General features: G+C 51.8%; 4 protein-coding genes across 9 annotated transcripts; 3 read left to right on the top strand and 1 right to left on the bottom strand.

The window, feature by feature from the left end:
* Nucleotides 1–29,221: 29,221 nt before the first annotated feature.
* Nucleotides 29,222–41,971, top strand: CHIT1 (chitinase 1). 3 transcript variants are annotated; one of them, XM_035010277.1, is made up of 11 exons: nucleotides 29,222–29,328; nucleotides 30,301–30,330; nucleotides 32,717–32,918; nucleotides 33,511–33,567; nucleotides 35,102–35,267; nucleotides 35,501–35,625; nucleotides 36,542–36,665; nucleotides 38,788–38,973; nucleotides 39,273–39,386; nucleotides 40,847–40,973; nucleotides 41,520–41,971. In XM_035010277.1, exons 1-11 carry the CDS (start codon nucleotides 29,316–29,318, stop codon nucleotides 41,762–41,764), a joined length of 1,389 nt encoding a protein of 462 aa, XP_034866168.1. In that variant the 5' UTR covers nucleotides 29,222–29,315; the 3' UTR covers nucleotides 41,765–41,971. The 3 variants fall into 3 exon arrangements, with proteins under 3 accessions (XP_034866168.1, XP_034866170.1, XP_034866169.1); XM_035010279.1 differs by having other exon boundaries at nucleotides 41,077–41,770; XM_035010278.1 differs by lacking the exons at nucleotides 29,222–29,328; nucleotides 30,301–30,330; nucleotides 32,717–32,918; nucleotides 33,511–33,567 and adding an exon at nucleotides 34,634–34,800.
* Nucleotides 41,972–69,112: 27,141 nt separating this feature from the next.
* On the top strand, nucleotides 69,113–76,908 carry CHI3L1 (chitinase 3 like 1). Its single transcript, XM_035009524.1, has 10 exons — nucleotides 69,113–69,194; nucleotides 69,433–69,462; nucleotides 70,389–70,590; nucleotides 71,105–71,161; nucleotides 71,930–72,080; nucleotides 72,921–73,045; nucleotides 74,155–74,278; nucleotides 74,743–74,925; nucleotides 75,714–75,830; nucleotides 76,064–76,908. The coding sequence occupies exons 1-10, from the start codon at nucleotides 69,170–69,172 to the stop codon at nucleotides 76,202–76,204; spliced, it is 1,155 nt and encodes a 384-aa protein (XP_034865415.1). The 5' UTR covers nucleotides 69,113–69,169; the 3' UTR covers nucleotides 76,205–76,908.
* A 2,737-nt stretch (nucleotides 76,909–79,645) lies between these two features.
* Nucleotides 79,646–87,998, top strand: MYBPH (myosin binding protein H). Of its 2 annotated transcripts, none has more exons than XM_035010280.1 (11): nucleotides 79,646–79,936; nucleotides 80,020–80,154; nucleotides 80,909–81,076; nucleotides 83,501–83,589; nucleotides 83,960–84,155; nucleotides 84,337–84,476; nucleotides 85,045–85,204; nucleotides 86,474–86,610; nucleotides 86,742–86,934; nucleotides 87,254–87,301; nucleotides 87,714–87,998. In XM_035010280.1, the coding sequence occupies exons 1-10, from the start codon at nucleotides 79,732–79,734 to the stop codon at nucleotides 87,268–87,270; spliced, it is 1,440 nt and encodes a 479-aa protein (XP_034866171.1). In that variant the 5' UTR covers nucleotides 79,646–79,731; the 3' UTR covers nucleotides 87,271–87,301; nucleotides 87,714–87,998. The 2 variants fall into 2 exon arrangements, with proteins under 2 accessions (XP_034866171.1, XP_034866172.1); XM_035010281.1 differs by lacking the exon at nucleotides 87,714–87,998 and adding an exon at nucleotides 87,518–87,691.
* Nucleotides 87,999–88,371: 373 nt separating this feature from the next.
* ADORA1 (adenosine A1 receptor) lies at nucleotides 88,372–121,569 on the bottom strand. Of its 3 annotated transcripts, none has more exons than XM_035010283.1 (3): nucleotides 121,375–121,569; nucleotides 120,115–120,512; nucleotides 88,372–90,301 (listed from the first exon to the last, which is right to left on the bottom strand). In XM_035010283.1, the coding sequence occupies exons 2-3, from the start codon at nucleotides 120,453–120,455 to the stop codon at nucleotides 89,662–89,664; spliced, it is 981 nt and encodes a 326-aa protein (XP_034866174.1). In that variant the 5' UTR covers nucleotides 120,456–120,512; nucleotides 121,375–121,569; the 3' UTR covers nucleotides 88,372–89,661. The 3 variants fall into 3 exon arrangements, with proteins under 3 accessions (XP_034866174.1, XP_034866173.1, XP_034866175.1); XM_035010282.1 differs by lacking the exon at nucleotides 121,375–121,569 and adding an exon at nucleotides 120,853–121,131; XM_035010284.1 differs by lacking the exons at nucleotides 120,115–120,512; nucleotides 121,375–121,569 and adding an exon at nucleotides 104,010–104,122.
* Nucleotides 121,570–123,524: the final 1,955 nt, after the last annotated feature.

Genomic DNA, 123,524 nt, shown 5'->3' on the forward strand with positions numbered 1-123,524 from the left:
ATCACTATCTCCCTCCCAGCATTCCCCCTCCCTCACCAGGGTTCTTATCAAGGAGGGCTTTGTTCATTCAACAGCTATTTGCTGAAGCACTTACTATGTGTTCGGCATTGTTCTAGGCACTGGAGATACAACAGTGACCGAAACAGACAAAATGTCCATTCTGGGTGTGGGGGGTGGGGGGTGGGGGTGGGGGAAGCTCAGATACTAAGCAGGATAAGCAAGGGGAATATACACATACCATATCAGATTGCGTTGTGAGAAGTGCTCAGGAGGAAAATGAAGCGGGGGCGGGGGTGAGATTGGAGCTAGGGTGGCTGGAGTGTGAGAAGGTCATGGTCCCTACCCCAGGAGGTCACCATCTGATGGGCGCCTCTCAAGTTTGAAGTTAATGAAGAATCTCCTAGTGGAGCCGTAGAATGCAGATGCCCAGGCCTCACCTCCGAGACTGATTTAGCAGGCCTGGGGTTGGGCCCAGACATGTGATGCCATGGACCCGCTCTGGGGAGCGTTGCTTCCTTAGGAAACCGAGTCCAAGAAGAATGGCACTGCGTTTTCCCCTAGGAAGGCCCTGTGGGAACCCTAAGAAAACTGGACAGGGGCAGCGACAACATTGCTAGGCCCCGTGGCTTTGATCTGTGGGGGATCTTCACGTGCCACGCCCTCTTCCTGGAGCCAAGGCCCAACACTCAGCCTCTCCAGAGAAAAGGATGAGTTTGGAGTTCCCAGCCAAACCCTCTACCAGATGCAGCTGGGTTGGGCTGGAAGAAGGGGAAAATCCAGTCTGAGGACAGAAGCCCAGTTTGGGGTTCTGCCTCCCGAGTCAGTTCTGACACCCCAGGGCAGTGAGGAGGGCCTCCGGCCCAGCCCAGATGCCACTGTCCCAGTATTTTACGGTAATCTCAGTTCTCATCTGTGCGGTCAGGACACCAAGCTCTGGTAACAGAGGGGAAATGGACTCTCACAAAACTTCCTGGAATGATCTATGTATTCCACAAAGTACTTACTGAGTACTTACTTTGTGTCAGACCCTGTTCTAGCGGCTGAGGATACAGCAGTGGGCAAGATAGGCAAATCCCTGCTCTCTTAGAGCTTATATTCTACTGGGGGAGACAGACACTGAACAAGATAATAAATAAAATCTATCTTTCTAGTCATGATAAAGGCTGAAAGAGAGAAGGGAGTTAGAAAGAGTTGATAGCGAACATATCGAAAATTAAATGGGATGGTCAGCAAGCACCCACGGAGAAGGTGACTTGAGTGAAGACTCTAAGTAAGCAAGGGAGTCATGAGGATTTCTGTGGGAATAGAATTCCAGGCTGAGGAAATGGCAGGTGCAAAGGCACTGGGGCAGGGCTGCGTGGGGGTAGGGCTAAGTTACAGTGCGTCGGCCAGTGTGGCTGGAGTGAGGAGAGAAAGAGGGAAAGCAAGGAGATGGAATCAGAGGTAGCATTGACTAATTATAAAGGGCCCTAGAGGCCCTACCAAGGACTTGGGCTTTTACTCTCAGTGAGGTAGGAAAACCAAAGGAGAATTTTGGCAGAAAAGTGACCTGACTTGATTTACATTTTTTTTTTTTAAAGATTTTATTTATTTGAGAGAGAGAGAATGAGAGAAAGAACACATGAGAGGGGATAGGGTCAGAGGGAGAAGCAGACTCCCTGCCGAGCAGGGAGCCCAATGCGGGACTCGTTCCTGGGACTCCAGGATCATAACCTGAGCCGAAGGCAGTCGCTTAACCAACTGAGCCACCCAGGCGCCCTTGATTTACATTTTTAAGAGATCACCTCTGGCAGCTGTGTTGAAAATCGATGATCTGGGACAAGAGTGGAAGCAAGACCAGGTAAGAGGCCATCGAAATATGTCCATGAGAAATAATGGTGGTTTGCTTTGGACCGTGAGCAATGGGAAGATAACAAGTGGCTGGATATGTTAAAGGAAGACCCTACTGGATTTGCTGACAGGCAAAACAGGGATTGTAAGAAGAAAATTACATGTGTATATATGCCAGGTGCTACATGAAATCCTTTATATGCAAATCATTCAAATTTTGTAACAATCATATAAGTGAGGTTCTACCATGTGTGTGTGTTTTAAGATTTATTTATTTTAGAGAACGTGCAAACAGGGGGAGGGACAGAAGGAGAGGGAAGAAGCAGACTCCCTGAAAAGCAGGGAGCCCGATGTCAGGGAGCCCCATCCCAGGACCCCGAGATCATGACTGGAGCCAAAATCAAGAGTCGGATGTTTAACGGGCTGTGCCACTCAGGCGCCCCATGAGGTTCTATTGTTCTATGCAATGAGGAAACCGGCGGAGAGCCTAAGTAACTTAAAAAATTTCTTGGCTAGCCAGTGGCAGAGCCGGTATTTAAACCCAGTCTTCCACCGAAAGCCAGCCCAGAGCCCTTCCTTAGCAGCTCCGCAGTGACAGTCGGACGCGCTAGCCCACATGCAGCTCTCCCTTGCATCAGGCACTGGACTAGATGCTGGGGAGGCAAAAAATGAGTAAGAGACAGTTCTTGACCTTGGACAATGCATGGTTTGGAGAGGGAGACAGACAGGAGTAGAAATAACTACAGTTTTAAGAGCTAAGCGTGCAGCCCTAAGCCCCGGGCCGAATGGGTAATTTTGCCCAGGGGGTAAGACGCTCGGAGGAGACAGTATGCGGCCGGGGCTCCACCCAAAGAACAGGGGATGGGAAAGCACTGCAGGCCGAGGGCCCGTGTGCGCCACGGCACAGAGGTGGAAAGGGGAGGTGGAAAGGGGTCTGGCGCACCCTGTACGATGCTTTGGTTTGGGAGGGGGTGTGGGGAGGCCTGGGGGTCAGAAGCCGAGCTGCAGTAGTTAGCAGGGCCTCAGGCACGTCGGGGAAAGAGCTTCTCCGGAGAGCAAGGAGAAATCACTGCCGGTTTCCAAGGGGGGAGAGAGTCAATGAGATCTGGTTTCCAAAGATGGCTCTTCATGTGGCGGGTGGACGCCAGGGAGGAGCGGACGTAGTTTTCCCTGCCTGAGGATGACGCGGCTCACCATAGCTGGTAAGACCGTGACCGCCAGCCCACGTTTCCAGGAAACAAGTAGTATTTTCCCGTGTGTGCGTGGCTCTGTGTGTGTGTCTATAAATAGACTCGTACTCAGCGCTTGGCTGGAGTCTCACACAGGGCCGTGACAGCATCTTGCCACACTCCCCGAGCTGCCTTTGCCACCTCCTGTCCTCCCCCTGGCAAGGCTCAGGCCTGTAAAGCACCAAATTCCAGCACGCAGCCGGCGGGGCCAGGGTCTGACCGGCCTTACCCTTTTCCCGCTGGGACATCAGACCCAGTGTCTGAACTGCAGAACGAAGGATGTGAGTTTGGCCAAAGGGGGAGATGGGGAGACTGTTTGACTCCCCAGTGACAAGAGTGAGAAGGGGAAGTCTGTTTGAAAACCTAACCCACCTCCAGGGGTCCAAGGACCATCCTGATCAGAGGTAGTGAGTGGATGAGGTGGCCCTGTGGCCCTTGTCCCATCCGTGGGCAGCTCCGTGATCTTGAAGTTAGATTAGTGAAGAGAGAGAACACAGAAACAGAGACAATATATATATATATGTATGTGTGTGGGTCTATCTAGAGATACACGCATTTATCTGTAGATAACAGCGTACATGGTATATGTTTGTAAATATACACATGTATACCCACATACCCACACGTGTCTATGTATGGAGAGAGAGACAAAGAAGACACAGGAAACAGGAACAAGGACAGCTAGACAGAGATAGACAGAGACAGAGAGACGGGGCGACCAAGCGTGGGTTTTAACCGTGACAATCTTCAAAGCCCCAGTTAGGGCAGACCTGCTCAAACAGGCAGAACTGATGTTGGTATGTAATGGAGTCCAGCCTGGTTCCCCGCCCAAATCCCTGGCTCAGAAATGTATACCAGCTTCTCCCTCTCTTGTCAGCTCTGGAAAAAAGCAAAAAACAGGGAAAACCCAGACTCAGGAATTTGCAGAGCGAAGCTCCCTCCTCAAGGGCTTACTGACTCCTTCTGTTCCGGGCTGGGCAGGAGGTAGGGGGGCTGGGTGGGTGGAGGGAGGTGAGGGCACGTTTTTGACAGCTCTTTGTGAGGCTGGGCCCCATCCCAGTGGTCAGGGCCTGGGTCAGGGAGGGCACTAGGTACCCGCCTCTCCTCTGGAGCACTAGGACTTGGCAAGTCTCACCAGGCAGCTAAGTGGAGCCGGGTGTCCGCCACGCTACCCTCCTAAGCCACCCATTTCATCAGGGGCCACAGGGACCTTGGGAGACTCACTCCCCTTGGGACACACCTAAGTCCGGGTCTCCACATGACTTTAAGGTGAGGGATATGGTCCTTTCCCTCTTGGGCCCTAGTCTTCTCGTCTGGAAAATGGGAAGAAAACATTTGCTACTGTGTGATCTCATTTATGGGGAACAACAATAAAACACCAAGCTCACAGATACGGAGAACAGACTGGTGGTTGCCAGAGGGGAAGGGGGTGGGGGTGGGTGAAATGGATGAAGGGAGTCAAAAAGTACTTCCAGTTACACAATAAATAAGCTATGGAGATGTAAGGTACAGCATGGGGACTATAGCTAAGGACAGCGTGTGGCATATTTGAAAGCTGCTGAGAGAGTGGATCTTTTTTTTTTTTTTTTTTGAGAGAGAGAGAATGAGAGAGAGCACATGAGAGGGGGGAGGGTCAGAGGGAGAAGCAGACTCTGCTGAGCAGGGAGCCCGATGCGGGACTCGATCCAGGGACTCGATCCAGGGACTCGATCCTGGGACTCCAGGATCATGACCTGAGCCGAAGGCAGTCGCTTAACCAACTGAGCCACCCAGGCGCCCCGAGAGAATGGATCTTAAGAGCCCTCATTAGAAGAAAAATAATTTCTTGGCAACTATATATGGTGACGGATGTTAACTAGATTTTGCGGTATATACAAATATCAAAATCATCATGTCACACACCTGACGTTCATATGGTATATGTCAATTACACCTCAATAAAATTTTTTTTTAATTTTAAAAAACTCTGCTGTCCCATTTTACAGATGATGAAGCTGAGACATGAAGAGGTTAGCTAACTGGTCCAAGGCACTACCTTCCCCGGGATTCAGGCCAGGCAGTCTGGCTCTGGATCCTATGCCTTTCGCCACATTTCTTTGCTGGCTCCTTGCATCACCAGCATCCCTGACATCCTGCTGAGGCGTAGTGAAAGCTTTTGTTCAAGAATGGGGGACTTCAATATCTGAATAGGATCATCCACTTGGACTTGAACCTTGAGTTCCAGTTCCTCATTTGCACTGACTTTGGGTTGAAAGGCGGTTGTGTATGTGTTGAGGCTGGTGTGGGGCAAATCTTTAGGTTGCCCAAATGTTTACGTGCAGGGTCCCCACCAGGGTATGGACTGCCCTTCCCCTGCACCTGGGAAAACAAAGACGGCAGTAAAACTCACAGCCTTAGCAAACTGAGATGGTGGAATACAAACCAGAATTCGGCAGAATTTTCATTAAATGCTCAAGATATAAATCATTATGCATTTAGCACCCTTCAAAAAACCCATCTGATTCTTGCGGTTTAGGGACTATTAATAAAAGTTTCTGAATGCAAAAAAACAAGAGCCAAACATCTGCTCTGCTCACCCCACAGGACTGCTGTGAGCAGGGATTATGGTGACAGCACTGGAGGAATTTTGTAAGCTCGTCCCATGTGCTCCAGGCTGGTGCACGCTTCCCTGGGCCCAGCAGGCTCCAAACCGCAGCGGGGATGGGGAGCTAGCCTGAGTGTGCTTTCTTAGAGGGTGTGCCTGAATCGGGTGTCCCCAGAAAGACCTGTCTGGGACTGCCTGTCTCCCTCAGGGGTTTGTGTACAGAATGTGGGGTAGGGGTAGCGGCTAGAGAGGAGAAGAAAAGCTCTTTAGGAAGGCCTGGGTCCCCCTGCCTAAGCAAACTACCCACAGCCTCTTTCCTACCTACCCAAATCTCCAGACTCCTCAGGGGCCCTCAGGTCTCCAGGCAAGAAGCACTCTGGGGGGCTGTCAGGGAGCAGACCACTCTGCAGGGTATCCTCCCCCTCTCCTATTCCCCAGCTCCTATATCCGGAGCGCCCAGAGTGGACACTTGGAAAGGTGGACCAGTGGGATTTGAGGGAGGGCCCAGGAGGGCCCAGGAGGGCCCAGGAGGGCAGAGGTGCAAGCGGACCTGGGTCCAACCCCTGTAGGAAGCCTCCCACATCGCCCTGTTTGTGACATTGGTCTTTCCCACCCATGGGCTATCACAGCAATCCATTTATGAGCTCTTGTCATCGTATAGCCTAGTTATGCCATAGTTATATAAATAACATCTCTGAACTTGACACATAAAACCCACATCACTACGATAACAAAACAGTTACCATTTATGGAGTCCTGTCAGCACACTGGGCAAGGTCAGACACCTGATGGCTCGAGTCTGACCCTCCCAACAGCCCTGTGTGTGTGTGGGGGGGTGCCCCAACGGAGGGGCCAGGAAGCTGGGGTCCCACAAGGGGAAGTCACATAGCTAAGGTCCCAGACGGTAGCATCATGAGGGTCCCAGACTTGGAAGCCAGTGTCCTTGGAAAATGACCTCTCCAGGGAGGCCATACGGTTGAGGGAAGTGAGGTACAGCATGTTCAGATGTCCCCGAAAAACAGAGCATGTCTCCAACAAGTTGAGTGGAGAGCACCCTCAGGAGCAGAATGTCACTAGATGAAGCTGCAGCCCAGCAAATTGTTCAGACGCCTGACTGGAGAGACCCCACGTAAGAGGAGGGCTCGGGGGTAGCCACAGTGTGTGAGTGGATCCAGCGGTGGGGACGGCTGTAAATACACCTTCTGCAGGGACAGGGAAGCTAACCCAGCTATTCTGGATTGTTCTATGATTATCTACATAGAGCAGACGAAGAAGCTCAGGCTTAAGTAACCTGCCAGGGACACACAGTCAGGAACAGGTAGCGCTAAGATTCCAACCCGGGTCAGCTCCAGAGCCACCGTTCCCCGACGCTTCTCAGCCTGTCGCGTGGTCGCATGTCTCTGTCTCCGGGTCTGACAGACCGGGAGTCCTTCACACTGGTGGGCTAGCTCCCTTTGTTCTGGTCCTGCACTCATGGGCACCACCAGGGGGGAAAGGGTGGCTCCTGCAAATTCCCAACACCAGCCTTACTGACAAAAACTCTTGCTCCCCTGTGAACGGACACACTGGCATTCATTCTCTTTGCCCATCCCCCTCCTGTGTGTTTGGGGATGTGAGCCAGGCCTCCTGACGTTCCCCAAATCCCGCACCTGAGAAATAAAACCGAAACAAGTTCTAGACCTGTCAAGCTAAGTCAGGCCCTGTTGTTTTCACCAAGGTCGCGCCTCAGGCTGTGGGGGTGGCGGTTGGGGGTCAGGGGCTACCTAAAGACCCAGCCAAGGCTTGGGGTGTGCAATCAGAGATCTCTGCGGCATATCCCGAGGCAAGTTACTTAGCTTTTTTTTTTTTTTTTTAGGTAAGTTACTAAACTTATCCAAGCTTCGTTTTCTGATCTACCTCACAGAATAAAGGTATGTAAAGTAACTCAGGAAACTAAAGTGCTTTGTGGTCTGCCCCGAGTCATCACTGGTCCCACGTCCCTCCAGGACAGGAATCGCAGTGGGGCCTTGTCCCTGTCACCTGCCTAGACAACGTCCCGGCTTCCTCCAGGTTTCCTTGTAGCTGGCCCTCCTGGGTACCTTTCCCGTCAGGAGGCTTCTTCAGGGCTTGTCACTCTGTGGTGATTGTCCAGCACCCACCCTGTTCTGTAAGCTCCTTATCCCTGCCCCCAGCTTGGGGAGGATGGTCACATGGTGGCCCTTCAGTGAGTGTTTAAAAGGCGACACTCTGAGGAGTCGGGAAGCCAGAGGAGAGCCGGCTGCTGACTGGGCAGTGGGAAGGGCCTCAGCACTTTGTCTACTTGGCAGGTTGAGTTCACCTTCTCTGGCCCCATATGGCCTCAGGCCTTTCTCGAAACAGCCTGCCTTGTCCTTGGTAGACTATCATCCGGCAAGCTGCTCTATCCTGCAGTTTCCTGAGGGGCGGACAGCATTCCCGCTCAGGCAGGAGCTCCGGGGCAGAGGCCCTGCTTCTGCTCCTGTCCCCATCAGACAGCCCACCTGGGCAGGGTCCACTCCCGGGGGCTCAGCAGGTGACAGAGCCCCGGCTGGCTGATTTGACTTGAGCAATTACTTCCCTCGGGGTAAGACAGTGATGTCGCTGAGCTTTTCATTTTGTGTTTTGCTTTGTTTTGTTTTGTTTTGCCTTCCTGTGCAGGAACTGAGCTGTTTTGCAACCATTTGCCCCTTTCCTCTGGCCAGAAAGCAAGGGAGACTTCCTTCATCCTGGGCCCAACTGACTGGACAGCAGGAGCAAGGGGTGGGGGGTGTGTGTGTGGGGGGGGGGGGCTGCCTCCAGGGGCTTCCTCTGGAGACCACTCACATGGGTCCTTCCCATTGCAGGGCCTACAGAGTGACTCCTTTCTGGGCTTAACACAGAGGCCAGTGGTTCTGGACTCTTGTCCAGCACTAGGAGCGGCTCCCTCTCCAATTGTAGGAGACGTGTTGCCTGGCCACTGCCTGGAACCCAGGACACGGCTGAACAGGAGAAGCCCCTTCCCCCCACTCAGGACAAAGCCCGGAGGCCCACGCAGGCATTTCCCCCACACTCAGCCAGTCAAGCTCTTTGCACTCAAGCACTTCCATCAACACACACACCCAGAGGAAGTCAGTGGAAATGGTGACTGGCTTTAAATAAACACAATCAGCTATTTTAGACCTCTGGGGACCAGGTGCCTCTTCTGGGCTGCCAGACACACCTTGCCTGGGGCAACACCTGTTGAGACTTGTCCAGCTCCCAGACCAAAACAGAGGCCCGGCGCCCCCTGCTGGTGAGTCTGGACACCCACACCAGGTTGGATGATCCCAAATACACCAGGAAAACACGTCTCTCCTGGGTTTTGTGGGGATACAGAGACCAGCAAGCTAGAAGAGTTCCCATCTTCCTCTCTCCTTTTCTTCCAAGGAACCAGATGGATTTACTTCCATTCATTCTGCCAAAGGCGGGATTCACCTCCCTGTGGTGTGGAAGGAAAGATGAGGCTCAGAGAGTTCAAGTGACTCTCCCCAGATAACACAGCAAGCTGGAGCTTCCTACTTGGGAACCAGCGAGGAGGCAGACGAGCCCACTGAGTGTCACTAGGCCCACCTGACCCCGCAGGGAGACCTCACAGTGTCTTCTCATCTCCATCGGCCAAGGCCTCCTCCTTACCACGTTCTCCCTGGCTGGACAATGGCTAATGCTGCACCATCGACCCCATCGGGCTACATGCGACCTGTCTGAACAACAGCCCCTCATATTCTGTGGTGGCTGTGTGACACGGAAACCTTCTTTGGAGGAGGGCAAGGAGCCATTTCTGCATTCTGGGCCCACTTGGTGAGCGTCCAGGCCGAAGAAATCGCTGATGCTTTAACAGAGACGCGGTTGGACGGGCTGTGGGACAAGGCATCCACCGCTGTGGAGTAAGTGCCTAGAATGTAGGGGGTCCTGGTGTAGGAACTGGGGGTCCAGGAGAAGGAGCCCCCCATGGCCCTCCCGTGGGGGGAGCTCCCAGTCATGGGAAGGACGGGCCAGACGGAACTACCAAGAAGTCACATCCTCAAGCAGGGAGTTTACACGTGGAGGTGAATTGGGGGGCTCCTGAGGTTGAGGCCAGGCGGGCATCTCTGGCGGGGAACCAGCCTTACATCATTCCTGCCATGTCAGGAGTCTCCTGTAGCATCCTCTCCTCTACGCTCAGCATCTCCACGATGATAAGGGGGCACTCGGGCACTCGCTTGTCCTTCTAGCAAGGGCCCTTCTTCTGTCTTCTAGAGAACATACAAGTTGAGACAGTGTCCAAGTCCTGCTTTTCTTGGGCTCAGGCCATCTTGGTGTCACTTCTCCTGGACACCGCTGGACTAATGACTGACTGCAGCTCACAAGGGAGTTTTCTCTTTTCAGAGTTGCTGGCTCGGGATCCAAAGGGCTCTCGCTCCTACCGGGTCCTGGCTTTCTGCCCTGGAGGCCAGGGCAATATGAGGAGCGTGCAAGGAAGCCCCAAGCTGACCCCATGCTATTAGCCATAGCACCTCTCCAGCCTCTGGGCATCTTGCTAGGTTGATTTGGTGCTAACTACTGGGGTCAGTGACCCACAGTCCCCAAAGCTCAGTCTCCTCACCTGGGAGAGGCTTCCTTCATGGCCCTCCCTCCTCACCCATTCCCCTCTGCAACAGATTCCATTACTGGGCCACAGGTAACCCCTACTTACTGCAGCATAATAACAACAGGACAAGGATTTGGAACCAGATAGACTGGGATCCAAATCCCAGTTCAACCTGTTACTCTCTGCATTACCTCTCAGAATAATCTCAGTTTACAAATCTGTCAGCGAGGATAATACAGTGGACCCTTGAACAGCTTGGGGGCTAGGGATGTCAACCTCCCCACACAGTCGAAAATTCAAGTATAATGTTTGACTCCCCAAAACTTAACTACTAAGAGCCTACTACTGTGGCCCAGAAGTCTTACTGATAACCTAAACAGTCGATTAACAATGATTCTGTTTGTGGTATGTATCATATACTATATTCTTACAATAAAGCAAGCTAGAGAAAAGAAAATGTTATCACAAAAGTGATAAGGAAGAGAAAATACATTTACCGTACCAGACTGTATTCATCAAAAGAAATCTGTATGTAAGTGGACCCATGCAATTCAAACCCGTGTTGTTCAAAGGCCAATGAGCCATGGCTTGCATGGCATGAGGTAGGGCAGGAATGAAAGGGGCTAATGCAGTGACTCCAAGGAGCATGTACCCTGGGCCAAGGACAGGGGAAGCTAAAGGATAAACATGGAATGTCTTGCTGGAGTGTTAATTTTACTAGAAAAGTTTAGGGAAATGTATCTTGAAGTAAACCAGCAAAATGTCAAGTCTGAAGGCATAAAAAAGGAAGAGCAGACTGAAAGAAATGCTATTACTCGTGGTCACTTGCTTTGGGTTACGCTCTAAAGTTGGGGGTCAGGGGTTGGTGGTTAACACTCTCTCAGCCTTCGGGAGTCTTCTGATAGAAGAGTCTGACGCGTGTGAGGTCCCTGCTCATGCGCAGCAAGACAGACCTCTTCAGTGGAGCCGTCTCAGCCTTCGTACAGGCTTTTGCACATCTGAGATCTTCCCTGGGCTTCAGCCACTGGCACCAGGACAAGAGTCTGAGGCTCCAGTGAGGGACCGGGGCAGGTGTTCTCTTGTGCAAAATTACTATCTGATGAAGGAAGGTGGGTGGGGAGAATCTCTTTTCACAGACTCCAGGGTTGTTGGCTGGGGGGACAAAGCAAGTCAGTATGGCTTACTCTAGTACTCTGAGGCCCAAGGTGGAAGCCCTGGGAAATTTCAGGCTGACTCTGGGAATTCGGTTGGGAATAGCGCTCAGAAACAGGCTGCAGTGGCTCTGGCCACATCTGAGAGGATGAGAGCTATCAGTGCGCAGCCCAGAATCCTGGAATCAGAAAGGAACAAAAAGGTCGGTTGTGCGTGGTGTGTTTGTTCCAGGCTCTGGGCTAGATGATTTGCATGGGAGGTTTCAGGCAATACAACAATGTATATATGGCAAGATAGCATTATCGCCATGCCTAGGGAGGTCATGAGACTTGCCCAAGGTCACACACCTACCGTGGTAGAAGCTATTAGTAGTTCCCCAATAATTGTCTACTACTTTATCACAGTTACGGAAACAGAGCTGCCTAGAAAGAAGACTACATTTCCCAGCCTCCTGTGTAGCCAAGTGTGGTCATGTGACTGAGTTCTGACCAATAAGAAGTAAATGGAGTGTCGCGGCAGTTTCTAGGAAACTTTCATAAGGCACAGTTTGTGTTTAGGCTCTCTGTCCCTACCTCTTTGTTCCTTCTTCTGTTTTGCTGTTTGGTAGGTGGGTGCCACCTAGAACCATGAAGAGGAAGGCCACCCACTAGGAACAGCAGGAGAGAGAGCTGGAAGGAGACTGGGACATGGACAGCCCCGGACTCCTACAGTGGGAGAGAAATAAACATCTACCTGTTAAAGCCACGTTGTTGTGGGTTTTCTCTTACCTTCATTTGTACCTCATCCTGAGATACTTAGTAAGTGATGGAGTGGGGAATTTGAACCTGAGTCAATGAGATTTTTTTTTTTTTTTTTTTTTTTAATTAGAGAGAGAGAGCAGGGGTGGGGGGCAGAGGGAGAGGGAGAGAGAGAATCCCAAGCAGGCTCCATGCTCAGCGCAGAGCCTGGTGCAGGGCTCGATCCCACGACCCCCAGATCATGACCTGAGCTGAAATCAAGAGTCAGCTCTTGAACTGACTGAGCCACCCAGGCGCCCCTCAGTGAGATCTTAAACCCATGCTTTCCTGCTACAATGTGAGGTTTCTGGGGCCCCTATATGTGCTCCCATCATACTGCCATAAGCTCTTAGTGTGAAGCATTACTTGGAACTATGATGGTGTGGGAGTTGGAGAAAGGGTTGTCTAATGTAACTCTTCACACTCATAAGCCCAGGGACCCTTGATGAATCCAGAGGCACCTTGGGTTCAAAGCCCAGGACCCTGAGAGGGTGGCAGAGAGAACATTTCCCCCAAGATCCAGGAAACTCCATCCTTCTGCCATTGGACTTGACACGGAGCCTCCTCCTGTGACAAGTGCACTCACGTAGCCCCCTCACCCCCACCCCAGTCCCGTCTGACAGACTCTGGCCACTTGGGATACCTCTAAGGAAACTTTGCTAAGGAGACCTGCTAAAACAGGTTAGCAATGCCCCAGGAGCATTCTCTTTCCACTGGGGAGTTTTGCAGGAGTTTTGTAAGCCCAGGACAATTTCACATAGGCAAGGCATGGCCCCCTTTTGGTAAGGAGGTATATTTTCTCTTACCCAATCTCAGAAGGGGTGTTAGTACTTAGTCTGAGTTAAAAGGGCTTTAAGATCCTACCATAAGCCACCAAACCTCCACATCACCAAGGACCCACAAGAGCTGGCTGTATGTCTGAGAAGATGTTACAAACAGAGAGGACATTTAACTGGCTGGGTGATCTTGAGGAAGTCTCCTACCTTGTCACTTTTCTGGTTCCTGTGATGGGAATTATAATCACTACCTCTCAAGTTTACTGCAACACTGAATGAGATGCTAAGTATGAAAACACTCCAGATTTCGTAAAGCATTTACAAATGTGAAAGATTACGATTCCACATTTGAATAGTGGAAATAAAAATACTGTTGTTGACACTTTGTACCCAACCAGATCCTCTTTCCTGGGTTGGTGCACTCACCCCCCAGCTGTATGAGGACTGGTGCTAAAAGTTCATAGCTATTTCCTTTCCAGAGAATTCCCTTGGCTGAATGGATGCTGCCTTGCTTGGGAGCCTGCAGCCAATGACTGCCTGACGCAGGGGTAGGAAAGACCAGCCCCCCTTACCTTAAGATAGGATTATCTCTGATGCAATCCATGCTCCAGAGCTCCCCACAGGATCAAGCTGATGCTGGTCCACAGCTGAGACCACAACCTTGCTTAGTTCCATCACCTGCCCTATCCTGCTTTCTTCTCTTTCTCCTGAAGGTTTTTCCTCAGTAGATCACATGAGCTGAAATCTGCTTTTAGGAAACCTGACCCAAGTGTCTACCTTATAAAATTTCTGTGAAAATAAAATGATATAATGTAGAGAAAGAAGTTAGTCCCATGCCTGGTATACAGCAAGTGTTCAATAAATGTTAGAGATTGTTATCCAGGAGACCTGAGTATCAGAAACCTCCTAGTGTGATAGTAAGGGGTGGAAATCTGGTGGGTTGGTCAGTGTATTGAATTTCATCTGCTAAGGAAATGAGCTGAGCAGAAAGGGGCAGCTGAATTTTCTTGGCTATCGCTGGTTCTCTCTGCTTTGGGTTCTGAGTGAAGGTCCTTATGCGGCTGATTAAAAAAAAAAAAAAAAAAAAAGCAGTCATTATACACATTTACCAACAGAGGGCGCCATTTCCACGCAAATACGTGCGTTTCCTCCACTAATCTGGACCAGGTTTCAGCAGGTTGGTAGGGATGATCAGTTATATGGCAGAACAGACTTAGGAAAATGACTTAAGACCAGCACAGCTAGTAGGAGAGGACAAGAATAGGGAGAAACACTGAGTCGAGCTGGTGGGGAAGTTTCCTGGGAGGTGAAACTTAAGCTGGACCAAATGGAGTGATGAAAGATAACATCCCCAGGGGAAGCCACCAGCCTAGGCTAGGTGACCAGGGCGTGGGCAGGCAATGGCAGTGAGGGTGGCTAAGGGAGTGTCTGAAGGACCTCACCCAGGGAAACAGGACTGTGATTCCTGCCAACAGGTTATAAGAGAACAATGGGCAGGGGCAGAAGTCAGGAAGGACATAGTTTTTGTGATACTGACAGCACCTTCTCCAACTGGCTTGACTGCCCTGTTATGGTGTCTACAGTGACCTCGCCCTACATAGCACCTTCCCAGCAAACCAGTTCAGGAGCAAGTTGGAAGGGAAGTGCAATGGAACCCGGAGCAGAAGTGTCCTCTCCCCACCCGCCCTGTCCCTCTAGCGCCCTCTACTGACGATGCCCAAAGTGTACAAGCGGGCAAGGGAGAGCTGTTCCAGGCATCTATGGAGGGTGGATTTGGAGCTGAAAGGCAATACATTGATAACTGATAACCTTTTTGAAAAATCTTTATTTAGGAAATATCCCTGCCGGCTGAGAAATGAATCATAATGAAGAACTCAAAAAAATGAAGTTGTAAAAGAAAAGGCAAAGAACGATTAAATCAGTAGAACTAAATAACACTATATAAGCTAAGTAATTGTGATTCACATGATGCAAAACTCCAGAAAAATGAGATAAAGATAATTCTTACAATTATATATAATAAAGATTGCATCATTATGAACTGAGGTTTTTATATAACAATTTACTTTGACAAACACTGGGAAGTAGCAAAGTTAAATTTTTCATCTAGCGTAGGAGACATCAATAGCTGTGGAAGCGAATGGATTTGAAGACAGGTCAAATAAAGTTACCCAGCGGAACAGAACAGTTCTGAAATAGACCCACACACATATGTCAAATGATGTCCTACATAGAACATAAAAAACCATTAACCAGGAAGAAATTCTTCTTTTATGAAGTATTAGAATTAAATATGACTTACTAAAAATTAAAGACCACTGTTCATCAAAAGGCTCAACTAAGAAAAGAAACAAACAAAACCACAAATTGATATAGAACAGTCACAATACATATATCTGAACATGGACTTCTATCCCGAGTATATTAAAAACTCCCATAACTCACAAACAACACCAAACAACTCAATAAAAATGTGGATGACAGACTCAAACAGACACTTTACCGAGGAAGACATACAAATGGATAGTAAACACATGAGAAAGTGCTCAACATCATTAGTCAGCAGGAAAAAATAAAAACCACAGTCAGCTGTCACTACATTCCCATCAGAATATTTAAAATTTTTTAAACTGTCAACAACACATGTTGGCAAACATTTGGCATAATTGGAGCTCTCACACATTGCTCTTGGATGTTTAAAATGGTACAACTACTTTGAAAAGCTGTTTGGAGTTTTCTTATAAAGTTAAACACATATCTACTCAATGATCCTGTAATTCCACACCTATGTATTTATCCTGATATTATGGACTTAATGTCTGTGTCCTTTTCCCCCGAGTTCATGTGTTGAAATCCTAACCTCCAATATGATGGAGCTTTTGGGGGGTTAATTAATGAAGACTTTGGAAAGGAGGGTGGAGCCCTCATGAATGGGATTAGTACCTGATGGGGATGTTGAAGTCTCCAACTGTAAGAGTGAATTTGTCTGTTTCTCCTTGAAAGTTTCAGTTGTTGCCTCACATATTTTGATGTCCTGTTAGGTGTACATACATTAAAGATTGCTATGTGTTCTTGGAGAACCGACACTTTTATCGTTATGTAATGTCCCTCTTTCTCTCTGATCATTTTTCTTATTCTGAAGTCTGCTTTCTGAAATTAACATCTACTTCATATTTCTTTTGATTAGTATCAGCTAATCAGTATCTTTCTCCAACCTTTTACTTTTAATCTGTGTCTTTATATTTAAAGTGGAGTTCTTATAAATAACACAGGTGGGCCTTGGTTTTTAATCCATGCTAACAGTCTATATCTTTTGATTTGTATTAATTAGACCATTCACATTTATTTTATTTTTTTAAATAAAGAGAGAGAGAGCGTGCGTGCGAGCAAGTAGGGAGAGGGGCAGAGGGAGAGGGAGAGAGAATCTTCAAGCAGATTCCCTGCTGAGCATGGAGTCTGACCCGGGGCTCAATCCCAGGACCCTGAGACCGTGACCTGAGCCGAAATCAGGAGTCAGATGCTTAACCCACCGAGCCACCCAGGCATCCCTAGACCATTCACATTTAAAATTATTATTGATATAGTTGGATTAATATCTACCATGTTTGTAACTGTTTTCTATTAGTCACGCTTTTTTTTTTAATCTTCCCCTCTTTTCCTGCTTTCTCTAGTTTTATTTTTTTTATTTTTTATTTTTTACTTTTTTTTAAAGATTTTATTTATTTATTAGAGAGAGAGAGAAAGCACAAGCAGCAGGAATGGCAGGCAGAGGGAGAAGCAGACTCCTTGCTGAGCAAGGAGCCTGATGAGGGACTGGATCCCAGGATCCTGGGATCATGACCTGAGCCGAAAGCAGACGCTTAACCGACTGAGCCACCCAGGCATCCCATGCCTTCTCTAGTTTTAATGAACATGTCATAAGATTGCATTTTCTCTTTTCTTTCAGCATATCAGGTGTACTTCAAACATTTTTTAGTGGTTTTCCCAGTATTTGCAATATACATTTACAACTAACATTAGTCCAGTTTCAACTAACTCTATACCACTTCATGAGTAGTGCAGGTACCTTATAACAGAATATTCCCAATTCCCATGTGCCCTTGTTTGCATGGTTTCTGTTAAGTCTGATATAGGGATGCCTGGGTGGCTCAGCTGGTTAGACGTCTGCCTTCAGCTCAGGTTATGATCCCAGGGTCCTGGGATCGAGTCCGGCATCGGGATCCTTGCTCAGCAGGGAGCCTGCTTCTCCCTCTGTCTGCCACTCCCCCTGCTTGTGCTATCTCTCTCTGACAAATAATTAAAGTCTTAAAAAAAAAAGAAGTCTGATGTAATTCTCATCCTTTTTCCTCTAAAAGTAAGGTGTATTTTTCTTTTCGTCCTTTCAAGATTTTCTCTTTGTCTTTGATGCTTTGCAGTTTGAATATGATAGGCCTAGGTGTATTTTTTTTCCCCATATTTATCCTGCTTGGTGTACACTGAGCTTGCTGAATCTATGGTTTGGAGTCTGTCATTAATTTTGGAATTTTTCAGCCACTATTACTTGGAAATTTATCAGCCACTATTACTTATATTTCTTCTGCTCCTTTCTTTCTTCTCTTTCTGATATTCCCATTCCATGTAAATCTTTTGTAATTGGTCCACATTTCTTGGGTATTCTATTCCATTTCTTAGAATTCTTTTTTTCTCTTAGTTTGTCAGTTTGGGTAGTTTCTATTGACATATCTTCAAGTTCACTGATTCTTTTCTTGGCTGTGTCTAGTCCACTGATGAGCCTATCAAAAGCGTTCTTCATTTCTGTTACAGGGTTTTTGATTCCTAGCATTTCCTTTTGCTTCTTAGAGTTTCCACCTCCTGCTTACATTATGTACCTGTTTTTGCATGTTGTCTACTTTTTCATTAGTGTGTTTAACATATTAATCATATTAATTTGAACTTCCATATCTGATCATTCCAAAATCTGTGTCCCATCTGAATTTGGTTCTTTTCAAACTGTTTTTTCTTGCTTTTTATTTTTATCTTTTTTAGGATTTTATTTATTTATTTGTCAGAGAGAGCAAGAGAGCACAAGCAGGGAGAGGGGCAGAGGGAGAGGGAGAAGCAGGCTCCCTGCTGAGCAAGGAGCCCAATGTGGGACTCGATCCCAGAACCCCGGGATCATGGCCTGAGCTGAAGGCAGACACTTAACCGACTGAGCCACCCAGGCATCCCTTTTCTTGCTTTTTATTATGTCTTATCATTTTTTTGTTGTTGAAGTTAGAGATGATGTATGAGGTAATAGAAACTGAAATAATAAGGCTTTTAACATAATATCAAGCAAGGAGCTGGCCTGAGTTTCATGTTTGATGTGGCGATAAGTATCAGTGGCTTCAGTTTCCTTTAGTTTCCTTGTAGTTGTTTTTTCTGCCTCCCCTGTTGTCTTTGGGTTTCCCTTAGAACTGCGGCTTACATAAAGTCTGTGTCATGCATCTCTTTCAGTTGGAATCTACTGTTACTACACTGGAGGTTTGTTGATGTGGGGGTAAATTGTTGGGGAGGTGAAGCATTCTATAATCTTATGATTAAATCTCAGATTTTAGTGGACCTGAGTCTCTGGGCTCTGCTCTTCAAAAGAATTCTTAGCCTTTGTGTTTTCTCCCCTTAAGACAAGGTTAGAGGGGCTGGAGTGCGCTGATTCTCCCGAGCTCAGATAAGGCTCTGGCAGAGTAACTTCCCTTAGAGGACAAGCCTTTATATGGACAATGCTCAAGGCATATTTCCAAATAGTTGCTTTTCCCCTCACCCTGAAGGGAATGTGAAGAGATTTTTTCTAAACTTTAATGTGAGACGCAGGTGGGGCTTCTGGAGGTAAGATCTATAAAGAGTGACACCACTATGTAGACTGGGCCCCCGGCAGCTTTTTATTCTCAGCCTCCAACAATTCCTTACAATTGCTATTTAAGTGTTCCTACCAGTTTCTTAAATTTGTAGAATCAATTAATAAACATATGAGATTGTGTCCTTTAAAAGATGAATGATATACGCAGAGCTTTGACATGCTAGTTTTTTTGTTTGTTTTTTTTTTAAAGGAAAAACTCAAATGCCCAGAACTGAGAGTGAGAATTATAAACAAGTATTCAAGGGCATCCTGCCAGGATCAGCCCAGCCGAGCCCAGGCCATGTGATAAAGCATCCAATGGTGATCTTGGGGAGCTCACAGGAGAGGAAGCAGATACTTAAGAGTCACTTAGTCAGCAGGCAGGGAGTGGGTGGAAACCCCCAAATTAGAAGCCTGAGCACAGCCCCTGAGTGGGAGCTGAGGAAACCCTTCTACGGCTGAGATGCTCCCACAGGAACTTTTTTTGGCCAGTCCTCCCTGCCTGGCTCCCCAGAGGCTGAGTGGAACCCATCTCAGAGGGACCAGCAAGTTCTGGCCCAAGGTCCCAAGCTAAAGGCCATCACCACTGCACGCATGTTTAAATCCTTGAATGATAAGGAGTCTCAACTTCAAGTTTGGGGGAAGATAAGAAAAGCTTCAGAGCCTGCGGTTGGGACCAAAGATGCTTCCTACATGAGGCAGAAGTGTGAATTCTCAGAGGGTTGCACCTCACAGGGAGATTTGCATGTGGAAAAATGACCTCAGCAAAAAGCAGTGCTTAACCCTGCAGGCTGTAAACTCCACAGAGACAGGGGCTGGAAACTGATCTCAGGGTCCCCAGTGCCTGGCTCAGCACTTGCTATCTAGAAGGTGTGCAGAAAACAGGTACATTAAAAAATTTTTTAAGTAAAAAAAGTAATGTATGCTCATTGTTAGTAGGCAGAAAGTAATTGTTTGAGGTTAGAAAATCAGAAGCCCCTCCTGCCACCCACTCTGGTTTCTTTCTTTCTTTCTTTCTTTCTTTCTTTCTTTTTTTTTAAGATTTTGTTTATTTATTTGACAGAGAGAGACACAGTGAGAGAAGGAACACAAGCAGGGGGAGTGGGAGAGGGAGAAACAGGCTCCCCACTGAGCAGGGAGCCCGATGCGGGGCTCGATCCCAGGACCCTGGGATTATGACCTGAGCTGAAGGCAGACGCTTAATGACTGAGCCACCCAGGCACCCCTCACTCTGGTTTCTTTAAGTTCCTTTTTTTCTGTTTGTTTTGCTCTATCTTTCATGTGGGGGCTCTTTCATCAAGTGTCTGGTGATCTTGGCTTTTCTTCCATATGCAATAGTGAGTCATCACTATTGGAAGCTCTGGGGGCTTGGGTGGTTTCTTATCTCAGGCCCCACCTTGGGGTGATGGGACAGGGACACAGCTATTCCACTGATATGACATCCTAGATGTCATTTGAGTTTTGATGGTCTGAGCTTCAGTAACTTTTCTTTCAGGCTGGTCAGTTTTTCCTGAGAAGAACTTTTCAGTGCCCTGCTTGGGGCTCTTGTGGAAGGAAGGGTTGGGGTCTGAGCATCCCACGTGCAGACTTTCACATAATCCCCCAATCATTAGTCTCTGTCTTCAGTCTGGCACCCACACCCTCATCCCCACTCCCCTCTGTGCTGGGCAAGGTGTTCCCAAGTCTACAGTCACTCTGGTCCACCCAGATCTTATGGCTGGCTCCCCAGAAGCTGGGCAGAACCCATGTGGACAGGCAAGGCTACAAGAAGAAGAGGATCTGGGGGTCTAACAATTCACCCACACTTGTTGTCAGCCTCACTCCACTTCGCAATGTTCTACCAACTCCTGTGGCTTTCCAGGGTGCCTTGGCATGAGTCCCTTGCTTCCCGTGGGCTCCCCACCTGCAGTCTGAGGTGTCGGCTTCTTCAGGCCTGTTAAGCTGGTTCTGCTTGTTCACTCTGTGTTCATTATCAAATGTGAATATTTAAACAAATGCTCAAACATTTGTTGACATGTCTCATCAATTTTGGTCCCCTCTCCCATTTGCTTTGTTTTAGTTGATTTATACCATTTCATTCCTTTAACTGCTCTTTTAGGGGTTTTCAGGAGAGTGGAGATAAATAAATACCTTTGTTCAATCTGCCATGTGCTCTGGGTACACCTTGCTTTTTTCTTTAACAATGTATTGAGGACATCTTTCTTCCTTCCTTCCTTTCTTTCTCTTTCTTTCTTTTTTTTTTTAAAGATTTTATTTATTTATTTGAGACAGAGAGAATGAGAGAGAGAGCACATGAGAGGGGGGAGGGTCAGAGGGAGAAGCAGACTCCCTGCAGAGCAGGGAGCCCGATGCGGGACTCGATCCCGGGACTCCAGGATCATGACCTGAGCCGAAGGCAGTCGCCCAACCAACTGAGCCACCCAGGCGCCCTTTCTCTTTCTTTCTTTCTCCCTCTCTCTCTTTCTTTCTTCCAAGATTTTATTTTTAAGTAATCTCTACCCCCAACGTGGGGCCCGAACTCACAACCCCGAGATCAAGAGTCTCATGCTCCACCCACTGAGCCAGCCAGCCGCCCCCTTTATCTTTTTTTAACTCGACATAGAATTCCAAGCTCCAAGAGGCAACACCTAAGCCTGTTTTAGGTTTATGTTATGTTTTTGAATGTTGCAAGGAATGCAGTGGACATTATTATATATCAAAAATTATGTGTAGAAATATACAAGGGAGGGAAGAAAAGAGGGAGAGAGAGAGAGAAAGAATGAGAAAATGAAAGAGAAGGAAAGGAGCTGGTATCTCCGCCTGGCATCTGAAGCACGCAGGTAAGGGAGAGCCTTGGGGGGTGAACAGGCTGTATTTCCCATGTTGACCCACTCTCGCTGGACCGGATCCTTCTCTTTCAGTTCTGGTACCCACTGCATGCCAACTGCCTCAGGCTCAACCCTGGTATTGCTAAGAGAAGCAGCTTCTCCTGGGATGTGGTCCACCAGGATCCGAAAACAAGCTGACATTCGGATGGGCAACGCCACAGTCTGCATGACCAGAGTGGACTCAGTGTGTCCTTTGTCCCCAGAGGGTGCCCTGACTCCCAGACATGAGTGTCAGCAAGAATGAAGGCCACATCAGCCAGCAGCCATGAACTTCACCCTTGTCCAGGACTCAGGCTCATCCAAAGGTACCCAGATAGGAAAGGGAAGCTCAGGAGTCTCCACTCCACTCTGGATCCTCTTTTATCCAGCTTTGGGTACCCACACTTTGGGGAGAACGACTTCTGCTAATACGTTAAGAGGTTTTGATTTGTATATTTAGACCATATATGTATATTTGTATATTGAGGGGGAGGTTTGCATTTCTCACATCAAGCGGCTACTTCATGAGCACTTGACATTGAGTATTGAAGGATACTGAGAAATAACATTCAATATTTAGCTCACTCAACAGATATTTATTGAGGCCTCCTGTTCTATGTGCCAGCCCCTGGGGCTGTTGATGCAGAGTAGTGGACAAACAGACATGGTCCCTTCTCTTGGAGCCTCTGGCCTAGTGAGATACACACACACACATTAAATACACAAACTCACAAAATAAGAATATAATTGCAAATTAGGATAAGGGCTTGGAACGGAAAGAGCATGCTGCTTCACAAGAGAGTATCAGGAATCAGGTAGTTAGGGGAGGCCTCTAGAACAGGTGACAGTTGAGACAACACCTGGAGGACAAGAAGAGTGAAGAAAGCACATTCCAGGCAGAGGGAACAGGATGTGCCAAGGCCCTGAGGTTGGAGAGAGCTGGTCATGTTTGTGTTCATGAAGTAGGACCAGAGCACTTGGGGTAGAGTGATCAGTGTGAGGCTGGAAGCTGGGGCCGGATCATGCAGCGCCCTGGAGGCCATATTCTGTCTCTCAATTTCTTTCTTTCTCTCTCTCTCTCTCTTCCTTTTCCCTCCCTCCCTCCCTTCCTGCCTCCTTCCCTCCCTTCCTTCCTCTCTTTCTTTCTTTCTTTCTTTGTGAGATAGAGAGAGCACAAGCAGGGGAGGGGGGAGAGACAGAGAGAGAATCTTAAGCCAGCTCCACACTCAGCATGGAGCCCAATGACGTGGGGCTCCATCTCATGACCCTGAGATCATGATCGGAACCGAAATCAAGAGTTGGAGGCTTAACCGACTAAGCCACCCAGGGGGCCCTCTTTCTTTTTTTTCAGTAGACAAGGATTGAGCACTTACTATGTGCTGGGATATGTTCTAGGCACTAGAGCTAAAGGAATAAACAGGACGAAGTCCCTCCTCTCGCAAAGCCTGCACTCTAGGGATAGGAAGTAGACCGCACATGTGCATAGATAGATAGATGCTCCATGGGTAGAATCAGCTTGTGGAAGTACTTGGGAGAATACAAATCAGCAGAACAGAACAGAGTGACTTGAGTGGCAGGTACTACTTTATATGGATGTTTAGGAGAAGCCTGAATGGGGACAAGGAGGCGGCCATATGAAGATCACAGGGAAGAAGATTCCAGGCAGAAGCAATGGCAGGTGCAGAGGCCTTAATGAAAGAACAGACTTGGAATTTTCAAGAGACACGGTTAAGGAAGTTGTATTTTATTCTGAGTTCAGTGGCAACCCTGGAGGGGTCTTAGCAGGAGGGTGACAGGATGGGATTGCAGTTTCTCAAAGCCCTCCCTGGCTGCTGTGTGGAGAATGGAGGGCAGGGGACAAGAGAAGGAAGGAGGGGGGACAATTATGAGGCTTCCAGTGGACAGGGCGAGAGCTGACGGGGCTTGGGGGTGGCGGAGGAGATGGAACAGGAGGGAGGACTCTTCGTAGCACCCGGTCATGTGAGGATGGGGGAAAAGGGCGGATCAGGGGTACTTCCTGGGTGCCTGGAGGAACCGGCTGGGTGGTGGGAAAGAACTGTCTGGAATGTGGGAAGAAGCAGTTAACGGACTTATGTGAAGGCTCCTCACATGCTCAGCACAGGGAGGTACAGAGCGGTGTCTGGGGGAGAGGCCCGGGCCCGCCTGGCTGGGGACGGTGCAGCGACCCAGATGGGATGCCAGCCGGCGGCAAGGGCAGAACAGTGTGACACTGCCCATTGTGATCGGGGTCTCATGATAAGATCCGGTTGGTGCTCGGTCCCTTATAAGCCCTTCCACACGTTCTCTACTCGATTCACTTCACCAGGAAGATAGGTAGTGTTGAGTCCATTCTGCAGATGAAGAAACAGAGGCTTGGAGAGGTTGTAACTCACCCCGGCTCAGACAACCAGGATGTGTGTGAACCAGAGCAGGCTTCAGAATTTCTGTAGAAGAGTCTGCTCTGGGGTGGGGCGGGCTGGGGGTTTATCTTGAAGTTTTATTGTGTATCAAACACACTGGCCTTAACTTGAATTTGTTTTTTTGGGTGGGGGAGGTGTGGCTGAGAGAGGGTGAGAGAAGCCAGTGGGGATGGAAGAAAGGGTATAAAGCCCCCTGATGTCATCTCTTGGGAGATCCACTGAGGCACACCCAGGCCTGTCGGTCTCCAAGCAGGGTGTCTTCCTGCTCTGGGTGGAAGGAATGGCTCCCAGATGGCAGGAGTTGGTGTGGACCAGCATGACTGGGGAGGAGGCAAGGCTTGACTCAGATGGATCCCTGTAAGATGTGGGCGGCCAGGAAGGCTGCCCCGGGAGGGAGAAGGCCAAGGAGCAGAGGCATGGCATGCGGTTGATTAGAGCTTGCTGAAGGTACCAGGGATCTTTCAGTTTAGACATGGGTCACCTGCACTGGAGGCCGAGACCTGTTTGCTTGAGTTAGAAATTCACGGGTGGGTGTTCTGGGTCACTCCCTGGGCTTCACAGGACATGGGCCTGTCTTCTGCTTCCCAGGACTCGACCCCCCAAGCTGTAGCTTTCTATTCCTTGATATTTTGCAGTTTAGGTCAGGCCTATCAGGTCAGCCTCAAATGTACCCTACCTAGTCTGAGACACAATTGCGGAAGAAGTCCAGGTTGGTAAAGCAACGCAGCCCCCTCCTCCCCTGCTGGCATGTCTGGTGCCCTCCCCCTTAGGGCCCCTTAGCAGAGATCACCCCCAGCCTGCTTTCCTCGGTCGGTGCTTCTCAACTGATGGGAGGCTGTCTTACTGTCCCTGCAGCATCATGGGCTGTTTTGTCTGAGACGACCCATCACTGAATATCCGGTATGCTTGCCAAAACCATCCTGCCTTCCTTTGCCTGCCACACTACTCGTTCTCGAAGCTCTGTTCAAACACCACTCCCCCGGCCTCCCCTCGCCCTCTCTGGCTGGGTTCTGGCCACCCCCTTTACTTCCAGGGCACCCCTTCACCTTACCCCTGTCCTCACTACTATATACGGTGTGGGGGGGCACCCAACCTTGATTCTTTCCAGTTTGGTAGACAATTAAGTCATTGGCATTTATGAAACATCTTTTTCCTGCCCAGTTGAAACATTGCCTTTGTTGGACATATGTTTTCCATATATGCTCAGATCTACCTCTGTTTGTCTGCCCTGGTGCCAATTCCATGTTTTTTGTTTGTTTGTTTGTTTTTTTAAAGGGTTTGTTTTTTATTTTTATTTATTTATTTGAGAGAGAGAATGAGAGAGAGCATGAGAGGGGGGAGGGTCAGAGGGAGAAGCAGGCTCCTCGCTGAGCAGGGAGCCCGATGTGGGACTCGATCCCGGGACTCCAGGATCATGACCTGAGCCGAAGGCAGTCACTTAACCAACTGAGCCACCCAGGCATCCCCCAATTCCATGTTTTGATCCCAATGGATTTATAGTAAGTTTTGTATAGCATGTCCCTCATCATTACTATCTTTTTTTTTAACTTGAGGAGAATCGACATTTTTTTAAAGATTTTATTTATTTATTTGAGAGAGAGAGAAAGTGCATAAGCGGGAAGGAGCGGCTGAGGGAGAGAGAGAAGCAGACTCCCCACTGCTGGGAGCCCGATGCGGGGCTCGATCCCAGGACCCCGGGATCATGACCTGAGCCGAAGGCAGACGCTTTAACCGACTGAGCCACGCGGGCGCCCTAAGGAGAATTGATATTTTTTTAATGATATAGTTTCCCTGTGCAGGCACATGTTTGGATCTTGTTTTTGTCCTGCAATAAGTTTTGTAGATTTTACTATCAAATTTATTGTTATTAAATTTAGTCCTAAGTGTTTTATAGCTTTTGACACTTCCGTAGATCACACATTTGCCCCCGTTTCTAATTCTAATTGGTTTCTGCTAATACAGAGAAAAGCTATTAATTCACCTTAAATCCAGCAAATTCTGTTTTATTCCTGGTCTATTTTTTTTGAGAGTCTAGAAAACAGAAGGGTTTTGTAGATACCCAAACATATCTACAACTACTGGCAATTATATCATTCATATACTATATATATTTTCCCCTTTTCTTAGTATAATAGCCAAAAATTTTTTTAAAGATTTATTTATTTTTATTTATTTGAGAGAGAGAGAGAGTGGGAACGGGAGGAAGGGCAGATGGAGAGGGAGAGAGAGAATCCAAAGCAGACTCCCCACTGAGTGTGGAGCCCGACATGGGGCTCGACCCCACGACCCTGAGATCATGACCTGAGCCGAAATCAAGAGTCAGACACTCAACTGACTGAGCCACCCAGGTGCCCCTATAATAGGCAAAATTTGTAAAACAACACTGAGCTACAGTGGTGATAGCCTTCAAGCTTTCTTTATGACTTATTTTAATGGAAATGCCTTTAGCATTTCAAAGTCTATGACATGTCTTGTTGGTTTTTAGGAAATAGCGCACATAGTTGCATTTGCCAGTGTCCCCGCTGAAGGCAAGTCCCTCCCCCGCAGGGGTGCCGTGGGAGCTGGTGTGGAGGACATGCTGATCTTAGAGTCGAGAGCACGAGAGTCGGAGCCCCCGACCCTCACCAGATTCTTCCCAGAGGAACTTAGAGGAGCTTGTTTCATATAATAGGTTCCTACTGACTTGCCTTTGAAGAAATGGTCTGGAACAAAAAAGAAAACAATATAAGAAGAAGAAGGAGGAGGAGGAGAATCAGCTGCATTCACCAAGGTAACGATGCTAATGGTGGGCTACTGGGTATAGTGGAGACCCTACATGAGTTGGGCCAGATGGGTATTTGGAGCAACTCAGAACGCTGGGCCCCTGCTGTTCAGGGTCCTCCTGGGGACAGGAAGCTGAGTCACAGAAGCTCCAAGCTGACAGCTCAGTTGTGTTTGTGGGGGTGGCAGGCAAGTGAAGGAGGCCACCGGCCTCTCTGGAGAAGCAGTCTTCGCTCATGCATTCACCCTCCCCTTCTCGCTCGCATCCCAGGAGCTGAGGCACCTCTGTAGATCTCAGGGGACCCTGAGCAGGCTCCTTTGATGGATCCCCAAGGGAAGGGAACAGAAATGACCAAAGAAGAGGCCAGGGCTGGGGCGCCTGGGTGGCTCAGTCATTAAGCGTCTGTCTTCAGCTCAGATCATGATCCCAGGGTCCTGGGATCGAGCCCCGCATCGGGCTCCCTGCTCCGCGGGAAGCCTGCTTCTCCCTCTCCTGCTCCCCCTGCTTGTGTTCCCTCTCTCGCTGTGTGTCTCTCTCTGTCAAATAACTAAATAAAAATCTTAAAAAAAAAAAAAAAGAGGCCATGGCTGCCTCAGGGAAAGCGAGGACACAGGGCCTGCCCATCTGGGTACCAAGGTCTCACCCTCTTAGGGACCTCACAGAGGTTACCAGGGCCCTGAGCTCTGACACACACAGGGCAGAACCAGGACCTGCCAACATGTAGGGTCTTCCCAATAATCCTCTGAGGATTTCACTTCACAGATGAAGAAACTGGAGCTCAGAGAAGTTAAGGAACTGGCTCGAGGTTGTGCAGATAGTAAATGGCAGAGCTGGGATTAAAACTAGGCAACCTGACCCCAGAACCTGCTGCCACCAGACTTTCCCACTCAGCCATCCAGGCCACTGATATTAAGGTCAAGGATCAAAGATCTGATCACCTAAGAGCTGCCAAGTTTCACCTGGGACCCTGGAGTTCATGCACTCACCAGACATTGTCTGCAGACAGAATCAGTAACAGGAACACGGTTAGGTCCTACAGTGGGTTGAACGGTACTCCTCCCCATGCCACCCCCCCCAAAAAAGAGCTCAGAATGTGACCTTATTTGGCATAAGGGTCTTTGCAGATGTAATTAAGGCAAGAATCTCAAGATGAGATCATCCTAGATTAGGGTGGGCCCCAAATCCAATGACATGTGTCTTAGTAAGAGGTACCAGAAGAACCACAGAGACACAGGGGAAAGGCCATGAGACAGAGGTCAAAGTGATGCCACCACCAGCCAAGGAATACCAGAAGCCATCAGAAGCTGGAAGGTGCAAGGAAAGATTCTTCCTTAGAAACGTCAGAGGACAGATGGCCCTGCCAACACCTTGGGTTTCAGATATCTGGCCTCTGGAACTGAGAGAGAATGAATTTCTGTTTTTTTTTTTTTTTAATCTTTTTTTTTTTAAGATTTTATTTATTTATTTGACAGAGAAAGACACAGCGAGAGAGGGAACACAAACGGGGAGTGGGAGAGGGAGAAGCAGACTCCATGCAGAGCAGGGAGCCCGATGCGGGACTCGATCCTGGGACTCCAGGATCATGACCTGAGCCGAAGGCAGTCGCTTAACCAACTGAGCCACCCAGGCGCCCCGAATTTCTGTTGTTTTAAGCCTCCCAGATTTGTGGGAATATGTTAAAACAGCTGTAGGAAATTAATATATATATAATTTATAGGAAACAAGGCATTCAAGGGGCACCTGGCTGGCTCAGTCAGTGGAGCATGTGACTCTTGATCTCGGGGTTGTGAGTTCAAGCCCACGTTGGGTATAGAGCTTACTTAAAAAAAATTAAAAAAAAAATTAAAATTAAAAATTAAAATTAAAAATTAATTAAAAATTAAAAAAGACAAAGAAAACCAAAGCATTTAAAACTACTACTAAGCTCATAGTTGCCATTTGTCATTAGGTATTTTTCTCATTCAATGAATATAAAATATATTACTATCACGTAGAGGGTAATAAAATAGAACTTTCATAAAATACATATTATATTTGCAACCCCATCATCTTACAGAGAGGGCAAGTGAATTCCAGAGGAGGCAGTGGAGAAGCAAGCAAGCAGGCTGGTCAAGAGCCCAGTTCCCCTGACTTGTGAATCATTCCTCTTCCTCCCCAGCCCATTAAGTTATAGGTCACTCACAGTCTTCACCAACTCCCACCGAGGAGATGAGAACCGTACTTGTCCAGCAGGATGCTTAGAAACACTTCCTGCTTCCCTCTCGCTGCCTCCCAGTTTTGGTCATGCCAAGGGCACAGTTTACACTCTGTGATTATTCCAGAAAACCAAAGATTGCCAAAGGCCATTGCGTTAGGTTTGCCCAATCCATGCTACGTGACACCCTAGCCACACCCCAGCCCTTCTCTCCCCACTCCGCCACCGCCTAATTTCAACAGTCCAGGCTACGGTGGATCAGGGCAGCCTGATAAAAGGAGAGCAGGTCTAGAGAGCTGGTGGCACAGTCCATGGCCTGGGCAGGTGAGTAGGCACCGTCCGGGAGAGTGGGCTGGGCCCGGGGAGCTGTGAGGAGGTGAGGATGTGGTTATTAGGGGGCTTCTTGGTGCTGTCTCCATTCCTGTGGGGTCCCCCTGGACTCTTTCAATCCAAGAGACTTCGTGCTGCAAGGAGAGGCTTTTCTCAACAGGCTGAAATGGACTTTTCCTCCTCCTGTCCTGCAAGCCCAGAGTCAGCAAACACCACTGCAGTGGGTGGTTTTATCTTTCCCATGTTCTTAGGTTTCTGCTTTTGGCCTTTTCCAAGGGATGCCCACTGCCAACAGATTCTTCCCTAATCCCGTGCTGGTTGTCCTGCAAGACAGAGGGCAGCCTGGAGGCCATGACTTTGGGTGTCCTTGCAAGTGTTCAGACAGGTTCTATTAGGTGAGCAGGAAAATGCAAGGTCACCAGAACGGTGAAATAAATCTTTCTAAAGGAGTCCTGCTGGGCCCTAGGTCTCCAAGGATGCTGGTAACTCAAGGTGCAGCGGGAAAGCAGCAGGCAGTAGGGAACTAGTGGGGGTAAACAGAGGTGCAGAGGGCTCACCGAGAGGTGGCATCTCTGACCTAGCCCTTCCACACTGGCTCTCACCAGCCCCAGGACAGGTTTTCTGCTTGTTCCAAAAGAAACGTTCTCTCCTCACGAGTTGGGGTTTTCCTAGAATCTTCCTAAATACTGATGCTCTAGGGAGGGGCAGCCTCTGTTCGCAGAAACTTCCATCAGCTCTGGGACTAGTCCAGGCCAGGGAGGGCCCCTGCTGTCTGGCTGGGGTGAAGGGATGGACACAGCGCCCTCCTGGGTCCCTTTTGGACAAAAGAAGTTTGATTTGGAGGAAACCAACCTGGGCCTACCCCTCTCTGACCGTCTCTACCTCCCAGGCCTCAAGAGGCAGATAGGGTCCAGGGAAAATACCAATGACCTCTTAACCTCTGCCTTCTCTCTTGTGCTGCTTTAGGTCTGATAGTTCTGCTGGCAATCCAATGGGGTAAGTGGAGCCTTTCTTTTTTGTTTTTTGTTTTGTTTTGTGTTTGTTTGTTTGTTTGAAGTAGGCTCCACACCCAGTGTGGAGCCCAATGTGGGTCTTGAATTCATGACCCTGAGATCAAGACCTGAGCTGAAATCAAGAGTTGGAAGCCCCCTTTTCTTGGAGGCGGGGAGGGTAAATGGTACCTTCTTGAGGCCAGGCCTGGATCCCCTCAGCCCCTTCCCTGGGCTCTGCTGTCTTCCCCACTCACTCCCCAACCCCGACCCCCACCCCCACCCCCACATCAAGAGCTCTTGCCAGATTTCCGTGGGGCTTCTCCTCCAAAGCTCAGCCCCATGCAAGTGTCCTTGTGCCGCGAACAGCCCTGCCATTCCTTCAGGGAAAGTTCTCGCTGCCTTACCTACTAGCCCAACTGCATGTCCATGGGGCCAGCTTCACTGTCAAGCTCTCTCAGGTCTTTCCTGAGGTCACTTGCTCCAACCTCTGTGCTCTCACAGAGCTGAACACATTTCCCAGTATGTATGTCAGTGTTGCTGATTATTGGCATAGATGTCTCCCCGACCAGGCAGTGAGCTCCTGGAGGGAAGGAGCTCAAGTCTTACCCAGCTCCGCATCCCAGGCCCTAAGCTCCACCTAGACAACATACTCTGCTGGACTGATGGCATGTAGGGCTCAGGGGAGCCAGGAAGGGCTACTTCCCGTGTCAGACAGGAGAGAGATCTCTGGGGGATGCTCAGCAACTTGGATTCTGGGGTTCCCTTCCCACCCCACCCCACTCCCTGTGTGTCAGGCTGGCTCCTCAGACCCTCATCTTGAGGCTGGGCTGTGACATTAGACAAATAGTTCTCCTCTTGGTCTCCCCGGAGGCAACAGCCTGAGGCCACAGAAATAATAAACATGGGGAAGAAAGGTTGAAGATTGCTCCAAAAGCCTAAATCCAAGCTACTTCTGGGTTTACGGTATGGTATATATATTGGTATATATATGGTATATATATTAACAGAGTCTTGCGTGAATCAAGGGTTAATATATGTAAAGCACTTAGAACAGAGCTTGCTATCTGCTAGCAACGTTCTGAGTATTTAATATCTTAACTCTTTATCCATACGACAGTCCTTTGAGGTAGAAACGATGATCGTTCTCATGGTATGGAGCAAGAAGCTGAGTAACCTGGCTGGAAAATGGCAGAGTTGGGATTTCAACCCAGGCTTTAAAATTCCAGAGACCCTGCTCTTAACCACCACATTTTATTGCCTCTCTAGTACAAAAATCCATGCACGATATTTGATATAACAGGGTATGATGTAAGAAGAGCCTCCAGGCTTCCTCCTAGATGGTCAGTCCTAGGATGTATTGTTCCCCAGGTTAACCCTTTGCTTTGAGGAGTTCACCAATCCTCCTCCTCCTGTATCACTGCAGGCTACATTCCCAGCCCCCACTGGCAAGTTCTACTCCTGAGTAGCCTCTGGTTAGAGCCAGTGACGACCCAAGGACTCTAGCTTCTCCTTCAGGAGCCATCGGTCTGCTCAGGGGAGTCTCAGACAGCCCCTCATGCTCTGGGTTTCCACACAGCCTCCAGTGGACACTTTGCACCCCCTTCCCTCTCCCCTGACCTCTCACTGGCCACATGGAAGGCAGAGGGGACTGCAGAGAGACCCTGTCAGGGCTAAAGGAAGTCCTCAGGTCTAGACACTGGCCATAGATGTGCTCCAGTACAAACCCACGATTCTGCCAAGTCCCTGGCATAAAATATTGGCTCGTGCAGACCACACCCTCATAGACCACAAGTTCTGGAAGAAACCTCAGAGACCAAACCTCATTTTCAGGTGGGGACCCTGGGCCAGAGCTGAAGAAGCAATCGGCCCAAAGTGCATTTCTGACAGATACAGGAATAAAAATCAGCCTTCTCGCTGTCTGGTTATCTGGTCAACCTAGCATAACGCTGACCTCTGTGGGGGCCATCACTGCTAGATCAAACTTCTAGGAACAGACGCCCCGCCCCCCCCAAAGTTCCCAAACTTTCTGGGGATTCCAGAAACAAGCTGCCTTTTCCTAGATAAAACAAGCTCTTCATTAGAACCTTATCAGCGATATTAACAAACATAGATTCTCTGTAAGAAATAAAACTTTTTTAAAGCAAGACTAAAACATAAACGCAGGCATGTAACTGAGGCCTCTTCTCTGCTACTTCATGTATTTGCATTTTAATGAAACTTCTGAAGTATCCCAAGCCGCATTTTGAAAGTTCTGCCTCCCTGGCTTCAGCAGGTCAAGAGTCATAGTTAACACTCTCTGGCATTATGTAGGTTCTGCCCCGGGGTGGAGGATGCCAGTCCTCAGCAGACCCTTATGACTGCCATTTCTTTTCTTTGTCCCCAATGGCCAGGCTCTGCTGCAAAGCTGGTCTGCTACTTCACCAACTGGGCCCAGTACAGACAGGGGGTCGCTTGCTTCTTGCCCAAGGATGTGGACCCAAACCTGTGCACCCACCTTGTCTATGCCTTTGCGGGCATGAAGAACCACCAGCTCAGCTCTATAGAGTGGAATGACGAGGCCTTGTACCAGGAGTTCAATGGCCTGAAGAAGATGTGAGCTGCTCTGGAGGGGGATGGGAGGTAGAGAAGGCAGGTACCTCTTTTCAGAGTCAGAAATCTTCCCCAGGGCTGCAATTCAGCTACAGACCTGCTGTGTGGCTTTGGGCAAGTTGCATCACCTCTCTGGGCTTTCCTGTGCTTATATGGAAGATGTACGGGTAGAGAGGGACTCTTAAGGGCCCTTCCAGTTTAGGTCTAAGTGGGATCTGGGTTGGGAAACTGTTTCCCTCTGCTGGGTATGCATGCCCTTCTTCCTCCTAAAGTCTATCCATCCTTTAGCTCAGGTGTTATCGCCACCTTGACAAAGCCACTCTGTGGATCTGCCCTTATCTCTGCTTCCTGAGTTCTTTGTCTGTATATATCCCCAGCCAGATGGGAGGCCCTTGAAGGCAGGAACATGCCTTCTCTTTCCCAATCTAGAGCTCCCCCATCCAGGCTCTGTGCATAGGGATTTACACAACCCCCACCCCATCAGCGCCCATCAGGGCACCCATCACCCCTTGCTTTCCCCATCAGTGAGGTGAGCCCTAGGAGCTGGCTAGGCATTCAGTTCTGTCAATTCCAGCATTTGTGTTGTCTTTCCTAGGAATCCCAAGTTGAAGACGCTGCTTGCCATTGGGGGCTGGAACTTCGGCACCCAAAAGTGAGTTGGCCGTGGGTACTTGTATGGCAGAGCCACTGGGTGGAGACCCGACTTACTGGCAAGGGAGAGCCCTGGTCAGGGAATCAGGCCAGGCTGAAGTGTAGTCAGGGTGAGGGAGTCGGGAGGGGAGCCTGGACTCTGGGGGCTGACCTTCCTCTTGGGCTCTTGGTACCTCATTCGGAGGGCTGTGGAGGGGGCTCAGCTCCAGACTGTTACACATCCAGTCTTGCCAGGAGCGCAGGAGAGATTCTGGCCTCTTTCCAGTTTTCAGTCTCTTCCTCCAAGAAATGGGTAGAGGGAGAGTCCCAGCTAATCCCAGACAACATGTAGTGTCTATATTTCTGGAGCTCTGAAACAGGATATCTTATCTGAGAATTTTTGTTCCACTTCTGAGAGTGAGCTTGGGTGCCCAAAATATTGGCATTTCTGGGACATTTCTGAGGAATTATGGAGACAATGGAATGAGATATTTGAACCTAGACTTTTCCTAGAAAGTCCAGAATATAAGGTTCCCAAAGTTCTAAACTGCTCTTTCTAAAACTTTTTTGTTTTCTTTTTTTTTTTCAAGATTTTATTTATTTATTTGTCAGAGAGAGAGCACAAGCAGGGAGAGTGGCGGGCAGAGGGAGAAACAGGCTCCCTGCTGAACAAGGAGCCTGATGCGGGGCTCGACCAGGACCCCGGGATCATGACCTGAGCCGAAGGCAGACGCTTAGCCGACTGAGCCACCCAGGCATCCCATTTCTAAAATTTTTTGGATCATGAGCCCTTTTGAAAACCTGATGAAATTTATGACCCACCTTCCCCAAATACTCTTTATATGCAGATTTTTTATTGGAATACAGGGGTTCTTAGCCTGGGGATCCCAGCACGTAGACCCACTTAAGAACTGCTGCTATTAATTAAATTAATAAATCAATAGAAAACCAAGTAAAATAGGATCAGAAACCTTGAGACACTTCTTGGAGCGATCCTGGGAATCAGGAGGATATGGAGAGGGGGTTCTTCGGGCAGCTCGGGATTTCGAGGAGCTCTGGACTAGTAATAGCACAAGCATTTTACGAATGTGAGTTTGAAGAAAATGACCGTGTTAACCCACCAGGGAATGAGGGCAGCAGGCTCTCGGGTTACCCAGATCCTCACTAACCTCGCTGTACTTCTCTCTGTTCTTTTAGAAACTGATTCCTCTTTTCTAAACCTCCACGCTGGGGTGACAGCCAGCTCTGATTCAGGGTAGGACAATTCCCTGAGCAGGGACATGGCAGTAGGTTGGTGGAGGGAATTCGGGGAGGCAGAGCTCCAGGCAAGTCAATGTGCCCTGGGGACAGGACACACTTCTGGGTTGTCTCTTTCCGAGGCCAGGCTGGTAATTGCACGGCAAATATCTCAGCAGCCTCGGAAGCAGCCCTCCCAGCATCCTCCCGGCCCGAACGGCCAGCCACCTATATCCTGAGGAGTTTCTCGCTTGCGTCTGAGGGAGAGAGTGGCCCCCTGTCAGCAAGGCAGGCCCACACTGTCCTTCATCACCCCACAGGTTCACAGATATGGTGGCGACAGCCAACAACCGTCAGACCTTTGTCGACTCAGCCATTAAGTTTCTGCGCAATCATGGTTTTGATGGCCTTGACCTTGACTGGGAGTACCCAGGAAGCCGGGGGAGCCCTCCTTCAGACAAGCAGCGCTTCACAGCCCTGGTGCAGGTATGGCTGGGCGGGGAAGAGAGTCACCCCACTGGCCAGGGGGGGCCCGCACCGGTGCCCTCACAGGACATGTGGGTGCTGCTCTGTCCCTGGGGCCCACTGCTTCGTGTGTTAGCATAGCACAGACCAGCCCTGTGGTCGGTTTTCAGACTCCTGAGAGTGAGCATCTGCTTGGTGCCCCCAGGGGCCTGTCTGGTCCCTGTCTCTGTGCTCACTCTGAGCTGCCCTTGCAGGACCTGGCCGTCGCCTTCCAGCAGGAAGCCCAGACTTCGGGGAAGGAACGCCTCCTTCTGAGTGCAGCCGTCCCGGCCGGGAGAAAGTACATAGATGCTGGATATGAGGTGGACAAAATTGCTCAGTGAGTCTCAGGCGGACGGTAAGGAAGCTGTGCTCTCCGAGGTGGGAGAGGCCACTGCAGCCTGAGCTGCCGCAGGAGTAAAGCAGGTGCTCACCTGCGACGTGTCATTTTGGAAAAGACCAGCCATCCAGCAGCTGACCCAGGAAGGGTCTGCTCACTGTGTCAGCTACTCCGGTGTTCCAGATAGTCTCTTTTGGAATCCTTGCCCTTTCCCTTGGGAACTCAGTTGTTTTTTTTTTTTTTTTAAAGATTTTATTTATTTATTCATGAGAGACAGAGAGAGAGAGAGAGAGAGAAGCAGGCTCCCAAGGAGCAGGGAGCCCGATGCGGGACTCGATCCCAGGACCCTGGGATCATGACCTGAGCCGAAGGCAGACGCTTAACCATCTGAGCCACCCAGGCGCCCGGGAACTCAGTTTTAACATCAAGCACCCTGGGAGGGCAAGAGTGAAGGCAGGAGGACGAGTCGTCTGGATTCTGGCACCCCAAAGCGTTGAGTGTGCACCTGCGGGCTTGTTAGAGATGCAGGATCTCAGGCCCTACCGCAGGCCTCCTAAATGAGAGCCTGTATTTGAATGAGCTTCCCAGGTGATTCATGTGCACACGAAAGTTTGAGCAACACTGGGCTAGAGTTGCCTCCAAAATGGTAAGGGCACGAGGTGCCCTGAGGTTGCTGTGGGAAGGATGCCAAAGACGGGAGCCGCCAACCCCGCAGTCGGAATGACAATGACCTCAATATTGGGGGCTTGTGGGGGGAACTAGGGAGTGCTGTTTGATCACCTCTTACACACCAGGGGTGAGCCTGCACCCCTGCCTCTTACCATGAGGGCCTGTCCTCGGCCCCACAGTGAGGGCAGGAAGGAGCAAGGAGGGGCTGCTCACTAGCCCCTCACCCCTCTCTCCACGCCTCTTGCAGGAGCCTGGACTTCATTAGCCTCATGGCCTACGACTTCCATGGCTCTTATGAGAAGATCACAGGACATAACAGCCCCCTCTACAAGATGCAGGGGGAGAGCGGGGCAGCAGCCAAATTGAACGTGGTGAGTGGCTGCAGGGGTGAGGCAGGACTCCCCATCCACAAGCCCTGTCAGGTGGCCATTTTTTTAAAGATGTTATTTATTTATTTGAGAGAGAGCAAGAGCCGGGGAGTGGGGGGGCAGAGGGAGAGGGAGAAGCAGACTCCCCGCTGAGCTGGGAGCCTGATCCCAGTTCCCTGGGATCATGACCTGAGCCAAAAGGCAGATGCTTAACCAACTGAGCCACCCGGGCGCCCCCAGTTGGCCTCTTTTGAGCCTTGAGGCCCTAATGGAAAGGAAAAGCAGGGTAACCAAGCAGGGCACAGAGTAGCCAGGACTTTCTGTTTCTTCGCTTGTTTCTTTTCTTCTCCTGTGTCAGTTCCGGGGGGAAACCTTAGTTCTGTGTAGCATCCTGGCTGATATTAGACACAACAAACCAATTTAACGACATCAAACAAAGCAGTGACTCATTGGGAGACTGTCTTTGAGCTTGAATGTCCAGCGAAAATAGCTTCTTGCTTCCTTCATACCCCCCACCCCATTTCCTTCAAGATAATGGGTAAACTTTCCCTCCTGGTCACTCTAATTGACCTTCTGAAGGTGCTTCCGGAGGTGGAAGCTTTCCCAAGCTGATAACACATCAGGAGATGTCCCTCGGGGCAGGGCCCCCTCCACCCTGATCCCAGTCCCTGCAAAGGGCTGGTGTGGTTTCAGGCTGGGGTGAGTGGAGGTTTCCTGCGCGGCCCACCCTGGTAGAGCAGCCCAGAGGGTTTTTATAAGCCCACTCTGCATTTGAAAAATTAAGAATAACCTTATTATTTCTTTTAAAAAAGTAAACAAACAAAAAAGACCTTAAATAAAAATGCTTTTTAACTTTGAGGAGCCTGAATCTTAGTGTATCAGCTTGGGTAGAACATCTTAGACTTCTGGGGCTCTTTCACAAATAAGGGACACATCTTTGGGCACTTGAGTCAGGCATCCGTAGTTCACACTGAGCCCAGCCCCTGCACCCCCATCTGGAAAACTGTGGGTCCTGGGGAAGCCAGCCCAGCCCAGCCAGGAAATACCCAGAGACGTTCAGCTGAGAGGCGAGGGCCCTAAAGCCCACCAGCACTGTGTTCTCCAGGCTGTGTGCCCTGGATCCAATGGGGAAGGGAGACCTTTCTCCTCTTACGAAGAGGCCTTCTACTCTCTGCACTCTGTGCCCAGGACTGCTTCTGGCCAGAAGGTGACTTGTCCAAACTTGTACAAAGTGCTATAGAGCTCAGCAGGGGTCCCTGCCCTCTGCCTTTGAAAAGGTCCAGTCTGATCAGAGATAAATCATGTAGACCAGCAAAAAGAAATAAATATGGATATATTAGGTGAAAATGTTCCTTACTTAAGTGCTAAGAGGGTATGGAGTAACAGGAGGACTTAGATTTGAACAGAAAGCTTCCTGGGGGAACCCCGTAATCCTGGCTTGAGGGAGGAGTCGTCATTATTTATTTATTCCACATCCTTAGATTGGGTACCTCCGCATGTCACAGGCTGGGATGTCACGTCAAGTCATACGTGAGGGGGAGGGCCCTGGTCAGGGACACATGAGGACACCATGTACTCATTTGTTCTTTCTGTCTGAGCATCTAAGTGTCGAGCATTGTTCTAGGCACGAGGAACACAGAGATAAATGAAGCAGACCGCAAAGAGCACAGCGTGATCACAGCAATTCGTTACTGCGTTTTGCTGGACCTTATACCTGAGTCATAGCTTGTAATTCTTGCAATTTTAGTTGTTTCTATGTTACAGACAGGAAGCCCAAGGCTCAGCAAGGTTAAGTAGTAAGTTGCTGAGACAGGCAGGGATCTCGGCTGCTTTGTTCCCTGACGCATCCCAAGCATCTAGCCAGGCTCACAATGGGCCATGAATAAATATTGGCTCCGTGAATGGTTGTCTGACTCCAAAGCTCATGCTCTTGGCTGGAGTGCCATGCAGCTTCTCTTTCTCTGGGGTCAAGGATATAAGACAGGACCTAAAGAAGACAGGCCAGGGTTGGAACACTACTAAGGTTGGAACACTGTGAAGCTTCTCTGAGGCCCCCAGCTTTGGAAGACCAGAACCAGGCCAGAGGTAAGGTGAATTAACCCCGCCCCTCCTTGCCCCTCACCAGGACTCTGCTGTGCAGCTGTGGCTGCAGAGGGGGACCCCTGCCAACAAACTGATCCTTGGCATGCCCACCTACGGACGATCCTTCACCCTGGCCTCCCCATCAGACACTGGAGTAGGGGCCCCAGCCACGGGGCCTGGAACCCCTGGCCCCTTTACCAACCAGGGAGGGCTGCTGGCTTACTACGAGGTAGGAGAACCCACAGCCACCCCTAATATGGGGTGGGGTGGGGGGTGCTACCTCTCCCATAGTTTCTGAATGAGGATGTCAGGCATAGCAAATTCTGGCCTGGTGAATTCCACCCATATCTGTCATCTTGGATTATCGTTAAGCCCCAGTGCCTCATTGAATCCAGGGTTCTAGGTCACTCAATCTAGAACCTCCCGGGTCCTGCAGACTCCCTCAGACAGGAGTTTTCCACTCTCTAGTCTCCTCTTGGCAAGGGGGCACAAATGCCTCCTCCCCAGCTCTGCCCTCTGCTCCTACAGGTCTGCTCCTGGAAGGGGGCCATTGAGCACAGAATCAAGGACCAGAAGGTACCCTATGCCTTCCAAGGCAACCAGTGGGTAGGTTTCGATGATGTGGAGAGCTTCAAAACCAAGGTGAGGCCCAGCTCTACTGGGAGGGGGGTGGTCCTGGGTAGGCCGGAGCCTGTCAATAGCACTGAATGATAACATTCAGAACCTCTTCAAAGAGGAGTCTCCTTTAAAATATCTCAACATGTCACAGATCTTCTTGTGATAGTATTTTGTATTTTTACCACCTATTGATTAAGAAAAGACACGATCACAAAAAGTTGCTCTACACTGAGTACCACTCTTGGAAGAATTTGTATTTTATTACATACTTGTATCTGTATTTAACAAAATGCAGATTCTACAGACATATGAAGAGGAGAAATACAGTGAGGTGTATCCTTTTATTCAGCTCATTGACAATATTTGGTGCATGTTCAAATTATAGACCTTTTGATTTACTTCTATGACCACCCCACCATCAACTCTTGCCCAATATTGGTGGTTCAAAACGAGTGCATTTATGTCTTTCTTTTTCTTTTACATTTTTAAATTCAAATTCAATTAATTAACATATAATGTGTTATTGGTTTCAGAGGCACAGGTCTGTGATTCATCAGTCTTATATAATACCCAGTGCTCATTACATCACATACCCTCCCAATGTCTATCACCCAGTTACCCCATCTCTCCACCCCCTCCCCTGCATTTATGTATTTCCATGCCTCTGTCCCCCATGAGACTGTGACCTCCTGCAGAGGCACCCACACCTGTTCATCTGGACAAGTCACATCCCTTCTGATGCAGGGCAGACAATGGCAGGTCTTCCTAGAGGGGTAGATCAAGGGCTCTGGGAGAATTGAGCAGGGAGGGTGATCCTGGCTGGAGGAGACAGACAGGAGAAGGGGTCATGGTGGAAAGGTCTTTGAGAAAGTCTGAAAGCAGAGAAGGTGGGCGGGCCCCAGACCGGCCCTCTCTTCCAACATCCTGCCTCATGCCAGGGCCCCCTGGCAGGCTTAGGGGACAGGGAAACCCCCTTAAGGGAACACACAACCCTTTCCTGGGGACAACTTGGGGATCTAGTGGAGAAGAGAAGGCCCTCGAGGGAGGAGAAAGACCTAAAGACAGGAAATTGTTCAGATCTCTGGGGAAGCTTCGTCATCCCTATGGTAACTGGATTCATCACAACCAGCAGGCAGTGCCCCCAAACACAGCAGCTCAGCCCAGAAAAGACAGAGATGTTAAAGCTTCGAACCTAAGGAAGTTCACACGCATCCACTCCTCACACCTCCACCCTCATGCCCACCCCAGGCCATGCTCATGTTGAGGCGGGAGGATTCTAGAATGACTTATGCCTGGTAGGGATCAGGACTCGGTTACCTGGGCTTCTAGCCCAAGGCTGTGTCCAGGAGCCTGGACCACTCATGGCCTGGGGGTGCTGGAAACAAGAGCCCTGTCTCTGATGAAGAAGCCAGAGGATAGGCTCTGGGGCGGGCCTGGCCGGGCTGCCCCAGACTCCTCCACCTGCGGTCTCGCTCCCCGCATAGGCCAGCTACCTGAAGCAGAAGGGCCTGGGCGGGGCCATGGTCTGGGCGCTGGACATGGATGACTTCGCTGGCTTCTTCTGTAACCAGGGCCTCTACCCCCTCATCAAGGCACTACAGCGGGAGCTGAGTGAGTAAGGGGTCCGGGACCAGAGGCAGAATTCGGGGCTAGGGTACCAACACCCCCGCCCTGAGCTGCAGGTCCCAGCTCCTTCTTTTTTTTTTTTTTTTAGGTCCCAGCTCCTTCTGAGGAAATAACCTTGTCCCAGTACTACAATTTCCCAAATTTCATGCACCCCTGAGGGCTAAGGAAACTGTTGAAACCATTCTCTTTCCAGGCTCTTCTTCCCCTTTCTGATTGTGGCAATGCCTGTCGGGGGTGTCGGTAACCGGGGCTTCTCTCTGGGGGCCCTCAGCCTGGGAACCACAGCTTGCTCCTCTCTTCAGACGGAAAGCTTGCACTCAGCCTGCAGTGCAAGACCCCCGGGGGCCCTCGCCAGTGTATGGCTGGTCTGTGCAGACGGTGGATGGCCATCGACTGCCTCTTACCTGTGTGGCCCCCGTGTGGCCCATCGAGCTGTGCCGCAGCCGTGGGCATAGCGTTGTCGGGCTGTTCTCTGCCTGTGGGTGGGGATCCCTTGGAGGAGACTTGGCTGAATCTTCCCTCTTTCCCCAGGTCTTCCCTATATGCCTTTAGGCACGCCAGAACCGGAAGTCCCCACACCACGCGGGCCTTCTGAACCTGAGCGTGGCCCCAGCCTTGAACAGGACGCCTTCTGCCAAGGCAAAGCCAACGGACTCTACCCTAACCCTCGGGACCAGAGCAGCTACTACAGCTGTGTAGGGGGGAGGCTGTTCCAGCAGAGCTGCCCTCGGAGCCTGGTGTTCAGCTCCTCCTGCAAATGCTGCACGTGGAGTTGAGCGCCCGAGGCCTCTGGAGCCCCAGCCACCAGGCCACTGGGGTCACTCCACGGCCTGCCTCCCCAGCTCTCCCCAGGGGCTGCAATCCTGCGGACCTCTCCGGTCTTTGCATAGCCAAGCGTTCTGCTCTCAGCCATGGTTCCTTCTGTTCTGGCCCTCCTGGGATGCCTCTTTTACTTGCAAAATAAATCTGTGGTTTACACCCCACTGCCCCTGGGTGTGGTGACTTACAGCGCCTCTCTAAGCACACTGTTAGTTCAAAACTGGGGAGGTGGGGAAGCCAAGAGGAGAGGGTAGCATAAGGCATGCAGAGGTCTGAGCCTGGCGAGAAGGTGGCCCATTCTGGGCGTGACAGGCCTTGCGTCACGTCTCACCACCTTCCAGCCAGCAGTTTTCAGGGCCCAGGTGACCTCACCGGAGAGCTTTTCCCACTCCCCTCCCCTCAGGTGTCATTCCCAAAATTCACACTAGATGGCAGCAGAGAAGAGCTTTTTCTTGGCTCAGCAAGAAAATGGGAATCCAGACCCCAGGTAGGTACCGAGTTGAGGGCTTACTTTGAGATAAATCCTGTTTCAGGCCCCTCCCTTGCCTTATGTCACCTACTTCTCCTATTTGCCTGATGAGGCAGGGACGATATTATCCTCATTTTTACAGGAATTTAAACCGAAGACAGATTCTCACCCAGTTCTGAGTGCAGAACTGAGGCCTACAGAGGCCAAGATGGGCCAAAAGAGCACACACATGCAGCCACTTGGATACCTGAGCCATCCCAATGGTCCTTGCAGCTTTGGGTCAAAGCTTGATCATTCCGGTTGAAGAAAATCTGCACGTCACCTGATGGCCCATCTGGCCTTGCACTCACCCGAGCTGGGTTTTTTGGGGGGGGGAGGCACTCAGGCAGGCAGCTGGAGATGGGGATGGGTGGGAGAGAGGACTTGACCTGACCCTTTACCTGAGTACAGCCAGTACCAGATCCCCAGAAAAATGACTTCCCCACTTCTACACCCTGCCTGTCCTCAGGCCTTCACAAATCTGTTCTTCAGCCCAGGGCACAGTTCTGCTCTTGCACACATTCCCTTCCTTTGAGGTCTCAACTCCAAGGAAATATGCCACATCCGTGCTTGACAGGAGCCTCCTAAGTGCTCAGAATGGGGTCCTGGGTGGCAGTTTCCTTTTGGGGAGTGCAGAACTGACTTCTGGCTCCACCACCTACTGGTTGTGTGACTTTAGGCAGAGAAACAGAACCTTATCAACTCATCTGTCAGGTGGAGATAACCCCTCCTCTTCATGATCAACACTCATGCCTTCCCTTCCTCCTCCCTTCTCTGTTCTTTCTTTACCTTTTGGGGGCCGGATAAGTCAATAATTTAGCAGAGAGGGGTGCCTGGGTGGCTCAGTCGGTTAAGCATCCAGCTCCTGATTTCAGCTCAGGTCACGATCTCAGGGTCCTGAGATCAAGCCCCGTAATGGGCTCCGCGCTCAGCAGGGAATCTGCTTCTCTCCCTTTGCCCCTCCCCCCCCTCTAATAAATAAATACATCTTTTAAAAAAAGAATTTATCAGAGTCTCCTTTTGGCAGAATGAGCTCTTGCATGGGTGTCTAAAGCCCAAGTCCACCTACATACACAGTATTACATTGGTGCTAGCTTCATTCTCAGGACAGTATTAACCATGGCCTCTCTCTGGTCTGCTCCAACCCATGGTCCTCATGTCAGCTGAGGCCAGTGCCACCTGTCACTGGTCTTCTCACTGGTCTCCCTGCTTCCCGCCCCTCCCCTGTCCTGGCCAACCTCCACACAGCCACCAGCTCAATCTTTCTAAATTTTGGATCAAATCCTAACATTCCCTGTGCTTAGTAACTACCAACCACTTCTGCTGGCCAGAGAACTGAGTCTCCATTATGAACACAGAGTCAAAACCCTTTATCAGGCCCCTGGTCTCCTGGTCTCATTTCCTTTCATCCCACCCCAGTTTGGTGGTCAGATCCCCAGACGCCAGCATTTAACCTCAGCCATGCCAACTTCTCACAAGAAACCCCCAGATGTCTGTCATCACCCCATGAGGCTTGATCTCCAGCCCCAAAGCAAATACTACTTAAAACAAAAGTTTTTAAAAATTTTATTTATTTATTTAAGAGGGGAGGATGGACAGAGGGAGAGGGAGAGAGAGAATCTCAAGCAGACTCTTCACTGAGCAAGGAGCCCAATGTGGGGCTCGATCGCACGACCCAGAGATCATGACCCAAGCCGAAATCAGGAGTCGGTCACTCAACTGACTGAGCCACCCAGGCGCCCCAGCAAATACTACTTTTTAAACTAAACTTTTTCCCTTTACCCATCAGCCTGCCCCACCAGCCCCCCAACACTTACTTATAGACTAGGTGATGCACCCCTGTGTGGAGCAGGCCTTTGAGTCAAGTGCAAATGCTGCTTGTATTATTGGTGGGATCAGCTTTGAGCAATATCAATTGAAAGGAATTTTTGTATCCCTCATGTGACTTAACCCATGAATGTCTGGCCACTCTACCTAACAGGGATGACCACTCAGCCCTATAAAGGACAGGCCCCTCTGGCCTTCTCTCTGAGCATGTTCATAGCATTTACCACCATGACTAATACACCTGCCAGAACCCCAGGCAAATACTTAACCCTCATCCCTTCTCCCAACCGGGACCCAGCTCTCTTGTTGGGCCCACAGCCCCCTACCTCCACCTGCACCCACTTCCAAATGTGCCACACCCTACCTAAGCAGTGAGAGCTGAAACTCTATTGTTTTTATTTTGTTTTAATTATGAAATCTACCATGTAGACAAAACAGTGTTTAAAATGTGTATGTTCCGGGGCACCTGGGTGGCTCAGTCGTTAAGTGTCTGCCTTCGGCTCAGGTCGTGATCCCAGAGTCCTAGGATTGAGCCCCACATCGGGCTCTCTGCTCCGCGGGAAGCCTGCTTCTCCCTCTCCCACTCCCCCTGCTTGTGTTCCCTCTCTCGCTGTGTGTCTCTGTCAAATAAATAAATAAAATCTTTAAAAAAATAAAAAAATAAAATATGTATGTTCCATATTTCCCATAAATCCATCACCCAAGTAAGGAAACACAACATTACCAGTACTTTCCAAGCTCCTGATGCACCCCTCCCTAATCCTATACACCTCTAGCTAGATTTTGGTTATTTAGTCCCTCATTTTCTTATTTACCGACTGTGTGCATATTCCTAAACAAGATATTGTTTAGTCTAGACTGTCTTTGACCGATGTAGAAACATACTGTGTGGTGTTTGTTGTGCCTCAATTTTATCTTCACTTAGCTGGAACCCACTCCTTTTCACTGCTGTATAGTATTCCACTGGGTGTCTAAACCATGACTTATACGTTCTGCTGTCAATAGGCATTGGTGTTGCTTCCAGTTTGAGGCTCATGTGGACAACATTGCTATGAACACTTCTGAGCATGTCAGTTGGTACATATGTGTAGAATTTGGGGCACATGCAAAGTCAGCTTTATTAGGTGCAGGCAGATGTTTTCCCAAAGTGTATGTACAACTCCTCCCTACCATTGCAGAGTTCCTAGTGCACCCCATCCTCACCATTCCTACCCCCTACTCTATGCCATTCTGAGAGGTGATAAATGGCATCTCACTTCGGTTTAAGATCCCGTTGCCTTACTTATTATTTCAGTATTTTTCTATGTCTGCAAACTATTTGTGTTTGTTCTTTTGTGAATAATCTGTTGTGTCACTTGCCCATGTTCGTGTTGTCTCTTTCTTGTTGAAATGTAGGGATTCTATACATATTCTGAACCCAGATCCTTGATAGTTACAGGTTTTGCTGTATCTTTTCCCAGTTTGAGGTTTGGCTTTTCATTCTTTGAGTATTGCTTAATGTAGTTAAATTCACAAAGTTTATCCTTTATGGTTTGTGCGTCCTGCATCTTGTTTGAGAAATCTTCTTCTGGGGGTGCCTGGCTGGCTCAGTCAGAAGAGCATGTGATTCTTGATCTCAAGGTTGTGAGTTCGAGCTCCATGCTGGGTGAGGAAAAAAAAAAAACTTAAAAAAAAAAAGATATCCTTTTCTAGTCTAAGACCAAAAAGATTGTTTTCCTAAATTGCCATCTAAAAGTTTTATAGTTCTTTATCATTAGGTCTTTAATCCTTCTGAAAGTGACATTTGAGTGTACTATGAGGTGGGATCCTATTCCTATTTTTTTTCCATATGGAAATTCCTGGCATTATTTACTGAATAATTTATTCTTTTCATACTAACAAATAGATTTCTAAATATGCATGGTCATCTTTCTGTTCCTTGATCTATGTTTCTATCCCTGCCCCAGTACCTGACTGACTTAATTACTAAAGCTTTATGATCAGTCTTGAAATCCAGTAGAGCAAATCCTTCTATGTACTATGCTCTCTGTTTTAGGAACATTTTGGTTATTCCTGGCCCCTACTTTTCCATGTACATATTAGAGTTGTCTTGCTAAGTTCAATTAAAAATTCTGTTCAGGTTTTGATTAGTCTCATTGACCTATAGGTCAATTTGGGGAGAATTGACATCTTTATGATACTGAGTCTCCCAATCTAAAAATGTGGCATATCTCTTTATTGGCTTATACTTCTAAAATATATCTTAATAAAAGTTTATGATTTTTTTCTTAAAAATCTCATACATCTATTATTATATTTATCCTATATTTTTTAAGTTTTTGATTACTGTTACAAATTTCTCCTTTCTAAAACTAAATTTTCTAGCTAATTGTTGCTAACTTATAATAATATCATTGGCATTTGGTTATTGATGTTGTTTCCAGCAAACTTTTCAAACTGTCTTATTAATTGTAATGATTGTTCTGCCCTGTCCTGTACAGACGATCATACCATCTACACAAATAAGTTTGCTTCTTCCATTCCAAACCTGATGCCTTCGTTTATTTTTCTAGTTGACTGTGGCAGTTAAGATCTCCAATACAGCGGTGAATAAAAGCAGGGATAATGGGCATTTTATCTCGTTTTTGGCCTGTAAAGAGATGTTTGCAACATCTCAATGTTAAGTATGCTATTTATTGTAGGTTTTTCACAGATGTCTTTTATAAGACTAAGCAAGTTTGCTTCTATTCCTGGTTTCCTGAGAGTTTCCATAAGAAGGACTGTGAATTTTGTCAAGTGGCTTTTATTTATAATAAATTTTTGCTTTTATTCTATTAATAAAGTAAATTATATTCATCAGTTTTCCCCTCTTAAGTTCATCTTGCATTCCTAGGATTAATCCAGCTTGGTCATGACAGGTTATCTTTTCTACATATTGCTGGATCTGGCTGATCTTGTGTGTCACATTTTTGTGTTTATATATATATAACACACACACAAAAATATATATATTTTTTTTATTTATTTGACAGAGACAGCGAGAAACAGAACACAGGCAGGGGGAGTGGGAGAGGGAGAAGCAGGCTTCCCGCGGAGCAGGGAGCCCGATGCGGGGCTCGATTCCAGGACCCTGGGATCATGACCTGAGCCGAAGGCAGACGCTTAACGACGGAGCCACCCAGGCGCCCTTTGTGTTTATATATTAACGAGTAAGATGGGCCTGCGTGTTTTCTTTCTTGCACTCTAGGATGCTGTGGTCATCACCACTGCCGTCCAGGCTAATAATAAACTGATTTAGGGTATCCGTGTTTTGCTAGCCTCATAAAACTCTCTGGAAGAGTTGTGTCACAGGACTTATCTGTTCCTTGAACGTTTGGTAGCTGTCACCAAAGGAAAGCCATCTTGGCTCCATGCTTTCTCGAAGACGATTTGTAACTGCTGATTCAATGTCTTTTAGTGGTCACAGAGCCACTGCATTTCCTAATTTCCCCTTGAGTAGACTGAGAGCTGAACTTACTAAGGATCTAAGGGGCCTATGGGTGATAGTTGGTGGCATGAGACTTCCTTTTGTTTTACTCAGAACTCAGTATCTCTGTGTTCCCCGGAGATGAGCCCTTATTTGAGAGAAAGTCAGGGAGGTTTCTGGTCATCTCTCCCTTCCATCTGTCCCTCCCAAGTGGCCCTGGAGGGGGTTGGGTCAGGCTGTAAACCTGCCATTTTCCCAGAGGTCTCAGGACCTACATTGTTGAAGGTCTGTGGACAGTCATCTCCTGGAAAGGTTGTTCATCAAGAGGCCACTGAGGGAGTCCACAGATTTCCCCCCGGGGGATCCAGGTTCAGTGAAGCAGCTTCCTTCCTCCGTGCTGACCACCCCCTGTCACCCCGCACACACATACAAGGTGAAAGCCTAAAAATGTCATTCTCCCTACACTGTAAGGCCCGCACCTGGGAGAGCCCTGCATCTCCCTTCACTCCAGGGCCTGCTGCCACTGAGCATTGGGGGAAACTGAGCGGACCCTGGCTGGAGAAACAGTGCCCTCAGAGATCCAGAATGGGAAAGGGTGACAAAGCATTTTAGATGCAGCTGCCTCTGAGAGGGTGTCAAGGATATTTTATCAGGAGTGGGGAGCAGCTAAAGGATGCCCGGGGACCCCCTTTGCCACGTCACGCTCAGAGGCCAGCTCCTGCTGCATTGTGGAATTACCACTGTGGAGCACTCCTTACACTCATCCCACTGTCTGTTGCTATAATAAAGCCCATTTTCCCATGTTCAGAGCTTGGTGCAAAGAAAAAATAGCCAGATCCCTCTTCATTAATTCAGTCATTTGGGCAAAGAAAGTGTTTTTTAAACTTGTCTCAAGGACCGAAAGATGGCTTCCAAAAGCCCACTGTTAAATTCCTATTGGGCGTTGCCATTCCGTTTAGCGTGGGAGTGGGGAGCAGAGAACGGACAGACATTCCTTCCATTCCCCCCTCCCCAGCCCCTACCACGTGGCATGTGAGCTCTTGGGAGCTTAGGATGGCCCCAGCACCACCCGCTCCCTCCTCAGCATACCCTTGCCATTCTCAGCTGTCACCCAGGCCAGTAATAAACTGATGAGGCCAGGCAGCCAGAAGCCTAGGCTTAGCGGAGGACACCCTCCCTGTCCCCCCACTCCCTGGGCCCCTTCATTCCAAGCAGGGACGCTGAAGGGGCCACCTGAGAAGGGGAGGCATCAAAGGAAAATGGCAGGAGGACTCAGTGCCCATAACTTCTGCCATCACTACAACTTGCCCTTGATCTTGTTCTGCAGCAGAACAGCTAGGGGATCAAGGAGCCAGACCCCTCCAAAGCAGCCCAGACCCACCGTCCGGTGTCTTGTTTTCCCTAAGCTCCTTCCTGGCATCGAATTTGAGATCCTTGAGCAGCAGTAATAGTTCATGTGACCTTATTTCGGCTTCTGCGGGGGTGAAAATCTCCACATTATTCATTTTTAAAGTTAGCTCTCAATTTGCCACATGTGGCTTATTTGTGTCCATGGATAAGTCTTGGGCCACCTTCCAGTGCACAACCCAGGGCTCCACTCAGCCCTGCCCCACTGAAAGGCAGACCTTGAGTATGAGGGGCTCAGACTCTATAACATGAACCAGGGCAGGACTTGAAGGTAGACATCTGGGATCCCTAAAGTCAGAGTACAGAAAGATTGTCACCCTACCATACTCTTACCACCATCACCCAGACTCAAAGGTGCCCTGGCGTGGAGAAAAGTACACCAGGCCTTTACCTTTGCCTCCCTGTGCAGTCTTGGGCAAGTCACTTCTCATCTTGGGTCCTCAGTGTCCTACTGAACAGTTGACGGTTGGACTAGATGATCTACCGGCCACAGCCAACCACCACCAGCTACTGCTTGTCCCTTCCCAGGAAGCAGGAAAGCCAGTGAGGGCCAGAGCCTCCATTTGGCTTACGTACTGGCCCCCCTGCTCTCCCACCTACAAGGCCCTTTCAATATAAGCCTTGAACAGAATGTTAGGGGGCTTGCTCTGTAGCTCCCTCTTCCCACCTGACACACACACACATACTCACACCCACGAAACTTATCCTTTCTTGGCCTCTGTTCACAGGCAGCTGCAACAATGGGAACAGGGCATCTCACATTACCCCTCATGCCACAGCCTGTCTTTATGCATCACTCCGGGCTTCCATCTCCACCTGCAGACCCGGGCCAGGCCATCCCTGCCCTCCCATCTGTTCTGTTCCACATCTGCAGGGGCAGCCACAGACCCCAAGCCAACTGTCCAGGCTGTGTTCCAGAGCATCCCTGGAGTGACTCAGAGGTTCCTGGCCTAGGGAGGACATCCAGATCTCTGCTCTCCAGCCAGTGGAGATCTTCTCCCAGTGCACCAGTCCCCAAATGCCTTGAGACAATCTCTTTCTAATCCTTTAATCCAGTGGTAGGAGCCATTTTCTATTAAGAGACGGTGATCTCAGTGGAAAAAAATAATCATCCGGGGGCCATACGATCATATAAAATTACTTAGTTTAGGTATGGATGCTGTTGCTAGGTTTGCATTAACAGAGATCTATGAAGCATTAAACACACCTGATTTTTAAAGGAATATTAAATCAATATTTTAAAATATGTCTTTATTCTAAATTTGGGGCAGTTGAGCTGATGTGATTAGAAATAATGTGAAGGAAAGTGAGAGTCAGAAATTGTGGTGAGAATAAAAAGAAACATAAAGCGGTAAGAAAAAGATGGAAGGAGAGAGGTCGGGTGGTGGGAAGGAAAAGGAAGAGTGAGATGATGTTAGGACAGGGCCAGGGAGCCTCCTCAGGACAACTGCTAACTCGTTCCTCTCAGCCCTGGGCTTCCAGTCGTCCCAGACCCAGCAATGCTGGGGTTCACGTCACTACCTGGATTACAGGTTACCATTCATAGTCAACACGATGGGGGCTTATTTCCATTACACCATCTAATTTCACAAAACTCTGCAAATTAGACATTTTATAAGGAAAGAAGCTAAGACTCAGAAAAGTTGCCCAAGTTCACACATCTGTAATAGAGTCAGGACCAAGTCCAGACCTTGGTCCGAAGCTTATGCTTTATGCACTCTGCCACCTCGTATTGACTATCTCACCACCATCCCCTTATTGAACTGTGGATCATCTGTGTTCATCACCTCCTGTTCCCCAGGATCTGGTCACTCTTGCCTTCCTTCTGTTCCTCATACCCATTAAACTTGTCCCATCTTGGTCCCCACTTTTCCTGACCTCAAAGCTTGGTCCCATCTGTTCCCCCTTCCAAAACAGCACATGTGCAGCCCCCTCCCCCCACCTCAGCCCCTCTTCAGTTCTCTCCTTAGCGTCACTTCTTCAGAGAGCCCTTCTAACCCCTTCATGGTCACATGAGCACATCACTCTGACTTATTTTTATCATGGCACTTACCACGACGTGGTGTTTTCTTTGTTTATTATCTCTCTCCCTGGGCTAGGACAGAATCTCCATGTGAGCAAGAACTGATCCAGCCTTATGACTATAGCTCCAGTATTTAACACTATTTCTAGCATAGATGCTTAATAAAGATTTGTCAGATGAATGGATGAATGGATGGATGGATGAATGGATAGATGGATGGATGGATGGATGGATGGATGGATGGATGGATGGACGGATGGATGGACGGATGGACAGATGGATGAACAAACTACTGTCTAGCCCTTCATAGACTCTCTTAGCAGAGGAGCATTTTCCCAGGGAGCCAATGACATCAAGCCCTAGGCTGCATTTCCCGCATCAGCACAAGTCCCTTCAACTTGACCTAACCTCATCCACTCCACAAGCATGTCCAAGATCTTTGTCAAGACTGTGGATGGAGATAAATGAGATTTGATCCCAGACACACACTTGATCTTCTGGAGTTTATAGAGTCCAGAAGGGGCAATAAAGCATGCCCACAAAGCATTATGATTCAAGATTAAACGAGCCATAGGCAATGAAATAGGAACACACTAAACATGTTCAAAGGAAGGAGAAATCTTCTTTGGATGAGTGAGCAGTGAAGCTTTAACAAACAGAGGCGCCAGCACTGAGACGGAGGCTGAATGCAGATCCAGACCCTCCTTGGTCTCTGAGGCAGGGCATTAACCCAGGCGAGGGCTGAGAGCCAGGATCCCCAGGGCTTGTCCAGACTGGACCAGGCAGGGGGCACAGGAAGGAGGCAGCACAAGATCAGGATGGAGGGAGAGGTTAGAGCCAGACTGTGTGGGTTCGTGGACTCAACATAGGCACGGGAGGGAGAGCCACGAGGGCACTGTGATCCAGGCAGTCAAGTGAGCAGGAGAAGCCCGGTCCCCTGCGCTAGCAGCTGACAGGAGCGGGGGGTGGTTGGTGGAGGGCTCTTGCCTGTAGTCACGAGGGGGCTGACCTCGTTTCTCTCTGAAAAGCTCAGTGAGACGGATTTCTCTTTTCTTTCAAGCAGTGCGAAATACAAACTGGTCGACATGCGTGATTTCTCAACAGCAGGAAATGAAGCAACTGTTTTCGAGATAGCCTCCCGCCTCCCCGGAGGGCCATTCTGCTGTCAAGTTAATCCTGCTGTAGAAAACAGTTCTTTTCCTAAGGGTGCTAGCCTGTCAGGAAAGGGGAGAAGACCTAGAGGCCTGGAGGTGGGGTGGAAATGAGGAATGAACAGGGCTCCCTAGTGTGGTTCATGGACGGTGGGGGCTCTGGTAGAAGGAGGCTGGGGCGGGGATTAAAGCTGGTTCTAGAGGATTCAGGGAGTCTCAAGCAAGGATGCTGGATCCAAAAGAGTTCCCAGCCCCTACATCCTTTCTCTCCATCTTCCTCAGGTCCATGGCGCCTTCCTTAGACTCGGCCACACCTCTTTCTGGGACCTGAGGCTACAGACACATCTTCCAGTACCTTCTCCTGGGCCCATCTCTATAAATATTGCACCACATTGTATGTAAACATTGGCTCACAAGGCTGCACCTGCATAGACCATGAGCCCCTCAAGGTCAAGGGCCTTGTCCTCCTGCCTTGGCGCGGCCAGGACCTGCACCAGCCGGCCGCCTGCAAGCTTGCTGACTGCATGAATGAAGTGGTTGTACCCACACCTTCTGGGTCTACTCCACCTCTGTGGGATCTCTGCCCGTCCGAATGCCTCACGGCTTGCCCGGGGCCTTCTGCCCTTCCCTCCTGAGATGATCTCATCTATTTCCAAGACTTGAAATAGCATGGTTATGCCAATGACTCCCCCACCTGTCTATCTCCAGCCCAGACCTCCCCGCCGAGCTCCAGATGCATATATCCACTGGCCTACTTGCTCTCTCCGCTCAGATGAGGTGTAAACAGCTCATCTTTACTCTGCCCGAAAGAGAAGGCCTTACTATAAAAGCCATCCGCACCTCCAGCGTGCCTCACTTTAGAAAATTGCCATAAGCCTCTCCACATGTCCAAGGTGGAACCCCAAGGTGATTCCTGCTTCCTCCTTTTCCCTCAGCTCTTGCAGTCAACTCATCAGTACATTTGGTTTTCCCTCCAGTAAATGTCTAATGTCTGGTGGCTTCTCTCCGTCTCCCTCCCCGCCAGCTAGCCGCGGCCATCAGCTGTCCTGCCGGGATCTCGGGTAGCTATTCATGCTCTCGCCTCTTCCACTCCAGTCCCCCTCCAAACCTGGTCTCTGCAGACAGCAAGAGTGGCTTTGCAAAATGTCCATCCTATGGTGTACCCCCTGTTTAAACTTTCAATGGCATCTGACCACACCGAAGGCCAAACGCCTTCAGGGTTTTCGAGGGCCCCTGACCCAGACCCTTCTGTCTCGTCACCATGCCTCTGCCTCTCTCCCTCAACCAGGCTGGCCTCTTTCACTGTTCTTTTTTTTTTTTAATTTTTAATACCCAAGGCTGTTTCTCACCGCCGGGGCCGCGTAGGGTGTTCTCTACTAGATCGCTCTCTCCCTGCTTCTTGACATGGCTAACTCCTCTCTTATCCCTCAGATTCCAGCTTCAGGACACCTCCTCCGAGAGGCCTCCCTGACCATCCAAACTAAACCCCACTCCACACCCACCCAACCTAGCCCCGGATTGGCACCCCACAGGGGCTCAGTGACTGTTCCCGGAAGGGTAGGTGCAGCCTTGCTCCCAGGCCACCTCCTGAGAGCTCCTACTTCCCTCCTTCTCTGTTACCCAGGGTTCAGCACCCTCTCCCTTTATTTTCACAATTTCTCAAAACTGCCCACACAAACACCATATTGTAGGGTTTCTTTCTCCTCCCAAATTAGCTGCGGAACCGGACAAAGAGTCCTAGGCTACTAGCTTCCTGGCTGTCTCTTTCAGTTTCAGGGTTTAAAAACTAGTCCTGCAGGGGAACAGTGGGAGAATGGAAATTCACCAGCCGGGAGAAGCATTCGAGTCTGGAGACCAGCTGAGCTCTGACGGTCATGGTCGTGCTTTATAGTTAGCTCCTGACTTCCTTTCTTGGCAAGATCTTACCGGTTATCTAGGACAGTCCCCGTTTCAACTGTTCTGTTCTATTGTCTGACTATGTATCATGAGTTTTCTTACTCTATGGTCACTCTACCCCTCTCCACCTGCTCTCCTCCCCACCCGGGCAGCCTTTCTTAAACCACGCCCCCACTCAAGGGTCGAAAGGCCATGGGTTCAAGTTTCAAGCCCTTGCTTCCCCACACTAAAGTCTGTGTGGCTTTGGGCAAATTCTCTTTCCTGAGACTCAGTTTGCTCATCTGTAAAATAGGAAGAACAGTACCTTCCTCCCAGGTTTTGGCAGGGGGTGACTGGCATGATACACGTCGAGCATTTGGGGCTCATAGGAAGTACCCCCCCCAGGATGGATGGATGGCATGACATTTTCAGCCAAAAGACGCCTGAGCTCTAGTGAACAATTTAGTGCTTTCACCACACTGCGTAGGTGGGTAACTGACATGGTGTTGAGTGACAAGTCTGTTCTCCCAGTTCTCCTGGGGCCTCAGTGGGGAGCCAGGTCATGTCTGTAGGTGCGGAGCTCAGTCTTCCTAATGAGGAATGCACCAGGTTTCAGTCACGGGGAAAGGACAGGTCTTCCCTGGAAACCAGAGCTCAGAAGACTGGCCTCAGGCAGGAGAGAGAAGGCTTCCCAGCTCTTGGGCCCGGTTCTCCCAGGGCCCGGCTTGAGAGCTGCGGTGCATCCCCAGACAGGGGCTGAAAGATGGCTTCTCTATGTGGAACCAGGGGACAGGATGGAGCTTCATTTATCAGGTGCCCGTCTCTCGGGTGCACTTCCTTGGGGACATCGGAGCTTCCCCTAAAGGCTTATTTGAATGCCCTGGCTCAGACTCAGCTTTGCAGATGGAGGGGTGCCACCTTCTCCTGGGCCAGCATGGGACGGGACGACCAGTGTCCCCAAGGCCCCCTCGGTGACAACCTTCCAAGGGGGAAGGTGCATCTTGGCGAATCTGGAGACAGAGGAGGGATGGAGAAGTCTGCTTCCCCCTCCCCACACGGGAATTCTTCTTCTGGTGCCAACCCGGGCAGCCCTGCCTGGACTTTGTTTTTATTAAGGACGCCGGCCCTTCCTTTCAACACGTCAGGGGCACTCGTTCCAGACCATGCAGGCTTCAGCTCCCGGAGGGCCCCACTTATCAGGACAAAGGGCACTTTGGGGCATGTCCTCACAGTGCCCGCATGCAGGCAGGTCTGCTGGAAGAAAACTGGGGGCCGGGCCCTGGCGCAGGCAGCCAAGAGACCTGGAAACAAGTCCCCTGTTCTCGGCTGCCTTGTTAGATGGAACACACCATCTCTGGATTGTTCTCCTGTGGCTGCTATAACAAATACCACCAGCCTTCGTGGCTGAAAAACAGCATATATTTGTTACCTGGCCATCAGAACTCCAAAACAAGTTTATGAGGCTAAAGTCAAGGTGTCAGTGGGCTCGTTCCTTCTGGCTCCAGGGCAGAAAATGTTTTCTTTCCTTTTTCACCTTCCAGAAGCCTCCTGCATTCCTTGCCCTCCATCACCACATCCCTCTTCTGTGTCTGAAGGACTCTCTTGATTACATCAGGCCCACCCAGGGAATCCAAAATAATGGCTCTTTTCTCAGTTCACCTTAACTTCGACACATCCTCGAAGCGTGCTCAGCTGTGAAGGCAATGCATCCCCAGGTGCTGGGGAGTAGGACAGGGGTACCTTTGGGGAGCCATTATGCTATCGACCATAATCTTAATAAGCGGTTCTCTTCAAACCTCATGCATTTCCCAGGCTCCAGAAGGGACCTTCTTATGTCATCTCAAGCCAAAGGGCTTCAGGCTTAAGATCCCTAAGACAGAAGCTCTGTAGAAACCTCTCATTGCTTCTTTTCGTGTTGGAAGCCCTTAAAGGAAGTTCTCACTATCCTCTGAATCATCTCCTGGCTATGGCATAAGAGATCCATGTAGCTCTGCCCAAGTGCTCCTCAACTTCAGTGCTCAGCGGAGGGCCCCCAGGAGCATCTCAATGGCAGAAGATGGAAATGCCATGGAAGAGCCAGAAGGTGAGGTGGGGAGTGGAGAAGGAAGGGAATGAGCCCCTGCTGCACATCTGCTGATGCATCCGAGCCTGACGTACAATGTCTCACTCAATCCTTACAACAATCCTGGGGAGAAACTGAGGCTCAAAGGAGTGGAATAATGTTCCCAAGGCCAGTAGGTGGCATTGCTGAATGGGAGTGAGAGGTTCCTCTCTGAATCTACCACAGCATAGCATGGGGTTGGGGTCACTGGGACCCTGCTTTTGTATATTACCGGCATTTCCTTTCTCCAGCATTATAAACAATGCCAGAGAGGAGACCATGGCTTATGATGACAAGGGCTATTTAGACAGGTCAGAGCCACACACTAATAGATGGGATTTAGAGCTTATGGAAGTGAGAGGATGTGTGTGTGTGCGTTTCATTAACTCGTACTTAACTTCTGGATATCTGAATGGAGAGGAGAAGGGGGAGAATGTCTTAGTGTATGGGAGTGTATGATTGTCACCTGAACAGGAAGGGAAGCCCAATGAGGGTTACTAAAAACACCGTCTGTATTCAAGACATCCTTCAAAACAGTGGCTTGAAATCACCATCATTATCCGAAGACATTTACCAGAGACCTCGGTCCTTGGGCTGAAGAGGTCTGTTGAGAGTCAGATTCCTGCACCAATACGGCGGTGGAGCAGTTCAGTGGAAGGAGACACAACCCCTGCCCCCAGGAGGCACCACATCTGAGAAGAAAAGGAGGGAAAGAGCTCTTCACTTCAGGGAGATCCCTGTGTGGCAGATGGAAAAGAGAGTTCCCACTTTAGAAGGAGAGCGAGAACACACGGGAACCAAACACACCCCCACAGAGGCAGGTGTTCCCAAATCCCCACAACTCAATGGTTGTAGAGCCAGAGCCAGAGGAAAGAGCCGTTAGAAGTGAGCTTGGTGAAACAGGGGAAGGTTCCAGGAGGAGGTGAGTCTGGAAGCAGAAGGAGGAAGGTTGAAGTGGGGAGTTGGCAGCAGAGGGCTGGGGAGGGAGAGAAGCTCACCCATCTGAGGAGTCCGTGGAGGTGAGGGAGGTGGGAGAGGGAGCAAGCCAGCCAAGACCACTGGCGGGGAACTGCCCGAAGGAGCCAGAGTGGTCATGCCTTCTTTAACAAGATGGGCCAGGGCAGGGGTCCTATAGAAAATCAACACATACATCACTGATCTAGGAGCCCTCGGGTGAGTGAGGATTGCTGGCCCCAAGTTCTTGAGTGCTTCCTCACCCAGCTTTCTCTTCCTAGTCCACCACCCAGACAATGCAGACCTGCAGGGGCCCTGGCTCCCATACAGAGGAAGCCGCCTACACGGCCATCCCACCCGTCCGGGCAGAAATGGTGCCTGGGTCACTTCCCATCCTGTCTGCTTACCGAGAGGCCGATGACAGGTCAGCTGAGGGGACCTGCACAATCACTTGTCCATTATCTTCATGTGGCTTCTCTAGAGAGACCCATTTTCATAATTCTATGAGGAAGTGTGAACTTTAGTTAATTTACCAAATATGTGTGAACACCACAGGAGCAAGAGGTTTGTTTGTTTGGTTTTTTTTAAGATTTTATTTTTTTTTAAGTAATCTCTACACCCAATGTGAGGCTCGAACTCACAACTGCGAGATCAAGAGTCGTACGCTCCACCAATGGAGCCAGCCAGGTGCCCCTTGTGCCCTGTTTCCAATATGACTGAGCACTTCATAGATCACAGTCAGGAAAAAGAGGAAAAAACCAAACCAACAGGGCTGTCCTAACTGGCTCTGGTTCCCCCAAATAAAAAGCCTTGAATACTTCCCAGAAATTTGGATTCCTCACAAAAACAATGTTTGATCCCTGAGTTTTGCTGTGCTGAAATCCGAGGGTCTGTTATGAGTATGACGATCATTTGTGAGAAAGCTGCTGTTTTCCACCATGAATAGAATGGTGTAAACATGGTAATCTTGGTCATTTTTCCACATTCCCCTTTCAATACTTGTCCTTTGTATTTGGTCAGTCGGTCATCAGAAGACCAACTCACTCACACTTTCCACAAGTGACCGTTTTCTTCCCTTTTCTAAAAGTGTTGGTGTCTGGTCCTTGCTTTGACCACTTATTCCTAGAGGTCCCACCACTGGTGTCAAGGTCACGTGCACCTTGTCCAGACCTGGAGCCCTGGAGTCCTCAGCTCACCCTCCCTGACTCCTCTGGGGAATCTTCTGTGAAGTGATGGAGCCCAATCTGATTCTTGGCCAAGTTCATTTCTGGTTCTAAAGGAGCACAACCACTTAGGCCCACACCAGGGGCAGCGGGACTGGGATGTGGCCCCACCACCGAGCGATGTCTGTCCCAGAGCAGCAGGTGGGGTTTCTGGAATCGGATTCCCCCAGGAATCTTTTTTTGATGGGGGGAATGTGAATGAGGATTCTGCTATTTTCTGGCATTTGAGAATACAGGGTTAAGAAGGGGTTTTATGTGTGTTTCTGTAACTATTGATCGAATTCTCTGTGTTCACGTGTTTTGCGTTGCTGCCAGTGGAGGTTCTGTTCTAAGTTCGGAGCCTCTTCTTCATCCCAAAGTTCTGGCTTGTCAAGTGTGCTCATTATGCTTCCAGGACCTGTTGATAGTGACAAAGGTGAAAATCCTATACCCGAGATGAAAGGAAACAAAAGAGCTCTCTTTCTCTAAATAATTAATGATTCAAAATCAATGCCTCTTCAGAAATTTATATATAAGGTTAAAAGGGAGATTATCATTGTAAAGGATGTGGGCATTACGAGAGAGAGAGCTTGCTCTGCTAAATTCAGAAGGAAAGCCCCAAATTATTCAGATTTTCAACACTGCATCTGTCCCAAGGACCTAATTGTTCTTAATGATATGACTTAATTGATCAACTTTCTTAAAAGATACGGGTGGTGCCTGTTTCTATCTTAGATTCTCTTCCTTCGTCCAGCTTGTACAAGAGTTGATAAAATTATCTATTTTACAAATATGAAAAAATTCTGAGCAAACCAATTGATAGTTTAGTCACTTCTGGCAGGGGTTAATAAATCAGCTTATGGTATAAGATCTTTTAAAATCTAATGGAGTAAGCTCCTATGCCAAACATCTTTTTTTCTGAAAGAAATATTACCATAGCAAACACTCACATAAATGTGAAGAATCCAAAGTTTACTAAAATATTTTTCTACTTTCATGCTTTAAATCTGTTGAATTTTTGAGAATTTTTTCCTTGCTGAAACTGTAATTTAGGGAGAAAGAGGGAAAAAAAGCCCACAGGGTTTTGACCATGAGTTTAATTAATGACCTTTGTTATATAAAATATATAAAATTATATATATAAAATATTATAAAATAAGCAAAAGCATTACTGTTAAAACAAACTAAAAGCTTTTAAATCTAATCTCTAATTGTCTAAGAAGAAAAATTTGTATAATACTCTAATCAAGATGATTCTTTGGGAAAATGAAACCAGTTAATAATTTTGGTTCGTAAACAGCTCTATGCCTTCTCCCTGATTCTACCACCATCATAAAGCCAATGTGAAGACAATATTCTAGTCTGTACAACTCATGGGTTTATTTACTTGTAGAAAGTGCAATTATTTTGAATTGCCTAAATTTCTTTTACTGTTTTTTCTGGTCATATAAACTAAGATTAATGTATTTAAGATTATAAAATTGTAAAACAAAGAGTTCAGCTATATTAATAATAAAAGGTAGCATCTTTATAGAAAGAGATTATTTTGTATCATGCTAAAAGAACACACAGTGTTAATGCTTCAGATTATAACTTCCAGACCCTTAGTTAACTTTAAGACCTTAAACTAATATTAATCTGAGTTAATAATAAACAGTCTTTGGATACGTGAACAAAATAATTTTAAAATACCCCTGTGGTTACTTAATACGGCATAGCACAGCCAGCAGTAAGAGGTTGAAAGCTTGAATAAATGCCTTTGGGTTATGTTAATGTACATACAGATATTTTAAAGAAGGTAAAAAAATAATCTGTTATAATAAAATGTGTTGCAAGATAATGGGGTATGTTCTTGTTTATCAAGAGGGAAAAAAAGAATAATTTTATTATAAACTAAAAATATCCTTGTGCCAAAACATAAAAGAAGATAGTAAGAGACAAATTTGAGGTTGTCTCACAAGCTGAGATGGTCTGAGGGAAAGTAAAATTCATTTTCTTGTGTATAAAATTGCTACAAATAATCAGTTCGAAAGGAGAAAAGATGTGATAATTTTTTAATCAGTTGGCTTGATGTTAATTAACTTACTCATTAGTATTGTATTTTTTACTGTAAATTATTACACTAATGATCTATGCGAGGAGCAAATGCAGAATTGAGATTTGCTACCTGTTCTTTTTAACAAATGTAACCTACTCCCGAACGATGCAAATCCCTTTTTATAAACATATTCTGTTAATTCTCTGTTCTTTTCTTAGCTCTCTACATTTTAACATAAATTCCTCCTTTTTGAACATGTCCATGTTCCTTAATTATTACTACCTATTGCTGTGTGTTTTAAAAAAGTATTGTTTATGATTGGTTTTTGCCTTTAAATACTTGGGTAAGTTCATGTCTTGTATCCTCAGACAACTCTTTCAAATTTGACCTTGCCCAAATTCAGGCCCCACATGCAGAAACTGTGAAGATGTGTTTTGCACCAAACTATTTATAGATTTTTTTTTAGATGGCCATGGTTAACACACGGATTTATTTTTTCACTGTACGAAATGGGAGATACGAAAAATAATGAGTTCTATTTGCCATTCTCCAGATGGTTGACTAGCTTGACACAATTGTCCGAACCATCCTGTTTATTCTTGCTTATCAGAAAGAAACATTCAACTTTACTAAGGTTAAGTATTCCTAAGTAAAATGTACTGATTTCAACATTTCAATTATTCTATTGAAAACAATCATGCTCACATTTCACTTTGAAAAGAAACATTCTGATGTTCATGGACAAAGACTGACACAATAATTGTCAACACAGTCATTTACTTTAAATTTTGTCCCTAGATTTAATTATCCTTGTCAACTGGAAACATTCTTACTTTATGGCATAAAATAAAGACCCTGGAGATTCGCTAATGCCCTCAGTCTCACAAACTGATTGCATATTATACCTTCATAAAAGACTCCGAGTTCCTCTGTTCTTGTTGATTAACCAGAACCATTTAATCTCATTATTACAGATGATAATTAATTAATCTTATAATTACAGATGACATTTCCTTTCTCCCTGCCTCTATTAAAGGCCCCTGCTACAAGTTCAAGATCAGGAATTGAGTCCTCTGGAAGAAATAACAAAAGGGCATCAATAAAGAACTGAATTGTTGACTTTTGATACCAAAGGACATACACCCATGGCTACAAGTTTCCCTGTGTAAGCTGACATCTTTGCCATGGACCTGGTAGACTGAATTAAGTGATCGAGTCAGAATCTGTGGAGTGGTTTTGGTCTAAATTTGAATATGGGTCAGCAAACCGTGGCCCTTGGGACAAATCCAACTTGCTGTCTCTTTTTGTAAATAAAGTTTTATTGGAACAAGTCATGCTCGTTGGGTTACTGTGATCTGTGTCTGTTCTCCCACTTCAACAGCAGAGCTGAGAGGTTGTGTACGCAAGCGACTGAAAACCATACAACTTTGTAGAAATAGACTACCCAACCCAAGAGCGGCCAAATAAAAATGAACTAATTGGACTGATTTCATTTATGATGAATATTTACATTAACTGACATAAGGAAAAAACCTTCCTGTTCCATCGATTTCTTACCCTCAACAGATTATACCTACACAAACTAGAATGAAGCACTTTTAAAAAAAAATTGTAATACTATATTTTATTTAACCCAGTATACCCACAATAGTAACATTTCAACATGTAATCGATCTAAAAAAATATTAATGAAATATCTTACATGTTAAAAATTTTAAATCTTCAAATCCAGTGTTTATTTTTACACTTACAGCCCATTAAAGCACTCTCAAAGTCATTTTGTCCCAACTGAACTTTCAAATTACAAAAGAAAAAGAATTCCATGAGAGATCTTAAATATAGATCATAAGCTAATACATGATCAGGACAGTGAAAAATATAGTTTTATAGATTAATGAAGTGTATTGATTGGCCTCATCCACAAACCAATAATAAAGGTTAAATAATATGGAAAGTGACTTTACTGAGCTCCTTTAGTTTTTGTGACCAAATTTCCTATTTTATAAGTTTGAGGGGGAAAGACTATAACTGAATTGCTATAGTTTATCTGCCTTTAGAGGGAACTGATACTTACGATCATGTAGGTTGTTTATATAGGTTCAATAAGAATCTGTCCTTTTTCTTGCCAGAATATAATTAGATATTGGCTATGCTGAAAATTCTACTTAATTAGGTATGACAAACCCATTATTAAAGAACAAAGACTACAATTCACATGTGGGAATGACATTTATGATGAAGAAACTTCTCTGGGACAAACCTTTTGACTTAAGAAATTCCAGCATTACTGGTAGTAAACAATTTCACTTCCTGGTAGGCCAGAACTATTAACAAATATGGGAATCTTAGAGAAAATCATGCTAATAAATATGGTAATGGAGCACCTGGGTGGCTCAGTCGGTTGAGCATCTGGCTCTTGATTTCGGCTCAGGTCATGATCTACGGGTCGTGGGACGAAGCCCCATGTCAGGTTCTGCGCTCAGCATTGAGTCTGCTTGTCCCTCTCCCTCCCTGCAACTTGTGCTCTTGTGCTCTCTCTCTCTCTCAAATACATGAATAAACAAACAAATAAATAAAAACTTTAAAAAAAGATGGTAAAAATTCTTCTGATACGTAAAAGTAATTTACAACCTGAGGAGCTTTACAAAGCTTCCAGACAGAAGTTCACGATAAAGCATCAGTATCACAGGGCTCTGGTTTTGTTAGCCATTCAAAAACACAGTGTCGGGGTGCCCGGGTGGCTCAGTCGGTTAAGTGTCTGCCTTCAGCTCAGGTCATGATCTTGGGGTCCTGGGATCGAGCCCTGCATCGGGCTCCCTGCTCACCAGGCAGTCTGCTTCTCCCTCTCCCTCTGCTGCTCCCCCTGCTCATGCTCTCTCTCTCTGTCAAATAAATAAAATCTTAAAAAAAAAAAGTGTCTATGTATTAATCAATGCCACTTAGTATACTTGTGGAAATAAATTTTCATCAAATAAAACAAAATATTCATTTAATGACACTGAGTCAGAAAATGGTTAATCAACTTAAAGTTTTCTCAATAGCAAGAACTTGCCCATAAGGAAAGAAAACCCGTAGGAGCAAAACCTGACCCTGCTCCATTCATGACTGAATACCACAGGGGCTGGGTGGGGTAGCGGGGGCAGCGGATACTGTGCATCAGGAGAAAATCCAAAAACAACAGGTTTCCTGACCGGTTCAGGGCTCCAGAATAATAAGCCTTGACTAGTTGTCCTAAGTATGGGCTCTCTGACAAAAACAATTTTATCCCTGATTTTGACTAGGCTAACAAGTGAAGATATGTCATAAATATGATGAATGTGTAAGAAAGCAGCTGATTTCCACCATGAATTTGGTAGCCTTGGTCATCCTTTTTTTTTTCCCCCCTTTAAATACTTGTATTTTGTATTTGACGGGCCAATCTTTCTTCCTAAAGTCTGACTCCTTTTCCCTTTTCCCAAGTCCTTGTTTTCTTGTCTAAATGTTTCTGTCTTTGAGACTTCGATAGCATGGACTATGTGCCAACCACAACACTGAGCCAGGGCTGAGGATTTGGAAATGAATTTGGACTCCTGCCTGGCAGAAGTTCACATCTGGAGGAAAAGACTCACCTATAAAAAGAGGACTTCCCCTTCAAATATTTCATGGGAAGTTAACACCACATCTGTTTTTTTTGTTTTTTGTTTTGTTTTTTTTTTTTTAAAGATTTTATTTATTTTTTAGAGAGCGAGCGAGAGAGAAACAGCATGAGAGGGGAGAGGGTCAGAGGGAGAAGCAGGCTCCCCGCTGAGCCGGGAGCCCGATGCGGGACTCGATCCCAGGACCCTGGGATCACGACCTGAGCCAAAGGCAGACGCTTAACCATCTGAGCCACCCAGGCGCCCCCACATCTGTTTGTTTTGACACCCCATGCAAAAGGAAGGGATCCTCCAAACAGTTATGTCCAAAAGGCCACCCCCAGGGGTCCAGGAACTTGTCCTGGGAGAGGCAGTTCTGTGCACACTCCTGCTCCTGATCCAGGCTCATCCGTGCCTCCCTCATTCTCCTCCCTGCCTCAACTACTCTTGAGGTCTTTCAGTTCCCGGAACATGGCAGCTTCTTTCTACCCCGGGCTTTTTCTGTTCCTTCTGCCTTACGTGCTCTTTAGCCAGACCAGCACCTTCCCTTTGTTCCCAGTTTACACATCACTTCCTATGAAAGCTTTCCCTGACCACCCACACCACTTACAAAATCTCCCAACCCTCAGAATTGTTTTGGTAAACTTCTCACAATTGTAATAAATTACTTATTTATGTGATTCTTTGTTTAATGTCCATCTTCTCTGACAGACCATATACTTCAAGAGGACAGGGACTGACTGTTTTCGCTCATCTTTCTGTCTCCGTCCTCTCCTACAGTGCAAGGCACCTGTGAGGGCTCAATAAACATTGGTTGAATGAGTACATGGATGACCAGTGTAGTATGGGGGCTTATTCAGAGTGGCAAGAACTATTGAATGAGATGAAATTTCACAAACATCAGGTTCAAAATAGAAGAGTTTGGAGTTATGGATGATCTTGAGATCACTCATTCATTCATTTATCCAGGCATTCAGTGAGTACTTTACTGAGCATCTACTCTATGTCAATCACTGGGGATGGATACAATAAAGTAAATAAGACTGACCCAATCCTGGTGAATATTCAAAATATATAAAGAACTGATACAATTCAACACCAAAAAACAAGTAATCCCACTAAAAATGGGCAGAAGTCATAAACAGACATTTCTCCAAAGAAAACATACTGATGGCCAATAGACACATGAAAAGATGTTCATTATCATTCTTCATCAGGGAAATGCAAATCAAAACCACCATGAGATACCATCTCACACCCGTCAGAATGGCTAAAATCAACAACACAAGAAACAACAGGTGTTGGTGAGGATGCGGAGAAAGGGGAACCCTCTTACACTGTTGGTGGAAATGCAAGCTGGTGCAGCCACTCTGGAAAACAGTATGGAAGTTCCTCAAAAAGTTAAAAATAGAACTGCCCTATGATGTAGTAATTCTACTACTACCCAAAGAAAATGAAAATATTAATTCAAAAAGATACATGCACCCCTATGTTTATCGCAGCATTATTTACAATAGCCAAGATATGGAAGCAACCCAAGTATCCATCCATAGATAAATGGATAAATATCCATAGATAGGTGGATAAAGATGTGGATTCTATATGTATATACACATATATATGTGGGTTATATATGTATATACACATGTTACACACACACACACACACACACAATGGAATATTACTCAGCCATAAAAAAGAAAATCTTGCCATTTGCAATGATGTGGATGAATCTAGAGGGTATAATGCAAAGTGAAATAAGTCAGAGAAAGACAAATACCATATGATTTCACTAATATGTGGAATTTAAGAAACAAAACAAACAAACAAAAGACAAACAAAAAACAGACTCTTAAATACAGAGAACAAACTGGAGGTTACCAGAGGGGAGGTGGGCAGGGGAATGGGTGAAACAGGTGAAGGGATTAAGAGTATGCTTACCGTGATGAGCACTAATGTATAGAGTTGTTGAATCATATATTGTACATCTGAAACTAATATAACACTGTATGTTAATTGTACTTAAACTTTAAAAAAATTATAAAAATTAACTTCAAAAGAATTGGCCCAGTCCTTGCCTTTACTGCGCTTATAGTCTAGTGAGGGAGGCAGACATTAATAAGACATCCACACACAAGATGTAAAATTATAACGCCACTGGATACTAGGAAAAGGGGCACAAAGTACCCTGACAGCCCCACTAAGGGGGTTTCCCTTGCCCAGGAATCTGCCTTTTCTGAAGGTGCTTGCTTAGCTGCAATCTGAAGGATGAATAGGAATGAAGTGGGCACAGAGGGGCCATAGTGGGAGACAACTCCCCATGGGTCTCTTGCATTTCTGCACATCCTAGGAGCAGAGGAACAGGCTGTCTTTGTTCCAGGCCACCTTTTTGATGATGTTTGTATAACAAACAGCCTTGGAAGATAGAAGCAGTGTCTTCCCATGGAGCAAAAGGCAGCTTCGTTGACTGTCCAGTGTAATAAAGATAATGTCTCCCTGCAGGTCCAAGGAGAGGCAGGCTTACTGTGCACTGTAAAAGATTTGGGTTTCTTAAACTCAGAGGTCCTCTGCTGTGGTGCAAGACGTTGCATGCACAGCATCCACCTGGGCTGCTCCACCGTCACCCTCCCTGGAACGTGGGGCCAAGGGAAAGTATGATGGGGGCCCGCGGCTGGTGTGTTAAATGAAGAAAATGCAGATTATGACCTGCTGAATGAAGAGGCACAAGCCATCCACATGGCGTCGGCCGGTGGCGCCTTCAGCATCAGAGCTCCCATTTGGGGGAAGTGAAAACCCTGGGGTCATTTTGACTGAAGGCATGGTTTCAATACAGTCACACAAGGGAAGTCAAGTCACAAGACTTTTTACTTACAAATCCCAGAAACGAGGATAAACGGCCATCAGAGGGAGAAGGGCAGTCCTTTGTCCCAGGTCACGAGCAGGCAGGAGATAGAGAACAAGCACCTATTACTTATAAGGTGGTTGGGGCGGAGGTCACTAACTTTCACGGGCTCAACTCTAAGTGGTTATTTTAAAAGGTATATCAGGACAAGCTAAGCAAGAACTTGTGGCAGGAATCCTAAGCTCGGGTCCTTACCTAAATGTCCAGACTCTTGAGTGTGAGCAGGGTCGTCATACTAGAAAATGTCCAGACAGCAATTCAAAATGGCTGCTTTCTCATCACTGAAAATGACACAAACATGAAATTCACGCTTCTTGCTGTGCCATGAATAATAAGTCCTTTGTCTCTGACCTAGGATTCTCGTGTCTTCTGTCAGAATCCATGAAACTGTGGCTGTCTCATTAGTTTGCAAACAGCATAAAACTTCAGGCCCTTCAGTTATTGATAGGCACGTCGATGGCATATGCAAAGACCCTATGGTGGGCAAGGGTAGAGCAAACATAAGGATATGAGAGAAGGCATGCATGGGTGGAGTGTAGGGAAGAGGAGGATATGAGATGAGCCTGGGAGGGGCTGAGTCATGGGACCCTCAGCCATTGCTGCTGAGGCAGGCCCAGGGGTATCTTGGTCATTTGTTGTGACAATGCCACTTTCCTATAGAACTTGTAGAATTAATAAACGGGTTTGGAGAGGGACATGAGACAACGAGGTTTGTGCCAATCTGAGCCTATAAGATCATTTTTAACAAAGGAAGAGTGAAAATTGGAAGTGTGTTCTTAACATACTTCACCCTGTAATGAAAATGTTTTTATTGCACACTACTTTGTAATACTTCTTTTAAAGATTAGAGGATGTCCACTTCTCAGCACACAATGAATGAGGAAAAGTTATCACTGACTGGCATTGCTGTCTACCCTGTAGAGTCCAAAAGGAGGCAATTGCCTTAAAAGGGAGAAGCAGGGACCCTTTAGTACGTACAGAGTGACTCTTGGACCAAGCACTTTTTATCCACTCCTTGACCAATAAAGAGGGGTCGTTCCAGTTTTATAGGGAGAGGAAGGGAGAGAAGAGGGAGAAGAGGAGAGACCTCACTCACCAAGAGAGGGCTGTGAAACCGCGGTGGCTAATGTCAGATTATTACCTAATGTTAGAGTACAAATAAAAGGACTTTGTTAAGAAGCCCTCTGACCCACTCTGGCTCTTAGAATTTGGAACATTTCACTCGCCGCCTATTCATTAATTTGCAGCCTGCAAAGAATGGAGAGGTCTTGGATCTTTGGCCAAAGAAAGTATCCCCAAGCAGAGGGCAAAGCCAGCACAGCCTCCTTAAGAAGTTTTGTTCTTACCCTGACAGTGATAAGGAATCATTCAAGGACTTGGGGAGGGGGTGACATCGTGAGGTCTGGGTGTCAGAAGCATCACTGAAAGAGATTATGGAGGTTCTCGGTCTTCTAGGATTATCTGCTCCTGGGGGAAATCTGGGGCTGTGGGAATTGACTCCTTGATCCCTCACTGCAGCCCCAGGCTTGCAGCAGAACCCCCATCGCTCCCTGGAACTGGAATTTCAAAACCGAAGCAAACCAGCATCGGGCCTCAGAGCAGCCGGGGGTGCGGTGGGGGTGGGTTTCAATTCCCCCCCAGATTTCCCTTAAATTATCAGCACAGCAACTGCTCCCAGGCTGTCAGACCCTCACCTGACTCTTGGGCCAGGCTGTGGGAACCAGGCTTGGAGAGAGAAAGTCTGAGGGGGGAGCAGGTCAGGCAGGATGCTGTGAGCCTGGAAAGAAAGTAAATAACAGCCTTGTTTGGGGCGCTGCGGGCTTCAGAACTCAACTGTGCCCGGTTTCCACCTGGCCGAGGGCCTGGGCCGAGGGCTGGTGACGCCAGCCAAGAGGCTGCCAGAAAAGCCCAGAAACTGCAGGCAGAAAAGTGGGGGGTGGGGGGGGGTGCAGAAGGCAATGAGAAAGGTGGCTGGGAATGAGGCTGGGTCACTCACCCGGGAGCCACCAGATAGTCACCCCCGTGGGTGGCAGTTGCCTCCCAGAGACCTGGCCCAAGTTTTCAAAACTCTCCAAGCTTTCTCAATCTTCCTCTGGTGGCCCACAGTGCTCCTCCCTGGCCCCTTCTCTGCTGGTAATTCCTTCCTTGACACAGCTCAGTTCCCATAAATGGGATGTTTGGGGGCTCGTGGGAGTGGAAGGGGACAGATATAAAAAGGAAGCGTGAAGCCCAGGGAAGAGGCCCTGTCTAAGCGGCTAGACAGAGCTGAGGGCACAGGACGCGGCCACAGCCCGGCCTGCTCTGCTGCAGCCAGGATGGACCTGAGGGTGGCTCAGACAGGTGTCCGGGCTGGTCAAGGCTGGCTTGGTTGTGGGTTTTCAGGCTGAGAGGCCCAGATGACCCAGGAAGCCACTGCACCAAGGGGCTGGCCTCCTACCTGCTGGGAGAAGGGGGTGGGGGGGAGGGGAAACAGGGGCAGGACAACTGGTGTTAACCCCTTGATTCCCTGGGTGGGGGGTGGAGCAGAAGGAAGGGCAGGATATCCTCGCATGGGGTCTGACTCCAGATTTCCCTTCAGGCTTCGTGGTCCTGGTGCTGCTCCAGAACTGTAAGTAACCCCTCTTTCAAGTCATGGGAGACGGGGGTGTGCTAAGGGTGACGTGGAGGAGATCTTGGCAGAGGCGAGCACTTTCCAGTTTCTTCTGTGATTCACATGGCTCAGAAATATTAACATATGTCAAACCAAGGCGATTTGCATATGGATGTTTATTATACTATCCTCTATTTTTCTGTGTATTTGAAATTATTCAAAATAAAAACCCTTCAAAGGTTCTGGTCTGCTGAAGGCCCGGACTTGTGGTCTGGTGGGCACCGCAGCTGGGCCCAGGGGCAGCATGGGCAGGTGATGCCCACTGTTCTTCCTCTGTAACTGGAAAAGGCTCACTCTGCAGGAGGAGGACTTGGAATGAGGAGGGGAAGGACTTTCTGGTCCACTATGATCGTGCCCCAGCTTGGGGGACGGGCTGAGGGGGGCTGGGGACTGCCCCTCTGGGTGGGTTACAAGTTAGGGACACTCCTGCAGGAAGGCAGAGAAGAAACAGAGCCTCCCAGATCGACGACCCCCGGCAGGTTCCACAAGGCTCCACTCTGAAGGCCAGGGTCTTCTGACACTGGCTGTTTTGGGCTCTGTCCCTCCTCTCCTTCCAAGCCACTGCCTCCAGGAAGCCTTCTTTACTTGCACCGAGTCCCATTTTACCTTTATTCACCAGCCCTCATGCTCACCGCACACAGTGCCCTGTCCTTAGTCTGCAGGATATTCATCTACTGCATTTAATCTGTTCAAAGCCTTTTCAGAATAGGCCTTATTGTCATCAGAGGCAGAGAGAACTGAGCCAGCCCCTTGTGTTGAGAATGCTAACTTGGCTCACATCTGGGTCCCGGCCCCCAGTACTCCATCGGTGCTCAGTGCAGGGCTCAGCCAGAGGCCCCTTGGCTCTGTCCTGGTTCAGGCACCACCCCAGACTTCTTCTCCAGATTCTGCGTACAAACTGGTCTGCTACTACACCAGCTGGTCCCAGTACCGGGACGGTTTTGGGAGCTGCTACCCAGATGCCATCGACCCCTTCCTCTGCACCCACGTCATCTACAGCTTCGCCAACATAAGCAACAACGAGATAGACACCTGGGAGTGGAATGATGTCACCCTCTATAACACACTGAACATGCTCAAGAACAGGTTTGGCCCCAGGCTGCCAGGACAGGAGGCAGAGGGAGGGCTAGACCGGCTGGTCCCAGGGCAGGGCGCCTCTGCTCGGGAGGCTGCGGGACGGCCCCTGGGGACCCTGGCTGGGGAAGTGGAGGGCCTGGGCTTTGGTGGGAGCAGATGATGAGGGTACATGCTAGGCCATGCCTGGTGGTGACAGAGGCAGGCTGTAGAACAAGGCCGGCTGAGCTCCCCTGGGGAAGGGGAGTCCTCTCCCCCACTGGGGGTGCCTCTCCAGGGACCATGGAAAATACTCATGACCCTATTTTGCCATTTCCTGGCTTCCCCACTCAGGAGAAACAAAAATGGGCAGCATACCTCAGAGTAACTGCCGCAAAGTCTATGCCTCCTAGAACCCTGAATTTCAGGGTTGGAAGCACCTCCCACCCAATGCTGGCACCCTGCAGTAGCCTCCCACACATGGGGCCGGCCCATGTTACAACAGCTTCACTCCACCCTGGCCCTCCTGCCTCTCTGTGCCCCACAGGAACCCCAACCTGAAGACCCTCCTCTCTGTTGGAGGATGGAACTTTGGTTCTCACAGGTAGGACCCACTCCCCAGGATGATGGAATGAGGGGAGGAGGCATAGGTCTCCCTTACCCCATGTAGAGGGCCGCAGGGGCTGCAGACAGGTTAGGCATGGGGGACTAAATGGTTGTTGGGGGCCCACCCTGTGTAGAGTGAAGAAACCAGAGCCCAGAGAGGGAGAGGGCCTTGCCAAGAGTCACACAGTACGTTGTCAGTGGATCTTCTGACCCCCGGCCGGTGTTCCATCTACTGCCTCTCAGACCTGAAACCACAGGACTTCTGGGAGATACTGCCCCTAGGGCTGGAAGGAGAGAGATGGAAGGAATCGAAAATTGGGGAGTGTAGAGAGCCTGGAGGGACTCCCTGGAGTGGGTAGGGTTGGAGCAGGGCTGAAAAGGGGGGCAAGACATGGCCCTAACAGCTCCCGCTTACTGAGTGATGGCTCAGCTTCAGGCCCCCGTCGAGCCACAATCACAGGGGATCCCCATCACAGCACCGTGAGACACGGCCATTATCCCCACTTCACTGACAAGGAAACTGAGATGTAGGTGATGACCTTTCCAAGGCGACTTGGCTAGTAGGTGTTAGAGCAGGACCTGGAACCTGGACTGGCCGCTCCAGAGCTCTGTCTGAGATGCCTGGAGGTGGGTCCCGTCCCAGCCATGCCCTTCCGGAGCTCGGGGGTTCAGGCCCCCGCATCACAGGCCTCAGAAACCCCTGGAGATGCCCGAGGCCACCAGCATGTCAGTGCTGAGCACTCCACTGGGGTGACTGGGGCCCTAGATTTTCCAAAATAGCCTCCAAGACCCGAAGTAGCAGGACTTTCATCAAGTCGGTGATACCGTTTCTGCGAACCCACGGCTTCGACGGGCTCGACTTGGCCTGGCTCTACCCTGACCGGAGAGACAAGCGCTACTTCACCAGGCTGGTCAAGGTGCTGGCCGGTCGGGGAGAGCGGGGGCGAGGTGCGCTGGCACCAGGGGGCGGCCCCCTGAGGGCAGGCTGAGAGGGGTCTGAGGCCGCCTGGCCACAGGGTCCGGGGACCCGGCCTGGGGAAAGACAAACTGGCTTGTGCCCTGAGATCTGACACAACAAGGAAGACATCTTGTGACCACGGTGGGAGGTGTGGTGGGGTCCTCAGAGGCAGAAGGTCACTAAGCAGAACGCCCACGTAGTGGGGGAGCATCATTACCCACTGTTACCTCCCAAATCGATGCTGCCACTCCCCAGCATGCATTGCCTTGGGGACACTTGGCCACATCTAATGAGGGCAGCCCAAGCATCTCCAGGGCCCCAGGGGCAGAGTGATTATCCAAACAAATTGTCCACAGTACCCATATCATTTTGATTTTAAAGACCACTAAATGTAAATTTAAAGACCACTTTAATTTTTGTAGTCTCATGTACTGGCATGAACAAAACACAGACTGAAAAACAAACTTCTTCCAACACAATCTGTGGGCCAACGAGGACCACTATCTGTCCTCATGGTCCCTCTCGGACAGGGAGCAATGGAACGTTGATGGGTGTGTGTGGGGTGTGGGGATGGGATGGGTCCAAACAGTGTTTTAGGAGAAGGGTGGGTGAGTCCCAGGTGGGACCACCAATGGGCCACTCTAGCATTCGCCCTGAAGCGCAGTCAGGCTGGGGTCCTAGCAGATGGGGAAGGTCAATGACAGGCTCGGAGACCTCGGCCTCTCTCACAAGGCTCCCTCGCACACAGCCCCTGGGATTGTGCGGGCCCCCGTCACTCACCTGCCTCTCTCCCAACCAGAAAATGAAGGCTGAGTTTGCGAGGGAAGCCCAGGAGGGAACAAGACAGCAACTGCTTCTCAGCGCAGCAGTGTCCGCAGCGAAGGTGATCATCGACAGTGGCTATGACATTGCCCAGATATCCCAGTGAGTCCCCAGCCCTGCCCAGCCCCAGCGCTCCACGTGGAGTCAGAAGACTGGATTTCTAGTCCCCGTTCTTCCAAAAACTTGATGTGTGGCCTTGAGCAAGTCACTTCTGCTCTCCATGCCTCGGTCTCCCCATCTGTCAAAAGGGGCACCGTAATCCCTGTCCTTCCGTCTTCACACGGGTTATTGTGCTAAGCAGTTGAGAGAGTTTCTATGAATGCATTTGTGGAAAAGGAGGTAGGAGACGATACACAAACCGGCCGGCCACTGCGGGATCTCTTCTCCACCAGAGCACTAGTCACCGCAGACACAGCTCAGTAGCAGGAACACTTTGCATTGCTAGATGCCTCGAGGTGTCTTCTCACACACAGGGGACCCCAGCCCTGTCCACCCCTCCTCCTCACCCTGTCCCCTTCTGCACGTGAGGATGAGAAGTTCACAGCCCCACGGGCTGATGTCAGTGGAATCTGAAGATATGGATCTTAGGAAACACAGGAGTAAAGAGCAAAGGCTCTTCACTATGACTTTTCAGAATCTTCTTTATGATCTCAGGGAGGCATAGACTCTGTTTAAATGGATCATTTAGGAGGTGGGAACTAGGTGGCTCTCAACCATTTGCCCCAAATATCCAAAGCTCATATTCATGCAATCCACATGTGGTCCCTCTCACCCGGGTATGTGTGTGTATATGTGTGTAAACCTTCCTCCCCACTCCAGTGGATCACAGGTTCAGGGCCACCCTTTGGCCCAGCTCTTTCCCCACCAGGCTGTCTGTTGATGCTACTCTTTAATCTGCTTTCACTAAGATGAACGTGGCAGGTGCCAGGCGTGGAGGGTGGAAGGCAAGACAGAGGCCAGCTCCCGATCGTGTGCTGGGGACCTAATAAAAGGACTCCATTCTTGCCTTAAATGCACCTGTAGGGCTCTGAGCCCACTCCTGGGTGCGGCAGAGGGGAAGTGGCCAGGCAGCTTGGACGGTGGATCACAGGGCTCTACGGGGCCTGCCTCAGGGTTGCCTGCCTGCCCTGCTCCCACTGTGCCGGGGTGATGGATGCGAGGCCAAGAACCTTTCTAATTTCCTGCCTCGCCCTCTGACCTCTCTTCCCCAGACACCTGGACTTCATCAGCCTCATGAGCTATGACTTTCACGGAGCCTGGCGTCAGACCACAGGACATCACAGCCCCCTGTTCCGAGGCCAGGAGGATGCGAGTTCTGACAGATTCAACAACGCCGTGAGTGCCTGGAAGGAGGGTGGCTGGCCAGGCAGGGGGCCCCAGAGACCTGCCACCTGCCCGTGCTCACACACCAACGCTGTGCCCCTGGGGAATCCTGCAAGGAAGGGCTTATGGGACCCACACCACAGATGAGAAAACTGAAGCCCAAAGTCTGTGAGTGCTCCATGCCTGCAGAAGGGAGGAGGCAGAGTCTGGCTAGACCAGCCTTGCACTTGCGTGTAACCTGAGCTGATCACCGGATTGGTTGCCAACAGTCATAATCCCTTCCTTTACCTAAGACCGTTCTTTGGAGAATGCAACTACAAAATGCATTTTAGATTGCGATTATCAGCTCCCAGGAGGAAGCGTGTCCCAGATGCCGGGTGCGCCTGGAACTCCACCTGTCAAGGAGGCAGTGGGAGTACAGTCTTGCCCATCCTGCACCCCCAGCACTGCTAACAACTCCTCCCCTCCCCCCCCAGGACTATGCCGTGAGCTATATGTTGAGGCTGGGAGCCCCAGCCGATAAACTGGTGATGGGCATCCCTGCCTTTGGGAGGAGCTTCACTCTGGCCTCCTCCAAGACCGGTGTGGGAGCCCCGATCTCAGGGCCCGGATTACCAGGCCGGTTCACCAAGGAGGAAGGGATCCTGGCCTACTATGAGGTATGAGCTAGGGAGAAGGTAAGATCCCCACACACCCAGAGGCCCTGAGGAAGGTGAGCCTCCCACCCCCCATTTCCTCTTTTGGGAATAAAAACCTGAGGAGGGGGCGCCTGGGTGGCTCAGTTGGTTAAGCGACTGCCTTCGGCTCAGGTCATGATCCTGGAGTCCCAGGATCGAGTCCCGCATTGGGCTCCCTGCTCGGCAGGGAGTCTGCTTCTCCCTCTCCCGCTCCCCCCTCTTGTGCTCTCTCTCTCTCTCACTCTCTCTCTCAAATAAAAAAAAAAAAAAATCTAAAAAAAAAAAAACCTGAGGAGGAGGAAGCGGGGAGGTCAGGCCTCCTGCTACTAAGTCTCCTTCGGGCACACCGGGTCTGCCCCACCAAGCTCCCAGACACCCCTCTGGCCCTAGTTGAGGTTTTCCTGCCAGCCCAGAAAAGAGCAATGGCCCAAAGGCGGGTTCTTTTTGGACCCTGCCCCTGCTACTTTGTATCGCCTTGGGCCAGTCCTTACGTCAACCCATCATTTCCCACATCCCTGTTTAAGATGCCGGAAGCAAACCAGAGTCCCCTTCATGCCCTCAGGCTACAGCACCCCCAGAACCCTGGGGTGTTTGCATCTGGTTTACATACATAAGCATGAGGACTGCAGTCTGGGGGCTGGGGGCTGGGGGCAGATATCCTGAGCGGGATGAAGCAAGGGGCTGAAATAGATGTGGGGAGGGGCATCTCCCTGGTGACCTGCACCATCTCACCCAGCTCGCCATGCCACCCGGCCCTGTTCTCTGCTCAGATCTGTGACTTCCTCCACTTCGCCACGGTCCATAGACTCACTGGCCAGCAGGTCCCCTATGCCACCAAGGGCAACCAGTGGGTGGGGTACGACGACAAGGAGAGCGTCAAAACCAAGGTAGGTTCTCAAGGCCACGCCCCAGGATGAAGAGGGAGAGGGAGCCCGGCTCCAAGCAGCCAGATTCAGGTCCCCTGCACTGAGGGCGGTGCTGGGTCGTGGGGGCGGGGTGGTCCAGGTCTTGGGTGCCCGCTGTTCCCTTCCCTAGGCAGGGGCCCAGGCAGCACGTCCGCCCCGTGCACACTCCAGCCCGGGAACCCAGTCCTGCACCTCCCCCGGGTCTTCCCTGCCAGGTGCAGTACCTGAAAAACAAGCAGCTGGCCGGCGCCATGGTGTGGGCTCTGGACTTGGATGACTTCCGGGGTGCCTTCTGCAGCGGGGCTGTGCGCTTCCCTCTCACCACTGCCATCAAGGAGGCGCTCGGCGCGGCTTAGCCCCTGTCCTGCACACGGTGGGGCGAGGGGCATCCCTGCTGGCCCGGAGCCTCATCGCCCACTTTGCTGAGTCCCCGCCTGAGCCTCAGTCTCCCTCCCTTGGACCCCACGCGGAGGGCCACAGGGGAGCCGTCTGAGCTCAGCTCCAGTGGACCAGCAGGTAGAGGTAGGGCCGTGGGCAGCTAAGTCCTGGGGGCCAGCACGGTGGAAGCCCCGGGGTTAGCACACCGCTGCTGATTCGTGAAAATGCTCAATGGCCCCAGCCCCACACAAGGAGATTTCTTGGACTCCCTTACCCCCAGGCCTCCTTGCCGAAGGGCACCATTTGGCCCGTGCAAGCAACACATCTCTCACGAAGCAGAGCCACACTAATTACCCCTTCTGCAAGCCCAGCTTGAAAGCTGCACTCAGGAACATGATCACGTCTCCCCTCCCACTTCCCTTCCCTAATTCTGCAGCTGCTGCTCAATAAAGCGCCAGAGCTTCATGTGTGTTGGCACTTGCTTCGGTCTCTTTGGGCTCCCCTTGGTCGTGTCTTCTGGATTCCTCTCTCAGGCTCGGGGGCTTGGAGCTTGTAGAAGGTGCAGAGGTGAGGCTACCCTGGCCTCTGCTGGGCCCCGGGGAGTCCCAAAAGGAGGCCGGCCTCCTAAGATCCATCCACTGTGGACTTAACTCAGGAGGGCTGATGGCCTTCCGGATAATAAAGTAGTCCAGACCTCTTGACCTAGTTCCTTGTTGAAAGAAGACTTTTCTGTTTCCTGCAGGTTAGCAGGTACTAGGAAGGAAGCCACATTCCAAACCTTCATCTCCTCTGAGCCCCTGGGAGGGGGTAGGGAGCCAACCCAGGGCCAGGTTAGAGAACCCTGACCCTGGCCGTTCAGGGCTAGAAAGAGACCCCGATGTCCTCCTGCACCCTCCCTCTGGCCCAGGCCTGGAGTTTCTGCAGGGTGCTTGAGACATGGCTGTCCAGCCTCTGAGACTCCCAGAGATGGGCAGGTGGCTCATGACCTTAAAAAGCTCCTTCCATTGCTGGGTGGAAATTTGTCAGATGTCCTAAGGCTGCCACTCAGCCCTCTGTCTCCCTTGTCTCTCCTCTTGGGACACACTCGGCCCCCAACCCAAGCAGAGACAAGGCTGCTCTGCTCAGGCCGTGGCCGGGGGACATGAGGTGGCAGGCAGGTGGGATGGGAATACAGGTGAGTTGGGATGGGCTCAGAAGACCCGCTGGTCTTGCAGCCTTTATGAGGTAGAAATGCTCTCGTCAGGTTTCTGTGGAACTCCCAGGGCCCCAGGCATGCCTTGTATCTGGAGTCCAGAGGCACACTCCAAAATCAAAGAGAATTTATGTGTGGATTCCCTCATGTTCCGATGATCCGTGCCTTGGTTTGTGACACTGGTTTGAGGTGTAGGGAAGGAAGTACCTACTGGCCACCCTGAAATCTGAACCAGCTGGAGCTGAGCAGATGCAACTGATCCCAAGGTCACAGCCCTGCTCAAGGCAAGGAAAGTGAGAGCTTGGCCAGAGCCTCGGGAGGGTACCTGGCATTTCATCATGGGCCAGTGGGGCCAGGAATTCCCCAGTCGCCGCCCCTCGCCCACCCCACAACACAAGGGTCTTCCAACCCCCCCAGGGCTGTGAGCCCTCCAGGCAGCCAAGCCCCCTCCTCCCTGGAGCCACCCTTCCCCCACCCTGGGCCAAGCTCCGCAGGGCTGACTCAGGGTCCTGCAGAGTTAGTCACATTCGCTTATAGCTGCGGAGTCAGAGGCCAGGGATGGGGATCGGGTCTCCGGGGCCCGCCTCCTGCCTGGCAGGACACTGAGTCACCTGGCAGAGGGCGCGGGCACCCAGGCAGGGCCGGACCCTGAGGCTCCCCAGGCCCTCCGCTACAACGAGGACAACGAGCAGTGAAAGGCAGCCACACTCCTGTGTATTTATTTTTAAATGTTGGGATATAGCATACATGCTAAAGAGTGCATAGAATGGATTTGTTTCATTTAAAGAATTACTAACTCGTGAAAAACCTGTATAACCCCCCCCACCCCACACCGGAAGGGAAATGAAACCTCAGTAGTGCCCCCCGAGACCCCACCAGCACAGACACCCTGTCCCTCCACCTGGAGGCACCGCTCCTGACCTCCCCCTGCCTCCCCCTGGGGTCTCACCACCTACAGAAGCCCCTGGAAGAAGAGAGCGTGGGATTGTCTGCCTTTGAATTTAACATGGGTGGGATCCCACTGTTCTTGAGCCTTCCTCCCTTTGTTCACCATGAAACTGTTAGATCTGTTAGGTCGCCCCCGCGGCTGCAGTTGGCTCGTCCCGTCCCGTATTTTGGATTATAGGTGCACACGTGCTCTGCAGTGAGCTGTGGAGGGACAGGGGCCTTCCCCAGGTTTGGGCTATTACAAATAATACTGCTGTGTGAATTGGCGTGCATGTCTCCTGGGCACGTGTGACAGTGTCTAGGGCTGTCACTGCTGGGTCGCAGACATGCCCATTTTCCGTTTTTACCAGATGCCGTCTCCCTTTTTCCAAAGGGATGTCTTCGACCGCCACTCCCACCGGCAATGACCGTCCCCGTGGCCTCCCCTCCTCCCTGACTCGTGGTATTTTCAGGCTTGTTAAATGATTGCCAGTCTGAACGTTTTATTGGGTGAATGAATCCGTGACTAGACGTTTGGTTGTACCTGCCTCGTAACCCTCCCTGCTTCAAAGAGTCTAGAAGTTTCAGAGTGCCGTCCTCCTCTGGGCTCTCTTCCAGCACTGCCTCATGACTTTATCTCACTGCCAAGGGCTAGGGGATTGTCGCAGGGATTGGGGAGACTGGGTCCTCTCCAGCAAAAGCAGTAACTAGGGACCTTAGGCCCCCTTCCTGGGGCCCCATTGCTGGAAGACCTTCCTCCCACCAGCCCCACCTTGGGCATCCCAATCCCCTTCCTCTCTGGAACCTTCAACCCCACACAGCACATGTGAGAATGCCCAGGGAGCGTGAGGCCGAGGGGAGTGTGGGATCCCAGAAGCAAAGCTGGGAGTGCTCCCCAGGGAAGGCTGTTTCAGGCAGTCTGGGTCCCAGCACCTGGCTGAGAAGCCCTGGGTACAAGTGCCCCGCAGAGGCCAAACACAAAGCGTGATCTGGGTTCCTTCTCCAGATGGAAGCTCTTGTTCCCGTTGGCCTGACTCCTGGCACCAGCTCTCGGCAATGCCTCATCTCATCCATCTGTGCCCTCCTCCCCTCCGGGCACCAACACCCTGGCTGCTGAGATCCAATCGGAGTGATGGACGAGGTAGTGCGCTCCTCAAGGGACCCTGCAGTTCCTCCCCCTGAGCTATTCCTGGCCGAGGCATCTCCCTGCCCCCCAGTCCCCCTGCCTGACCTGACCCCACAGCTGGGAATCATCCTTTGGCTGGGGGTGGGGCAGCCCCTGACTATATAAGCCTGGACCTAGGTGTCCCAGGCACCCTGGAGGCCCAGACCCTCTCCTGCTGACCCCTGCACACTCCAGCCTGACCACCCCCAGCCAGCCCAGCAATGACAGAGAGAGCCGCCTCGGAGGCCCCTGCCTGTGGTCCGGAGGAGACCGCCTCTGAGCCGGCCAAGGCGCCCACCACCGAGCCCTCTGGAGAAGTGGCAGCATTGGCGTCCACCGGGGAAGAGCGGGCTCCCACGCCACAGGAGCCTGCCCCCACAGCCCCTGCGGCCCCCGCAGCCACTAAACCTGCCCCTGCAAGTGAAGGTGACAAGAGGTGGGGCAGGGAGTGCGGGCGGGGGAGAGTTCTCCACCACAGACCTCTTCATCTCCCCCTACTTCTCCCCCAGATGTGCCCAGTGCCCCGCTGCAGCTGACCTTGGAGGATGTGAGCGACAGCTCGGTGACCGTGAGCTGGGAGCCACCGGAGAGGCTAGGGAGGCTGGGGCTCCGGGGCTATGTGCTGGAGCTCTGCAGAGAAGGAGGTGAGCTCTGGGCTAGCCCTGCGTACCCCCAGGGGAGGTGGGCTTGGGAGTCGCAGCGACAAGCCCCCAGACCCTGCAGCTGGGCCAGTCTCGGGGGAGATACAGAAGAAGAAAGTGCAAGTAGTCCCCTCAACCCACTCACCTAACACTTCTTGCTCACCCCATGGACCTCTGAGGCAGGGGGATGTCCAAATAACCTCAGGAGACACCCCCCTACCCCATCCTCCAGCTCCAGGGAGCCTCTGAGTAACAGGGAGAGAGGGGTCGGGGCTGCTGGGGTGCTGGTCTGATAGGAAGTGAAGGAGATGCTGAGTCTCAGAGGAGCCTGCTTGGTGAGGGCAAGCAGGGGGGGGACAGAGAAGCTGGGAGCAGGGGCACTTAAGAATAGGAGACAGTGAAGAGAAACAGGGGACCAGGGCAATGGCCCAATTCCTGTTGCCTCTGTCCTGTTCACCTCCATGGTGGCCAAGTTCAGCCTGGCCTCTGCCTTTGTCCTTACCTTGCTGCATGACTTGGCAGATGTGTCCAGCCCTCTCTGGGCTTTAGTGATACCTTCTCTGACCACCATTTCAGGGCTCTAACACCGGGTGTCTTTGATGCCATTTGACAAGAAGCCAGGGAAGGAGAGCAAGGGGAAAATAAGGCCCGGGGTGGGAGGTCCATTGCCCCAGATCCCCAGGGAGGAGGAAAGCCCCACTGAGAAGGATGCCCACGGCCGTGAAGCCGGGGCCTTGCATGCTGTCCGTTTCCCCAGGCTCGGAGTGGGTGCCCGTGAACGCCCGGCCCCTGATGGTGACCCAGCTGACCATGCGGAACCTGGCTCTAGAGGACAAGTTCTTCCTGCGTGTGGCTGCAGTGAGCTCTGCGGGGGCTGGCCCACCAGCTGTGTTACAACAGCCTGTCCACATCCAGAAGATCATCGGTAAAGCCCGTCCTTTTATCTCCTGCTCCCAGCCCTCCCCAGGCCCCTTATGTGATAGGTAGGGAAACTTGAGGCTGATGGGCAGAGGCAACAAGACAATCATCTTCCCCCATCCCACCCTCACATGCACAAGCCACATGCTATCACCATCTTGCCTTAAGAAAGTTCCAGGTTCCTCAGCAGCAAGCCTCTGGAGGTCAAAGAGGCCATTTCCCTGAGTGGCCCAGCCCCCAAGCATTGGGGGAGGGTGTCCCTGACTCCCAGAAATGAAAGCTCAAGCTCCCCAGGTCACCTGCCTCAGCGTCCCAATGCTAAAAGCCATTTTGTTCTTCCTCCTATCTAATCTGAATCCCTCCAGCGGCCAGGGAAGTTCATTTTCTGCCCATTTTCTGCTCGTGTCACATGGCCTGGGTTCCAGATCCTCCCAAAGGTTTTTGAACAGAAAGAAGTCTTTGCTTGCCTCTTATCCCACCACGTCCCTAGTGGGAGAAACAGACGAGAGCCTGCAGGCCTGTGAAGTTTTGTCCATCCCCAGAGGGCAGCGGTGTGCTGGGGACCTTGGAGGCCAGCTGCTGTCCCTTTGTAAGACTTCTATTTGCAGGGTGCATTAGCCTCAAGCCTACCCTTGCTCCCTTGCCAGAGCTGATCGGGTTTCAGTCTGTTAATGGCAGTGAGTCATTTGATCTGATCTGAGGTCTCTGGGGACAGCCCAGGGCCTGGGGTGAAGAGAGACACAGGCCAGCAGGTGGCCTGAGGCCTTCTCTACCTTCCTTCTTATTCCCCTGCACCCACAGGAGGCCTCCAAAAAGAGTGGGCTTCAGAGCCACAGGAGAGGTCAAGTTTGGATTCAAGGAAATACTTCTCAACTTCAAGGCCCAAGAGATGTGGGAACCACGGGGCTAGGGAGATTAGAATCAAGGGCTATGACAGCTGGTCCATCCAAGCCAAGCAGGTCCCCAGGGGCCCCAGGACTCCCTCGCAGTCACTCAGCCTATTAGCAGCAATCCCAGAACCTGCCTCCCATACAGGACCATTCCTGTGCCACCAAGCGTCCGGGAGTCCGGGAGTCTTCTCTGGGACCCTCCCATCCTTTGAGTCTGGGGCAGACATGACCCCACCTGGCAGCCACAGTATGGTCATGTCGACTCTAGCCTGGAGGCGCCAGGAAGCCCTCCTGGTTGGGAAGGTCCTGGACCTGCCCCAGGAGGTCAGACTCTGAGAGGGTACAGAGGCCAAGGCTCTCTACTCCAAGGCCCAACATTGAAGGAGCCAGCCAGACTCCACACCCACGACTCCATTACAATTCCTCTGGCCGGAGAGAAGGGGATTTCCTGGAGAGAAGAGGGGGAGGAGGCCGCGAACAAACAGGGACCAGCCAGGCCCTCCTCATGGGCAGGGCAGGGTGGGGACCTAGTCCAGAATCCTCAGCTGCTCAGCTGTCCCTTCTTAGCCACCTGGAGCTGCCAAGCATTCCTGGCCCCCTGCAGCTGCCCCTAGATCGTTCCACTCCTTATGCTCCCAGAGCCAAGGGCCTGCACAGCTAATCCTCGGAGACACAGTGTTCCTTCTCACCATCTCCTTCCCTCCGGCCTGTGTGCCACCGACCAATTGCTGCCCCCTGTTTGCTGCCGAGGAGCCTCAGCTCCACCACTCCTGCCCCCGCCCGGGGCGGGGAGCGGGGGGATGGCAGGGGCTGCGGCAGCCTCCCTTAGAATGCACAGCAGCTTTGGTGGCCGCACCTGATTAGGTGACGGTCAGGAAGCTGGCTCCCCACCCCCCCTGGTAGCATGGGACTGAAGTGAGATTTCAGGAAGGACTTCCCAACTGTGAGACTGAAAGGTAGTGGGAGGGGTGACAGAGAAAGAAGGGGTATAGCTGCTCTGCCCTCATTTAAGAAGGGAAAGATCCTAAACCTCCCATATGGCCTCCGACAGAGAAATGGGCAAATGGGTCTCACAGGGGCTTCTCTGGGCTGCTGGGGAATGGAGGGTGCTGGATGAGGAGGAAGAAGGCATGGCCACCTTTCCTGGGAATGCAGGCCGACAGGTGCAGCACCTGCTCCCCACTAGGGGGAGCCAAGGAGCCCGCCAGGACCCATCTGGAGCCCTGGCATGCCTGGGCTGCAGGGTAAATCCCAGCCTGGCAGGGTCAGGGCGCCAAGGGAGTGCCCAGGATGCTTACCAGTTCACACCATGGAGGTCCTGCCCTCCTGGAACCTCCCAGCTCTCAACTCCCCAAGGCCCTTGAGGGATTTGGGCCCCTGGATCTCCACTAGCCTTTCCCACAAGCGGGCAGCCCCAGAGCACAACTAGGAGCCCTCCTGCCCAGCCAGCAACCCTCACCGGTTGTTTCCTACGGCTACCACAGTAGCCTCTGATCAGCAACCCCATGCTGTGCTAAGCCTAGCCTCTCCCTTTGACACAGAGGCCCCCAAGATCCGAGTCCCCCGCCACCTTCGTCAGACCTACATCCGCCAGGTGGGAGAGCCAGTCAACCTGCAAATCCCCTTCCAGGTACGTATGGCCCCTGCCCACGATAACAGCCTGGATGGAAATCAGGGCCCCTACTTGAGGTGCGTCGCAGGAACCCTGGAAATGTCAGGATCCTCATGAGGGTCGGCCCTCATGAGACCCACCAAGAGAGCTTCACCCTCCCTCTGTTGTACACATGACTCAGTTGTGATTCTCCAGCCTGTGGTCGGGATGGGTGGTCCCAGGGTTGGCTGGACACCTGGAGAAGGAGGCTGTGAGCAGCACCTGCGTCTCTCCTGGAAGGGCTGTTGGGGCCAGCTCCCCTGAGCACAGCTCCAGAGATCCCCGGAATTGAGTGGGTATGGGGGTGCTGGCATCTCCTGCACCTACCCTGAGAGCTCCTCCTTCCCAGGGGAACCCCAAGCCTCAGGCCTCTTGGACCCATAATGGCCACGCCCTGGACAGCCAGCGGGTGAATGTGCGCACCGGGGACCAGGACTCCATCCTCTTCATCCGCTCGGCCCAGCGCTCCGACTCAGGCTGCTATGAGCTCACTATGCGTCTGGAAGGCTTGGAGGCCAAGGCAGCCATCGACATCCTGGTGATTGGTACGGGGCCAGGGGAGGCGGGGCTGCCTTGCTGGGGACCCAGAGACCCCACCTCCTACCCCAGAGCTGACCTCTACGGGATGAGGCCAGGGAGTGTGTGACGGGAGCCAGATCTTGGGTGTGGGGATTTTGCAGCAAGCCCAGCCTTCCTCCTCACCCCCCTCACACTCTGGCCCTACAGAGAAACCTGGACCCCCCAGCAGCATCCGGCTACTGGACGTCTGGGGCTGCAACGCTGCTCTTGAGTGGACACCGCCCCAGGACACAGGCAACACAGAGCTCCTGGGCTACACAGTGCAGAAGGCAGACAAAAAGACAGGGGTGAGGCCCGCTGGAGCAGTGTGCGGCGGGGGGAAGGGGCCAAGGTGGCCAGGAAAGCCCGGCCCTCCAAGAGTCCAGGGAGCACGCTCTAGTCTAACTACCACTAACCTGATCCTCATGTGGCTTTTTAGCAAGATCCCTTTCCTCTCTGGGCCTCAGCTGCCTCCTGAAGACTGCAAGGGGGCCTCTCTGCGGCCCTTCAAGGTCTAGAGCAGTGCTTCTGGAAATGTAATGTGCCTATGAATCACCTGGGAATCTTGCTAAAATGCCAGTCTTAACTCGTTAGGTCTGGGGCGGGGGCTGAGATCCTGCACTTCCCAGAAGTTCCCAGATGATTCTGAGTTTGCAGGTCCTCAGGCCACACTTTGAGCCGTAAGAATCTAGAATTCTCTGAGGACCCTAGCGAGGTCATCTGAGTATCCAGGGACCCCGTCTCCCAAAGCTGGATGGTTCAGCTCCCTCGGGATAAGGCCTGGAATGAGCCCCTCTGAGGAAGGGGCCGCAGGGCGAGCCAGGAGGGCAAGGGCAAGGGTCAGAGGAGAGGATGACTGGGCCGGGGTCCCCGCAGCAATGGTTCACGGTCCTGGAGCGCTACCACCCGACCACGTGCACCATCTCTGACCTCATCGTGGGAAACACCTACTCCTTTCGGGTCTTCTCGGAGAACCAGTGCGGGCTCAGTGCCTCGGCCGCGACCACCAAGGAGCTAGCCCGCATCCAGAAGGCAGGTGGGTCTGGTCCTGGGGCCCTCCTTCCCTCCAACCCCCCGCCCAGCCAGGCTCGGCCTGTCCTGGGGCATCAGCACCCCTCCCTGGGGGCTCCTGGTGGGTGCCGCTCGCCAGAGCATCTGCTGCCCTCTCCACGCCCACTCCACAGCTACGCACACGCTCACGCGTTCACACGAGGGACTGTAAAGAAATGGATGTGGTTGATTGATTTTAACAAACACATCAGAGCAAACCCGTGCAAAGGAGATGCGCCCCTTGGGAGGCTGTGCGCTTATTCCGAAGTCGCTGGTGGCTGCCAGCATGGTAGCGATCCCGAGGGCTCATGCGCGGTGTCCCAGGGGCACTACTTGGAGAGGCAGCGTGCGTGGGTAGGTAGAGGCCGGTGAGTTGGCTCAAACACAAGCCTCCTGACCCTCGTATAACAGCACACAGATGGACAGGAGAGATACGGGGATTTACTGTCTCCACACAGCCACGTGACATGCTTGCGTCAAATATGAAATGCCAAGCCCTTGCTCCCTGTCACCCTGTGATCTCCAGCAACCCCCCCCCCCGCCGCCGCCCCAGCACGGAGTCTGTGTAGGCTTGGGAAGGCACACGCAAATTTTTAACACCAGCCTGTGCTGCACAGAACGAGGAAGACATTTTTGTTTAAAAAAGGAAAACCAGTCAGGTCTCCAAAGACAAACAGAAATGAAATGTGGATCTCTGGGTTGCAAGTCCCCAGCCTTGGCCAAGAGCAACTCATCTATCCAGTTTTCCCGCCCGTTGCCCTCTCTGTCCTCTCCCTGACCCACCCAGGCACGGTCCTGACTTCCTCTGCTTCTTTGAGATCTTCTGTCTCTAAGTTCCCGCATATTGGCCATGCCTGGCTTCCCGAAGATCCCAGGAGCCTGGGGTCCTGCCACAGAGCTCCTTCATCCCACAGCAGCAATGAAATGGCTTGTCTCCTGCCCTTGTTGATGCTAAGATCCTCCTCCAGACCACCAGCTCTCTGCCCAGAGAACCATGGTCATGATGTGATTGTCTACCCTTTAAGCCCCAAACTCACTAAGTGATATTGGGCAAGTCACTCATCCATGAAGGGCCTTAGTTTCCCGTCTGTCAAATAGTAATAACAAACTCACTCTTGCAGAAGGATGCTAAGTAGATTAAATAAGACACCTAAGCGTAAGCTATAGTGATTATTTTAGGAAAATGGATGAATTCAGTTCTAACAGGCCTACTCTTATAACCTTAAATTTGCACCCCTTTCTCTTGTGAACCCAGATATTGTTGCCAAACCTAAAGGGTTTGTGGAGCGAGACTTCTCAGAAGCCCCCTCATTTACCCAGCCCCTGGCTGACCACACCTCCACTCCTGGCTATAGCACTCAGCTCTTCTGCAGTGTCCGAGCATCGCCCAAGGTAAGGGGTGAAGCCCCCCTGTGCCCTGGGTGGGTGGGGGCAGTGGGGCTGGGGAATCTTCCCAGACAGCTCCTTCAAAGCCCATCCCAGCCCACAATCTCCTCAGCTCTCTTCTGACCATGTTCCCTTAGCCCAAGATCATCTGGATGAAAAACAAGATGAACATCCAGGGTGACCCCAAATACCGTGCCCTCTCTGAGCAAGGCATCTGCACCCTGGAGATCCGGAAGCCCAGCCCCTTTGATTCTGGGGTCTACACCTGCAAGGCTGTCAATGTGTTAGGGGAGGCATCCGTGGACTGCCGGCTGGAGATCAAAGGGAAAGGTACAAGGAACATCCTTCTCCAGGGACCGTCCTTTAATAGAAACCACCTCTTCTCCTGCCCGACTAGATGAGGCTGGGTGCTGGAAATCAAGGCAAGATAGAGGGTTAGTAAAGACGAAGAGATCTGGCTAGTGGAAGGATTTTCCAAGTGGGAGGACAGCCCAGTGTAGGGAACGGAGGTAGTAGAGTCTGCCACCCAGACTGATTGATTACCTGGGGTGAGGGCCTGTAGCCTTGAGCCCCTCTCGTCCCACTATCCCCAACTCGGGTCCCCTGCAGACTCGCCCCTCCCCCACTCTGACTGTGGCATCTCTTCCAGCATCAGCCACACATTGAAGAGCGACAGGAGGCTGTGATGAGGAGAACGGTAAATGGCTGGACCCGCGGCCTCTGGGGGCAGAGGCCAGAGCAGGGGGTGGGGGTGGGGCGGGGACAGGGAAAGGTGGCATTCAGCTCTGGGGACAAATCTGCAGTCCCGGGCAATGTGCGCTTAGGACAGGGGTCTAGTTCAGGGCATTCTCTTGGGCCTGTTTCCTTGTCAGCAAAGAGGGGACAACAACCTGTGTCCCACCTTCCCTCCCAGGTGGTTCTGAGGCTCCGGACATGGATCCCAGAGCTGCAGGGGCAGAGCTAAGTGCTGGGCATTGGGCCCTTGGGGTGGGAGGCCTGGGAAGAAAAGAGGGGCGTTGTGTCCCTCTGCCCTGTCTCACTTCTTCAGCAGGGCAGGTAGAGCCCAGCTCTGTCTAACCCCAGGGCTCATGAAGCGTGTTCTCTGCCAGGTGCTGCAGACCTGGAGAATCAGGGCCACCAGACTCAGAATCAAGCTCCACGAATGTCCCAGAGCCCTGTTCACATGGTGATGGCTGATGGCTCTCCTCCCTGGTACCTGCCTCGCCTCCCTCCCCTAGAGACTGGAGCCCAGGAGCCAGGGTAGGCCTGGCAGGCCCTAGGCCAGGCTTCCTGGGCACGAGGGGGCCTGGGAGGTGCAAAGACTGGATGCCCCTGCAGAGAGGTGCACTCTGGGTGAGAACCGCTCAAATAAAGGTGTGTGGTGTGTTTCGGTGCAGGGGCCTCTGTGCCAGTGAGCGTCGTTGTGATGGGGGAGGCGCTGTGTCACAGCGAGGGGGCTGGAATGCGTCACCGCGAGGGGGTCTCCACGTGTGACATCAGGAGGAAGATGTCAGTGGGAGGGGACTCAGGATCTAAGGGGGGTTTCCAGACATGAGATTTTTAAGATCTTGCTTTCACATTCAGGGTATTCTATGCCAAGAGCATAACTATAGGAACAGACACACTCTTCTCTAGAACCCTCCTTGCTCTGAACGCCTCCATACCCCCTCCCTGCTTCCCCCCCCCGGCCCCCCCACTCTCTTCTGCTGAGGTTGTCTGCTGCCCTCAGATGGCGGTGAGGGTGGGGAGCCAGGGGCATGCTCTCCATCAAGGTTCACAGTCTTTATTAGTCAGGTGGCCCTCCCTAGGAGCCAGGGCACATCCTACCTCCGAGAAAGGAAAGGACCTGGAATCACACACAGAACCCCCCACCCCCACCCCTCTGTACAAGGGCCCACAGAGCCTGGCAGAGGGTGGAAACTTCCCTGGATGCTCTGAAGCTTACACTGTGCCACAGAGCCCCAAAGCCCCTGAAAACTAGTGCCAGGGATACTGGGGGCATTTAAATGCCAGCAAGACCTCCCTGCCTCACTCTCAGGGGTGTGGTCTCCCCTGGCCTGTTCCAGCCCGTCACAAGTCATCCCGTGAGTACCCACAGTCAGCACTTTCCCTTGTCCACACCCCCGCCCTCAGGCAGGCAGAATGCTCCCTCACGTTGGCATATCTGGGGCTCTCCTCTCCATCTGGCCCAGAAACAGCAGAGATGGGCGTCACTTAGAGAGTCCAGGCCATCCTCAGGGGCTAGTGGAGCTGGTAGCCCAGATGACAGGTAGTTATAGCCCAGGCTCCTCCTTGGGCCGCGCGGGGCCGGAGCAAGGCTCAGTGCTGCCACCCGGTGGCTGTGTGCGGCCTGCCCTTCAACTCCGCATGAGCTCCAGCGGGCTCGGAGCCCCCTTTCCGGGTCCTAGGGCTGGTGGAGAATAAAGCAAAAGTTGGGAATGATTTCTGGACCCGCTCTTTCTGCCTCTTCCAAGTATAAACCTGGGCTCCCCGGGGCAGGGACAGCAGGCACCCTGGCACCCGGCATGGCTAGCCGCTCAGGGTCCGGGGAGGCAGGGACTGAGGCTCCATGATTCCTGCCCCTCAGTGGCTCTGCCACCTTCTACAGAAAGGAGAGAAAGCAAGACCATGATGTGCAGTTTCTCTCCCTCCCTCCATCTAGGAGGGGATCCTCTCCTCTCCTTAGGCTTGGTCCCAGGTTTGCACATCCACCACGAGAGACGAGCAGGCTCCCCTGACTGCCATGGAGCCCAAGCTTGCCCTCCCAGCCCACATGGCCCCTTTGCAGCCTCAGTCTCCCCAGGTCCGTCCAGCCCGAAGCACTGGGTTGCCCGTAGATGGTCACACAGCTGGGGAGGCTCAAGCCACTTTCCTCCTCTCCTCAGGTTGCCTGGTTCCTTCCTCATGGACCGCCCTCCCAAACCTCCTCCAGGACCCGAGGTGCAGGTCACCCACACCCCACAGCCCAGCCAGGAAGGCTCAGGAGTGGGACCAGTGGGGACGTGGGACTGGGCTGAGATGCCCCCAATGTGGGCAGGCAGGATCGGAAGGTGGAGTCTAGTCGTGGGGCCCCTCTTCAGGGGGGTCCTCGTCAACGGGGGGTGTGGGCTGGCAGCGGAAATGGTCATTCCAAATCTTAAGGAAGGTGACCCGGAACTTCTGGATGCGGAAGGCATAGACGATGGGGTTCATGGCCGAGTTGCCGTGGGTGAGGAAGATGGCGATGTAGATGAGGATGCTGGGCTTCTGGCAGGAAGGGCAGAAGAGGGTGATGCAGTTAAGGATGTGCAGGGGCAGCCAGCTGAGGGCGAAGAGGAAGAGGATGAGGGCCAGCGACTTGGCAATCTTCAGCTCCTTCCCATAGTACTTCTGCGGGTCACCAGAGGAGGCCGACACCTTCTTGTTAAGCTGCTTGCGGATCAGATAGAAGACCTCCAGGTAGATGAGGACCATGAGCAGCAGCGGGGGTAGCACCCAGACAAAGAAGTTGAAGTAGACCATGTACTCCATGCTGATAACCTTCTCAAACTCGCACTCAATCACGGGCTCGCCCTTGGTGCCGTTGGCTGCCCAGGCCCGTTCCACCTCCCCGAGCCTGTTCCAGCCGAACATGGGCGTCAGACCCACCACGAAGGAGAGAATCCAGCAGCCGGCGATGGCCACTGCCGCCCTCCGGGGAGTCACCACCGTCTTGTACCTGGAGGAGGGGAGAATAGAGTGTGAGTCCCCCCCGCTAGGCTCCACCAGCCCTCAGGGGTCTCTAAGAGGAGGCCCCCTCCCCAGCCAGGGCCCAGCGAGTGGGGAGCTGCGGGTCTTTGGCTAGAGGTCTGAGTCTTCAGGATCTAAGATTTGGGCCACAGCTTTGCAACGCACTGGCTCATCTCGCCCGCAGAGGGTGGGAACCCTGGGTCACATAAAAATCACGACGAACTAAAAATCAAGGTAAAAATCGTAACAGAAAATAGCAAAGGACCTCCCGGAGGAGTTTTAATAAAATCACCAAAGTAAAAACCATTGGTCACCTCATCGTTGCTGCGTGGCGGCGGTCCTGGTAAGGTAGGAAAGCCTTGACAGATGAGGGAACTGAGGTTCAAAGCGATCACATGGCAACACTTTGCTGTGCTACGCTGACCCAAAACAACCAGATCATCAGTGAGCCGCTCTTCCCCTTAGGCCAGCTGACACAAGTGCCCAAAAAAGCCTTGCACACCTCCCTCCTTCCGGCTCTGCCCCATACCCCCCTACCAGTGCCCCCACCTCCCCTTCCAAGCTTACCTCCCCTTCCCCCTTCCAATCACCGCGCAGTGCTTATCTCCTGAGGGCTTGTGCTCAAGCACCAGCTCTGCACCCCCAAGCTAACGGGGGAATCATTCTCAGGAAAGACAACTCATGTTCACGGAGCATTTGCTACAAGCGAGGCACTTGCGTGCATGCATGCATGGGGGTGCATTTGCTCAGCCAAGTGCCAAACAGGCGTGCTTTCTGTGCCAGTAAGAAAGGATCTCTGCAGCTCACATTCTGGGTGAAGAGGCAGACGACACAATGTCCTGGGAGCTCCCCACTTCCCTTTAAACCAGTGCAGCCTGCAGCCAGCACGTCCTCTGCCCACACGCCACCCCGGAGAGAGTGCCAGGGGCTGGGGCCCACCCGGCTTGGTGCTGGGGAGCCAGCTCAGTGCAGCTGGGCTCAGCTTGCCCAGTTTATTTTCCAGTGTGGCTTCTGAGATGGATGGAGTGCCCCCCTGAGCCTGTAAGCAGCTACTGAGACCCATGGGGGTGAAGGCGGAGGCCTCCCTCCGACTTTGGTTTCTTCTGTCGAGTGCTGCAGGATCGGTGGCTTTCTTCTTCACAGTGATGATACTTATGGCCCCTCTCACCCTGGACACCGTTCCACGCACCACAGCCCACTGATCCGGGAAGGCTTTATGGGGAGGGGGAAGGGAATGACTTGGGGGTGGTGGGAGAAACCAGATCCCCCCATCCCATCAAGGAAGCAAGCACTAGAAGGGATCATGGAAGCTCTTTTCCAATCTCCTCATCGTTCCAATGGGAAAGGGAGGAACCTAGATGATTCCAACACGTCAGTGTGGTGTCCCCTCCCCTACTCTGTGATCACAGGGCCCTTGTTTCCCCAAAGCACCAAGGTGCCTTGAAGGCCCCCAGTTCACTTGTGCCTCCTTAAGTTTTCTTACACATAATCCTTGCTATCTTGCAACTGAAGCCCATTCCCTCCTCTTGGGTCCCTAGCAGGAGGGCCAGCCTGGTTCACACACTAGAAGTCAATCTGCAACCTACTAGATCAACTCTTTCTCAGTAAAATGAGACAGTGGACCCACTTCAGAGACTAAGGACCAGATGAGACAACATAAGTGAAATAGTCTGTAAACACCCCACCAATATTCCTGTGCCCGAGCTCCTCCCGTCCAAGCCCCTAGTAACACTCACGCTTGGAAATCCTCCCGTATCTCTAGATGCTCAGCCAACAGGGCCTAACGGCTCTGCAAATATCTGGCTCAGGGCTTGTTAGTGATGATCTCAAAGGGCTCCCCACACACCCTATGGTGAAAGAAGCTCTGGGTGAATCCACAGAGCAAGACCGAAGGAGCAGAGATCATTCTGCCGAGACAGAAGGCTAAGGGACACTGCTATGGCTGTCATGAGGTTGGGGTGGGGGGCAGGTTTCCAGGGTGAGCCTCAGCAGGACCTAATCAGGCTGCAGCGGCAGGAGGAAGGATGGAGGCCAGGCACCTGCCCTTCCCTGCCCCCCCGCCCCGGGTCACAGCCCGTCGCACGTATGATTTATATCATGTTTATCGTTCACAAAGCCCTTTACATTCATGTCTCAGGTCATCCCCGTAACCACCCTGTGGACATAATGGGATTACCATTTCACAGATTAGGAAACCCAGGCCCAGAAATGGCCCAATAACTTACCCAGGTCTCCAGACTCCAAGACCAGCTCTCCTCCTGGGCACCAGGCTCACTGTGGGTCACTTAGATATGGGATGATTGGCAGATTGCGAATGTCCCCTTCCTAAGAGCTTTAGAATGGGAACATCTGGACCCTATTCAAGGAGGGTATGCCCAGAAATAGGGGGGTGGACAAGGTGACCTTGTGCTGCCATCCAGCCTGGGGATTGGGGGTGGGGGGAGGCTGCCCAGGACACACATCTGAGCAATGATGACCACTGAGAGAAGAGGTGGGTCCCGACACTGACCCAAGTGTGAGAAAGGGAGGAAGCAGCTTCTCACTAGGGAGGTGCCCACTCCCCTCCTCCCCTCGCCCTTCTTGAGGGCCTGGAGCCCCAGGGTTAAAGCTTTCCTGGGGCTCCTCCAGGGCCAGGTCCCAGCAGACCTGCAGCTTAGGGTATCAGTTCTCATCTGTTTTTCTTGCTATTTTCTCCATGGTGGGAAAGGGCTGGACCCAGGACCTTGGCTGAGGTGGGGCAGGCTCCCACAGGAAGGACTGCACCCCAGGGCCAGGGAGAAACTCACCTCTCCCCACACGTGGGAAAGGGAAGCAGAAGCTGCAAGTCCTGGGGCGCATGTGGCGTAGGGCGTGTTGAATGTGCCTCCAAAGCTTGGGCTATCCCTCCCAAGTTGGGGTCCGCGGCCTCACCCCACCCCCGGGGCTGTGCTAGGGACTAGCCAGAGAGACGGCTGTCCTCAGGAACATGCAGTATCCCACAGACACAGGCGGGGGAGCAACAGAATGGACACACTGAAACACCAGTGGGGCCTTGTCCACAGGCAAGCAGGGCGGGCAGCTCCTTACAGAACCAGCCCCATCATGGGTCACTTAGCTTAAAATCCCACCATGGGTGAGCCATTCCTTTGGGTTAAGAATTGGCCCCTCTGTGTGTTATTTTTAAAAGCCAAGACAGTACTAATTCCAGAGTGTGAGTTAGTCTACCAGCCAGCACCTTCCTGATGATGGTGATAACATGCAGACTGTGTTCCTGGAGCGGTGGGAGGGAGAGGGAGGGCTTCAGGAAAGAGGTGGAAGGGGGTTCCCGGGCTGGCTGAGTGGGGAGATATCTCCCATCACAGATGCCACCAGAGTAAGTGTGGTTCAGAGGTGGACAAGGTGGGGTGGGGGGGCTACCAATCCCACACCCAACAGGGCAGGGCAGAGGACACCTCTGCCACACCCCTGCACTCTGGCAGGGCTGCCACATAGAAGAGGGAGGTTCTGAAGGCTAAGGCGGGGGAGGGGCATTGAAAAATAACAGCTAACTGGGGCGTCTGGGTGGCTCAGTTGGTTGAGCGTCTGACTCTTGGTTTTAGCTCAGGTCATGATCTGAGGGTCATGAGATCAAGCCCTGGGTCAGGCTCCACACTCAGCGGGGAGTCTGCTTGAGATTCTCTCCCTGTCCCTCCGCCCCTCCCCTCCCACTCATGTGCACGCTCTCTCTCTCTTTCTCTCTCTCTCAAATAAATAAATAAATCTTTAAACAAAAAGAAAAATAACAGCTAACTGATCAGTAATAATGACAACAATAATGCTAATAAGTTAACATTTATTGATACTTCCTGCGGGCCCGGCACTGACTAAAGATAGCCCCATGAGTTCGGTATTATTATGATTATTATTTTCATTTTCTAATTACAGTAACTGAGACTCAGATTATGAAACCTGCCCAAGGTCCCTTAGCGAGAAAGACGTAGAGACAGAATTGCTAAGATTCAGATCTTTCCAAGTCCAAAGCCTGGCTGGACCCAGCGCTGGCACTCCCATGGGATGGGGTGAAGGGGGCTTGGAGGGTGGAGCCTCAGAGTGGCAGGGAGCCATGGTGAGCTCCTTGGACTGAGCAGTTCTGAGGATGCTATTAGACCTGCCTGGGAGCCCCCCGACTTCCCTCCAGGTCGGGCCTCTTCATAGACCTCAGGCTGGTCTGTTGATGAGCTGCCTAGCTGTTTAGTGGTGGGTGTTGGGGTGACGAAGCAAACAAGGTCTCCCTTTGAGTCATTAAACAGATATTCCATGAACACCTTTAGGTGCCAGGTACCAAGTGGTAAAGGTAGGGTTCAGAAATATTGAGGAGAACAGGCTCTCATGAAAGTAACCTTCTAGAGGCAGGGGAACAGGAAACAAATAAACGGATCATTTCAGAGAGTGAAATCAATAGGACACCCGAGAGACTGAGTAGCTGGTGGGCAGAGGGGCCTCTCTGGGGAGGATGTGCTGAGCTGATCGCTAAATGATCACCAAGAGCCACCCAGGCAAAGATCAGGGTGGCGGGGGAGGCAGAGCTTTCCGCGCAGAAAATACAGCAGGTGAAGGTGCTGAGGCTGGAGGGCAAGGAGCAGAGAGCCGCTAGTGAGGCCGGTGAGGGCAAGGGTAGGGCGGGTCAGTCCCAGCTGTGGTCAGGGACAGCCACCTAGGGCTGGGAGGGCCACAGTCAAGGTTCTGGGGTACATTCTAAGTGCAGGGAAGCCATTGCAAGCAAAGGAGTAATATCCTCCAGTTTCTGTTTTTAAAAGCTAACTCGGACCGCCCTGTGGAGAACGTGTTGTAGCAGGGAAAGCGAGACAACCACAGGGAGGCTATTTTAGCTGGGGGGAAGTGGACGGCTTGAGGTGCACTTGGAAATGGATCCAACAGGATCTGCTGTTGAGTCTGGCTGTCCAGCTGACAGAAAGAATCAAGATGATGCTCAGGTTTTGATCCTGGCCACTGAGCAGAGAGAGAGATACCACTTCCTGAGTCTCCTGGATCCCTGTCTCCTCAAGGGGCCCCTCCCCTTAGCCTCAACCCCACCCCCTTTGCTGGTGAGGTCCACATCACACTCTGAAGGCGCTCAGAGCAGCCGCTCTGTCTGACCCTCGTACGTGTCCACCCAGGGGCCTTCACCCTTCCTGCTCATCTCCCCTCGAATGATCAGATCCCACCTCAGATGTCACCTCCTCAGAGAAGCTTCCCTGCCCAGCAGGAAAAAACAGCCCCCACCACTCTGTACCTCTTACCGGGTTTAACTTTCTTGACAGAGCTGACCACTTCCTGTCTCTCTCTCGTTCTCTCTCCATATATATGTATGCATTTATCATCCGTTTCTCTCCAGCAGAATATAAGGTCCATTTAGGACAGGGCCTTTATTTTGCAGATTCACCACTGCAACCCCAGTACCTAGAACAGTGCTCAATCACTGTCTGCCGAATAAATGAATACATACGTGTAACAACGGGCAGGTGAATCCAGACCTCCACTTATACAATCACTTATGATCTATTATCTATGTGATCAATAAAATTCAGTGATAAATAAACACGATTTATTCAATCATTTGTGATTGATTGAGGACCTACCCCGTGAGTACATCTCGAGAACCAGAAATAAAGAGGAACCGGTCGCTGCCCAGTTAGAGAAGGTCAGAGGAGAAAGGCGTAGCTGTCGCTCTGGAAGCAATCCCAGTGCCCTGGATGAGAAGAATCATTCCCTGGGTGTGTCCATGCCGCGCTGGGAGCTGCGGGGAGCCCGCTGACGAACCGGCTAACTACTGGTGCCCTGCTTAGGCGCTGCACCATAGGCCGCTCGGACGAGGGCCTCTTAGGGGAGGTATGAACCAGTGCCAGCCAGTCCCCAAAACACCCACGGTGCCCAGGCCCCAGCGCTGCGGCCACACACTGAGAGACCAGCAGAAGCTCCCCTGACCAGACCCAGCTTCACCGGAGTCTTCCAGCCTGCGGTCCGGAGAAGCCGTGTCTCCATCTCAAGCTAAGTCCTAGCGGGAGCCATGAGCGTGCCCAGGCTCCTGGCTGGTCCTGTGCCTCATGAATAGGCCCCTTTCACAGATAAGATCACGTCCAGTCGGAGGCCCTGGCGGAGCACCGAGGGGTGGCCTCTCCCTGCCCACAGCCTCGAAGAGGGGCTCTTTCCTGGACACCACTGGGGACTGACTTTCAGGCTGACTCTGGGAACGTGAACCAAAAGCCTCCAACGAACAGGAAAAGTGCAGAGTGTCATCAGGCGATGAACAGACCCTGAGGCCTAGGCAGGAAAGAAGCATTTGACAGAGAAAAGAGAAGGGGAGGGCAGTGAGGCCCTACAGAACTCTCTTTGGTGGACGGAGAACTGCCACCCAGAAGAAGGCGCTCAGAGCAGCCGCTCTGTCACTGCTCGGTCAAGACCGGAGCGTGCTGGTCTTAAAGCCGGCTCTTGTCAGCCTCCCTCCACTAGCCCTGCCCTGCTCCGTCTCAGCAGGGGCTGAGCCCTGCGGGCTGCATCTCCGGAGCTCCCGTGTCAGCAGGGTCCACCGGAGGCACTGGGGCACCGAGTGAGAAGAGGAAAGCCGGGATATTTCCACCCCTCTCTGTGCCTCGGGCAGCTTTTACCTCTCTTTTCGGGCTTCCCCTCCCAGCCCGCAAGCCCACCTCGGTTCCAGCTCCTTCTTTGTCCCCCAGCCCAGGGCTAACTTCCCATTGTTGCTAATTTCTGGGTTCCCTCACAGTCCCCTTGACTTCTCAGATGCTTCACCACCTGCATAACCAATCCCTCCGCTGTAAGCACCTCAGTGACCCCTGAGCTCCAGGTTAGACCCCAGCCGCTCAGGAGTGAAGCCGGAGTGGAAAGAACCGAGTGTAGGCATCACGAAGAACTCCCTGCCAGGAGCAGCAGAGAACTGACCAGACTCTTAACAAATCCGCGTGGACTCAGAAGGGAGAGAGAGAGAGAAGCCACATGGTCGGTCGGGAAAAGGCTAGACGTGTCTCTATTGGAAGACAGGGGTGACGACGTGTCCTGTCGACCATTGAGGCCAGGGCAGGGTCGTCAGGCCTGGCTGGCCCTGTTCCCCAGTCACGTGGCCAGAGCACCGGGCCGAGGCCGGGAGCAGGGAGCGAGGAGCATGTCTCTGCACCCTGGCAGTTTGGAGAGTCAGGAACCGAATCTTCCGTCTCTCCTTCCCTTTTCCTCCCTGTCTGAGAAGGAGCAATGCTACAGAGCTCGGGTCCCCCCGCTCCTGCCTCCCTTTTTATCAAGGATCTGGGCCACTTGCAACTGGAAACCTGGTTCTCCAGACCAGGGAAGTAAGCCTTTCAGACTATTAAACTACTTCCCGCAGAGAAATTCTTCCTCCCCAAGGAGAACAGGAAACCAGATACAATCGAAGGCGCTGGGCACACTCCAGGGGCCAAACATTTAATAGTAATGCTGCCCAGGGGAGTCTGGATTGGGGGCCGGGCGGAGGGGCGCAGGATGTCTGGGTCCTAATCACCCTCCCCCGAGTCTTGCTCCCCTCAGACCCTGTGGCATCAGCTACCACCCATATCAGTGTCACCCGTCCCCAAGAGGGAAACTGGTCTGACACCTCCAGGGTCAGCCTGAAGGCTACAGAGAGGAGGGGCAGAGGCTCGCAGCTCCTTGAAAGAAAAGAGCTGGATAAATTGATTAGGTCATTAGTGTAAATGGGCCTTGGAAATCACTTCTGGTCACTTGTTGGGGACAAATAACTCCACAGCCTGGTGGGAAGACAATCAAGGGCACGTATGTGACTCTGGGACCAACAACCTCCCCTACCTTCCCTGCTCCAGATGCAGAGCCTCTTCCCTGGATCTGGCAGTGAGCAGAAAAAACCTAGCTTCTGTCCTCAAGGAATGTTCTATCCGACAGGGGGGCTCAGCGCCTGCCCAAAGGGGGCAGCCAGTCTGACGAGACAGCAGCACGTGTTGAAGCGCACAGGGCCAAAGGTCCCGGGACCACCGCCCCAGACTCGCAGGCTGCACGGATGCCCAGCATTGCCCGCTCTGCCACAGGCCTGTGTGCCTTGTCACGGAGCTCTCTGCTCTCTGGTGTGTTCTCTCATCCTTACAAGGAGGCCTTTGGATTTGCTCAGAGCTCCAAAGAAGGCTTCCGGGGGGCGGGGGTGGGGGTGGATGTAGGGAGAGGGATCTCAGATTTAGGGGAGGCACATTTTCCAGCTATATCTGCCTGCCATCCCCAGGCCTTTCCCCCTCATCCAGCATGAATCAGGATGTCCCCGTACAGACAACGGAGACCCAGGGACTGCATCTGAAACAATGCCTTGTGTGATTTTCAGATGCAACCCCCCACCCCACAATGGGAAGCAGCTCTCTGACTCCCAGGGCCGGGTGGAGCCCCACATCCCAGTGACTGGGTGATCCTTGAGGAGGAGGGTGTCTGACCTGATCAGGAAACTGGGGAGACTGGACCCAGGCTTCCTGGCCATTTCCTGCCTGAGACTTGATTCTCTCCGGCTCTCAGGTAAGGAAGGCCAGGGTGGCAAAGAGACCAAGGCCATATGGCCCCACCTGCCATGGGGGACTTTCTGACTCATCCGGTGGGTGGGACGGAAAAACCCGTCCTGTCCGTGCGCGGATTTAATGACCTGAGAGCGGCTGGTGCAGGGAGGCCTCACTGGGACGACCATGGCGGGAAAGGGGCCAAATTCCTTTTCCAGTGAGGTGGAAAGGCCTGCCTCTGGGGAAAGGGAGCCGATCGGATCATTCCCACAGGCCCCCGTGGCCTCTGCAGACAGTGGCCACTTACAAGAGGCGGCCAAGGGTCCTCCAGTCTGGCTGGCCCGTCGGCAGGGCCAGGGCAGGAGGGTCCTGGGAATGTGCGCACTTCCCTGGGCCCAAGAGCACAGAGGGGCCCGTGCTGCCTGTTGAGGGGTGCCTGCCCGCACCACAGCAACATCAGGACCCCCCAGAGAGGGAGAGCTCTCCGTCGGAGCACCACCTCCAACCTGGTGTGGATCAAGAGACCCAGGTTCTGGTCTGGGCTCTGCTGGGAGTGAGCAGGTCAGGGGGAGACCCCTCCCCTTTGGGGCACCCTTGTCCTCATTGAGATGATGTGGGACTAAACCAGATGTCTCCCAAGCTCCGCAGGTCGTGTTCCCCTCTGCTGGAATGATCATCCTACAGGGAGAGCTGAGCTTGGCATTAACAGAAAGGAGAGGGCAGCCCTGAAGACTAAACTCCTCTCCCAGTTTGGGGAGGAGGGACCCAGGGGCTGGGGTTGAGGCACCCACAAGTCCCCAGAAGGGAGTCCCTCCCCTAAGGTTTCATGCTCTAGCTATGCACCCCACAGAGAGGAAGACTGGCAGGAACGTAGGATGGAAAGAGAAAGAAGTATATGGCGGTGAGATGAGTGAGTAAGGGACTGACTGGCTAGCAGAAGTGTGCTGTGGAGTCAGATCGGCCTTCACACTACAGCTCCACCAGTTTACAGCTCGTGGCCTTGAGCAAGTCACCATCCCTCGAGTCTCAGTTCTGTCCTCAGTACAAGGGCTCGAGAAGACGTGCTTGGCAGGCTCACTGTGACCATGGGGCTGGTGCGCTTACTCGTCTGGGCCCTGGGTACCTAATAGCAACTGGTGCCCAGCCTTATCACCTCACCACCCAGAGGACATCCCTGATTCTACCAGAAAATACAGTCAGCTCCGAAAGAGATACAAAACAGGTTGCAAGGACACAGATAAAAAAGAAAGTGACTTGTTTCATTTTGGAAGCCTGGTCCCGGGGCTTTCGTTTCTATTTTGCAGCTAGCTCTCCCACCTAACCCAACCTTGGTACAATTTAGCCTGTGTTCCTGATCCGTCTGAGGTGGGGAAGGGGTGGGGTTTGGGAGCTCGTTCAGCCCAGCACTAAACCCCACACAGGGCCCTAGAGAAGGCACACTCCCTGGCTGGGCCCAGCAAAGCTCTCCTGGGGGAAGTGGCCAGTGTGGGGGTTGGAGACACGGGCAGGCTGACTCGGGGAGCCCATGCCCTTTCTCCTTCCCACTTCTGAGTATCTCCTGGCCTATCAGACACCTCGGGATACTCAGCATCTACCTGAAAGCCTATATCCGTCAAGGGACCGTAACGTAACCCCCAGCAGGGAGACCCCATGCAGACTCCAGGGCAGCCCAAAGGCAGTAGCCCAGCTGGGACCCAGGAGGCGGGCCTTCTGCGCAGGTGCCAGGCCTGGAGTCATGGGCAGTGCCCCTTCCGGGCCTTCCCAGGCCTAGGAGAAAGGGATGCTCACCCTGGCGACGCAACTGTTCTCACGGGGTGTGGGTTCTTTCTCTGTTTCTGCTGCCTGGGCCTTTGGGGCTTCCTAAAGTTACAGGCTCTCTTCTAGAAAAGATGTGACAGATGGCAGGATGTGGGAGGACAGAGAGGACAGGGGGAGTTCTCCATCTTGGAAATCTTCCGAAAGAGTCCACTCCCACCATCAGACCTCCACTCCAGAGCGTCTCCTTGTCTGTCAGAAAGTCCTCCTTGGGTCTAACTTCAGTCCCTTCTGCTGCCTCACGACCCAAGGTGGTACTTAGCTCTTCGGACCTGGAAGAAGCTGCCTATTCTCCCAGGTCCTGGGCCTTCTCCCCACTGACACCCAGGTCAGTGGAGTTTGAGCCCAAATGCACTAACAAGAGTGGTAAGAATTCCAGCACTTTTCAGCAGTTGCTCCCGGGTGTCTCCTGCTGTTTTGTTTGCCTCATGTCTCACTGCACGCATGAATATCACCCAGCCCCACATGGCCGAGTCCCAGGCCAGGCCCAGCCCAGGCTCCAGTCCTTCCAGGTCAGCAGCCGCCCAGACAGCAGGGCACGGGAATCCTGGTCCTGCGCCCCTCCGGCCCCCCTGCATCGGCTCTGGTGCCCCCTCTATTCTGCCCCAGCCATGGAAATGAGCCGGGGGGCACTGGGAGTCTGATGCAGTGGAAGGCTTGCCCGGGGTGGGGGGGAGGCAGGGAGGGCCTAGCTTCCGCCTCCCAGGATAGCAAGCGGCGGGAGGTAGGATGTTGGATCTCCTGGGTCACAGTTGGAGGCTGATGCCCTCCTCCTCCCCACGTGGGACGATAAGTTGAACTCTGTTTTCCTCTCGCGCGTAAAACTGCAAGTACCCCGAGAGCAGGACGCAGGTGTGGTTCAGTGTTGTATTGTATTCCTAGCAGCTGCCACAGTACCTGGCACGCAGTAGAAACCCAATAATATTTGGGGAAGGAAAACGGATCCATATAAGATGCTCAGTTAAAACCAGAGGTGCAGGGGCGCCTGGGTGGCTCAGTCGGTTAAGTGACTGCCTTCCGCTCAGGTCATGATCCTGGAGTCCCGGGATCGAGTCCCGCATCAGGCTCCCTGCTCGGCGGGGAGCCTGCTTCTCCCTCTGACCCTCCCCCCTCTCATGTGCTCTCTCTCTCATTCTGTCTCAAATAAATAAATAAAATCTTTAAAAAAAAACAAAAAACCAGAGGTGCAGAAAAAGAGGGGGCAGGAGGAAGGAGTAAGGAACAAATCCAATGAATAGAGAACAGATACAAACATGGTAGATACTGATCTGATGATATCAATAATCACTTCAAATGCGGATCAAGTCAGAGGGAGGGTCAGAGGTCCGCCCGAGGCTCCCCCCACTCCTCTCCACACCATCCCTCCGGACAGGCAGAAGAGTCTGCACCCAGCGCACACAGATCAGGCACCTTCCAGAGGATCTACAGGATCCTCGGGTCCTGCCTCCATCACCCAGCCCTGGTACATTTAAGCCACTTAATGAGGTAGCTCTAGCAAGAGTCTAACCACACTTCCTCCTGCGGCAAGACCAGCCTTTCTCCTCACTGCCAGTCCTGGGTGGGGGTGGGGAAGAGCCTGTTCTCTCGCCCTGCAGGGAGCTGGCCGGCACCCCTGTCATTCGCCCTGGGGGAACAGAGCGGCCTGAGCCCTTGGCAGAGTCCCAGTGCAGGGGTCTGGCGAGGCAGCTTCTCTGAGGGCTGATCAATAAACTCCATTCTCAGTCACTCCCACTTCCGCAAAGCCCTCTAAATCATTCACGTCTGCCACGACCCTGGATGGGGGAATCTCACATTATGATGTGTGTGGGGGAGGAGGAAGCTTATTAAATCAAAGCCTTTTTCTTTTTTTCCATCTACCATTCACGAAAACTTCAAAGTGCCGTGCTCAGAGCTGGGAAAAGAAAATGCAGAGAGCTGGCGGTAATGGGCCTTGGGGACTCAGCCAGGCAAGAACCAGGCAGGCCACGCACCACAGCCCCCGGCGGGGGGGGGGGTGGCGGGGGGGAGCTGGGGCCGCCGAGGTGGCTTCCATGTTACCAACACCAACCATCCGGGCCGTTTGGAATGTCCTCCTTCAGGGCCCCCCAAATTTAAATCTTGCAGGGGCCTGACAGCCCACGCCTCTCCCTCCCCTGACCTCCACGCTGGTCCCCACATCTCTGGCGGAGTCCAGCCACCGGGCCAGGGAGCAAGAAGCTCCGGGCAACACAGCACTCCCAGGCACGTGACAGGCGTTAGAGATGCTGCAGAATTTGTAAAATGGAGCGGAGATCTGCCCAGCCCAGCCCCCACTGTGTCCCTCGTCACCACCTGGCACGGAGTTTGGCACACGGCCTCGCCTTCCGTCCCTCCTCAGTCATCCCCGGAGACGGCGTGATCTGCCCAAGGTCACAGGGCTCGTGGCCGGAACTGGAAAGGCAACTCAGACTGGCGGCCTCCAAGGGCAGTGTTTTGTGAGGACAGGGACCAGCGTCTCTCAGTCCTTAGTGTCCCATATTGCCTGAACTTCCCAAACTAGAATATGCGTGAGGGGCAGGCCCCAATGGCACTCAGCACAGTATCTGGCACAAAAGTAACGGTCCTCGTCCTTGTTTGGGGAGGAGGCCGACTGAGGAGCCCAGAGAAAGGAAAGGCATTGTCTTAGATCCTACAGGAAAGAGGAACACAGACCCCTGCCAGGCCCATCGCAAATCCACTCGTGGGACCCGTTTCTCTTAATGGAGGGCTACCTCCAGCGTGCACAGAGAGAAAAGGCCAGGAGCCAGCACGGAGGAGAAGGAGGGGAGAGAAGCTCCCCATCTCAGCAACACGATAATGACACAGCCCAGCATCACTCGCAAAGTGCTTCCCAGCCAGCAATCCAACTTGTTGCAAACATCAGCTTGCCGCATAAACAAAGGGTGGATTGCTGCCATTTTGCCGATTGGAAAACTGAGGCCCAGGAAGGTTCCGTGAGTGCCCAAGGCTGCCGCTTGGCTGGTTAGCGTCTGAGCTGACACTGAACCCAGACTCCTCGGACTCTGGCCCAGTGCTCTTTGCAGGGTGCACTCTACCTGTGGGTGGCAGAGAAGGTCCTTCTGAGTCCCTCACAGCGCCCAGCCCAGGACCCAGCCCAGGGCCCACTGGGCTGCCCCTCTAGCCCAGCTCCACCACTCTCACCTCCATGGACCGCGTGGAATCACTTCTGCTGCCACGATGCTGGCAACGCCTCCGGATTTAGCTTCCCTGCCCTTGTGATTGAGGCAGCCGTGCGAATGAGCACACGCAGGCCCTGGGGCTTGCGAGAAAGCAGGCAGGGCCTAGAAGAAACCGGGCAGCAGGCCAGGCCTGTGCCCACTGGCAGTCTCTGCCCCGGAAGCCTCAGCCATCTTAGCTCAGCATGTGCTGACTTACCTCACTATCTGCAGAATCTTGTGTTCTGTGTCCATCTCAGCCTAGAAGCTCCCTGAGGACAGTCGGGGCTGTGGTCCCCAGTCTGGAAATCCCCGAGGACAGGGGCAGGGGGAGTGGGGTATTTCATCCATGGCATCCGCTTTGGTATCTGGCAGGCACCAAGTTCCATTCTAAGTTTGGCTATTTATGAGCTGGGTAACCATTTTCAAGTGACTTTACCTCCCTGGTCCCCTATTTCTTTATGTGTAAAATGACGCTGATCTCAGCCTTGCAGAACTACAGAAAATTAAATATGCTGCCAAAGAAGGCACCCAGCGCTGCTCTGGACACTGAGGAGATACTCGACACGCAGGCACTCCCCCCACCTGCCCAGCCTTCATGTCCCCTTCCTGGGGGCCCTCCAGACTCCTCCCCTGGGCTTGTGGAGGAGCCTGGAGCACCTGGAGCAGGAAGGGAGGTGCCCAAGGTGCTGGATCCAGAACAGTGCTGGGACACACCCTTACCTGTGTGTAGGGCTTCGGGTGCCTCCCAGCCCGGCACGCGGCCACTTCCCCAAGGGCCTCGGCACGCACGTAGAGGAACCCCTCAAGCCACACTGGTGGATGGTGTCAGCTGTCCACCCCAACCGCACCAGATTCAGAAGACACACACACACACACCATTATCCTTCCATCTTCCTCTCTCCCACCAAACGGCAGGAAAGGGAAAGAACGAGCCCCATGATCCTGCAGGGAGATGTTGGGTTTGCACGTTCCTTTCCATGTCTAACAATGGACAGTCTCATGCGCTAGATACTATTACTTCCATTTTCGTTCGTAACAATTGAGGCTCAGAGAGTTTGGCTAAGGTCAGAATATGAAAGTAGCAGAGGCCAGACTAGGAGGAGAGCAGTGTGGCTAGCCTGGCGGGGAAGCGGGTGGGGGCCATGAGTCCTCTCTACCAATGGAGATGCAGGTCCCATGGGGTGAGGGGAGGTGGCTTGTCCCAGTGGCAGACCAGACCCCGAGATCCGGCCTCCTGGTTCCAAGCCCCCAGCCTCCCTCTGTACTGGCCGGATGGGGAAATCACGTCTCTCCCAGCCTCCCCTGGTTTGGGCAAAGGCCCCCTGTTCTTGATACTCCTCACAGGTGTTTCGCTGGAACATTCTTTTTTTCTCCAAGTCTTGCCTGCAGACTGAGCTCAGGTGCAGGCCACGTTCCGACAGGAAGAGTGGGGCCCAGAGAAGGCCCTTCCTCGCCTAAGTGACTCCAGCAGTGGGAGCGGACACCCTCTCTTGTGCAGGCGGTCCCCCGGGGCTGGCCCCTCGCTGAGGAGTGAAAGCCCTGCGCCAGGCTAAACATGTAAGTCACTGTCAGTTCCCCACCAACCTCAAGGCCCGCCGCCCCCCTCATGCTCCACAGGGAGCCTTGGCGGTGTGCAGCCTCCATTCTGCCGGCATGCCCCTGCCTGGGGAGCGTGCTGGAGCCAGGAGCTGTCGACAGCTCCAGCAGGTGGTAGACACCCGAAAGGAAAGACGCCTTGTCTTTCAGCATCAGCTCCAAAGGCAAACTTGGCTCGCCTGCCAGGCATGCGGCAGCACCCACTTCCTGACCCTCCCCACCTCCTGGGGGCAGCTCCCTCTGGCTCTCGGGTCTCTGCTCCCCTCGCACACCTGCAGCCCTGCAGAAAACATCAGCTTCTTCTGCTACCTCTGTGCCAGGCCATCAGGCCCGCCCTCGGGCAGCACTTGGAACCACGGGCCAGAGAGCAGACTTGGGCTGGGGGTGGGGGTCACAGTAACTCCTCCGTCCCCCACATACATCCCAGTGCCAATGTAATTCCGGACAATAAAGCCATTCTCCCCTCCCATTCCAAGAACACTGCCTCACAGATAACTCTTTGCGGTAGGGATTGGAATTAGGCCCATTATATAGATGGGAAAACTGAGACCCAGAGAGGGAAGTGATTTACCCCAAATCACCCAGAATAAGTGTTGGAGTCAAGGCTCAAATACAGATCTTTTCATTCATCCATTCAGATGTTCATTCAGCCATGTGCCTGATAGCATGTTGTTCACCTTGCTGAGCCTCAGCTTCTCAGACATGGTGGCCATTGGGGCTATATCATACTACTAATGTCAAATACAGTTAGTGCCTCTTCATAAAACTGTGCATGGATTTGAATAAGAGAGTCCACTCCCTCTCCCTCCGCAGCCCCCTCCCACTTGCACTCTAAATAAATAGAGTCCATACGAAGTATTTAGCCCAGGGCCTAGCACATATTAGGTGCTCAAAGATCACTTGTTACTATTACCATTCATTCACTGATTCATTGGGCTGGTCATCGGATATCAAAAATGGGCAGAAAGCACGCTGGGCACTACGGAGACAGAGATGAATAGGTTTGGACACCCTCCCCTCAACACACACACACACACACACACACACAAACTACTCACAGGCAAGTGAGGGAGATTACCTGCATGCAATTTGACAAGGGCAGTGTTTAAAGCCCTTGAAGAAGAACTGTGGGAACATGAAGGCAGATCAAGGAAGGCTTCCTGGAAGAGGTCTCATCTGAGCTGGGTATTAAAGAATGAGTAGCTGGGCGCCTGGGTGGCTCAGTTGGTTAAGCGACTGCTTTCAGCTCAGGTCATGATCCTGGAGTCCCTGGATCGAGTCCTGCATCGGGCTCCCTGCTCGGCAGGGAGCCTGCTTCTCCCTCGGACCCTCCCCCCTCTCATGTGCTCTCTCTCATTCTCTCTGTCTCAAATAAATAAATAAAATCTTTAAAAAAAAAAAAAGAATGAGTAGGAATTAGACAAGAGAAGAGAAGAAAATAGCTTCTGGGGTGTGTGTGTGTGTGTGTGTGTGTGTGTTTAAGATGTGGTCTTACATGTTAAATCTCCTTCTTCTATCCTTCTCCACTCCAAGGACACACAGGGTAAGAAGTGACTGGCCCGGAGGCAGGGAAAGTAAGTTTTGAGCACAGGTACAAGGAGGTGTGGGGCTGAGCATCCTGGCTGGGGGAGTGACCTTGGCTTTGTGTGCCTGGGTGCTGGCCAGGCCTGTTCAGGCCTCTTGCTGCATGGCAGCTGGGAAACCGTGTCCCACCTACCAGACTGTGGGTCTGTGCCCTGGAGGACGGGACCTGTGTTGTCAGAAAACACTTGTTGACTTGAACCCGTAAGCTGTGTTCTCATGTCAAGGAGGATTAATGGTGGGGGGTGGGGCATGAGGACTAGGGGTTGGGGGGGGCCACAAACAGGAAAGGGACTAGCTGGGCTGGGACTCTTGTCTGGGCCTCAGAGAGCTGGGGTGGGGGTCGGGGAGAGCAAGCAGGGTCAAATGAAAGGGCTTCCAGACCCTCCAGGATATTGTTTTTTATTTGTAAAGATAAAAATAAAAAGCTAGAACCCCTCCATACACACACACTCACACACATGCACACACCCAGGTGTGCCCGGGTGAAAGCATACGCACACCCTGCTGAGAGCCCGAAGTCACAGTGGCCTCCTGTCCCCATTACAGGTGATGGTGGCAGAGACATCGTGCCTTCATACCCCTTGCTGGCTCGCTGGCTCACTCCCAGAGTGTCAGCCCCTGGGGCCTGACGCGGCCACTCTGAATGGTGTCTCTGTCTCTCCCCAGCCCTTGCTGGGCCACTGTCATCAAGGGAGCCCTCGGAGCCCAGGACGTGGGGGGTGGGGGTTGTGTTTACTCTGCAGAGGACGAGCCAGCTTGGCAGGTGTGTCTGCGAGTCCCCAAACACACTGAATGTTCCCCCCCTCCAGAGAGCAGTTACGGGGCCGCCGGTCCCCCAGGGGAGGCCTTACTTCAGCTCCCTCAGACACCAGCCCCTCAGGACGACAAGGAAGGCTCGGGAGGGGCTGCTCACACCCTCCCCTCATAGAAACAGGAGCATGCGGACCAGAGGGAGCCAAGCTGAGGGCCACAGACCAAGATTCTCCCTGCAACTTGCCAGGGAAGCTCACCCCTCTGCACCCCTGCCCCCGTCCCCCCCTCTGATCTCTTGGGAATGTTTTAATGAAATAACCTTTCACGCTCCAGTACCTGCCTCTGCCCTCTGTGGATGAATACGAAAGATCCGACTGACTTCTTCCCAAGCCGGCCACTCCATCTGCCCCACCGAGGCCTCCTTCGTCCCTGCGAGAATTCTCTCATTCCTTCCCGGGACAGACACTGATTTAGCCACCTACTAGGCGGCAGCCAGGCATGCGTTAGGTACTGGGATACAGTGAGCAAGACAGATGGAGAGAGCCACACCCTGCTCTCACGGGGCACACAACCCATTTGACACGGACGGACCTGAGCCCATGGGACCCCGGCGGTCACGTCACATGGAGCAGTAAAGGGAAAACGAGTCAGGGTTATTGGACACCAGGAAGAGCCCCCACTCACTGAGTGCCTACTACATGCCAGTCCTTCAACACAGCTCATCTCTGGGCCTCCTAACAACCCTTGGAAGGAAGTATTAAGAAGCCTCTTTGGCAGAAGAAGAAATGGAAGCTCAGAAAGGTTAAGTAAGCACTCCAAAGTGGAGAACCATCGGTCTGGGGAGACTGCTCTTACCCTTCATTCCACTGATGTATCTCCATAAAGCAGGGCAAGAGAGATGCCTCCCTGAAAAGGGGATCGTTAAAAATATCTGGGATAGAGGGGCTTTTTTGCAAATAGACCTTCCCCTCTCGTGCCTGCCAGAGGATCATCGCCTGGGGAGCTCCTGCTCCAGCTGGGTGGGTGTGCATCAGAGCTCCCGGGTCTGTTGGGATATAGGCAAAGAAAAGGCCTGAGAAGCAGCTCTCGCTTTGCTGTAGTCTGGGCCCCTTCTCGGGCGGCAGACGGGACAATCGGAACCCAGTGGCCTCTGAGATCAGGCTGCACACTGCCCACAGCGAGGTCTGGCCTTCGGTGCCTGTGCCAAGCCAGCCAGCTGCCCTGCAAAGCACGAGGCAAAAGGAGGAAACTGCTTCTTTGTGGAAGGACAGACAGGGCTTCTCCAGCAGCCCAGGGCGCCAGAGACCCCGATGCGGCTCCCCATCCCTCCCCCATCCCCCCGTCCACCTGCTCTGCCCATCTGGGCGGGGCCGGAGCCCACACTGGCTCACTGCCTGGTGACTGACCGACCTCTCTGATGCACCGCTGGGGGCCCCACCATGGCTCTGGGGGGGCCGTGTTGTAGGGTGGGGGAGGGACAGCCACCACGCAGGGGATGAGCACAATGCACAGCGCTGGGCCTGGTGGGCTGCAGCAATGCGGGTGGGAAAGGAGGCTCTGAGGCTCACAGAGAGTCCGGGGAGGGTGCCACCCAAGGGACATCCCAAGGGGATATCCCTCCAAGGGAGGATGGGCAGAGACTCGGGGGCCTTAGCTATCCCAGAAGCCACTGTGTCTTGTTCGGAATGGAGCCTGGCAAGAAGGAAGAACCCCCAGCCCTGCTGTCTCCTTCTGGAAGCTTTAGGGAGCCCAAAGCTACACATCCTTATTGGTGCGGTTCCAGCCTAAGAAGCCAACGGCCTCCTAAGAAGTGAGATGGGAAGACAGTAGATGGAGCGGCTGGAGGCACCCAGGAAGCTGGCTGGATATTTGAGCGGCCCCTTCCTCACAGCTGTGTGGGGGAAGAAAGGGCCCACCTGCCAGACTCCATGAAGGGATGAAAGCTGGGGAATGAGCAAGAGAGAGAAGACCACCAGAGGACCCACTAGCACAGCACCTCCACTTGAGTATCTAGTAGGTTCTGAATCTCCCTCCAGTTTCTTCTTTCCCCACCTTCTCTCCAGAATCAGCACCACCATCTACCCAATGGCTTTAACCATAAACGTGGTGGTCACACTTGACCCCTTCTCCCGCTTTGCACACACAGTCCATTACCAGTTGGTTCTAACTCTAACACACCCTAACTCTTTCCAGTTCCTTCCATCTCCACTGCCTCCTGGGCTCCCTGCCCGCCCCCACCCCCGCCTTTAGCCATGACCTCCTACAGTCTTCTCTTGCCCGTCCAACCCATTCCCCACACAGCGGGCAGGGTGACCTTTTTATATTAATGTGCTGAATACACTGAGTTTTTTCCATGTGAAACCACCCTTGCACGCACGCAATAAACCCTATTTTGTTGTGATGTATTATCCTTTTTATCAATCACTGGATTTGATTTGCTAATATTTCGTTGATGAATTCTGACCTTTTAAAAATGTAATTTAGATTATGTCATTCCCTGCTTAAAGCACTCAGAGGCTTCTTCGCGCACTTAGAATAAAATCCAAACCCTTGACCGTGAACCACAAGGCCTACAAGGCCCTACCTAAGTCCTCGGGTGCCTGTGGGTCTCCTTGGACACTGACTCGGGGTTTGGAGACGCCAGAGCCAGCCGCAGAGAAGAGCAGGATGGCTACCTTCCTTGAATTCTCCTCAAGTTATGATTGTAGCCACCTGCTCACTTATCTGTGTTCTGGCTCTCTCCCTCCACCAGTTCCAAAGCCCCAGGGACCAGGGCCCACTCCTTGACCATAACCATGATGAGACACCTAGTGCCTGGCCCAGAATCTGGCCCTTCTGGATGAACGCAGGAATGAACTCTCCACCTTCTCCCATGCCTGTGCCCATGCAGCTGAACACGGCTGGTGATAAGCCCACAACCCCGCGGCCGGAGTCTCCCTTCAGACTCATCACCGTGAACCGTGAATTTCTGGCGGGCCCTTCATGCTGCCCCCAATTATACTCCACTTCCCGAGTCTAGTCCCTTCCCCACTTCCAGAGAATTATTTCACACTTGCTACTCTCCCTACCGCCTCCTCCCGCATCCTCCCTCCCAGCCGATGACCTTGCTTCTCACTTCCCGGAGAAAGCCGAAACACTCAGAAGAGAACTTCACCTCCCAGCATCCACACCCACACACTCTGAAGTTCCTGCCTGATAGATGACCTCCGAGCGCCTCTGAGCCAGCCCCTCTGTGTGGGTCCCAACCCTGCCGGCCGAACCAAAGCCATCACCCCCGAAATTCTCTCCTTAGATTCAACGTTAGTTTTGTACTCCCTGCTGGATGGTTAGTCATCGGTACACAAATGTACTAATGTCCCTCCAATCTTAGAAAACAACACAAAACAAAATGCCTTCTTCCCACTTCTCCTGACGGCTTCTGCCCCATTGCTTTTTTCCCTTCGTAACAAAATTCTTCAAAAGGGTAATCTATGCCAACTGCCTTCAATTCCTTCCTCTCCTCTCTTGAGCTTTCTCTAGTCAAGCTTTCTGTTCCCACCACTCCACTGACATTGCCCTTACTACATCTGGTGGCAATTCTCAGTCCTCATCCCACTGGGTCCGTGGACAGCCATCTGCAACAGCCAATCCCTCGCTTCTCCTTGACATACTTTCCAAGCTCCCCTTCCTGGGCGCCAGACTCACTCGGGGCCCTGGGTTTTCCTCCTACATCCATGCCTTCTCTTCCCTCCAACCTCTCAGTGTGCAGGCCTCAGGCCTCGTCTCTTCCCCATCTGTCCTTTCTTTCTGAAGATCTCATCAAGGCTCCTTAGGGATGTATACCCCATCGACATGCAATGGCTCTCATGTTTGTATCCCCAGCCCACATCTCTCTCCTAAACTCCATCTTTGCATATCCATCCAACAACCCGCTCAACATTGCAGAGCTATTCGACAGATAGCCCAAATGCAACGTGTCCAAATCTGAACTCCATTTCTCACAAAACCCATACCGCCCAGCAGCCTTTCCCACCTCAGATAATGCCAACTCCATCCAGCCAGTTGCTTAGGACTGAAAGTCTGGTCAGGCTTGACTCTTCTTTCTCTCACATCCCACATCCAATCCATAAGCAAATTCCTCGGCTCTTCAAAACACATCCAGAATTTTAACAAATCATCGTACATTCATGCAATGGAATTCTAGCAATGAGAAAAAAAAAACCACAAGCCATCCAACAAACAAAAAAAGTCCTACTGTTTCACTCAATAACAGGGATGAATCTCAGACATAATTTTAAGCTTCAGAAGCCAGACACAAAAGAGAACATACTACTTGATTCCCTTTATAGAAGTTCAAGAACAGGCAAAATCAATCCATGGGGATGAAGGTCAGAATAGTGGTGACCTTTCAGAGGGTATGGGAGGGACACAAGGGAACCTTCTGGAGTGCTGAAAAAGTTGCAAATACTGATCGGGGTGGTGGTTACATAGATATATCTACATGCAAAAATTTATTGAGCGATATGCTTAAGACTCAAGCATTTCAATATATAAACAGTTTAGGTCAATAAAAAGTAAAATTTGAAAATGCACATCTAGAATTAACCACTTCTCACCACCAGCTCGACACCTGATTCTGATTCAGGCCACCTCCCTCTTCCCTCCTGTGATTACTGCAATAACTAACTAGACCCCTGCTTACCCCTACGGTGCATTCTCAATACAGCAGCAGAGCGAGCCTTTAAAACCTAAGTCAAATCATGTGGCTTCTTTGCTCTAAACCCTGCAATGGCTCCCATTTCCCTCAGAATAAAAGCCAATGTCCTTCCAACAACCTCCAAGCCAGTAGGTCATTATCTTTCCAGTCCAATCCCCGACCATTCTCTAGCTTTCTCACTCCACCCCAGCGGCACAGACCTCCTTGCCAGTCCCCAAACCCTTCAGGTACATTCCTTCCCTAGGACCTTTGCTCTAAGTATTTCCTCTGTGTGAAATATTCTAATATCTGCCCGGCATAGTCCCTCACCTCTAAGGTTTTGTTCAAATGGCACCTTCTCAAGGGAGCCTCCGTGACCACACCATTTAAAACTGCAACCCTTTCTCCCCACCCCCACCCTGGCATCCCCAGTCCCATTTAGCCTGTTCTTTTCCTTTTCCCACTGGCACATCCTACCTTCTAACACTCTGCGTATCAGGTATTGCGGTTATTACTCAGCAGCTGTCCTCCAACCCGCTAGAATGCAGACTCTAGGGGGATCTTTGTTTTGTTAATGAACGTATCTGTAACAATGCCTGGCACTTATGAGGCGTTCAGTAAGTATTTGTTGAATGAATGAATCAATGAACGAACTAATAGATCTATCTATATCAGGGTCCTGTGTGAGAACAAGAAAGGGTAACCAGTTGCCCTCTCTCTCTCTCTCTCTCTCTCTCTCTCGAAGGACAGAGAAGTTCTGGAGGCAGGCGGCAGGAAGATAGTCCCGAAGGGCCTCTCCCACATGACGTGGGCTGCAGAGAGTGGGTGTGGAGTAGGGTCCAGCTACGCCACCCAAGCACTGTAAGGTGTCAGGGGCCAGTCTCCTGACACCCCCACTCCCACCACAGGCAGGTTGGGGGTTTGTCCTCGGCCACCTTGGTCTGCAGGAATCCACAATTTCAGCAGTGGCTGAGAGCCTCCAGATGGAGGGAGAGACCAAACCAGCCTGCTCATCTTTGTATCCACAGGTGCAAGGCCTACAAAGTTCCTGGGACACGGCAGGGGCTCAAAGTCAGTTTATGAAATAGATCTGTGGAAGTCACCAACTCCTTGACCTTCTACCTCTACTCCTGCTAGGGGTTAAACTCCCAGGGTGAGGAGCAATGCAGGAGAAGGTGCCTCAGCTCCTCTTCTTTGGGCTCAGGGAAGGCCCTTGCTGCTGGTTCCACCTCCCTGCCCACCGCCAAGCTGGTATTTCCAAGGGGGCATGAATGCCAAGGCCCACCCACCCACCAGCCTCCTCTTCCTCTCCCACCATGACCCACCAGCTTCCTCTTTGTTCTACAGCAGCTGGCAGCCTCCTCTGGGCTTGAGTTAAGGAGACTGAGGCTGAAGAGATAATTCCCGTAGCCCAAGGAACCATCCGTCCTCCTTCCTCTCTGCTCTGTACCCACCCTGCCAAATAGGGCCAACTAGAAAGTGCCACACTCTGAGCCTCTCCCCGGCGGGTTGCTCTCCTCACTGAGGGGCAAAGAAACAGGATGTCCAGGCCTCAGGGACTAGAGACTAGGTAATGAGAAGGAGGCTGGGCCAGCCCGTCCTGCCCTGCCTAGTCCAGAAGGTCAAATGGACAGAGGAGTACCAGACCCACCTCTGGGGATCTGCAGTGTCCATGGAATTGGGCAGGAGGAGTGGGGAGAGGTGCAGTAAAGAGAGAGGGGAAATATTTAACCTCATCTAAAAATCCTGACAGATGGAAGCTGTGCTGTCTACCCGAAGGCACACCCAGGGCTCGGGGCTTGGCCCTGACCGCACAAACGATGCGAATTGTGGGTACTAGTGTGGTGTTAATCGTGCTAATACAAAATCAGTAACCATCCAAACAGCCAAAAATGTAAGAATGAATCAATAAAACATGAAATTCGTTTATTCAAGAAATGTGTCCAGCATGCCTACTCTGGGCTAGGCACGGGGGATACGTACACAGATGGGTCCTGGCCCTCTTGTTGTGTAGCAAACTCGGAAAAACCACCTGGACCATAAGCAACAGGGAAGACGGAGATGCAACCTGAGTACCTAACAGAGGAGACTGGCCTGGTCCAGGTGGAGAGGGGGTCAGAGATGTCCTCCCAGAGGAGGGGCTGTTTTAGCTGAGACCTAAAAGATGAACAAAAAGACAATCCAGTATTTTACCCTCATAAAATCCTTACAAAATCATTCTTATTGACGTAGGGAAATACTTATAATACAGTAAAGTAAACAATGTGGGAGATAGAGAGCCATACATGCTCTCCACCATGTAAAAATTATATTTATATCTATATATATTTAGAGATACAGACATATATATATATATATAGATACATGTGGAAAAAATGTCTGGAACACCAAAATGTTAACACTAGTTATCTGTAAGTGGTAGAATTGCTGGTGACTTTGTCATCTTTGTTCTTCCCTATATTTCTCAACATTTTCACCATGAGCATGGATAGCTTTCATGCTCAGAAATAAATATCAAATGTCAGGGCATGGCCCCCAAGCTTCCACCCCATGACCCTTTGGTCGAGGGGTTCTCTAGAGGGCATCGTGGTCATTCCCCCTGCTTCCAAAGCAGCATTAACACCTGGGCAGCTTGCTCCTAAAGCCCTCAGAGGCCTCCCGGGAGCTGTTCCAATGAAAGCTTGGGGAAGCTTTCTTTCATCCTTGAAACTCGTCCACATTTGTCTCAACTAAAATCTCTGTTCCCCCTGCACTCAGCAGGCTCTTTAGCATAAGCCATCTGAAGGCTAGCCCTCATTCAAGCAAAGACATTTCCCTTTCCATCTCAAAGTGACATCCTCTCTTCACTGTCTCCCTGGAAGACCACCACTGATTTGCTGACTTCCCCTGCGGAGGCTGCACGCTCTGTTCTGTTCCTTGAGGAGGCGCACTTGCCAAGGGCTCCTCCTGCCCCAAACCTACATCAGAGGCTGGCGGTGGAGAGTCAGGATTGGGAGGAGGAAAGGGCTCCTAGCAGAATGACCTTGAACATGCTGGAGCCCTGGGCCCCTGTTGTTTCCCCTTCTGCAAGTGTGAGGAAGTCAAGCGTCAGGGCTCCTCTCCCCTCCCCCCCCCCACCGTGCCACTCTAGGCCTGTGACTCACCCAGCGGGGAGCTGGAGACAGACTACCACCCCTGGAAACAGATGGCACCATAGAGAACAATTGTCCTGGGACCCTGAGGCCACAGGGGGTCGCCTGCCATGGTATAAGCACTGGAGACACTTCGGTTGTCAAAAAAGACCCAGGCTCACCAGGGTGGGAAGGGCTAACTTGATTCCTAACAGCAAACATGTCCTAATCGACCAGATTTCTCCCCTGCCCCCACAGGTTGGCCTCCAACCCTTCCTGCTGGGCGCCCCCGGGTCAGCAGCCCAGTCGGGCAGGCCTCCAGCTGTGGACAGAGGCAGGCCAACCAGGGGCTCCGCCGTCCACTGGAGTGAAGGTGAGGACTGAGGGAGGCGCCCAGCACGGTCCAGCAGAGTGCAGAGGCCATTGGCAGAGATCAGAGGAGAAAAATCACCCCACTGACAGCCTTGAGGAACGCCCTCCATAAGTCCCCCAGTTTCGTGGGGCTGATTCAAGATACATATGTTCTCTCTGGCTAAAGACATCTGTTAGACAGGCCTGGATTCAAATCCTGTCTCTGCTCCTGACAAGATGTCTGGGCAAATCACTGCAACTTCCTGGCCCTCAGACTTCCGTTTATCTACAGAAGTGTCCGCGGAATGAGGATAGCAATACCGTCTACTAGTGAGAGCCTAGGAACACTAAATGGGATGAAGTGTGTACAAACAAACACATAGCATTGTGCCTGGCTCAGAACTCCTAGGAATTAGAAAACACAACCCAACACAACCTTTCCAGGGTCTCGACACCACATTAGCAGGAGTCATGATAAGGAAGAACCATAGAGTTAGAGCTGAAAGGAAGCTCAGAGGCCTCAGATCTAGTCCCTTCACCTAACAGATGAGGTGGGGGGTGGGGCTCAGAGAGGCTGAAGAATTTAGCCAAGGATGCACAGCTAGGTAGTAACGGAGCAAGGCTCAAACTCAAGGTTTTCTGACTCCCAGAGACCCACCACCCTTTCAGGCCACCCCAACCTCTCTGGCCATAGACAACTCTTGCTCAGGGCTCCTTCCCACAGAGAGGGCTTTGGTGGGGGAGCCCCCCGTTGGCACCTAGCCCCATAACCAGCCCCCTGGAGTAGGCCACAGAGTGCCACTGGAAGAAACTCAGGGTGAGGGGTGGTGGATGAATGCTGGAGATTCCTAGAAGTAGGAGCTCAGGGGAATAAGATTTGGATTACCAGGCATGTGGAGGGGCTATGCAAATAAGATACAAAACACATGTAAATGGCCACGGGTTATTGATGAATCAACAATTTGAGCTCTTTCTTTTTCTTTTCTTTTCTTTTTTTTTAATTTTTTTGTGACTGGATCATATTATGTGATGTGAAGCCTTTTTTCTCTCTTGGCTTTCTGCCAAATGGAATGAAATAAAATCTGTGGTTGGCCAACCAAACCATGCTTTGCTTGTTGAGGGGCCCAAGCTCACTCCTGTCCACCCGGCCGCCCCACAGATGTCTCACCAGCGCTCGGTCGGTAGTACTCCCCAGTGTCGACGGCATCTGCCTCCGCCTGGCTGGTCAGGGCAGCAAGCCAAGTGCAGGGGGACCTCTGGCTGAGAGATATTCCCCCAGGCCCAGCAGCCTGCTGACTCTAACTGCCCAGGGAGGATCATGCTGCCCTTCCTTCAGGGGGACCAGGCAGTAATGGGCCAGGGCCTGGAGTGGCTCAGTCCGTCAGCCCAGCCTCCAGGATCCTGGCTTTGGGAGCTAGACCCCAACGGTCTTTCTCTCCCTGAGGAGACTCCTGTCCACGGGGCAGGACCCCCCCAGGCACTGCTGGGGTGTGGCTCTAAAGGAACGGCCTGAGCTGTTGGGCAGCTGCGGTCGGATCCCTGAAGGAGAATGCAGGGAGGTCTAGTTCCCAGAAAGAAGGTTAGAGGTTAGCCATCTGAAAGGCCTGACGGAGGCTCAACGCTGTGAGCTCTGAAAACTCACCCAATTCAATTCACATTCACTGAGTGTCTGCCTTGTGCCAGACACTGAGCTAAGCATTCTGGAGAATTTGCAGAAATGGACAACATGCAGTTGCTGCTCAGGTCACTGCCCTGAACACACTGACAATCCACCAAGGAGGAAGAGACATGTACAAATATAACTTAGCAGTATTCTGAAACCTCCCTGGAAATGCACTGTGTGTGTGCGTGCACGCATGTACGTGTGGGGGGTGGGGTGTATGTGTTGCTGTAGAAGAGCATGAGTGTGCGTGGGGCGGGGCGCCAGGGCTTGCTTATTCACACCCACTTTGAGCCATATGTTAGTAATGTTCATACAGCTACACACATAAACATACCACTTCTGGCTTGCAGGTAATACCAAGTGCATTATACAGTACTAAGTGTTTTATACGTAGGAGTTTATATTCTTCCGGTCATTTTAGGAAGAAGGTACTATTATTTCTTTTAAATGATGCCTACTCATTTTATCTTATTTTATTTTATTTATTGATTGATGAGCAAGCACAAGCAAGAGAGAGGGAGAAACAGACTCCCCACTGAGCAGGGAACCTGATGTGGGGCTCGATCCCAGGACCCTGGGATCATGACTTGAGCTGAAGGCAGACGCTTAACTGACTGAGCCACCCAGGTGCCCGAAGAAGGTACTATTATTAATGTTCCTTTTTATAGATGAGGAAATTGAAGCTTCAAGAGGTGAAGAGTGGCTTTCCCAAGGTCACACAGCTAGGAACTCATAGCAAGGATTCGAACCTACGCCTGTATTCTTAGGCTCTAGGCACCCCCCTACCTTGGCCCTCAGAAGACAGCTCCCCAACACCCCCGGCTCCTGGAGGCCAGAGCAAGGAGCAACCACAGCCACGCCCTGGAAGACAGAGCCTGCAGCCCTGCCGGCTCAGCCACCCCCATTCCCACAAGGTGAGTAGGGCATGTTCTGCAGGCCTGGGACCACTGTCACATCAGGATCAGGCCTTTGGTTCACCTTGGCACCCGCTCAGCGACAGAATTTCTCGAGCAGCCCTCCTACATCTGCATATCTGAGTGAGTTTCCTAATGTGGCAACACTTTGTTATAATGGTCCGCCTCAGAGGCCCAGGCCGCTCTAATGGGCTGAGACCAGCTTCCTCTGCACGGCCCAGCCACCACTTGGGATGAACGGCAGCCGGAAGGTCCCTCTGCAGCTGCGCCTGCAGGGGGCTTCAGGGCCCCCTTCTCTGCCTCCCCCCATCCCCTGAGCGGCAGCCTTCGCCCACCTCCCCTGGGAAACGAGGTTGTGAGGGAGGTACGCAGGGCACGGAAACTGGCATGTCGGCGCCGGGACAGGGGGAGTCAGGAAGGAAGGTGGGCAGTGGAATCTAGGCTGTGCTCCCAACTGGCTTCGGGAGACCCTCTGGGTCTCTCCGAAGTTTCTCCTTTACCAGTTCCTTCTCCACCTCCCTTAGAGGATCATGGAGAGGATAGGAAAAAAATGGTGCGTGAAGAAAAGCTTTGAAAAGGTAAATGTGCACAAATGCAATGCACACAGGAGAAACGTGGGCACCTAGGCCTGCCTGGGCAAGTTGCCAAGTGAGGCCAGAGGCCCCGTGTCCCAGATATGGAAGCTACTCTGGGGATGGCAGGTGCCAGGGATGGTCGGAGCTCCCCCGTAGAAAGGGAATCTACTGGTGACCAGACTCAAAGAGGGGGACAGCATGCCTCCCAAGAGTGTCCCCGCCAGGGCAGCATGGACTGGCAGTGGGCCCAGACATTCACTGGCACTTGGTGGCCCAGGCACTGCCTGGTGACGAGATTATGGCCTGGCAGGCCCCAGCGTAGACCAGACACTCGCCTGAGGACCACCACTATCAGGCCACCCACCCTGGCGCTGCCTGGACCCCGCATCAGCTCCTCTGCGGTGACTGGCAAAGCCACACACAGCTTAGCAACAGGACAGGGACTTTAAGAGCAGGCACCTTCATCTGTCCCCTCTCCTGCCTGCAACAGAGATCCCGTAAGTGGAAGTTGGGCAGAGGTCATCAGACCGCTTAGGTTCAGCGGGACAGCCGTGGAGGGTGGAGCTGGCTGCCGCAGACGCCAGAGAACACAAGAACTGAAGAGTGTGTTCAGGAAGCCTGCCCGGGGCTGGCTGGAGAAGCAGCTCTCCTGCCCCTGGGAGGTCACACTCCGGACACCCTCACCCCACTCTAGCCATCTGCTCGGCCCCTTCCACATCCCCGGATGGGGGCTCGGTTTATTCCCACCCCGCACTCACTGTGACCGTCTTGGTGGCCCCCCCCAGAGCCCCCACCCCAGGCTGGACAGGCAGCCTCGGCTTCCCTGGCCACGTCAGGAGAACAGCAGCGGCTTCAGCTCTAGAGTCCTGGGCACTGCCAGGTTCCCATTCGCCCAGCTACCCAGCCTCCCCCCCACCCCCGCTTCCACTGCGGCTCAGCCTGGCACTGTAGAGGCGACAGGAAGGCAGAGTGAGGACTGGGGCACAATGGCCCAGGGACTGTCTGGCTTCCATGGGGTCTTCTGCTCTACCTTTTATCCTCTCTAGATGGCCCTGGAGCAGGGTGGGGCGCAGCGGGTACCTTCAGCGGCTCTGGACTCACCGGAGGGGGATCTTGACGCGGAGGTAGCGGTCCACGGCAATTGCCAGCAGGGCCAGGATGGAGCTCTGGGTGAGGATGAGGACGGGGCAGGCGACCATGAGGCAGGTGTGGAAGTAGGTCCGCGGCCCGATGTTGATGAGGATGGCTAGTGGGATGACCAGAGCGCCCACAGCCACATCAGCCACGGCCAGCGAGACAATGAAGCAGAAGGTGGCATCCCGCAGCGCCTGGTTCACCTTCACTGCCCAGATCACCAGCACGTTCCCGGGCACAGAGACCAGGGCGATGAGCACCTCGATGCCAATGTAGGCGGCCTGGAAGGCCGAGATGGAGGGCGGCATGGCAGGCACGGGCCAGGCACATCAGCAGACGGGCGCCAAGGGTCAGGAGGCAGGCACCTGTGGTCACGGAAGCCTGCGGTGGGGAGGCCTGCCTGGGAGGGGCAGGGGGAGCCCAGGCAGCTCGGAAACCCCCGCTGCCCTTTGGAGCGGTTCCCCACTTGGCCCATCTAGTGCCTGCCCAGGCTGGCGGGGAACCCTGGCCCTTTCTCTGCCTAATCTTTGTCCCCTCCCCTTATCATTCCCAGAGGGTCCATTCAACAACTTAAAATAGCAGCGCTCACTCCTCCACTGGTTTATCAGGTGTGAGGCAGCTCCCGCGCGCGCGCGCGCACCCCACAGGGGTCCCCGTGCCTGGCTCTGCCCACCCATCCCACAGAAGAGGCTGTAGGGAGCTCACCATCCTGCCCGCTGGCCACCAGGGGGTCCCGGAGGCGGTGCCCAAAGTTCTGGGCACCTGGTGGCGCGCCGAGCTGCGGGGCGGCGCCGGCGGGGCTGGGCTCCCGGCACCGCGCACCGGCGGCTCGTGGTCCCCGGCTCCCGCCGCCGCTCTCCCAGCCCGGCCTTTCGAGCAATCACATGGTGCGGCGGAGGCTCAGCCCCAGGCGCTTTTAAAGAGGTAGCGCCCCGGTGTCGCACCTGGGACTGGGCAGGCAGGCGTGGGGCTGGGGGACGGAGCCCAGCCGCAGATCGGGGCGCGGGCTCCCCTTTGCCCGGCCGGCGCGCACATGTGCCCGGCACCACCCGCCCCAGCCACTGCGGGCGCCCGCCTCTCCGCAGCGCCCGGTCCCGCTCCAGGGACCCTGCCAGGCCAGGAACTCCCGCCCGCTCCTGCCCCAAGGGGCATCCCGGCCGCCCCTCTCAGCCCTCTCCTGCATCCCGCACTGGGGAGCCACGGCGGCGAACCGAGGCACAGACTTACCCAAGGTCACCAGAGCTGGCCGGGCTCCTAGCCGCCTGAACGGTCGTGTCCAAGCGCCCTCCCAGCTCGACGCCTTCGGCAGCCGCCCGCTCCGGGGATGCCTGCACGATCCGGGGCCAGCCTGTCGGGTCCAGGGGGACGGTCGCTGGCGGGGATTCGACTTGGGCGCCGGCGCCTCCGTCGCCCCCGGCGGGGAGCTGAGTGACAACCCGGCTCGGCACACCGGGAGGGGGCGGGGGCGGGGGCGGCGGCGGCACCCGCGGGCCCCTCCCTCCTCGCCCTCCGTCTCCTCCCCCACCCCCTCCTCTAAACAAAGGAAATGATTCTGGGTGAGAAAAGCTGGGAAAATGTGAGCTTTTCCAGGGTCTGGTGTGTGAACCCAGCCTCGGGAGTGGACAGACGGGCAGCCTCCCTGTGTTCACTGGCTCCCCTCTCAATGCGTGATGCCTGGCCTCCGGGGACCCCTGCACCCGGCGTGTCTGGGCGTCTCACCTGCAGGGCTCCAGGGTGCCCCCCTAACCCCCGCAACAGTCAGCTAGAAGCCCGGGCACACGCTCCCACCCCTCACTGCTGAAACCCTGCTCGCCCATGAAACCAGCCCCTGCATATTCTCAGGAAGCCTTCTGGAGCACATTACTTCGCAGGCTCTATCCTGAGTCATTATATTCTCTTCTCCTCTATCTTTCAGAACTGCCTGTTCGTCTATTAGCAATGTCCATTTTACAAATGAGGGCACTGGGACTCAGGGAAGTGACCTACCTTCCTAAGATGATCTCAGCCACTGTCCCCCCCCCCCCTTGTGCCCCTTTTCTTTCCTCCTCCTCCCTCTTCGTTGCACAACACCTAAGCCAAAAGGTATCCAGTCCAATCCCCTCATGTTGCAGATAAAGAAGCAGACTCGGGGAAGGAGGGGACTTCTGCGAGATCACACAGCAAATCCTAAGGGGACCAGAGTCAGAAACCAGGCGCCTGACTCCTGACACAGTGCTCTCCACACTGTGCCCCATCCTGATCCCCCCCTTGGCTGTCTCCTGCTGCACTTACAGTTTAGGCGGCCCACTGGTACCCACCGAGGACCACCGGGGGGGCAGACCCTCACCCAGAAGACTGTGCCTTGCAGAGACCCTGACCTGAGAAATCCTTGTTCGTGGATATTGGAAATGGGCCTGGGAGGGCAAAGAGAGTCAGTGCCAACCCACCAGGCCACACCCCAGTCCCTGCGGGCACTGCCCCCTGTTGAATCTCCGGATATCAAGAAAAAGGTTCTGCCCAGAGGAGGGTGAGCACACGGCCTCTGTCGAGGGGGTCTGCACTGAAGCGCAGTGGGGATGGACTGGGGCAGGAAGCCGAGCAGCTGGGAAGAAGGGGTCAGGGCAGGTTGAATCTTCCAGGGGGAGGAAGAAGAAACCCAGCTTGGGGAAAGATCACTTCCATTTCTGCCTTCAGGGGGAGCAAGGAATCTGTGCCTCAGGCAGCAAAATTGCAGTCCTCCCCTGCAGCCCAGCTGGAGAAACAAGGAAGTGTCCACTCTCATTTTGCCTCCTTTCCCTCGGCTTCCCCTGCAGACTTCCTCAACACTCCCAATGGCATCCCGACATTCTGCTTACTCCCCATGCCACGTGAACACGCCAACCTGCGCATCGGTCCCCCTGCCTTGAGCCCTCGCCTTGGCCCATGTTTTTTGGGGTTCAAGGCTTCCTTTTGATTTTCACTCAGACCCCTGATTTTCACTCATGGAGCTGACAGAAAAACCCCAGGAAGACCCAGGCAGGTCTGGCTTGGGGCAGGGGGCGGGGGAGAGATGATTGCATCACCCTATCTAACCTTCCAGCATCTTCAGCTCTGGAGGGCACCTGAGCCCACCCCCAATTCTTCTTACTGTGGGTGGTTGACAGGTAGTGGATACGTTTGCATAATACGTGTAGATCATTTGTTTTTCTTCAGTTCTGGGTAAAATGAACCAAAACCCTCTTCCCTTCTTTCCTCTCTCTCTCCCTCCCTCTCCTCTTCCCTCAACCTCTGCCTGTTCCCAGGGCCAGTCCTCCTGGGGGATCAGACTGGCCTGTTTGAGAACAGAGCAGGCCCAGTCAGGGTCCATCCCAGAGAGTTGTTCTGGAAAAAAACACACCACCTCCTCAGAGTCTTCTGGG

Source organism: Mirounga leonina, unplaced genomic scaffold, assembly GCF_011800145.1.
Source record: "Mirounga leonina isolate KUSES-001 unplaced genomic scaffold, KU_Mleo_1.0 Mir_154, whole genome shotgun sequence".
In the NCBI taxonomy this organism is placed as follows: Eukaryota; Metazoa; Chordata; class Mammalia; order Carnivora; family Phocidae; genus Mirounga; species Mirounga leonina.

What these genes read in the sequence shown, in the direction of transcription:
- CHIT1 (XM_035010277.1), top strand. An exon ending in TGGAACTTCGGCACCCAAAA is followed by an intron (nt 33,568 to 35,101) that starts GTGAGTTGGCCG and finishes ATCACCCCACAG; the next exon opens with GTTCACAGATATGGTGGCGA. An exon ending in GCTTCACAGCCCTGGTGCAG is followed by an intron (nt 35,268 to 35,500) that starts GTATGGCTGGGC and finishes CTGCCCTTGCAG; the next exon opens with GACCTGGCCGTCGCCTTCCA.
- CHI3L1 (XM_035009524.1), top strand. Translation starts at nt 69,170, where the DNA reads ATGGACCTGAGGGTGGCTCAGACAG. An exon ending in CCTGGTGCTGCTCCAGAACT is followed by an intron (nt 69,463 to 70,388) that starts GTAAGTAACCCC and finishes CTTCTTCTCCAG; the next exon opens with ATTCTGCGTACAAACTGGTC. An exon ending in TGGAACTTTGGTTCTCACAG is followed by an intron (nt 71,162 to 71,929) that starts GTAGGACCCACT and finishes CTGGGGCCCTAG; the next exon opens with ATTTTCCAAAATAGCCTCCA.
- MYBPH (XM_035010280.1), top strand. Translation starts at nt 79,732, where the DNA reads ATGACAGAGAGAGCCGCCTCGGAGGCCCCTGCCTGTGGTCCGGAGGAG. An exon ending in ACCTGCAAATCCCCTTCCAG is followed by an intron (nt 83,590 to 83,959) that starts GTACGTATGGCC and finishes CCTCCTTCCCAG; the next exon opens with GGGAACCCCAAGCCTCAGGC. An exon ending in AGCCCGCATCCAGAAGGCAG is followed by an intron (nt 85,205 to 86,473) that starts GTGGGTCTGGTC and finishes TTGTGAACCCAG; the next exon opens with ATATTGTTGCCAAACCTAAA.
- ADORA1 (XM_035010283.1), bottom strand. Translation starts at nt 120,455, where the DNA reads ATGCCGCCCTCCATCTCGGCCTTCCAGGCCGCCTACATTGGCATCGAG. An exon ending in CGCGTCAAGATCCCCCTCCG is followed by an intron (nt 90,302 to 120,114) that starts GTGAGTCCAGAG and finishes CCCCTCCTCCAG; the next exon opens with GTACAAGACGGTGGTGACTC.